Source organism: Salmo salar, chromosome 07, assembly GCF_965601325.2.
Source record: "Salmo salar chromosome 07, fSalSal1, whole genome shotgun sequence".
Classification (NCBI taxonomy): Eukaryota; Metazoa; Chordata; class Actinopteri; order Salmoniformes; family Salmonidae; genus Salmo; species Salmo salar.
This window is the reverse complement of record NC_138297.1, coordinates 30,027,222-30,141,520: the sequence shown is the minus strand read 5'-3', so window position 1 is coordinate 30,141,520 and position 114,299 is coordinate 30,027,222. Positions and strand designations below refer to the sequence as shown.

The 114,299-nt window shown below is 43.1% G+C and overlaps 5 protein-coding genes and 2 long non-coding RNA genes across 12 annotated transcripts; 6 read left to right on the top strand and 1 right to left on the bottom strand.

Moving 5' to 3' along the window:
• Positions 1 to 2,636: 2,636 nt before the first annotated feature.
• On the bottom strand, positions 2,637 to 10,543 carry LOC106608970 (uncharacterized). Its single transcript, XR_001329619.3, has 3 exons — positions 10,127 to 10,543; positions 5,160 to 5,267; positions 2,637 to 4,777 (listed from the first exon to the last, which is right to left on the bottom strand). It is a non-coding gene; the product is annotated as an uncharacterized LOC106608970 (long non-coding RNA).
• A 3,321-nt stretch (positions 10,544 to 13,864) lies between these two features.
• LOC100196067 (ER membrane protein complex subunit 4) lies at positions 13,865 to 21,206 on the top strand. Of its 2 annotated transcripts, none has more exons than NM_001141096.1 (6): positions 13,865 to 14,054; positions 14,933 to 15,045; positions 15,602 to 15,716; positions 15,877 to 16,030; positions 16,698 to 16,858; positions 20,748 to 21,203. In NM_001141096.1, exons 2-6 carry the CDS (start codon positions 14,945 to 14,947, stop codon positions 20,781 to 20,783), a joined length of 567 nt encoding a protein of 188 aa, NP_001134568.1. In that variant the 5' UTR covers positions 13,865 to 14,054; positions 14,933 to 14,944; the 3' UTR covers positions 20,784 to 21,203. The 2 variants fall into 2 exon arrangements, with proteins under 2 accessions (NP_001134568.1, XP_045577303.1); XM_045721347.2 differs by lacking the exon at positions 13,865 to 14,054 and adding an exon at positions 14,734 to 14,757 and having other exon boundaries at positions 20,748 to 21,206.
• A 2,848-nt stretch (positions 21,207 to 24,054) lies between these two features.
• LOC145880023 (uncharacterized) lies at positions 24,055 to 39,696 on the top strand. Of its 2 annotated transcripts, none has more exons than XR_014392904.1 (3): positions 24,055 to 24,791; positions 37,760 to 37,902; positions 38,177 to 39,696. It is a non-coding gene; the product is annotated as an uncharacterized LOC145880023 (long non-coding RNA). The 2 variants fall into 2 exon arrangements; XR_014392903.1 differs by having other exon boundaries at positions 24,068 to 24,791; positions 37,760 to 37,849.
• Positions 39,697 to 44,357: 4,661 nt separating this feature from the next.
• Positions 44,358 to 58,218, top strand: plcg (1-acyl-sn-glycerol-3-phosphate acyltransferase eta). Its single transcript, NM_001141753.1, is given in 13 exon segments — positions 44,358 to 44,905; positions 45,198 to 45,561; positions 46,185 to 46,297; positions 46,787 to 46,847; positions 47,150 to 47,208; positions 49,135 to 49,169; positions 49,294 to 49,348; positions 49,533 to 49,615; positions 50,065 to 50,190; positions 53,500 to 53,653; positions 55,837 to 55,929; positions 56,642 to 56,777; positions 57,468 to 58,218. Coding segments are annotated over 13 exon segments (1,587 nt in total). The 5' UTR covers positions 44,358 to 44,815; the 3' UTR covers positions 57,686 to 58,218.
• Positions 58,219 to 58,351: 133 nt separating this feature from the next.
• Positions 58,352 to 72,523, top strand: LOC106608971 (H/ACA ribonucleoprotein complex subunit 3). Of its 2 annotated transcripts, none has more exons than XM_014207248.3 (2): positions 58,352 to 58,705; positions 71,860 to 72,523. In XM_014207248.3, exons 1-2 carry the CDS (start codon positions 58,601 to 58,603, stop codon positions 71,998 to 72,000), a joined length of 246 nt encoding a protein of 81 aa, XP_014062723.2. In that variant the 5' UTR covers positions 58,352 to 58,600; the 3' UTR covers positions 72,001 to 72,523. The 2 variants fall into 2 exon arrangements, with proteins under 2 accessions (XP_014062723.2, XP_014062724.1); XM_014207249.3 differs by lacking the exon at positions 58,352 to 58,705 and adding an exon at positions 70,026 to 70,263.
• Positions 72,524 to 75,216: 2,693 nt separating this feature from the next.
• Positions 75,217 to 87,520, top strand: LOC106608972 (TOX high mobility group box family member 4-B). Of its 2 annotated transcripts, none has more exons than XM_014207252.3 (9): positions 75,217 to 75,345; positions 80,160 to 80,228; positions 80,555 to 80,851; positions 83,431 to 83,691; positions 83,890 to 84,210; positions 84,388 to 84,468; positions 84,633 to 85,277; positions 85,496 to 85,650; positions 86,280 to 87,520. In XM_014207252.3, the coding sequence occupies exons 1-9, from the start codon at positions 75,340 to 75,342 to the stop codon at positions 86,332 to 86,334; spliced, it is 1,890 nt and encodes a 629-aa protein (XP_014062727.1). In that variant the 5' UTR covers positions 75,217 to 75,339; the 3' UTR covers positions 86,335 to 87,520. The 2 variants fall into 2 exon arrangements, with proteins under 2 accessions (XP_014062727.1, XP_014062725.1); XM_014207250.3 differs by lacking the exon at positions 75,217 to 75,345 and adding an exon at positions 75,366 to 76,791.
• A 4,753-nt stretch (positions 87,521 to 92,273) lies between these two features.
• LOC106608973 (FACT complex subunit SPT16) lies at positions 92,274 to 112,550 on the top strand. 2 transcript variants are annotated; one of them, XM_014207254.3, is made up of 24 exons: positions 92,274 to 92,733; positions 96,777 to 96,869; positions 99,833 to 100,003; positions 100,304 to 100,456; positions 100,627 to 100,773; positions 101,109 to 101,260; positions 101,549 to 101,721; positions 101,909 to 101,999; positions 102,162 to 102,235; positions 102,435 to 102,547; positions 103,162 to 103,227; positions 103,432 to 103,530; positions 103,635 to 103,750; positions 105,750 to 105,903; positions 106,076 to 106,203; positions 106,373 to 106,635; positions 106,855 to 106,973; positions 107,168 to 107,406; positions 108,635 to 108,710; positions 108,964 to 109,133; positions 109,495 to 109,624; positions 110,951 to 111,074; positions 111,219 to 111,293; positions 111,606 to 112,550. In XM_014207254.3, exons 1-24 carry the CDS (start codon positions 92,668 to 92,670, stop codon positions 111,716 to 111,718), a joined length of 3,105 nt encoding a protein of 1,034 aa, XP_014062729.1. In that variant the 5' UTR covers positions 92,274 to 92,667; the 3' UTR covers positions 111,719 to 112,550. The 2 variants fall into 2 exon arrangements, with proteins under 2 accessions (XP_014062729.1, XP_014062728.1); XM_014207253.3 differs by having other exon boundaries at positions 92,275 to 92,733; positions 110,951 to 111,080.
• The last annotated feature ends 1,749 nt before the right edge of the window (positions 112,551 to 114,299 follow it).

Below are 114,299 nucleotides of genomic sequence, written 5' to 3'. Positions count from 1 at the left end.
AGGGCCCGACGTCCACAGGTGGGGGTTGTGCTTACAGCCCAACACCGTGCAGGACGTTTGGCATTTGCCAGAGAACACCAAGATTGGCAAATTCGCCACTGGCGCCCTGTGCTCTTCACAGATGAAAGCAGGTTCACACTGAGCACGTGAAAGACGTGACAGAGTATGGTGACGCCGTGGAGAACGTTCTGCTGCCTGCAACATCCTCCAGCATGACCGGTTTGGCGGTGGGTCAGTCATGGTGTGGGGTGGCATTTCTTTGGGGGCCGCACAGCCCTCCATGTGCTCGCCAGAGATAGCCTGACTGCGATTAGGTACCAAGATGAGATCCTCAGACCCCTTGTGAGACCATATGCTGGTGCGGTTGGCCCTGGGTTCCTCCTAATGCAAGACAATGCTAGACCTCATGTGGCTGGAGTGTGTCAGCAGTTCCTGCAAGAGGAAGGCATTGATGCTATGGACTGGCCCGCCCGTTCCCCAGACCTGAATCCAAATGAGCACATCTGGGACATCATGTCTCGCTCCATCCACCAACGCCACGTTGCACCACAGACTGTCCAGGAGTTGGCAGATGCGTTAGTCCAGGTCTGGGAAGAGATCCCTCAGAAGACCATCCGCCACCTCATCAGGAGCATGCCCAGGCGTTGTAGGGAGGTCATACAGGCACGTGGAGGCCACACACACTACTGAGCCTCATTTTGACTTATTTTAAGGACATTACATCAAAGTTGGATCAGCCTGTAGTGTGGTTTTCCACTTTCATTTTGAGTGTGACTCCAAATCCAGACCTCCATGGGTTGATAAATTGGATTTCCATTGATTATTTTTGTGTGATTTTGTTGTCAGTACATTCAACTATGTAAAGAAAAAAGTATTTACTAAGATTATTTCTTTCATTCAGATCTAGGATGTGTTGTTTAAGTGTTCCCTTTATTTTTTTGAGCAGTATATTTTCAGCTGTTTATTAGTTTATTAATAGAATTAGTCAAGCAGAATAAATGGTAAATGCAATCTTCGTATATACGGGTTCACTGTAACACCTCGCAGGGCAAACAGAGAACTGAAAATGACATCATAAGTTCTTCATTAAATACTCTGACAGAGATAGTTCCAGCTCACTGCTGGCCTGTCAGAGGGAGGATGAGCGTGGTTTAAACTTACTCATCCTATCGTTGGCGTGTAGGCTGGTCCCAGCCTCTAGATGCATCTTTGTTGCCAAGCATAGTTGTCTTCTAGCTTATCTTCATGTGTGTACCCGAGAGTCAGACACCCAAGGACAGTGCCTGTTTTTATGCTACAGTTAGGATAGTTTCTGCTTCCATTCTACCAGCCCCTCCCGTACACCTGTCCTTGAGCGGCCCCACAACCAGGCATTGTGTGTGTGTGTCAAGAGTCTACTCAGCCTACACTCCTACTAGCCAGCAACCCTCCAGTTAGTAATGTCTATTATATGTTGCTCAATCTATGTTAATACAATATAAACCTCTTAGTGCATTACAGTCCATTCATACTTAGGCCTACATCTACTGTAAATGGTAATGCATCACATCTAATAAGTGAAATAAAACCCAACACACTGTAGCCAAATGTTATAGCTAACTAGCCAAGCTAGCCTCAGTGCATCTCATTAGGACTAGGAGCAAAACTGGAGAGATGTTTTAATGATGATGACAGAGTAAAGGAATGACTTTGGCTTTATTATTCATTTTTGTGTAACTATACCTGTGTGTTGTAGCTAGCTAACATGTGTGTCTGTGAGATGTGTTGTAGTAGGAATACAGACAGTACACAACGATTACCCATGAAATTCTAATAGTGTTTTTGTAATTCTCTTACAACCAATACCGCTTAGTGGCCTACAGATTGTTTTGATAACTTGTACTACATGAGAAGCTAAGCACGGGACACCGAATCCCATTGCCTACGTGTGTTGTTGGGGCCATTAAGCAATTCAAGAGGAGATGTGAAAGGGCCATAACAACAATCTCCCCTTGTATCAAAGTGACTCTGAACACCTCACTGTACCTTGGGTCAGCAGCATATCACCCTGCATCCCACTGCTGGCTTTCCTCTGAAGCTAAGCAGGGTTGGTCCTGGTCGGTCCCTGGATGGGAGATCAGATGCTGCTGGAACTGGTATTGAAGGGCCAGAAGAAGTCTCTCTGGGGGAAAAAATCTATCCCAATACCCCTGGCCAGTGATTGGGGACATTGCCCTGTGTAGGGTGCTGTCTTTTGGATGGGACTTTAAACAGGTGTCCTACACTCTCTGTGGTCACTAAAGATCCCATGGCACTTATCGTAAGAGTAGGGGTGTCCTGGCTAAATTTCCAATCTGGCCCTCATACCATCATGGCCATCTAATCCTCCCCAGCTTCCAATTGGCTCATTTATTCCCCAGGTCATTGTTCTCAGTCAACTTACCTGGTAAAATAAAGATAACAAAAAAAAAACACACCATATTCAAGTATACCCTTTGTAGTATTTATTATAGGTGTTAGTAGTATATTTTCCTTCCACTGTATGCACTGAGTGTACAAAACATTATGAACACCTGCTCTGTTCGTGACAGACTGACTGACCAGGTGAAAGCTATGATCCCTCAGTGATGTCACTGGTTAAATCCACTCCCGTAGATGAAAGGCAGGAGACAGATTAAAGAAGGATTTTTAAACCTGGAGACAATTGAGACATGGATTGTGTATTAGTGCCATATGGGTTATTGTGTGTAGATTGACAAGGGGGGAAAAACAATTGAATCCTTTTTAGAATATGCTGTAATGTAACAAATTGTGGAAAAAGTCAAGGTGTCTGAATACTTTCCGAATTCACTGTATATGCTGTACATTGCCAGAACTGTTCCTGCATACTGCTGTGTAAACTCACCTCGGTCTCCAGAGCAAATAAAAACTTAGTCTTGAATACAAGCCATGTCTACTTATTTGCTACAATGACAGACTAATCTACTGTTATATTGAAGCATGTTTGCTTGCCAACAAATTAAAGTTGAAATGATACACCTTCTCCCTGCATAATTTATTTTATGTACAAGAGCTAGCAATATCTATACGAAAGGGGGATACCTAGTCAGTTGTCCAACTGAAATGTGTCTTCCGCACAATGCAGTTGTGAGCATACTAGGCATTCTATATTATGCTACACATCAGTCTAAGTGAATATAGATGTTGTGTTGGCTGAATGTTAAAGGTCGGTGTAGAAAAAGCCCATGGAGTTGGTGGAATAATCCTTTAATTCATTGCCACTTACTCAGCTGGGCCAGGGGCGATTTAATTAGGTCAGGGGGAAATGTCTGACAGATCTCCACTCCATAAAAGGAGGAAATCACCATCGCCTGATCACGCTGCTTTCTCTTCCTTCACTCTGTCAAATCCAGAAGTTCTGTGCGTCCATGTAAGTCCACCGACTCTGTTACCTTTCACCTGAACTATCTGTTGCGATCGGGAGAGTGGGCCATCAGTTGTTATTTGAAGTTATTATCGCGTGGCTTGGAGCGCACGCTTCAAACATTTTGTCTAATGTGAATGGTCAATGATTCCGGCCCTACGGATCATAATAGGACAATTATGCAATTGGTATAGTTAATATGTAATGAAATTCCGTGTACACATGAAGACACTTGAAAGGGTGAAATAAGAAAGTAATTGTTTGTTGAACTGATCGGCTCTGATATCCAACTAATGGCGATTTATAGATTGAATAACCGATCACTGTTTGTATTATTCTTTCATGATTTATGATAAATAGTTACGAGCCTAAATTACTCACCGACGATTCCTATTGACTTATTAATTAACTGGATTGTTGAATTCCCTAAATGATGTTAACAATGAATGATTGTTATGATTAGATCTTTGTGATGATGGATTTGATTGGATACACGTTATTCTGTTTCCTTTGTTATGCAGCACAGACTACTCAGTAAATATACCACTTTATGGTTAAAGGAATTCCTGCCTCAGTCTCATCCATTCCTCTGTCACCTGACCCGTGACCACCTGTTCACCCTCACTGTCAGTCATCCTACCTGTCCAGCTACCCACACAGATTCCACTAATCTTTCAGTCGGGCTCCTGAGTGTTCTTCAGCTGGTGAACGTCATCTTGTGTTGGGCAACGGCAGCTGGTCATGATCTTGGACATAGACTATACACTTTGGCTTTGCCAGCCCTATGCAGTCTTTTCCTCTTCTGAGTCAGATGATATTGAGCTTGAGCTTGTTCCCAGCTGAAAGCTTTCATCCAATGGGTCCACAGCAGGTATTCCCAAACGTGCAATGCAGTACACCAAACCATTTGTTCTTTTTTTTTTTTTCACATTTTCAAACAGTACATTTATATTTTCCGACGGGGCTATACATTTGGGTGATGTTTTTCTCTCTCCTGAGTAGCCTCGTTTCACTTCCAAAAATAAAATGGTTATCAAATCAAGGGAGTTTAGTTGTAAAAGTCTCAATCTCTGTTTGTCGTCCGTTGATTCCGTGCATCCTTTCTCAACAGTGTTGAAGGAGAAAGTCCAAGGTCCCTCCTGTCTGACCTTCTTCTCCAATACATTTTGAGAAGCAGGCAAGGAGAGAGGATGCACGTAATCGAGGAAAGATTAATGGAGTCCATATCTTTGTCCCTCTGGCCATACAGACAGACTCACCGATGCGTAGCTTAAAGCTGTTGAAGGAGTGTTGGTTGATGGACTCCAGGTTGTTCTTCAGAGCGATGGCAAACTCTACCATGCTGCGTACATGGCTGTAGGACACATCACAGTCCTGTTGGTGGAGACCGAGAACACTCAGTTAGAATCAATTGTGAGTGCAGCCTTCAGTCTTGGTGTAACCAGGCTATGAGAACACACTGAATCAGAACACTCAGTTAGAATCCATACAGGCAGGCAGTCTAGAGACCGTGTTCGAATAAATACTTCAGACATGGATTTCCTCCTTCCTAACTTCCAAGACTCACTTCATTGATGTGACGATATTTGATTGGGGAAAGCAATAGGATGATAAGTAACCTTTCTTTTGCTTATCCAATCATGTACAGATCCCTGACTACCTTAGAGAAGGGAGTAAGTAAGGTTGTGTTTTTACAAGTATTTGAACAGGACCCAGTAAGGCAGAACAGAGCTGTATAGAATAGGCTACTACCAACCTTTCGCTCGTCCCCTATAGCAGGATTGGTCAGACCAGCAGCTGCCATGTAGGTGCTGCCAATAGTCTTAGTCTTCTCCGCAGAACAGAACTTTGGCTTAGAGAGAAGCTGTTAGAGAGAGAGAATAGAGAGGGGGGCATAGAAAGAGAAAAAGGGTCAAGTTTGGTGACAAGACTGATGGTCAGTTCATGGTCAGATTACCAGTTGAGGAAAAACTCTTGTCCCCTCTTCCCTTCTGACTAGTTCCAGACCAAGCTCTGAAATGGCCCCCAATTCAAAAGTAGTGCATTATATAGGGCGTCTATCCCCAGGGGTACACACAATGCTGTCGGGGGTACATTTTCATTCAGTTCATTTAGATTTTCCAACTAGGCAATATATTTGGGTGATCTTTTTTCCTCATCTGAGTAGCCTCGTTTCACTGCCAAAAATAAAATGAAACAATCTAGTGTTCAGCGAAATAAGAGCACAATGTCAAATACAGGCATCCTAGTCAAATAATTAACATCCAATCACGTTAATCGTTACTCTCTCGCGGGAATTCCACAAACGGTCTGTATGTAGCCAAACATAGTTCCTGCTCATTCCATTTGCTCGAAAATGAATAAATGGTTAAAAAAAGTAAGGCCCTCGTCCATAGAGATGCAAAACCAGCTCTACTGGTAGTATTGCTACTACCAGCAGTATTACACCTGCACCTGTCGACAACACAAGTTGTTCTGCTTCCACGAGCACATCCAATGCTAGCATCAGTAATTATACATGTGTTGCTAGCCCAGCTAGCATGGACACTGACAGTTGTGAATCTGATGTAGCCGAAGAGCTACTGCCACTTTACCCGGGAAAGCGCCGAAGAATAGACAGGGACGTTTGACCATCGAAGAGGCCCAAATATGATGAGATCTACATTGATTTGGGGTTCACTTATACTGGGAGTAGTGCCTTTTCCTCAGCCACAGTGTGTTATATGTGCCAAAGTACTATCTCACAACTTGATAAAACCTTCACTCTTGCGCAGACATTTAGAAACTAAACATGCCAATTTGAAAAATAAGCCATGGGAGTTTTTTGAGTGAGAATTAAGACGACTTTCGAGTAGTAAGACATATAAACGCCCCATACTATCGTGGAGGACTTCATTCTTCCTGCTGCCACGGATATGGCTGGGACAATGCTGGGGGAAAAGGCCCAAAAAACTATACAGACAATGCCTTCATCAAACAACACTGTTTCAAAACGCATCAGTGACATGGCAGGAGATGTTTTGAAACAATTACTGCTTCGCATACAAGCCAGTGAATTCTATGCGTTACAGCTGGATGATTCAACAGACGTGGCGGGCCTGGCACAGCTCCTGATATATGTCCGTTACGTTTATGGGGGGTCAATTGAGGAAGACATCCTCTTCTGCAAACCACTGGAAACCAGGACAACAGGAGAGGATATTTTTAAAGTACTGGATAGCTTTGTGACATCAAATGGACTTTGACGGTCAAGATGTGTTGGTATCTGTACTGATTGCGCAAAAGTCATGACAGGGAGACATAGTGGAGTGGTAACGCGCGTGCAAGCAGTTGCTCCCGACGCCACTTAGGTACACTGCAAAATCCACCGAGGCTCTTGCTGCCAAGGGAATGCCTGACAGCTTGAAATACGTTTTGGACAGTACAGTGAAAATGGTTAACTTTGTTAAAGCAAGGCCCCTGAACTCTTGTGTATTTTCTGCATTATGCAATGATATGGGCAGCGATCATGTAACGCTTTTACAACATATAGAAATGCGCTGGTTATCAAGGGGCAATGTATTGACACGTTTAAAAAAAAATTGAGAAACAAGCTTAAAGTTTTCTTTACTGACCATAATTTTCACTTGTCTGACCGCTTGCATGATAATGAGTTTCTCACACGACTGGCCTATCTGTGTGATGTTTCTTCTTGCCTGAATGATCTGAATCTAGGATTACAGGGACTCTATGCAACTATATTTAATGTGTGGGACAAAATTGAGGCTATGATTAAGAAGTTAGAGCTCTTATGTCTGCATTAACAAGGACAACACACAGGTCTTTCCATCATTGTATGATTTTTTTGCGTGCAAATGAACTCAAGCTTTCGGACAATGTCAAATGTGATTTAGCGAAGCACTTGAGTGAGCTGTGTGCGCAATTACACAGGTACTTTCCCGAAATGGACGACACAAACAACTGGATCCGTTATCCCTTTCATGCCCTGCCTCCAGTCCACTTACTGATATCTGAACAAGAGAGCCTCATCGAAATTGCAACAAGTGGTTCTGTGAAAATTGAATCAGAAGGCACTGCCAGATTTCTGGATAGGGCTGCTCTCAAGACTTTCTTGCCTTGGCAAATCGCGCTGTTAAGACAGTGATGCCCTTTGCAACCATGTACCTATGTGAGAGTGGATTCTTGACCCTCACTAGCATGACAACTAAATACAGGCACAGACACTGTGTGGAAAATCATTTAAGACTGAGACTCTCTCCAATACTACCCAACATTGCAGAGTTGTGTGCATCCTTTCAAGCACACCCTTCTCATTAACTTGTGGTGAGTTATTCACAATTTTTGATGAACAAATAAGGTTTTATATGGAAGATGGATCAATAAAGGGCAAAATTATTGATTATTATTATATTATTATTTGTGCCCTGGTCCTATAAGAGCTTTTTGTAACCTCCCACAAGCCAGGTTGTGACAAACTCACACTCATTGTTATGTTTAATAAATGTATCATATAGTGTATGTGTGTGGCAGGCTTACAATGATGGCAAAAAACAACATTTGAGAGTGCGCTGACCCTGGTGCTAGAGGGTGTACACAGCTGGAGGTTGAATGTTTGAAGGGGTACGGGACTATACAATGTTTGGGAACCACTGGTCCACAGGATCTGCACTACTAAAGCTGTTGTCAAGGTAATCATACAGTGGCTTGCGAAAGTATTCACCCCCTTGGCATTTTTCATATTTTGTTGCCTTACAACCTGGAATTAAAATATATTTTTGGGGGGGTTTGTATCATTTGATTTACACAACATGCCTACCACTTTGAACATGCAAAATATTTTTGTGAAATAAACAAGAAATAAGACAAACAGAACTTGAGCGTGCATAACTTTTTACCCCCCCACCCCACCCCCCACCCCCACCTTCTGCATTAATTACAGATGCAAGTCTCTTGGGGTATGTCTCTATAAGCTTGGCACATCTAGCCACTGGGATTTATGCCCATTCTTCAAGGCAAAACTGCTCCAGCTCCTTCAAGTTGGATGGGTTCCGCTGGTGTACAGCAATCTTTAAGTCATACCACAGATTCTCATTTGGATTGAGGTATGAGCTTTGACTAGGCCATTCCAAGACATTTAAATGTTTCCCCTTAAACCACTCGAGTGTTGCTTTAGCAGTATGCTTAGGGTCATTGTCCTGCTGGAAGGTGAACCTCCGTCCCAGTCTCAAATCTCTGTAAGACTGAAACAGGTATCCCTCAAGAATTTCCCTATATTAAATGCCATCATTCCTTTTATTCTGACCAGTTTCCCAGTCCCTGATGATTAAAAACATCCCCACAGCATGATGCTGCCACCACCATGCTTCACTGTGGGGATGGTGTTCTCAGGGTGATGAGAGGTGTTGGGTTTGTACCAGACATAGCGTTTTCCTTGATGGTCAAAAAGCTCAATTTTAGTCTTATCTGACCAGAGTACCTTATTCCATATGTTTGGGGAGTCTCCCACATGCCTTTTGACAAACACCAAATGTGTTTGCTTTTTTCTGGTCACTCTTCTGTAAAGCCCAGCTCTGTGGAGTGTATGGAGTATCTGTCCATAGGATCACTTTAAGCCAATCTCCACTGTGGAGCTTTGCAGCTCCTTCAGGGTTATCTTTCATCTCTTTGTTGCCTCTCTGATTAATGCCCTCCTTGCCTGGTCCATGAGTTTTGGAGGGCAGCCCTCTCTTGGCAGGTTTGTTTTGGTGCAATATTCTTTCCTTTTTTAATAATGGATTTAATGGTGCTCTGTGGGATGGTCAAAGTTTCAGATATTTTTTTATAACCCAACCCTGATCTGTACTTCTCCACAACTTTGTCCCTGACCTGTTTGGAGAGCTCCTTGGTCTTCATGGTGCCGCTTGCTTGGTGGTGCCCCTTGCTTAGTGGTGTTGCAGACTCTGGGGCCTTTCAGAACAGGTGTATATATACTGAGATCATGTGACAGATCATGTGACACTTAGATTGCACACAGGTGGACTTTATTTAACTAATTATGTGACTTTTGAAGGAAATTGGTTGCACCAGACCTTATTTAGGGGCTTCATAACAAAGGCGGTGAATACATATGCACGCACCACTTTACCGTTTTTGTATTTTTTTCATTTCACTTCACCAATTTGGACTATTTTCTGTATGTCCATTACATGAAATCCAAATAAAAATCTATTTAAATTACAGGTTGTAATGCAACAAAATAGGGAAAACGCCAAGGGGGATAAATACTTTTGCAGGGCACTGTAAACAGATGCTGCAGGATTAGTCTGTAGGACATACAGTACACAAATAAGTGATTAGCCTACATTTTACTACTTTGAACCCATCAATACACACTCAAACAAGGTACTATATACACCCATCCCCCTCGTGTTGATAGATCATGCTGACTAACCTTCACACACACACACACCACACACACACACATACTCACCCCCAACAGACACCAGTCAGTCACCCACACCATCCTCTCCTTACTAATAACTCTGCTTTTCTCCAATTTAGGCTTCAAGCTTTGCATAAACAATCAACTAAGCCTCCATAATACCGAGAACTACAGTAGCAGTTGTAGCCTACTTATAAACACACCAACTATGACAACAAAACACGGATCATGTTTATGTCTCGCTCCAGTATATTTATTTTCTCATCATAGAGTCATGGAAAGATTTAGCAAAGGTGACTTACATTAGTTCCTGGTACTGAGCTTGATGTTGATGCCGCTGCAGATGTTGATGGGATCGGACTCTGTAAATACAACACATAGGCCAGTCACGTTACCCACTACGATAGCTAGTTAGTTAGCTGGCTAGCTAGTTAGCTGGCTAGTTAGCTGGCTAATGGTTAGATACGGTATACTAGGCTGTAGCTAATGTAATGTAACGTAGCTAAAGATAGCTTACAAAGTTACAAATCACATTGCCAGATAGCAGCTGGCTAATTACATTGATTTGCTTTGAAATATCTTGCCAATGTATTATGAAGATAAACAAATGTAGTTCGCTAGCTAGTTAGCTACGTTACTTCTGCCCGACATCTTATTAAGGTAACTGATTAAATGTTACCCCAGCAGCCTGTGCTTGCTTGTAGTTTGTACATCCAGATACTGAGCACCACACTATGACAACACTTTTTATTTTTTTACTATTTTATTTTATATTTTATAAACAATACAAAACATACAAATGGCAACATCATACAAACATCAACTACATCACACCTGCCCAGACCCACTAGCACACCCCCCATCTCCAGCGCCCGCATCACTTTCTGCCACATGTCCTGAAACTGCACCATTTTGTTTCTCTCTGTAGCCCACACACTTTCAGTATTTAAATAATAAATCATCAGATTTTCGTTGTGTTATTGATTTCCAAGTTTTTAGTATACATTTTTTCAAGATGAGAAGAGAATCGTTCAGCCCTTTGGGTATCTCACTACACCCCCATATGCCATGTCTTGCAATGTGCAGACAGATGGACTTGGAATTCTGAGTTGGATGACCGTTCAAAACTTATTTTCCCAGTCGGAGCACATTTTTTTCTGAGTACCCAGTTGTCTTGAACTCAATGCAGTCTGAGTTTCCAGTTGTTTTGAACGAGGCAGAAGTCATGCTGGATTGACAGCATGGCCTATGTATTCAATCTTTTCTGGCCCATGGTGTTGCATGTGAGTATTTATCCTTTAAAGCTTAGAGAAGAGACCCTTAAACCCAGACTTGGACCACACGCCCTCTCCACTGAATAGAAGGCTAGTGATTGCTTTGCAATGCTTGCAGTTAGACACTAATTCCTTCCAAACCACTCATTGTTGAATTTGCGATTTCCAACTTGTTGACTAATGTTTATGTTCAATAGCCGATGAGCACCGAAATGTTTTATCTACAGTATAATTTCTCTTCATATGACAAGGATTTGTCAGTAGATTGTTGACATGATTCATGATGATGACTGCCTGTCTGGCTTGCTAGCTAAGATTTTTAAAGTATGATATTGACATGATCAGTCCAATTAAAGCTACGGTACATATAACGTGATTTGACGTCATTTTATCTGTGGCCAATGACCTTGAGCCTTCATGGATGGGCACTTTAATGTAAATCTATGGCAGCACCCAAATTGGCTTGAATTTTCAAGCTCGTTCTGTAGATTTTGTGGTGACGTAGTGTCCGCATGAGTGACAGAACACTAAGTCAATCACGGGGCAACTATGGGGCTAAATGGCACCAAATAAATCGCTAAGGATCATGGTGAAAGTGGCCATAACTAGCTGAGGATCACGGTCGATGTAGTTGTTTTCATCCTGCCTGAGAGAGTCAACCGGGAGCCTCCTTGTAGCCTGTCGGCCAGTGATTGGTCTGTGTCAGCACGTGGTCCGGCTTGCCAACAAATGTAGTAGTCAGAATGGACCACTATTTAATTAAATATCTCAATTTGTAGCGAACTGTAAAATAATTCACCATCAGGGTCAAACTTGACCATAATAAACACATTTTAGAGGCCAAAGCCACCATTCTGGTGATTGTAATTTACATAGGCTTTCTAAGGCAGACCAGGGCTTTTGGCACCGCTAGGTTGCTATGCAGTAGTCGACCAGCAGAGCTAGTGGTTTTACGCTCCAGACCGGATACTTGGGGCCTGGATATCGTGGTCCATGAAAACATGTGTCAAGGACCCTCAGATCTTCAAAAAGTTCTACAACTGCACCACTGAGAGCATCTTGACTGGCTGCATCACCGCTTGGTATGGGAACTCCTTGGCATGCAACCGCAAGGCGCAACAAAGGGTGGTGCGTACGGCCCAGTACATCACTGGGGCCGAGCTCCCTGTCATCCAGGACCTCAATACCAGGCGGTGTCAGACAAAGGCCCTAAAAATTGGCAAAGACTCCAGCCACCCAAGTCATAGACTGTTCTCTCTACTACCGCATGGCAAGCAGGAACTGGAGCTCCAAGTCAGGGACCAAAAGACTACTGTACAGCTTCTTCCCCCAAGCCATTAGAATGCTGAACAATCAAATGGCTACAAGGACTATTTGCATTGACTATTTTTTTGCAATGACTCTCTTGCACTGTCTCTATGCACACTCACTGGACTCTACCCACACACTCACACATACTACACTGACACTCCAACACACACACTCAAAACACACACTCATGTATATTGATGCCATACACACTTTCACACTATTGAAATGCACTGCTGCTACTCTGTTTATTGTCTATCCTAATTGACTAGTCACTTTTACCCCTGCTTACAGTACATTTACATATTACCTCAACTGCCTCGTACCCCTGCACATTGACTCGGTACCGGTACTCCTTGTATATAGTCTCGTTATTGTTATTTAGTGTTACTATTTTCTTTTTTGCTAATTTTCCTTCTCTGCATTGTTGAGAAAGGACTTGTAAGTAAGCATTTCACAGTAAAGTCTACATCTGTTGTATTCGGCATGTGACAAATAGATTTGATGAGCAAAGTATGTACCACGACTATTTTTACCACGATGCTGAAGCTCCTCTTCTCCGTTTAATAATCAAAACATTAACAAATACGCCTGGGGCGATGTTTCCCCTAATACAGATCACAGCTTTAATGATATCAACCAATTCATTCTTGAAGAATATAACTTCTAAATGCCTCATGAGCTTAGTTCAACTTTTGTTCCCCGTCAGAACCTAAAATATATATGTTTGTTTTTTATCCAATGTTTGTAAACAACGTAAATGTAAACAGACACTGTATCGAATAACACATTGGTTTCCTTACACTGTAAACAGTCTATGACAGCAATCCTTGATTTGGTTTAGTTTCCCTGGCACCGTTTCCACACGCTAATGTTTTAGCATTTGTGGCACAAATCCCATTTGGTTCACCTTCCAACAGGGCAATTACCCTAAACTCACAGCAAAGACAACGTAGGAGTGGCTTCGGGACAAGTCTCTGAATGTCCTTGAGTGGCCCAACCAGAGCCTGGACTTGAACCCGATTGAACATCTTTGGAGAAACCTGAAAATAGCTGTGCAGCAACCATGTGGAAAAAGTGAAGGCGTCTGAATAGTTTCCAAATACACTGTACGCGAAAAATTGGATCAAGTGGTTGGTGCACAATGACTGACCGCATGGTAGATGGAGTGCGGAAGCACACTCTATCCATTCTATTGTTTTTTGATGAGTCTCCCTTCTCATTACTTTGGTTATCAACTGCAAAGCTCAAACAGAAAATCAGAGAAAATAGACATTGTATGTGCAGCTGACTTTTTCTGCGAGGCATTACAAGGAATCCTGTCGATTTATGCACCTGAGCCTGTGTAGGGATGTGATTTGAATGTGACTGAAGGAGTTGGATTGTTTGATTTATTTTGGTTTCAATACCCCGTACAGTAGGTGGCGGAAATACACCAATAGGTATAGTCTGACATACAATTTTAAGAAGACGTGAAGCGCGACGCCAATACTGGAACGTCACCATTGTGTGCCCGGCCATCGTATGTCGTCGATTTAAACTGAATGAACGGCTTGTGAATAATTTGACGAATATTCACTTACGGTTGGCTAATTCTGCTCGAGAGTAACATAAAAGTAAAGTAAACACTAATTGGAACGTCTCTAAGGTGAGGAGTGTTGTCATTTCTTATCTTAAGCCTCTTTCTCTGGCTAGATGTGTGAGCTAACAAGCTAGCTAGCTGCTTCGGTTAACCTAGCAGTAGCTAACTATGCATGTCTATACGTTGTTAGCAGTAGTACCAGTTTTCATGAATGCCATATCTGGACAGCGTCATAATTCTGTGTCATTTAGCGTAGCGTTAGTCCATAAACCTATAGTCTAACCCTAGTTCATATGTAATACAAGTATTTGTATGACCAGCAATGATGGCCTAGCTGCTAATTTAGATAGGTAACGTTAACGTTTAACTAAGAAACCTGAACATTTAACCCCCATCTTGCTTTATGGCAAGCCAATGCCTCACTTCGTAGCTAGTCAGGGGTTGTTGTCTTGGAATAGCCTAGTTTAAGAAATATTCTCCATAACTGTCAATTCCGACGCTGTGTTTTAACTATTAGAAACGTCAAACATCGCTTGCGAAACGTTTTTCGGAGCACGCTACATAGCTAATTAACACAGTGGGCCTCCCCTGTCTTTCCGTAAACAACACTACCAACCATAGAAAGTGTGTTAATTTAACATGTTTTATTATTATTCCTCGCAGATATGAAAGATACGCTCCTTGTGTTTCCAAAACCTTACCGTAAGCGGTGCATTTAAACGTTCAGAACGAGTGTCGGGGCTCTTAACAGAACACCCCCAGCCAGAAGGTACTGCCGTCAATAGGCGCTGAATCGGTTAGGAATAACCTAGTCGCTGACACTAGCAAGATCTTCTATGAAGCGCAGCAAAAATCAAATATCAGTGTTTTGGTCATTGTCAAATGTCACTCAGTCATGTTCCTTTCATGTTATAATACTGTGTTCTTCTTGTGGTTCAACATAGTTATACATTGCCATGGCGTCTCCAGGGGGACAGGGAGGAGGGGCAGTGTCTACAAGAGGAGCAGGAGCTAGGAGGATGAAATGGGCTCTGGAGTTGAGCTTGGGCAATGCTAGGTAAGACAAATGACCCGTAGCCTGGCTGTTCTAGCAGTAATGCTGCATTTTACGGCACACGTCTTCAGTGCTCCCGAGTGGCGCAGCGGTGTAACGCACTGCATCTTGGTGCAAGAGGCATCACTACAGTCCCTGGTTCGAATCCAGGCTGTATCACATCCGGCCGTGATTGGGAGTCCCATAGGGCGGCGCACCATTGGCCCAGCGTCGCCTGGGTTTGGCTGGGATAGGCAGTCATTGTAAATAAGAATTTGTTCTTAACTGACTTGCAAAGTGAAATAAAGGTTACATTTTAAATAAATAATAAATTAAAGTGTCTGCATTTGTTTGAATCCGGCCTGCCCTTTGACACAACCTCTTTCCCCACTGTCATCCTCTCTCACTATCTGATACACTTGATATTGTGCTGACATTTCAAATGAGTCCAGATCAACATTTACACAGATAAACAGGCATGAGATGCTTCAAGATCCACCTTAACTAATCTATAACCTAAAGCTTCTGTTCCAACCTCTTCCCCATGGATCGCCCTCTAACTGTCCTCTTTGTCTTCCAGGGGTCGCGGAGACAGACAGAGTAACCAGGGAGATGTGATGTACCCCATTGGATACTCAGACAAACCAGTCCCAGACACCAGCATCCAGGAAACAGACAAAAACCTGGTGGAAAAGGTAGGTCACCAGAAGAGGGTGATTTCATAACATCATGATGTGTTGTTCAAAGTTTGCATTTTCAACTTTTTCCATCTTACTTCATTAATATATTGTTATTAACTTGCTCTCTCTTCCTTACCCCGTCACCCTTTATCTCTAACTCCTCCCTCTATAACAGCGTTGTTGGGACGTGGCCCTGGGCCCTCTGAAGCAGATTCCCATGAACCTGTTCATCATGTACATGTCTGGTAACACCATCTCAATCTTCCCTATCATGATGGTCTGTATGATGGCCTGGAGGCCCATCCAGGCTCTCATGTCCATGTCTGCCAGTGAGTATTTATTGTATATTTTTTTTATTTTACCTTTCTTTTAGCAGGGAGTCCCATTGAAACCAATGTTTCTTTTGCAAGGGTGCCCTGCAAAAGAGTGTTTTGTGTTTCAACAGGTACAGACAGTGCACATCAATCAACAATTTCTGTTTCCATGTCAATCAATGTATGAGTCAGTAATCAAAAGTGCACATTTTCATCCATAGTCTCTGGGCAGGTTGAAACAGATATAGGAGATCCATAATACAATACAATCATCACTACAGCTGTACAAATACGCAAAAGAGTAGTTCTGCCAGTGCCTAGCTCTCTGAGACTACAGCAGTGTTCACCAACCTTTGTCATTGAGCTTTCCAGAACTTCCTTTTGATTTATTTTTGGACTGTTTTTCCATGTATGGGGTGAGTGCCTGGACACAGCCCTTAGCCGTGCTATGTTCGCATATATCACGAACCCCTGAGGTGCCTTAATGCTATTATCAACTGGTTAACAACATAAGTAGAACAGTAAATAAGTATTTGTGTCATATTTGTGGTATATTGTCTGATCTACACAAAGCTGAAATAAAGTTTCAGCCAATCAGCATCTGGGACACAAACTACCTGGTTTGTATAATGTCGTTTATAAGTGTGTTACCACTGTTCACTCTTGCCCTTTCTCTCTTCAGCATTCAAGCTGTTGGAGAACTCTAACCAGCAGTGGCTCCAGGGGCTGGTCTATTCTGTAGGGAACCTGTTGGGCTCGGCATTGGCTATCTACAAGTGTCAGTCAATGGGTCTTCTCCCAACTCACTCTTCTGATTGGCTCGCTTTCATAGAACCACCTCAGGTGATATTTTTTTCTAGGCTGTTATCCATCCAATTTCCTGTTCTATCTTATGTGTTATAGGATAGTTAACTTGTTTTTAAGGTTGTCATGTGTAATGAATACATTGGAAATCTTACCTGTGCTTACCAGCAAAAAACATAGTTGCTAGCAGCAATGAACAGGGTTCACTGGATGACAGAAAAGACATGATCAGTCGGATAACAAAGCATGCATTATCATGTAGGAACTGTCTATGTGCAGTTTTTGAAAGCATTACCACTTAGAATTGAAATCTGTTGGAACATTCCACATTAGCGTTCCAAAATACTTCGATACACTCTCACCGCTGTAATACGCTGGCTGTAAGTGGCAGGACATCCCGTTTCTAATTTTACCTAATAAAATATCCACTTCACTGCGTTCAGACCACATAAGGGGCGGCAGGTAGCCTAGTGGTTAGAGCGTTGGGCCAGTAACCGAAAGGTTGCTAGATTGAATCCCCGAGCTGACAAGGTAAAAATCTGTCGTTCTGCCCCTGAACAAGGCAGTTAACCCACTGTTTCTAGGCCGTCATTGTAAATAAGAATTTTTTTTCTTAGCTGACTTGCCGAGTTAAATAAAGGTTAAATAAATATAATAAGAGGGCAACTATGTGATTTATACGAATCACGAAAATCCACAATGTCCGTCTGCAAAGTTTTAAATTTGCATCAGACAAAGTCCACTTGATCAATAGTTATTGCTCTAGTATCCTCTGGTGCCAATGATTATTTAAATATATAGTGCCACCAACTGGTCTGGTGCAGCCATCTAAGACTGCAGTGACTTTATATTCAAAGATTCTAAGGATGTAAACTCAGCAAAAAAAGAAACGTCCTCTCACTGTCAGCTGCATTTATTTTCAGCCAACTTAACATGTGTAAATATTTGTATGAACATAACAAGATTCAACAACTGAGACATAAACTGAACAAGTTCCACAGACGTGACTAACAGAAATTGAATAATGTGTCCCTGAACATAGGGGGGTCAAAAGTAACAGTCAGTATCTGGTGTGGCCACCAGCTGCATTAAGTATTGCAGTGCATCTCCTCCTCATGGACTGCACCAGATTTGCCAGTTCTTGCTGTGAGATGTTACCCCACTCTTCCACCAAGGCACCTGCAAGTTCCCGGACAGTTCTGGGGGGAATGGCCCTAGCCCTCATCCTCCGATCCAACAGGTCCCGGATGTGCTCAATGGGATTGCGATCCGGGCTCTTCGCTGGCCATGGCAGAACACTGACATTCCTGTCTTGCAGGAAATCATTCACAGAACGAGTAGTATGGCTGGTGGCATTGTCATGCTGGAGGGTCATGTCAGGATGAGCCTGCAGGAAGGGTACCACATGAGGGAGGAGGATGTCTTCCCTGTAACGCACAGCGTTGAGATTGCCTGCAATGACAACAAGCTCAGTCCGATGATGCTGTGACACACCGCCCCAGACCATGATGGACCCTCCACCTCCAAATTGATCCCGCTCCAGAGTACAGGCCTCGGTGTAACGCTCATTCCTTCGGCGATAAACGCGAATCCGACCATCACCCCTGGTGAGACAAAACCGCAGCTCGTCAGTGAAGAGCACTTTTTACCAGTCCTGTGTGGTCCATGACGGTGGGTTTGTGCCCATAGGCGACGTAGTTGCCGGTGATGTCTGGTGAGGCCTACAAGCCCTCAGTCCAGCCTCTCTCAGCCAATTGCAGTCTGAGCACTGATGGAGGGATTGTGTGTTCCTGGTGTAACTCGCCATCCTGTACCTGTCCCGCAGGTGTGATGTTCGGATGTACCGATCCTGTGTAGGTGTTGTTACACGTGGTCTGCCACTGCGAGGACAATCAGCTGTCCATCCTGTCTCCTTGTAGCGCTGTCTTAGGCATCTCACAGTACGGACATTGCAATTTATTGCCCTGGCCACATCTGTAGTCCTCATGCCTCCTTGCAGCATGCCTAAGGCACGTTCACACAGATGAGCAGGGACCTTGGGTATCTTTCTTTTGGTGTTTTTCAGAGTCAGTAGAACGGCCTCTTTAGTGTCCTAAGTTTTCTTAACTGTGACCTTAATTGCCTACCGTCTGTAAGCTGTTAGTGTTATAACGACCGTTCAACAGGTGCATGTTCATTGTTTGCAGTTCATTGAACAAGCATGGGAAACAGTGTTTAAACCCTTTTTAATGAAGATCTGTGAAGTTATTTGGATTTTTACGAATTATCTTTGAAAGACAGGGTCCTGAAAAAGGGACGTTTAATTCTTTGCTGAGTTTAAAGTTCACATACCAAACTTCATTGCCCAATGTACATCAGTTCAGTTCTAGTAGCCAGTTGTTGCCCATGGTGAAATCTAACCTGCTGGCTCCTGAAGCTCCCATGAGCTCCCAAGTCTAGAAGCAGTCTAGCTAACACATTATTGAGCTAACGTTAGCATTGTGTATTAGCATTTCGCTAGCTAGCTGAGCTGTTTTACAAGAAAATGTCTGAGATGACTCATGCTAGCTAACAAGCTCTTGTTAATTTTGGCATTGATATCTTAAAGAAATATGGTTCATCATGGTAATGTCTTTGATGACCCTAAAAAGTCTAAAGTTGATAGGCCATTGTGGAGTGGATTTACAAAGGATTGAAATGGACACATCAAATCTGATTTCCTGATTTATCAATAACTCAGCCATCTCTTAACCAATCCCTTAGCTTTTCTCAAACAATGTTAAGAGATGTACCATGGACCTACCTGCCACATTGTGTTCTTTGGACTTAGGGTTCATGATTATAATATTTTTAAAGGTTTTCCAAAATGTCAAGATGGAGGAAAATCTTAGCCTGACAACACATTAAATTCTTCCACTGCTTTGTCGTTCGCTACATGCGTTAGTCTGAGACTGCCATCATTTAAGTTGTTTCTGGTGACAAGGGGCAGGAGGGGTATTCTAAAAAAACAAAGTCAGTGATTGGATAAAAAAATATTAAATTACCATGTCAGCTTTGTTGTGAACCCCTAAATATACTCACACATACACTGAAAAAAATATATAAAGCAACTTGTAAAGTGTTCGTCTCATTTTTCATGAGCTGAAATAAAAGATCCCAGAAATAAAAGATCCCAGAAATTTTGCACGAAAAGCTTATTTTTCTCTAATTTTGTACACATTTGTTTACATCCCTGTTAGTGAGCATTTCTCCTTTGCCATGATAATCCATCCTCGTGGCAGGTGTGGCATGTCAAAGAGCTGATTAATCAGCATGATCATTACACAGGTGCACCTGGTGCTGGGGACAATAAAAGGTCACTCTAAAATGTGCAGTTTTGTCGCACAACACAATGCCACAGATGTCTCAAGTTTTGAGGGAGTGTGCACTTGGCATGCTAACTGCAGGAATGTCCACCAGAGCTGTTGCCAGAATTTAATGTTCATTTCTCTACTATAAGCCGCCTCCAGCGTCATTTTAGAGAATTTGGCAGTACGTCCAACCGGCCTCATAACCGCAGACCACGTGCCCCATGGTGGGGTTATGGGCAGGCATAAACTGCGAATACCGAACACAATTGCATTTTATCAATGGCATTTTGAATGCACAAAAATACAGTGATTAGATCCTGAGGCCCTTCTTATTTATTTTTTTATCTGTGACCAACAGATGCATATCTGTATTCCCAGTGATGTGAAATTCATAGATTAGGGCCTAATGAATTCATTTCAATTGACTGATATCCTCATATGAACTGTAACTCAGTAAAATCAATTAAATTGTTGCATGTTGCGTTTTTGTTCAGTATACATATAACAACCCATAAGCCTAATATGCATAAAATTCTACAATGTCTTACTTTTGTAAGGGGTAGTACAAATATATAAACTGATATTTCTGTTCTGTGCAGAGGATGGAGATCATGGGTGGAGGGATGGTATTGTGAAGAGGACAGAAGACCCACACATACTGAAATATGCTGAACTGTTCTATTAATACATTAAATCTCTTCCAAGTCTTTTCAATTCTTCGGCTTTTAGGTTTTTGTAGAATCCTTAAGCTTTTTATTTATCTACATTTTGTTTGTCATTTGAGATTTAATTTGTCACAGGTTATAAAATGTTACAGAACACATTCAACAACTGATAATAGGACAATGTCATGTTTGTAAAACCGTTCTACTAAATCCACACGGTCAACTTAAGGTGTCACCATAACACATTTTTCATTTATCTTTTTGTCAAATAAAAGGGTTAACTAGTTAATTTTGTTTGTTAAATAGAATGGTGACAGTCGTTAGAAATGTGTGGAACTAAGTTTACTGGCAAATGTGAAAATGTCGTTCTGGAATAAACAAATTTTTTAGGAATTTTGATTTTGCATTCAACCTTGAACACCCTTTACAAACATTTTCCCTGTACTGAAAACAGGCGGGCAGGCCATAGGGTCAGACCGGCAGTGAAGGAAAGGGAAAGTTGGGCACATTGGTGAAGGCTATGGAGACACATTTGGAGAGGTACATGTAGGTTACTTTTGCATTGAATCACAAAGGCAATTAATTAGTGTCCTGGCAAAATCCGGAATGTTAGTTAACTTATGCCATCATTGTTGGAAATATTGTTTCTTCTCATACATTTTGTACATTGCAAAGTCTTAAGTCATTTGAAAAACAACTCCCATTCTCATGTATGTACACTTGCAAGTTGGAAGCTTCAAATCGACAGCTTTGTAAATAAAATGGATTAAGAAAACAAATGAGACGACTGACTGAAAATACACAATTGTTGAGCAGCACTCGCTCTTGTTAAACCAATGACTGCCGTTCATTTTTATTTGGCCCCCTTCGAACGCCTTGCTGCACCCCCACATGACTTGCTTCTTCACTAGAAAATACAAAACCACTTCAAAATGTGGTCAAAATAGGTGGTAGTAGCCCATCCTGCACTGAATAACACAGGTAAATAAATTGCATTAGACTGTAGGTTAGACTTGCATCACCCTTTGCTGTCATCAATATGTAACTGTTTAACGAGTGACAGGATGCAGTGGCGACCCGTCATTCAGGGCTCTGCCCCACCTGTTAAGATAAAAAACAACTTTTGTGTAGTTATTTTGGCATTAATGTGTCACATAGCAGTTTGCAAACAAACATGGTCTCTTTTTTGCTTTCTTGAGTAAGACCGTTCCAAAATGCAGGTGTTTCAGCCTAGCTCGGTGCTTTCTGTGGTGGAGAGGCAGCCAACGGTTGATTGACTCAATGTTCTGTGACTCATGGTGTACTGTCCTTAATTAAGGTGTATGCAACCATAATTTGACAGCCAGCCAAACTCAATCAAGAACTGAACCAGAGTCAAGGATTTCCATAAACCTCCAGTTTTATAGTTGAAACGGTGTAAAAAGGCAATGCTTTACGAAGGCTTAACAAGAAAGATGGGAAAAGATAAAATGCAGTATATATACACTGCTCAAAAAAATAAAGGGAACACTTAAACAACACATCCTAGATCTGAATGAAAGAAATAATCTTATTAAATACTTTTTTCTTTACATAGTTGAATGTGCTGACAACAAAAGCACACAAAAATAATCAATGGAAATCCAATTTATCAACCCATGGAGGTCTGGATTTGGAGTCACACTCAAAATTAAAGTGGAAAACCACACTACAGGCTGATCCAACTTTGATGTAATGTCCTTAAAACAAGTCAAAATGAGGCTCAGTAGTGTGTGTGGCCTCCACGTGCCTGTATGACCTCACTACAATGCCTGGGCATGCTCCTGATGAGGTGGCGGATGGTCTCCTGAGGGATCTCCTCCCAGACCTGGACTAAAGCATCCGCCAACTCCTGGACAGTCTGTGGTGCAATGTGGCGTTGGTGGATGGAGCGAGGCATGATGTCCCAGATGTGCTCAATTGGATTCAGGTCTGGGGAACGGGCGGGCCAGTCCATAGCATCAATGCCTTCCTCTTGCAGGAACTGCTGACACACTCCAGCCACATGAGGTCTAGCATTGTCTTGCATTAGGAGGAACCCAGGGCCAACCACACCAGCATATGGTCTCACAAGGGGTCTGAGGATCTCATCTCGGTACCTAATGGCAGTCAGGCTACCTCTGGCGAGCACATGGAGGGCTGTGCGGCCCCCCAAAGAAATGCCACCGCACACCATGACTGACCCACCGCCAAACCGGTCATGCTGGAGGATGTTGCAGGCAGCAGAACGTTCTCCACGGCATCTCCAGACTCTGGCACGTCTGATCACGCGCTCAGTGTGATCCTGCTTTCATCTGTGAAGAGCACAGGGTGCCAGTGGCGAATTTGCCAATCTTGGTGTTCTCTGGCAAATGCCAAACGTCCTGCACGGTGTTGGGCTGTAAGCACAACCCCCACCTGTGGACGTCGGGCCCTCATACCACCCTCATGGAGTCTGTTTCTGACCGTTTGAGCAGACACATGCACATTTGTGGCCTGCTGGAGGTCATTTTGCAGGGCTCTGGCAGTGATCCTCCTGCTCCTCCTTGCACAAAGGCGGAGGTAGCGGTCCTGCTGCTGGGTTGTTGCCCTCCTACGGCCTCCTCCATGTTTCCTGATGTACTGGCCTGTCTCCTGGTAGCGCCTCCATGCTCTGGACACTACGCTGACAGACACAGCAAACCTTCTTGCCACAGCTTGCATTGATGTGCCATCCTGGATGAGCTGCACTACCTGAGCCACTTGTGTGGGTTGTAGACTCCGTCTCATTCTACCACTAGAGTGAAAGCACCGCCAGCATTCAAAAGGGACTAAAACATCACCCAGGAAGCATAGGAACTGAGAAGTGGTCTGTGGTCTCCACCTGCAGAACCACTCCTTTATTGGGGGTGTCTTGCTTATTGCCTATAATTTCCACCTGTTGTCTATTCCATTTGCACAACAGCATGTGAAATTAATTGTCAATCAGTGTTGCTTCCTAAGTGGACAGTTTGATTTCACAGAAGTGTGATTGACTTGGAGTTACACTGTGTTGTTTAAGTGTTCCCTTTATTTTTTTGAGCAGTATATATATATTTTTCAACAATGAGGCTGAACTGCATAATTTACTGTTTTACCACCAACAAAGAAGTAACACAGCATTGTACGTTAGCTGCGGCTACACAAAACAGCCACTGGATGGCGCCAAATCAAAAAGCGCTTGGCCCAAAAAATAGAAGGCTGAATACATGTGGACACTACATCACAGCAGAATCTACAGGGAGAGCGAGGCAGTTCAAGCCCGTTGGGCGCTACCAAAGATTTACATTAGAAGTGCCCATCCAAGAAGGCTCAAGGTCATTGGCCACAGATAAAATGACGTCAAAGCACGTTATATCTACGGTAGCTTTGATTGTCAACATCTGAATCATGTCGACAATCTACTGGCAAATACCTTTCAATCGTTGATATACGAAGAGAAATTATAGATAAAATCTATCGGTGCTCATTGGACATAAACATTACACAACAAGTTGGAAATCGCAAATTCAGCAATGGTCCAAGTCTGGGTTCAAGGTTCTCTTTTCCGAGCTTAAAAGGATAAACATTCACAAACAACACCATGGGCCAGAAAAGGTTGAATACAATGGCCATGCTGTCAATCCAGCATGATTTCTGCCGTGTTCAAAACAACTGTAAACTCGGAACTGGGAAATCTCAGACTTCAGTGAGTTCAAGACAACTGGGACCTCGGGGGAAAAAATTTGCTCAGACTGGGAAAATACGTTTTGAATGGTTATCCAACTCAGAATTCCAAGTTGGAAACTCGGGCCTCTTTCTCCGACCTGAAGGTCACTGACATCATGATTCAACCTTGTTTTTTTTTCAAAGTTCGCAATCCAGAGAATGCCAGACGTTGATGACAAAGTTTCAGGACAAAATTTGCCCACAAGAAGGACCGCCGCACCACCTTCCTGTTCAAGTGAGCACAGCACAACAATGGTGAGTCCAAAAATGTCTAGTATGCTGCTGCATAAATTATGTAATATGCCAGAAAGATATGTATACTGTAGCTAAGAAAGTAATACTAAGTGTATGTTTTGTAGTAAGCTCTTAGTAGCCCATGTGCCTCACTCTCTAATAATTTAGAACCTCGTGATTGTATTTTCCTTCCTTTTTAGACCACATAGGCCTAATAAAATACAACAAATGGTAAGCAAACCGAGTCTCTCTCTCTCTCTGTCTGTGGTGACTTAAAGAACAGTAAAGTTAAGGCCTCAACATCTTGCTGAATTTATCTGAACTAACATCTATCTGAATTTTTGACGGTGTCCATTTTGAATGTGCAAATATGCCTACCTTGTCGCAGCTCATTTACTTGGACTTTCTTATACTTAGAGCTAAGTGTTAATGATAAGAATAAACATTATGAATTTACTGAACATAAATGTAATTATGTTTGTGTGTGGTTCAAAAGCCAAAACTCATTTTGGTGTTTGCTATTATTGAAGGAGAATAGGATTCTTATCAATTTACAACAAATCCACAAGGAGTTGTAGCTTTGCTGGCATACATCTAAAAACAAATGTTGAATTTGCCCCACCAAGATTTACATGCTAAAATCGCCAATGCTCACGTGACTGATCGATGTTTTTCAATAGCATTGGCTACTAGCTGGCTATCGTTAGCTGTAGTTTAGCATTGGTCAACTAGCTAGTAAAGTGAAGAAAAGAAAATCCACTGCAGAGTACGTGAACAGTATTCTATCTGGTGGTACAAGGTGTGTTGCACCTGGTGCACATTTAACTTGGCACGTTTCCAATTATCAATCTGTAAAAATTGGTTCACTTCTACATTGTTAAGCCTATAGGGAGGAGGTCAGAGACCTGGCCGTGGTGCCAGAATAACAACCTATCCCTCAACGTAACCAAGACTAAGGAGATGATTGTGGACTACAGGAAAAGGAGGACAGAGCATGCCCCCATTCTCATCGACGGGGCTGTAGTGGAGCAGGTTGAGAGCTTCAAGTTCCTCTGTGTCCACATCAACAACTAGAAATGGTCCAAACACACCAATAAAGTCGTGAAGAGGGCACGACAACACCCTTTCCCCCTCAGGAGACTGAAAATATTTGGCATGGGTCCCCAGATCCTCAAAAAGTTCTACAGCTGCACCATCAAGAGCATCCTGACCAGTTGCATCACCACCTGGTATGGCAACTGCTCGACATCCGGCCGTAAGGCGCTACAGAGGGTAGTGCCTACGGCCCAGTACATCACTGGGGCCAAGCTTCCTGCCATCTAGGACCTATATACTAGGCGGTGTCAGAGGAAGGCCCAAAAAATTGTCAGACTCCAGTCACCCAAGTTCTAGACTGTTCTCTGCTACTGCACGGCAAGCGGTACCGGAGCTCCAAGTGTAGGTCCAAAAGGCTCCTTAACAGCTTCTACCCTCGAGCCATAAGACTTTTGAACAATTCATAAAATGGCCAACCGGACTATTTGCATTGAACTCCACCCCCTTTGTTTTTACACTGCTGCTACTCGCTGTTTATTATCTATGCATAGTCATTTTACCCCTACCTACATGTACAAATTACCTCGACTAAGCTGTACCCCTCACATTGACTCCGTACCGGTACCCCCTGTATATAGCCTCATTTTTATTGTTACTTTTTTTTGTATTACTTAATTTAGTAAATATATCTAAATTTTCTTAAAATTGCTTTGTTGGTTAAGGGCTTGTAAGTAAGCATTCCACGGTAAGGTCTACACCTGTGGTATTCAGTGCATGTGACAAATAAAATTGAATTTGATTGATTGTGTGAAAGACTTTTTAGGACACACCTGATGATGTTAACATGACCATCGAGAGAACACATCGGACAGCGACGACACTGCCCCAACCTGGTGAAAATCTTACAATACACCGACAGGGAGAAGGTCTGGCTCAGAGCAAAAGCTCTTAGAAATGTTCACTGGAAAGGGACAAACTTTGACTTTTCCAAGGATGTTCAGGACAAGAGAAATGTGTTCACGGAGGTGACACACACACTGAATTTATACCAGACATTAGGAACACCTTCCAAATATTGAGTTACACCCCCCATTTTGCCCTCAGAATAGCCTCCATTTGTCAGGGCATTGACTTTGCAAGGTGTCAAAAGCGCTCCACAGAGATGCTGGTCCATGTTGACTCCAATGCTTCCCACAGTTGTGTCAAATTGCCTGGATGTCCTTTGGGTGGTGGACCATTCTTGATACATACATGAAACTGTTGAGCATTAAAAAAAAACAGCAACGTTGCAGTTCTTGACACAAACCAGTGCACCTGGCACATACTACCATACTCCGTTCAAAGGCACATAAATCTTTTGTCTTGCCCATTCACCCTCTGAATAGCACACACACAATCCATGTCTCAAGGCTTAAAAATCCTTCCTTAACCTGCCTCCTCCCCTTCATCTATACTGATTGAAGTGGATTTAACAAGTGACATTAATTATTTAGCAAAATAATACTGGATTTAGATGATTTTCCTCTGGTACTAGGGGGGGGGATTATAATCAGGTCCCTGATGCATTTTAGATGAATCTAAAACTGGTCGATCCTGGCTGTATCACATCCAGCCGTGATTGGGAGTCCCATAGGGCGGTGCACAGTTGGCCCAGAGTTGGCCGGGGTAGGCCGTCATTGTAAATAAGTATTTGTTCTTAACTGTCTTGCCTAGTTAAATTCAAAATAAATAAAAACAGGACCTCAAACTCAAGAAGCAATTCCAACACTGTGTAAAGATGCTGGTCTTTATGCTATATGGAGACTGATCAATCAAACTGCTCATGATTACACATTCTTTTCAAATAAGCTTACTGTTTATTCACGCATAGACTACTGTCTGATCTCACTCTCTCTCATAGATAAAGTGGGTGCTTGCAGTGTGGGCACAATAGCTATGACAGATCATGCACCCATTGATCAGACCTTTGGAATAGGAGAAGAAAGAGAAACATTGAAATGTTGGCGAATGAACACCAGCCTCTTACAGGACGAGGTGTTTTGTGAATTCCTTAAAGCACACATTACAATATTCTTTGAAACAAACAATGACAGTGCAAAACAGATACTTGTTTGGGAAGCTTTTAAAGATTACATACGCGAAGTAATGACACAACGATCAGATACTATTAAAACATTTGATTAATAGAACTTTTTTAAATTTGAAACAGAGCTCAAAATGCTGGAGAGGGATATTGGTCCAATCTCAACAACAATCCTCTGGCAAATCTGACGAAAACCAAATACGAGCTAAATATTTTATTCAGTAAAAAAGCTGAATATTCCCTGTACAGGTTGAAGCAGAGATGGTACGAATCGGGTGAAAAGGCAGGAAAACTGTTGGCCAGTCAATTGAAACAATTCAGCAAATAGGTGGAATCAGAAATAAGACAGGCATGCTTGATTACCAATCATAAAGAAAACAATATATTTAGAGACTTCAATCAGAAACGTTATACTTCAGATGGTCCTTTAGATATGCAGAAAGCAGAGACATTCTTTCAGAATTTGAACCTGCATAAACGAACAGCGGAAGACAGGAATTGACTAGATTGCCCCATTATTTTTGGAGGAATTGACCCAAAACTATAAGACAAGCACCATTGGTAAAACTCCAGGCTTGGATGGGCTACCCAGTCGTTTCTATAAAAGTTTTGCAGAGCAGCTTAGCCCAGAGGTATTGAAAACATTTAACACATTGATTAACACAGGTGAGACAGTAATCGCCCTACTCCTCAAAAAAAAGGAAAGAATCCCCATGTGTGGAAGCTACTGTCCAATTTCTTTGATAAATTGGGATGGAAAATCATTTACAAAACTTCTGTCTATGAGGGTGAATCATATATTAAGAAAATCATAAATCCAGACCATGTGGAATTGGTGAAAGGCAGAACTGATCTGATAATCTTAGATGCCTTTTGCATGTCATCTGGAAGGCAAAATATTTGGTTACTTCAGTGGCAGCCTTATCCCTAGATGCAGAGAAAGCCTTTGATGGTGTGGGTTGGGATTACCTGCATTATACTCTAAATACATTTGAATTTGGACAGGGCTTTCAGAATATTATTACACTTATGTACAACGACCCCAAATCCATAGTAGACACGAACAGATTACGGTCATCTCCATTTAAAGTAGGATGAGGCACGAAACAAGGTGACTGTCTCTCACCTCTGCTATTTATTATAGCAGTAGAACCATTAGCCAAAGCCATTAGGCTGCATCAGTCAGTCAAAGGGGTTACTGTGGGAGGTAGGTAGAATAAACTACTGCTTTACGCAGACTACATATTGCTATTAATATCAGACCCCCAACTCTCCATATCTCCTTTACTCAACCGAGTAAATTCATTTTCAGAGATATTGGGGTATAAAGTAAATTTGACCAAGTCTGAGGTAATGCCCCTATCAAAACATTGATTTCCTTAAGTGGAGGTATCAATGGGTCCCTAAAAACTTGAAGTGCCTGGGGATTGCTTTAAATCCTAGTCAAGAGAACGTGATTTCTGAAAACCTTAACCCACTATTCAACAAAATTCAACTCCAGTTTAAGAACTGGGATAAACTACCAATCGCATTATGGGGTAGGATACAGCTTATCATTTTGTATTATTCTTTATTTAACCTTTATTTAACTAGGCATATAAAGATTGGTCATAGCTCCCAAAACTGAATTACATCATCAGCATGTTACCACTATCCATACCTGTCGGTACCTTTTTAAATCTAGGGACAAAATGAATACTCCCTTTATTTGGGCCGGTAAAAGGGCCAGGATGAAACAGGCGAGATTACAGGCAAAGACTGATAAGGGAGGATTAAAGCTACCTGACATGCAATTATGTCAAGAAGCCTTTATAACTGCCCAAAAAGGCTCTCTCTTCATTGAGAACTCCAATAGGCCAATTTTGGTGGACATCAAAGAAGAACTTAATGCCCCATTTGGAGTATCAGATTGAGTCAACAAAAGGTGGGACGGCGGTATCCAATAATGTCCCATACAAAAAATATGTGGAGTCAGATTCATAAGAGAGACAAATCTTCACCTTTTTTGACAAGCTCTGCTTTGTTATGGAACAACTGTAAATTGAAAATAGGAGGACACAGTGGTATAGAAAGGGGATAAAGAACGTTGGGTGTCTAAATCAAGAAAACACATTTACCTCTTTTGAAGAACTAAGGTCCAAGTATAATTTACAGGAACAAGACTTGAGGAGACACAATCTCTAAACTGGAGATAATGTATGTTTACGGTGGGTCTGAAAAACAACAAGTTCTCTGTATATTCTGATGTAAATGTTAAGATAGAAATCCTCTGCAAATGACCACATACCGCAGGGCTTATATATACACACTGCTCCAAAAAATAAAGGGAACACTAAAATAACACATCCTAGATCTGAATGAATGAAATAATCGTATTAAATACTTTTTTCTTTACATAGTTGAATGTGCTGACAACAAAAGCACACAAAAATAATCAATGGAAATCCAATTTATCAACCCATGGAGGTCTGGATTTGGAGTCACACTCAAAATTAAAGTGGAAAACCACACTACAGGCTGATCCAACTTTGATGTAATGTCCTTAAAACAAGTCAAAATGAGGCTCAGTAGTGTGTGTCCTCCACGTGCCTGTATGACCTCCCTACAACGCCTGGGCATGCTCCTGATGAGGTGGCGGATGGTCTCCTGAGGGATCTCCTCCCAGACCTGGACTAAAGCATCCGCCAACTCCTGGACAGTCTGTGGTGCAACGTGGCGTTGGTGGATGGAGCGAGACATGATGTCCCAGATGTGCTCAATTGGATTCAGGTCTGGGGAACGGGCGGGCCAGTCCATAGCATCAATGCCTTCCTCTTGCAGGAACTGCTGACACACTCCAGCCACATGAGGTCTAGCATTGTCTTGCATTAGGAGGAACCCAGGGCCAACCGCACCAGCATATGGTCTCACAAGGGGTCTGAGGATCTCATCTCGGTACCTAATGGCAGTCAGGCTACCTCTGGCGAGCACATGGAGGGCTGTGCGGCCCCCCAAAGAAATGCCACCCCACACCATGACAGACCCACCGCCAAACTGGTCATGTTGCAGGCAGCAGAACGTTCTCCACGGCGCCTCCAGACTCTGTCACATGTGCTCAGTGTGAACCTGCTTTCATCTGTGAAGAGCACAGGGCCCCAGTGGCAAATTTGCCAATCTTGGTGTTCTCTGGCAAATGCCAAACGTCCTGCACGGTGTTGGGCTGTAAGCACAACCCCCACCTGTGGACGTCGGGCCCTCATACCACCCTCATGGAGTCTGTTTCTGACCCTTTGAGCAGACACATGCACATCTGCTGGAGGTCATTTTGCAGGGCTCTGGCAGTGCTCCTCCTGCTCCTCCTTGCACAAAGGCGGAGGTAGCGGTCCTGCTGCTGGGTTGTTGCCCTACTATGGCCTCCTCCACGTCTCCTGATGTACTGGCCTGTCTCCTGGTAGCGCCTCCATGCTCTGGACACTACGCTGACAGACACAGCAAACCTTGCCACAGCTCGCATTGATGTACCTTCCTGGATGAGCTGCACTACCTGAGCCACTTGTGTGGGTTGTAGACTCTGTCTCATGCTACCACTAGAGTGAAAGCACCGCCAGCATTCAAAAGTGACCAAAACATCAGCCAGGAAGCATAGGAACTGAGAAGTGGTCTGTGGTCACCACCTGCAGAACCACTCCTTTATTGGGGGTGTCTTGCTAATTGCCTATAATTTCCACCTGTTGTCTATAACATTTGCACAACAACATGTGAAATTTATTGTCTATCAGTGTTGCTTCCTAAGTGGACAGTTTGATTTCACAGAAGTGTGATTGACTTGGAGTTACATTGACTTGGAGTTACATTGTGTTGTTTAAGTGTTCCCTTTATTTTTTTGAGCAGTGTATATAGCCACCTTATAGCTGGATTTAATGAAACTTGTAAGGGCCTAAAGGCTGTATGGTGAAAAAGACCTAGAGGTAACATTTGTAGAGGAGGAATGGAACAAAATAGTACAACCGATGCAGATCCCTATGAGGGATGCTGATTCAATTTAAAGTGTTCAATGGGATTTATTGGACTCCTCTGAGGCTGAACAGAATAGGTTTGATAGAATCCAACCTATGCTGGAGATGTCAATCAAGTACAGCTGACATGGGCCTCCCGAGTGGCGCAGCGGTCTTGGGCACTGCATCGCAGTGCTAGCTGCGTTACTACAGATCCTGGTTCGATACTGGACTGTGTTGCAGCCGGCATTAGGCGACGTTAAATTGGCCAAGCATCATCCGGGTAGGGGAGGTTTTGTCCGGCCAAGATGTCCTTGTCCCATTGCGCTCTAGCGACTCCTGTGGCAGGGCGGGCGCAAGCACGCTGTACGGTGTTTCTTCCCGACACATTGGTGCGGCCGGCTTCCGGCTTAAGCGTGCATTGTGTTAAGAAGCAGTGCGGCTTGATGGGGTTGTGTTTCGGAGTGCGCATGGCTCTCGACCTTCACCTCTTCCGAGTCCGTACAGGAGTTGCAGCAATGGGACAAGACTAACTACCAATTGGGGAGAAAAAGGGGGTAAAAAAAGTCAATTTATATTTAAAAAATCATAAAATAAAAAATCTGATATAAAGAATTACAAGTGAAATTATCCATATGTTCTGTAAATGTCCAAGTTTGGGAACCTTTTGTCATAGGGTAATGGAATAGACTGGGGAATAAATGGGTACCACAATACTTGCAAATCCTGCTATGCTATTGCTGAATATCACTAATTATATTGATAGACTGAGAAGCTCATGTTTAAACGGGCTAAAAGATTTGGTTTCCTTTAATATATTCTCTATTGTGTATATATATATTCATGTCTGTCAAGTTATTGTTTAGTGTTAAATGTGATTCAATTGCATTGTTATTGTGAAAGGAAACAAACTGTAATTGCAAAGAGTTAGGGTTAGGGGTTAAGGTTGGGGAAAAGAGGATTTTGAATAGGAATAAATGGTTTGGTCCCCACAAGGATAGTAAAACAAACGTCCATCCTCAGTGAATTTAATAAATATATTGAAACAACATCAGTTATCCTTTTTATATAAAACTATACTAAATATATTCACGTCGCCAAATAACTGATTAAAACACACTGTATTGCAATGAAGGTCTACAGTAGCCTCAAAAGTATTCTGTAGGGTAGCACCATGGTGTAGCCAGAGTCAGCTAGTTTCTGTCCTGTGTACATTGACTTCAGTACAAAACCTAGGAGGCTCATGGTTTTCACCCCATTCCATAGACTTGCACAGTAATTATGACAACTTCCAGAGGACGTCCTCTAACCTATCAGAGCTCTTGCAGCATGAACTGACATGTTGTTGACCCAATCAAAGGATCAGAGAATAACTCTAGTACTGAAAGCAAGAGAGTGCGAGAGAGAGCTAGCTAAATTTCAGATTTTTTTCACTTACTTAGCTAGCAAATGCAGCTAGCTAGTTTAGCCTATTCAAACACCCGGCTTAAACATAGATGGATGCTATGTTAGCTAGCTGGCTATGACTATCCAACACTGGTACTCTTCCAAGTCAAGGTAAACTTTTATCAATTTATTGCCACCGGTGTCCACCGGTGTAACTGCTAAACTGCTTGGAGACTGTATACTGTATGTGTCACGTCTACTCCCTCTCCTCCCCTCCGGCGTTCAACGTCGCCTGTATACTAACCACCGTTCCTGGGATCCATCATTACACACACCTGGTATCAATCATTACACGCACCTGTACGTCATCATGAGGCACACCTGGACTCCATTACCTTACTCATTACCTCACATATATCTGGCACTCCCTTAGGTTCCTTCCCCAGTCAGTATTGATCCTGTGTTTATGAAAAGATGCTACTGTTATGTTGTCTCGTTCCATGTTTGTTGTTTTATTAAATGTTTCACCTGCTTCTCGACTCACAGCGTCTTCGTTATGGAATACTGACTCAAACAATGGAAGCAGCAGGAGAACAAAATATCTCCCAGACGGTCGACAAGCAGGGATACCATCTATGTCAACACCAGGACCAGCTGGCACAACTGGGGACGGCTATGGGAGAGGTTCTTTGCAGTGTGCAACATCTCGAACATACCCAGGTGTTGCCGTCAACTAACGGTGGATACTCTATAACCAGTCGACCCAGCACAACAGCCTATTCAGCAACCCGCTCAGGTCAGCGATGCCCGTTTGTCCCTACCGGATAAATATGTTACCCCATCTAAATGCCGTGGCTTCCTACTTCAGTGCTCCCTCTACTTTACACACCAGAGGGAAGCCCCCACCACCGAGAGGTCCAAGATTGCCACAGTTATTTCTCTGCTGACTGGGTGGGCTTTGGAATGGGCCACGGCCGTCTGGGAGAGCGGAAGAGCTAGATTCATATGAGGGGTTCATGTCTCTGTTCAAATGCATCTTTGATCATCCCCAGAGGGCAGAGAGGGAGGTGAGCGCTTACTCTAATTACGGCAGAATACGTGCTCTTCCACCTCATAGGGCAGGAGTGAGTATTCAATCTTCATCACTTTCTGCTAAACTCTTTTTGGTGTCCATCACACTAGTTGACTGTCCCTCATGTACTGTGTCTACAGCGTTAGTGGATTCCGGTGCCACGGGGAACTTAAAAGACCAGACCCTTATCTCCTCTCTTAACCTGTTATGGCTAGGGGGCAGTATTTTCACGGCCAGATAAAAAACGTACCTGATTTAATCTGATTATTACTCCTGCCCAGAAACTAGAATATGCATATAATTATTAGCTTTGGATAGAAAACACTCCAAAGTTTCTAAAACTGTTTGAATGGTGTCTGTGAGTATAACAGAACTCATTTGGCAGGCCAAAACCTGAAGATTCCATGCAGGAAGTGCCCTGTCTGACAATTTCTTGGCCTTCTTGATTATCTCTATCCATTACAGGGGATCTCTGCTGTTACGTGACACTTCCTACGGCTCCCATGGGCTCTCAGAAGGCGGCAAAAAGCTGAATCGTGGCTTTGCAGGCTCTGGCTGAAAAAAAGTAGCACGTTTGGATAGTGGCTGGTCACAGTACTGTGAGACTCAGGCTCGTGCACGAGTGGACTCCATGTTTTATCTTTGAACGAAAACCACCACTCCCGGTCGGAATATTATCGCTTTTTTACGAGAAAAATGGCATAAAAATTGATTTGAAACAGCGGTTGACATGCTTCGAAGTACGGTAATGGAATATTTAGAAAAAAAAATTGTCACGAAATGCGTCATGCGCGTTACCCTTATTTACACTTCGGATAGTGTCTTGAACGCACGAACAAAACGCCGCTATTTGGATATAACAATGGATTATTTTGAACCAAACCAACATTTGTTATTGAAGTAGCAGTCCTGGGAGTGCATTCTAACGAAGAACACCAAAGGTAATCAAACTTTTCTAATAGTAAATCGGAGTTTGGTCAGGGCTAAACTTGGTGGGTGTCTAAATAGCTAGCCGTGATGGCTGGGCTATCTACTCAGAATATTGCAAAATGTGCTTTCACCGAAAAGCTATTTTAAAATCGGACACCTCGATTGCAAAGGAGTTCTGTATCTATAATTCTTAAAATAATTTGTTTTTTGTGAACGTTTATCGTGAGTAATTTAGTAAATTCACCGGAAGTGTTCGGTGGGAATGCTAGTTCTGAACGTCACATGCTAATGTAAAAATCTGGTTTTTGATATAAATATGAACTTGATTGAACAAAACATGCATGTATTGTATAACATAATGTCCTAGGTGTGTCATCTGATGAAGATCAAAGGTTAGTGCTGCATTTAGCTGTGGTTTTGTTTTTTGTGACATTATATGCTAGCTTGAAAAATGGATGTCTGATTATTTCTGGCTGGGTACTCTGCTGACAATCTAATGTTTTGCTTTCGTTGTAAAGCCTTTTTGAAATCGGACAGTGTGGTTAGATAAAGGAGAGTCTTGTCTTTAAAATGCTGTGAAATAGTCATATGTTTGAAAAATGGAAGTTTTTGTATTTTTGAGGAATTTGTAATTCGCGCCACGCCTATCATTGGATATTGGAGCAGGTGTTCCGCTAGCGGAACGTCTAGATGTAAGAGGTTAACATCTCATACCCGCTCTCCTTTCCCGGTTCAAGCCCTTGATAATCGGCCACTAAGATCCGGAACCATCACACTCATTCTCACCACGGAGTCCATTCATCAGGAGAACATCTTCTTCATCACCAGTGCACCAGGTCACAAGATCACCCTCGGCTTCAACGCCATAACCCCACCATCTCATAGTCGGATGAGAATCAGACTGGTCACCCAAATGCCAGAGGACCTGCTTCCCCATCCCCTGTGGTGCCACGTCGGTTGAGAGTCCTGTGGTTAGCCTTCAGCCCAACATCCCAGAGGTATACCAGGACTTGAAGGAGGTATTCTCCAAGACCCACGTCACCTGTCTTCCCCCTAATCGCCCCTGGGAATGTGCCATCGACCTGCTGGCAGGGTCTGTGCCTCCGAGCAGACGCATCTACCCCCTGTCGGTGGTTGAGACCCAGGCAATGGAGGATTACATCCAAGAGGCGCTCCAAGGTTTCATTCGCACGTCCACTTCTCCTGCGTCGGCTGGTTTCGTCATCATGGCCAAGAAGGATGGAGGGTTATGTCCATGTATTGATCACAAAGGACTCAATGAAATTACCACAAAGTACCGTTACCCTCTCCTGTTGGTGCCAGCAGCCATCCAACAGCTCTGCGGGGCCAGGTTCTTTACCAAACTGGACCTGCGGAGTGTAAACTATCTCATCCGGGGATGAGTGGAAGACTGCGTTTAGCATGATGTCTGGTCACTGCGAGTACTTGGTGATGCCATTTGGTTAAGCCAATGCTTCGTCAGTGTTCCAGACATTCATTAACGAGGTGTTCAGGGACATGCTCAGACGACGGGGTTGTGTATATCGACGACATCCTGGTCTACTTGGCTACCCTGGAGGATCACATCATTCACGTTCGAGCAGTCCTGGAATGCCTCCTGGCTAACTACCCGTTCGTCAAGGCTTAAAAGTGCCAATTTCATCAGAAGACTGTCTCCTACTTAGGCTACCAAATCAGCCACAAATTGTATCCTTGTGCATATTACTCTAAGAAACTGTCCCCTGCAGAGAGGAATTACGACGTTGGCGATCGAGAGCACCTGGCTGTGAAGTTGGCATTAGAGGAGTGAAGACACTGGCTGGAGGGCGCCAAGGAACCATTCGTCACCCTCACTGACCATCAGAACCTGGAGTACATACGGACAGCGGGGAGGCTGAAGCCGCTCCAAGCAAGGTGGGCCCTTTTATTCACAAGGTTTGACTTCATGCTGACCTATCGCCCAGGTTCAAAGAACAAAGGCCCGATGTCCCGTCTCTACGATTCGGGAGAGGGTCCTGTCCAGAGTGCACCTACAATCCCTTCCCGAGTCATAGCGCCAGTGGTCTGGGAAGTAGATGTGGACATTCGCCAGGCTTTGGAGAGGTAGCCCAGACCCCCTAACTGTCCTGCCGCGCGCATCTATGTTCCCATGGTGATAAGGGATCGGCTGCTGACCTGGGCACAAACAGCTGTCTCTGCTGGACATCCAGGTATTTCTCACACTAATCAATCCATTTCTGAGAAGTACTAGTGGCCCACCTTGGCGCAGGACATCACTCGCTACGTCAACTCCATTTTCGTATGTGCCTAAACCAAATCCCCCTGGAACACTCCAGCAGGGAAACTCCTTCCCCTTCCTGTGCCTCAGCTTCCCTGGTCCCACCTATCCATTGACTTTGTTACTGATCTCCCCTCCTCTGACAGTTTCACCACCATTTTGGTGGTTGTGGATAGATTTTCAAAATCCTGTCCTTTAATCCATCTTTCTTGTCTCCCTACTGCTCTCCAGGTTGCTGAAGCACTATTCCAGCAGGTCTTCCGGCATTATGGTCTTCTGGAGGACATCGTCTCTGACCGTGGCCCCCAGTTCACATCATGGGTATGGAGAGCCTTTATGGAGAAGCTCGGGGTCACAGTCAGCCTCACTTCCAGGTATAGGCCTCAGTCCAATGGGCAGGTGGAGAGGATAATCCAGGAGCTGGGAAGGTTCCTGAGGAGTCAGGCCTCGATTCCTTCCATGGACGATCCCTGGGGATCGTGTCTGGCTCTCTACCAGGAACCTCCCACTCCACCTGCCCTGTAAAAAGCTGAGTCCCCGGTTTGTGGGACCGTTCAAGGTTCTCAGAAGGATCAATGAGGTGACGTATAGGTTACAGCCTCCCAGTGACTACCATATCTCACCTTCTTTTCATGTCTCCCTTCTCAGGCCGGTGGTTCCTGGTCCCCTAGCTGATGCTGTCCCCCACGACACCCCTCCGCCCCCCTGGTCTGGCCTATGCCGTCAGATCTCTACTGGACTCCCAACGTCATGGGGGTCAGCTTCAGTACCTGGTGGACTCGAGGGGTATGGCCCAGAGGAGCGGTGTTGGGTTCCAGTGGAAGACATTCTGGACCCCAACATCATCCGTGATTTCCACCTTCACCGCTCGGACTGGCCCGCTCCTCATCCTCAGTGTCCGTCCCTCTGCGCGTGGGGGGGGGGGGGGGGTTACTGTCATGTCTACTCCTGCTCCTCCCCTCCAGCGTTCGACGTTGACTGTATACTAACCACTGGTCCTGGGATCTATCATTACGCACACCTGGCATCAATCATTACACGCACCTGTACGTCATAATGAGGAACACCTGGACTCCATTACCTCACACATTACCACCCCTATATCTGCCACTTATTTCTATTACAGCATATTAGATGACTGTCATTCATATTCCATTCACTCATCTCAATGTAACATCGATAGATTTAGGCTACTACTTCCTTATACCCATGAGGTTGCTACAACCTAGCCTGTGAATAAAAGTTTACAACGGGTGCACAGGTAGACAAATTTCAGTAATCAAGGTGACAGAAAGTGACACATTCAATACCGCCTTGCACACTCTTGCCTGCATCTAGCTGATCTAGGGTGTAATCATTAGTCCAACAGTTGCAAACAAGAGTTTTTATTGGACAAATTCAGATATGTTTATCCCTGTTTCGTTCTGTTTAAGAAACGTTTTAACAGAATCGGCGGAATTAATACACAACTAATCACACGCAAACACAGTTCACCTTCATAGCAGCCACATGCAAATAGCATGTAAACTTTGATCTTTGTATAATTCCTTCGCATCTACGTGCTCTCCTCCTCTCACCTTTTCCCTTCGCTTGTGAACTTCAGTGCACAACACATCAACTGTCTGTGACCAGGTGAAAAAACCTTTCCAAGCCAAACCATCTCATAACCACTAACTGCTGCACACAGCCTGTATGTGCCATTAGGTACCCCTCCATGTGTAGGCTATTGTACTGGCCTGTGGAGTACATTCTTTTATATGTGTAGTAGTTTGTTGCATGGTATTGCTTAGTTTATCATTTGTGTCAACACTTTGGAACTCTCTCTTATCTCTGTAAACCCACCCTACCTTCACCCATTTTCCCTATGCTGCTTCCTTCACCTTTCCTTCTCCTGATTTGATAACATGTTTAAACGTGTTGTGATGTACTGTTTTTACTACCTTTTTGTCACCTGTGTAATGCTGCCCTGCTTATTCTGGGGTTCAGACTGAATGCAGTGGTAAATGTACTGCTTACAATTAACAGCAGCAACATGGACCTGTTAAATTTACAAGAAGGGTGTTGATATACAGTGGCTGCGTTTAGGCATGGCTTCCTTGTTTTGAGTCTAAGTGTTTCTCATTCTGCTGGAGTTGACCTAGTATTTTATATAAAACCTACCTTAAGCATCCAGTTTCCATTTTTAACTCACCCACAAAAGCATAATATTCTGTTTTACATCGTGTTATTTTTACTGGTCTAATTCCTAAAAGGGAAAAGCAGAAGAATCTGTGCACTCTTGGATAGTAACAACTGTTCATATGGTGCTCTTCGATGTCTAAGGTTTGTGGCATTGATGAATAAACAATTTAATGTTTACTTAAATTCAGATGTTTACATGTTATGTTGCATATAAAAGGCATATGTATGCATTGTTTACTATTTTGATTTCTTTAAAACAATGTGATTGATGGGTGATTAGGTGTATTGTCATAAATATGCCTATTCATTCATCCTTATGGATACATTCTGCAATGAGTTAATCAGGCTTTTGAGTATGCAACATAACAAGTTAGTTCTGAATTGCTTTAATAAAGCAGTGCATTCGGACACCATCAATTGAAATAGATTTCACCTTGTTCATATAATTGTCAGAAATAAGAAAAAAATCTCCACTGGCTGAAGCAGAAGAGGAGCTGGTAAAATAAAGGTATGTTGCTAATATCTAGGTAGGTAGATAGCTGCAGTGCATTCGGAAAGTATTCAGATCCTTGACTTTTTTCACATTTTGTTAGGTTACAGCCTTAGTCTAAAATGTATTCAATTGTTTATTTTCCTCATCAATCTACACAGAATACCCCATAATGACAGAGCAAAAACAGGTTTTTAAAAATAAAATAACACATTTAGATAAGTATTCTGACCCCTTACTTTGTTGAAGCACCTTTGGCAGTGATTACAGCCTCGAGTCTTCTTGGGTATGATGCTATAAGCTTGGCACACCTGTATTTGGGGAGTTTCTCCCATTCTTCTCTGCAGATCCTCTCAAGCTCTGTCAGGTTGGATGGGAGAAACTCGCTGCACAGCTCTTTTCCTGTCTCTCCAGAGATGTTCGATAGGGTTCAAGGACATTCAGAGACTTGTCCTGAAGCTACTTCCACGTTGTCTTGGCTGTGTGCTTAGGGTCGTTGTCTTGTTGGAAGATGAGCCTTCACCCCAGTCTGGGGTCCTGAGCACTCCGGAGCAGGTTTTCATTAAGGATCTCTCTGTACTTTGCTCCGTTCATCTTTCCCTCGACCCTGACTAGTCTCCCAGTCCCTGCCGCTGAAGAACATCCCCACAGCATGATGTTGCCACCACCATGCTTCACCGTAGGAATGGTGCCAGGTTTCCTCCAGACGTGACGCTTGGGATTCAGGCCAACGAGTTCAATCTTGGTTTCATCAGACCAGATAATCTTGTTTCTCATGGTCTGATTCCTTTAGGTGCCTTTTGGCAAACTCCAAGTGGGCTGTTATGTGCCTTTTACTGAGAAGTGGTTTTCGTCTGGCCACTCTACCATAAAGGCCTGATTGGTGGTGTGCTTCAGAGATTGTTGTCCTTCTGGAAGGTTCTCCCATTTCCACAGAGGAGCTCTGTCAAAGTGACCATCAGGTTCTTGGTCACCTCCCTGTCCAAGGCCCTTCTCCGCCGATTGCTTAGTTTGGCCGGGCGGCCAGCTCAAGGAAGTCTTGGTGGTTCCAAACTTCTTCCATTTATGAATGGTGGAAGCAACTGTGTTCTTGGGGACCTTCAATGCTGCAGAATTGTTTTTTGGTACACTTCCGCAGATCTGTGCCTCGACACAATCCTGTCTCGGAGCTCTAGGACAATTCCTTTGACCTCATGGCTTGGTTTTTACTCTGACATGCACTGTCAACTGTGGGACCTTATATTGACAGGTGTGCGCCTTTCCAAATCATGTCCAATCAATTGAATTTACCACAGGTGGACTCCAATGAAGTTGGAGAAACTCAAGGATGGCCAATGGAAACAGGATGCACCTGAGCTCAATTTCAAGTCTCATAGCAAAGGGTCTGAATACTTGTGTAAATAAGGTATTTCTGTTAATTTTTATTACATTTAAAAAAAAAAAAAAAAAACTTGTTTTCACTTTGTCATTATGGGGTATTGTTTTTTTTCTTGTTTTTTTAGCTAGGCAAGTCAGATAAGAATAAATTCATATTTACAATGATGGCCTACGAACAGTCTGACTGAAACCTAAAGGTTGCTAGATCGAATCCCTGATTGGGGCAGTTAACCTTGTTCAGGGGCAGAACGACAGATTTTTACCTTGTCAGCTCAGGGATTCGATCTAGCAACCTTTAGGTTTCAGTCAGACTGTTCGTAGGCCATCATTGTAAATATGAATTTATTCTTATCTTTAGGTTACTGGCCTAACGCTCTAACCACTAGGCTACCTGCCGCTTCATTTATGAAGATAATGTTGAATTTAATAAATGTTATATGGCTGTAACGTAACAAAATCTGGAGAAGGGGTCTGAATACTTTCCGAATGCACTGTAGCTTCTTTGTAAAAACTAGTCTAGTCTTCATGGCACATTATAAATATCTGACTGCTACTGGTATAGAATCATGTGCAAGACACAAGACCAAATGTATAAATAAGAAAACAAATATTAGTTAAATAAAATATGGAACAGTAAATTAAAATATATTTTAGTTTTGGATCAAGGTAGCTAGTAGCTAGACAGCAAAGGTGTCAGCTAGAGATAATGTGCAGAAGCTTGCAACGATGTGTAGTCTTGCATGATGTTTGCTTTGATGCTAATTAGTATTTTTGAATCTGAGCGCCAAATATTGTAACACAAGTCACCTTGTCCGAGAGAGATTTACACTGTTATCAAAACGTCACGCCAGGGTAAGCCTACACGAAACACTTATTTGAAGTGTTTCTAAAATCCACAATGAATAAACTAAATGCTGAAAAAGGTTTGGAATCATTTCCGTGTTTACTGCTAGTTTTTATGGGTATTATGAGGACATCCGCTGTGGGGTTCATTTCGGCAACGAATGGAGAAACATACTGTATAACGCCCCACACAGCAGACTGTCGACCAATCGCGTTCACCTTGTCATTCTGCATCATGTTGTTGCAAATGCCAAGTTCAAAACAACTGGGAAATCTCAGAATTCCGACTTCAGTACGTTAAAGATAACTGGGAACTCGGGAAAAAACGAGCTCAGACTGTGAAAAATCTTTTGAACGCTCATCCACCTCAGAACTCCAAGAATAGCCCAGAATGCATCATGCGGCCCATTGACGTAGCATGTGCAACCTACACAATAGGCGTTAATACGTTTCCCATCTCTTCTAAAGTATCTCTGTCAGCAATGCATCTTAACTCCTCCTCCACATTTGCTTGATTGTTCCAGCCTGGTCTCATAGACTATACGTAATATAGTACAGTCAATCTGGGACACTCAAATTAGTATATTTGCCCAGCTAGCACAGTGGATCTGGGCCGATTCCGGCTGAGAGTCGGGACACTCGGCTGAGAGTCGGACTCGGCCGACGTCATGTGGCCCGAGTCTGGGCCGCCTTCGCAGTATTATTTATGGCTAGGATGTGGGGATTGACATTGGGCCGATTCTGGTGAGAGTTATCTGGCCCAAATGTATTACTTGGGGCTCGGGATGATTGGGGCTACTCTCTGTCAGATGATTACACAAGCTGCTTTATATAATTAACATTTCATTATTTGTTTTTCCATATTTTCTCATTCTTTCTGTGATTAAAAAATACAATTAACATTTAAATTAACAACTTAGCATGTTAGCTAACCCTTCCCCTTACCTTAGCCCTAGCCTAACTAACATTAGCCAGCTAGCTAGCGTTAGCTACCTGGTTAGAATTTGCAATATATCATACATTTTCAAATTGGTAACATAATGTATATTTTACAGATTCACAACATATAATATGAATTGTAATGTGTAACATATCTTACGAAATGGGTGATGGACATCCACAAGTTAATAGATACCATACAAAACGTAACATGTCATACTAAATTTATTGTTTAGGATTTACTACAGAATAATACGAAATGCTCAGAGATCAGGTTATAGCCAAAACTCCTGTACCATGGTACTATCTCTGCCAATCAATGTATCCGTATCTAAAGGTAGTAGACAGCTGGTGACATCTTGAGACTAACATAACATAGCAGGCGCTTGACGATCATATTAGGGTTTTTTTTAACTGTCGTGGGAGGTTTTCTGCACTGTTCAACAAATCTGAACAGTGCAGATGAATTACTCCCCCAATATAAAAAAAAAATGTATATATTATCAAGCGCCTGCTACGTTAGTTCGCTCTCAAGATGTCACCAATTGTCTACTACCTTAGATACGTATAACGTGATTGGCAGACGTGACCAGCAGAGATAGTACCATGGTACACCAGTTTTGATTGGTGTACAGTTTAGTACTCGGTGGCGTTTGCCTGTCTATCTAGCGAATATGAAAGTACGTATTTTGAAAACCTTTCGGAGAATTGACATTGCCAACAAATGGAAATGTTTTCAGAATAAATAGCTCCTCCCTCGACAGATCGTTCATCTCGAAAACTAAAGCAGATAGCTTGCTACCGCCCACCACCTAACATGATTAGATTGTGATTGAAGGAGTGGGACGGGTTTCGAGTTATTTATATATTATTTTCTCCTACCCTCCTTTCCCACAATGGAATATTTTATTTTCAAGAGGAAGGAGAAGAAAAAGTGGGCGGGAATATAACTTTTCAGGATGTAGTCCGCCCTAAAACCCCACCGAAGAAGATCACCAATGCGAGTTGTTGTTCTTAGTTTTTACGCCATATGCATTGACACGAGCGCACATTTCGTATAAAGTCCCTTGTATTCGAGTACAATAAATCAACGTATTGGCATTTTTTTATTCAGATTCACATCTTCGATTTCACTTGGATCGGTTTCACTTTTGAACTTGTTTCTTTGTTTCTTTTTATCCAACCAACTGTCGCACTCCTCTTATCCCTCGGACTGGTTTTGGCTCTCTGCATCTTGATAACGTTATATTTTGAGAGGTACTTTAATAACTTTTATATCACAACTTTTTACGCAACGCCAAATAGTTGCAGCGGAATTAAACTGTCGACGCACCGGGATATTCATCGCCATTCAGTGAATACCTCGCGCATCAAACCTCAAAGGGTTAGTTTGAAATCTGGTTGGGTCTGACCTACTTTTCACAGATATTGAGTCTGTCAAGGCTTGCCTAGTCGCCATGGAGAGGCGGGACAGTCGCCAAGCAACATCCGATTACCCTCACCCATTTATACATAAACTGAATCTGACCAGGGCACAGAGAATACGGGTGAGTTGTCTTATTATGCTTGAGGAAATGTGGTAAGAGTTTAAGTTGGTAAGAGGACACATTTGAATGGTTTGTGTGTCTGCATACATGTGCCTATTGTTGATTATCAACTGTGCACGCATCTATATTCTGGATTCATTGTAGCATGTAGCAGCTTGTCTAGGAACTACGTGATACAATATGATACATTGTAGCCTGTGACAGAATGTGTGCGTAATGAATATTATACATTGCAGGCTACTCTATTTAACTTACTATTCTCCATATATTAACATGTCCCTTCAATCCACAGGGCATGGTGTTGGGCACCATCCTCTTCCCCATACGTGTCTTACTGGTCACCCTCTGCTTCCTGATGATGTGGCCTATTGCCCGGCTGCGTTTGGCCGGCTTGTCAGAGGAGGAACGCTCCAGGCCAATAGTGGCGGGGTGGCGTTGGTGGCTGCTACATTCCATCATCCGGTTCCTGAGCCGGGCAGCGTTTTTCTTCCTGGGGTTCTGGGTCCGGGTTAAAGGTCGTAGAGCGGGGTGTAAGGAGGCTCCCGTGCTGGCGGTGGCGCCTCACAGTAGCTTCCTGGACATGTTGGTGCTGCCGGAAACCCAGCTAGCTACAGTGGTGTCCCGTTCGGAAAACCAAAAAATCCCTGTTATAGGGGGTGAGTGTGGGGGTAACTGGGAGTGGGACACATGCGCACACACACACACACACACACACACACACACACACACACACACACACACACACACAGTTGGCTAAGGTGGTGTCCAGATTGGAGAACCAGAGCCTGCCTGTAATAGGGGGTGAGTGTTATGCGGGATACTTGGAGTGACTGGGTCAAAGTTGCCCATAAAAGACACAGATCTAGTATCTGATTACTGTCCTCAAATGGTAACCTTAATCACTGGGGATAAAATACCACACTGGGGGCAACATCATTCTACTCTGTTGGGGTGAGATGGAGAATGAGGGGGGGGTGGAGGTTGGGAAAGGAGGGAGAGATGGGGGAGGGATTGGAGAATAGGGACTATTGAGAAATGTTGACAAACTCCTAAAACAAACTAATGCCTCATCACTTCTCTTGTTTGTGTTCTCCCGCTATCTTTTCCTGTCCTTTCTGTTTTCTTTCTCTCTTACCTTTTCCATTCGTATTCCCTTTCCTATCTCTTCAGTAGCACAGGCCTTCAGTGGCTTTTGTGTCCTAATTAATATAATAATCATGTTATTATGTTTGTCACATTATAACAGCCTTGTGTATGGTTTCTATTTTTCTCCCTTTAGCCCTCCTGGGGTTTAATCAGTCAGTGATGGTAAATAGGAAGAATCCAGAGTCCAGGAAACAAGCTATTGCGCAAATCATAGAGAGGCTCACCTCCAACGGCTACTGGCCACAGGTAAGCAGTGTTCAAAGGTCATATTAGGCCAATGGAGGTAACAGGTGCAACGGAGTAGTCTTGTCCGAGACATGTAAACCCAATTGTTCAAGGATTTCCTATGGTTGAGACATTGGGTTACCACATAGGCGACGTGGGCTCACATCCAACCAGTTACACACATGTAACCTCACTGCATGAGTCTTGTGTCATGTAGCGCGACGACTCTGAGTTAACAGGCACGTTAGAATGATGTAACTATAGGACAATTAACATTACTGATGAATGGACGACTGTTATAGAACTGGTTTAACGCCTTCTTTCTCTCTATATACATCAATCACTGTCTCAATCTTTATCCCTCCCTCCCATCTTTTTCTCTCCCTCTTTCTCCTCCTAATGAACCTTACTGATGGACTGGTTTTTCTAACTCCCTTGCTTTCTCACTTCACATCTCTGTCATTGTCTCTATTCATCAATCACGGTCGTTCTATCCCCTCCCTCTCTCAGATGCTGATGTTCCCAGAAGGCACCACTACGAACGGCACCATTCTCATCAAGTTTAAACGTGGTGAGAACCAGACCTTGGTTCAAATACTATTTGAAATCTTTCAAATGCTTTTAGCCTTTGCTTTAGCCTGCCTAGTGTGCCAGATTGGCGGTGTTTGCAATTTTGCTTCTATTCTAATAGTTAAAATAATTTCTAATAGTATATGAACCTAGTATTGGTGAGCACACAAAGAATATCTTGGCTTAAATCAACAAACTGTCACTTATGCTGAACCTAAAGAAATGGATGGCATGTTGTGTTACGTAGGGAGGGGAGAAAGAAAGGTATGAGCTGACTGGTTTACTGTTCTCTCTCCCTTCGAGGTGCCTTCCTGGCTGGAGTCCCAGTCCAACCAGTTCTGCTGCACTACCCCAACAAACTGGTGAGTAGAGAGGGGGATTAAATAGAAAGTGAGTGGTGGAAGGAACCGCTGCCTCCGGGAGCATATATGGTCTGGGATGACAGCACTACCACTAGACCAGCTCCAAGACAGCGTAGGTGACTTGCTGACGAATTGGAATTGGGCCTGAGAACACCCTTCCTATTAAGGACTACAGTGTGTTCTGGTTGTGGGAAAATACCATGTTGTTTGCTTTCTAATCATAGATACAGTGCCCTCCACTAATATTGGCACCCTTGGTAAATATGAGGAAAACTGGCTGTGGGGAAGAAGAAAAACATCTTTTATGTTCACAAAAATCAAACCTTTAATTAAAGTAAAAATCTATTATCATAAAACACATATGTTTTTTCTTAAATATATGTGTGCCACAATTATTGGCACCCCTTCATTCAATACTTTGTGCAACCTCCCTTTGCCAAGATAACAGCTCTGAGTCTTCTCCTATAATGCGTAATGATTTTGGGGAACACATGGCAAAGGATCTGAGACAATTCCTCCATATAGAATCTCTCCAGATCCTTCAGATTCTCCAAGGTCCACGCTTGTGGACTCTCCTCTTCAGCTCATCCCACAGGTTTTCCATGGGGTTTAGGTCAGGGGACTGGGATTGCCATGGCAAAACCTTGATTCTGTGGTCATTGAACCATGTTTGTGTTGATTTTGAGGTGTGCTTTGGATCACTGTCCTGCTGGAAGATCCAACCACGGCCCAGTTTAAGCTTCCTAGCAGAGGAAGTCATGTTTTGATTTAATATCTGCTGGTACTTGATGGAGTCTATGATACCATGTATCCTAACAAGTTGTCCAGGGCCTTTGGAAGAAAAACAGCCCCACAACAGCAAAGATCCACCACCATACTTCACAGTGGGGGATGATGTACTTTTCTGCATGGCCATCTTTCTGTCTACACCAAACACACCTCTGGTGTTTGTTTCCAAAAAGCTCTATTTTGGTCTCATCTGACCATAGAACCCAGTCCCAGTGAACGTTCCAGTAACGTTTGGCAAAATGTAGGTGTTTGTTGGCAAAGGCTTTTTTTATGGCAACCCTCCCAAACAACTTGTGGTGATCGTAGTTTTGGAGACTTTCTGACCCAAATCCCAACTAACGTCTGCAATTCTCCAACTGTGATCCTTGGAGATTTTTGGGCCACTCGAACCATCCTCCTCACTGTGCGTGGGGTCCATATAGACACACGTCCTCTTTCAGGCCGATTGTTAACATCTCCAGTTGCTTTAAATTATTGCCCTGATAGTAGAAATGGGCATTTTCAACCGTTGAGCTTTTTTCTTATAGCCATTTCCTGGTGTGTGCAGCTCAACAACTCTTTGTCACACATCATTACTGTATTCTCGGGTCTTTCCCATAGTAATGGATGACTATGGGAACTTGGCCTGTGTGTCACCTCATATTTATACCCCAGTGAAACAGGATGGCTTACCAGTTAATGGCTTACCAGTTAAGTGTTCCTAATCACTCAGGTGAACTTAAAAACGTAAAATATGAATGGGTATATACTTCTGTTACATTTTACTCATAAGAATGTCTAGGGGTGCCAATAATTGTCACACATTTTGGAGAAAAATATTTGTAATTTATTTCACATTTAATTTTTTTCAATAATTTTACTTCAATTAAAGTTTTGGTTGTTGTGAATATTTTGAATGAAAGACCAAGAGGATAAATAGCAAAGACATTTTGCTCAAATTTACCAAGGGTGCCAATATTAGTGGAGGGCACTGTTGTTAATCTTTGTGCATGTTGGAACTCCAATGGCGCAACAGCATGTCTGTACAGGGTGTGTTTTGAACTGAGTGACCTGTAGGCTATGCAGTGTTCCGAACAGAATCAGATGACGTACTGTCTGCACATGTGAGTTTAAAAGAAAACGTGCTAATTTTTCTAGGATACTGTGCGCTGGACCCACAAGGGCACAACCTGGTAAGGCATCATCTAAATGACATTTTATCAAAAAAATATAATAATCATTGAACTTCATTATCTATAATATTGGAAATAAGCTTTTTCTAAATGTTATTTCACTGATGGGTGTTGTTCCCTCCAGGATTGAGACACTGTGGCACACCTGCTCTCAGCTCTACACTAACGTTACTGTTGAGGTATGATAGTGTTCTGTTTTCAGATTGGCTGTCAGTGTAAATGTCCTCTTCTCTTATTGGCGATATTACCTGTCAGTATTAATATCCTCTTCTGATTGCCTGTATTACCTGTCACTATAAATGTAATGTTCTCTTATTGGCTACAGTACCTGTGTTAATATCCTCTACTCTGATTTGGTTACAGTTTCTGCCAGTATACACCCCCTCTCAGGAAGAGAAGGATGACCCTAACCTGTATGCAGACAACGTCCAGAAACTCATGGCCAAGTAAGTTTACACAGAATTTCTGCCTGTAATGTATGTGTATCTCATCTTTGGGCTGAGTCTTCTTGAGGTGTGTGTTTGTTGTTGCTGTATGTGTGTTATTCTAACAGTACTGAGTTTACGTCTTTGAGCTTGTCAGGGCTCTGGTAATCCCAGCTATGAACGAATACCTGTACTTGCGTTTTAAATTGTAGGCTTTTTGAGAAGAGAAGAATGAGTATGGTTTAAATGCCAGGATCATTTACGCTTTTCATCTAGTAGAATTGCGCATTAGATGATGCATTCTCAGTAGGATCAGCCTAGTATGCTGATATTTGTTGCTTACTGCGTTCATTTTGACAAAATATGTAGTACGATTAGTAAACAATATGCAGTTTAAGTAGTAGGCACTGCTTATGTGAACGAGAGGTGTGTGTGTGTGGCCTAACAGTATCATCTCCTATGTGTTTCAGGACTCTGGGTATCCCAGCTACAGACCATGTGATGGAGGGGCGTGTTCCTACCAGAATGCTAGGGGGGCTCTCCCTCCCCCTAGAACCCCCAGCCAGAGAAACCCTCTCACTGCTGCACAAAGACGGGTAAGAGAGGTGTGTGTGTGTGTGTCACAGGAGGGTGGTGATGGGAGGACGGCTCATAATAATGGCTGGAATGGAGTAAATTAATTGGTATCAATCTATGTTTGATTTTGTTTTTATACCGTTAAGTACACTCGGTTCCAGCCATTACTATGAGCCAGTCCTCCCCAATTAAAGTGCCACCAGTCACCTATGGTTTGTGTGCCTGTGTGGAGTCATACATATGTGTTCTATCAATTGTTTGTGTGTGTGCTGAGTCGTATAACAATAACCAACTAAAGGCGCATACCTGTCTATAAAAGGTCCCACAGATGACAGTGCATGTCAGAGCAAAAACCAAGCCATGAGGTCAATGCAATTGTCCATAGAGCTCCGAGACAGGATTGTGTCGAAGCACAGATCTGGGGAAGTGTACCAAAACATTTCTGCAGCATTGAAGGTCCCCAAGAACACAGTGGCCTGGAAGAAGTTTGGAGCCACCAAGACTCTTCCTGAGCTGGCTGCCCGGCCAAACTGAGCAATCGGGGGAGAAGGGCTTTGGTCAGGGAGGTGACCAAGAACCTGATGGTCACTTTGACAGAGCTCCAGAGTTCCTCTGTGGAGATGGGAGAACCTTCCAGAAGTACAACCATCTCTGCAGCACTCCACCAATCAGGCCAGACAGCCAGAGTGGCCAGGGAGAAGCCACTCCTCTGTAAAAGGCACATGACAGTCTGCTTGGAGTTTGCCAAAAGGCACCTAAGACCATGAGAAACAAGATTCTCTGGTCTGATGAAACCAAGATTGAACTCTTTGGCCTAAATGCCAAGTATTACGTCTAGAGGAAACCTGGCACCATTTCTACGGTGAAGCGTGGTGGCAGCATCATGCTGTGGGGATTTTTCTCAGTGGCAGGGACTGGGAGACTAGTCAGGATCGAGGGAAAGATGAACAGAGCAAAGTACAGAGATGGTTCACCTTCTACCAGGACAACAACTCTAAGCACACAGCCAAAACAACGCAGGAGTGGCTTCGGGACAAGTCTCTAAACATCCTTTGGTCGGCCGGACTTGAACCAGATCGAACATATCTGGAGAGACCTGAAAAATAGCTGTGCAGCAACGCACCCCATCCAACCTGACAGAGCTTGAGAAGATCTGCAGAGAAGAATGGGAGAATCTCCCCCAATACAGGTGTGCCAAGCTTGAAGCGTCATACCCAAGAAGACTTGAGGCTGTGATCGCTGACAAAGGTGCTTCAACAAAGTACTGAGTGAAGAGTCTGAATACTTATGTAAATGTGATATTTCAGATTTTTTCTAAAAACCTGTTTTTGCTTTCATTACGGGGTGCTGTGTGTAGATTGATGAGAACAACAATTTAATCAATTTTACAGTAAGACTGTAACATAACAAAAGGTGGGAAAAGTCCAGTTGTCTGAATACTTTTTCAGAAAGCACGGTATACAGTTGAAGTCGGAAGTTTACATACACTTAGGTTGGAGTCATTAAAACTCGTTCTTCAACCACTCCACAAATTTCTTGTTAACAAACTATAATTTTGGCTAGTCGGTTAGGAAATCTACTTTGTGCATGACACGTCATTTTTCCAACAATTGTTTACAGACAGATTATTTCACTTATAATTCACTGTATCACAATTTCAGTGGGTCAGAAGTTTTCATACACTAATTTGACTGTGCCTTTAAACAGCTTGGAAAATTCCAGGAAAATGATGTCATGGCTTTAGAAGCTTCTGATAGGCTAATGGACATCATTGAGTCAATTGAAGGTGTACCTGTGGATGTTTTTCAAGGCCTACCTTCAAACTCAGTGCTTCTTTGCTTCACATCATGGGAAAATCAAAAGGAATCAGCCAAGATCTCAGGAAAAAAAATGGTAGACCTCCACAAGTCTGGTTCATCCTTGAAAGCAGTTTCCAAACGCCTGAAGGTACCACGTTCATCTGTATAAACAATAGGACGCAAGTATAAACACCATGGGACCACGCAGCCGTCATACCACTCAGGAAGGAGACGCGTTCTGTCTCCTAGAGATGAACGTACTTTGGTGCGAAAAGTGCAAGTCAATCCCAGAACAACAGCAAAGGACGTTGTGGAAACGGGTACTAAAGTATCTATATCCACAGTAAAACGAGTTATATATTGACAACCTGAAAGGCCGCTCAGCAAGGAAGAAGCCACTGCTCCAAAACCACCATAAAAAAGCCAGACTACGGTTTGCAACTGCACATGGGGACAAAGATCGCACTTTTTGGAGAAATGTCCTCTGGTCTGATGAAACAAAAATAGAACTGTTTGGCCATAATGACCATCATTCTATTTGGAGGAAAAAGGGGGAGGCTTGCAAGCCGAAGAATACCATCCCAACCGTGAAGCACAGGGTTGGCAGCATCATGTTGTGGGTGTGCTTTGCTGCACTTCACAAAATAGATGGCATCATGAGGAATGAAAATTGTGTGGATATATTGGAGCTACATCTCAAGACGGGAAGTTAAAGCTTGGTCGCAAATGGGTCTTCCAAATGGACAATGACACCAAACATACTTCCAAAGTTGTGGCAAAATGGCTTTGGGACAACAAAGTCAAGCTATTGGAGTGGCCATCATAAAACCCTGACCTCAATCCTGCAGAAAATGTGTGGACAGTATTGAAAAGGCGTGTGGGAGCGAGGAGGCCTACAAACCTGACTCAGTTACACCAGCTCTGTCAGGAGGAATGGGCCAAAATTCACCCAACTTATTGTGGGAAGCTTGTGGAAGGCTACCCGAAATGTTTGACCCAAGTTAAACAATTGAAAGGCAATGCTACCAAATACTACTTGAGTGTATGTAAACTTCAGACCCACTGGGAATGTGATGAAATAAATAAAAACTGAAATAAATCATTCTCTCTACTATTATTCTGACATTTCACATTCTTCAAATAAAGTGGTGATCCTAACTGACCTAAAACAGGGAATTTTTACTAGGATTAAATGTCAGGAATTGTGAAAAACTGAGTTTCAATGTATTTGGCTAAGGTGAATGTAAACTTCCGACTTCAACTGTAGGTTGATGAGAACAACAATTTTATCAATTTTACATTAAGACTGTAACGTAACAAAATGTGGAAAAAGTCCAGTTGTCTGAATACTTTTTCAGAATGCACTATGTGTAGGCTATTTATCTATGGCTTTGTGTTTGATCGTAACTGTGCAGGTGCTCTCATTCTTGTGTGCAGTGCTTCTTAAATTGTCATCTAGAAACCTCCCTTTCTCATTTCTCTCCCCTTCAATCTGTTTCTCTCCTTCCATCTCTCCCTCTCCATCCTCAGTCTCAGAGAGCCAGAGGTTGAGGTGGCACTAACTCAGATGATTGACAGGTGTCAGTCAGAACAGGGTTGGAGGGCTGTTGCGGATGAGCTGGTCCCTCTTATGGGACTGACTGACAGACAGACTGCTGCTAAGATTTGTGGTCTCTACTCAAAGGTAAAGTACTCTGAGGTAAAATTGTCCACCAGCGTCAAGCGTGTGTGTGTGCAGTACACTTTGATTATTTCTTGGTGTTGTGTGTACTTTGTTTCTGTGTTGTTTGTGTAACAGTGACAACGTTTGCATGCGCACAATTTTCCGGCTAGTAACTCATATTCCGCTTAAGGTCTTATTCAGGATAAGCTGTTTACATGTACCTTTTTGATATCCCGTTCACGAGTATCCATGGAATCTGTGAATATACAGAATATTCCTAATTGACTTTCATATTGGTTAAATGTAATAGTACAGTGCATTGGGAAAGTATCAAACTTTATTTGTCACAATACACAATAACAAGGCTATTGTACAGGGGGCACCGATAACGAGTCAGTGTGTGGGGGTACAGGTTAGTTGAGGTAGTCTGTACATGCAGGTGGGGGTGAAGTGACTATGCATAGATAATAAACAGTGAGTAGCAGCAGTGTTAAAAATGAAGTGGGGGTGTCAACGTAAATTGTCCGGTGGCGATTTATTAATTGTTCAACAGTCTTATGGCTTGGGGGTAGAAGCTGTTGAGGAGCCTTTTGGTCCCGCTTGCCGTGCAGTAGCAGAGAAAACAGTCTATAACTTGGGTGACTGGAGTCTCTGACAATTTTATGGGCTTTCCTCTGACACCGCCTATTATATAGGTCCTGGATTGCAGGAAGCTTGGCCCCGTGTGCGGGCCGCGCACTACCCTCTAGCGCCTTACGGTCAGATGCCGAGCAGTTGCCGTACCAGGCGGTGATGCAACCGGTCAGGATGCTCTCAATGGTGCAGCTGTAGAACCTTTTGAGGATCACGGGACCCATGCCAAACCTTTTCAGTCTCCTGAGGGGGAAGAGGTTTTGTCGTGCCCTCTTCACGACTGTATTGGTGTGTTTGGACTATGATAGTTCGTTGGTGATGTGGACTCCAAGGAACTTGAAACTCTCAACCCGCTCCACTACAGCCCCGTCGATGTTAATGGGGGCCTGTTCGGCCCGCCTTTTCCTGTAGTCCACGATCAGATCCTTAGTCTTGCTCACATTGAGGGAGAGGTTGTTGTCCTGCTCCTGGCATCAACACGGGTGCATGCTCAGTCCCCTCCTGTACTCCCTGTTCACTCATGACTGCACGGCCAGAACACCATCATCAAGTTTGCCGATGACACAACAGTGGTAGGCCTGATCACCGACAACGATGAGATGGCCTATAGGGAGGAGGTCAGAGAACATGCAGTGGCATGTTCTCTGACCTCCTCCCTATAGGCCATCTGATCAGGCCTACCACTGTTGTGTCATCGGCAAACTTGATGATGGTGTTCTGGCCGTGCAGTCATGAGTGAACAGGGAGTACAGGAGGGGACTGAGCATGCACCCGTGTTGAGGATCAGCGTGGCGGATGTATTTTTACCTACCCTTACCACATGTGGACGGCCCGTCAGGAAGTCCACGATCCAGTTGCAGAGGAAGGTGTTTAGTCCCAGGGTTCTTAGCTTAGTGATGAGCTTTTAGGGCACTGTGGTTTTGAACGCTGAGCTGTGGTCAATGAATAGCATTCTCACATAGGTGTTCCTTTTGTCCAGGTTTGAAAGGGCAGTGTGGAGTGCAATAGAGATTGCATCATCTGTGGATCTGTTGGAGCAGTATGCAAATTGGAGTGGGTCTAGCGTTTCTGGAATAATGGTGTTGATGTGAGCCTTTCAAAGCACTTCATAGCTACAGATGTGAGTGCTACGGGTTGGTAGCATTTAGGCAGGTTACCTTCGTGTTCTTGAGTACATGGACTATGCTGGTCAGTTTGAAACATGTTGGTGTTACAGACTGTCAGGGACAGGTTGAAAATGTCATTGAAGACAGTTGCCAGTTGGTCAGCGCATGCTCGGAGTACACGTCCTGGTAATCCGTCTGGCCCTGCTGCCTTGTGAATGTTGACCTGTTTAAAGGTCTTACTCACATCGACTATGGAGAGCGTGCCACACTATTCCGTCTAAGATCAGCATATTCCAGGCATCTTATCCTGGTTTCACATAACCGGGATATAAGCTTTTTCGGGTTATTGTAAACGGGATTTGATATTTTATATGCGTCAACTCAAAAACAAAGTTCTTGAATATCCCAAGTAATAACGGGATATTGGTGTGCATGTAAACGTGGTCAGTGTGCGTTGCGTTGCAGGATGACAAGGTGGATCTCAGACAGATCTATCTAAGTGTGGCTGCTGTCTCCAGCTTTATGGACTTCAAGTCTCTCCTTCACATCGCCTTCACTGTAAGTACATCTCCCAGTGTTTGTGTGTGTACGTGTAGAATAGATTCATAACCCCTGTGTTAATGTTTAGAGTACATGTTAAATATGGTCTGAAGTTATGCATTTCAACCTATAAAGTGTGTGTACGTAGCCTGGGTCCCGGATCTGTTTGTGCGCGTGTCAACTCCAACATGTTTGGCAAGTGAGCAGGAACAGACTGGCACCCAGGTTAAGAACAGAGAAACAAACCCAGGCGGTATAAAGAGGGCGCTTTAACCTATAAACTGGTCATATACAGTATATTTTACATGTGTTTATGTACTGTATTTGTACAGTGCATTCGGAAAGTATTCAGACCCCTTCACTTTTTCCGCATTTTGTTACGTTACAGCCTTATTCTAAAATGGATTAGATTTACATTTACATTTTAGTCATTTAGCAGACGCTCTTATCCAGAGCGACTTACAGTAGTGAATGCATACATTTCATACATTTTTTTTCTCCGTACTGGTCCCCCGTGGGAATCGAACCCACAACCCTGGCGTTGCAAACGCCATGCTCTACCAACTGAGCCACACGGGACTGAATACTTTTCGAATGCACTGTGTATGCATGTACTGTATTTTCTAAATGGAATATTTTACAAACTGTATATTAACTTCATATACTTACATAAACAGTATATTTTTTTAACCCAATATAAACTATCTGCTGTGTGTGTGTGTGTCTGCAGCTGTATGACAGAGAGGGTCGTGGCAGTCTGACTGCAGTGGATGTGTCTGACCTGATGGGGGCGATAGTGGGGAGTCCTCAATACCACACAGAGGAGCTGTACTCAGAACTGTCCTGGAGAGGCGCGCCCACTGAACGCAAGACACCAATCTATATTAACATAATTTACATTTAAATGAATGAACAACTTCATTAATCAAATAAACATCTTTATTTTTTGGGGGACCCATCCACCACGACCCTTCTTTCGGAGGACCAAAAAAACTTTTTGTTACATGTATATTCTACACATTATTTACGTGGTACTTTTTTTTTTACACCGTAATTACATAACTATATTTTTGCTATTTGATTACATCTGGATAGATGGTACTTAAACACATCCGGTATACATTATATGAAGTGTTTTCAGTCAGAACTATTATAGATCATGGGTTTTTTAATCCTCCCCTCAGCTACTTTCAGCCCATTCCAACTTACCTTGATTATTCGTGGTGTATTATTAAACTTTTTTTTGCCTTTTGTGGCTGTTGAGCAGAAACCAAGTCTGTGATCATGTGACACAAGCTGTTTCAAAGAAGAGCGATCGTCCGACTGCCCCTAACTACTGGCTCTTTCTCAATTAATCTTTCCTCGATTCCCCCGCATCCTCTCTCCTTGCCTCCTTCTCAAAACCCATTAGAGAAGTTCTGACGGAAGGGACCGTGGACCTTCTCCAATACAGTTGAGGCGCCAAGGAGATGGGTAGCGGGGACTGAAGGAAAGACAAGTTGAGAGAGCCACATCCTTGTCAACAACCCTAACGCTACATTGTTGTATCTCTACAGAGGAGCTGTTCAGAGTGCTGACCACCCATCCCACCTATCAGAAGCTGATCAGCGAGTACCTCACATCTGAGGGGGCAGAGTCTACAACGCCATCGACTCCTCTGATCAATGGGAAGGTTGGAAACAATAATGAAGGATTGCCTAACGACAACAGATCGGCTTTGCTTTATAAAACCGCTGATAACAGCTCGGCTCTACCCCACAAGAAGGATGACTAAGTGAAGGAACTCTGAAGCATAGTAATTGAATTCCTGACTGGGCAATCTAATTGCTGTGGTCTGAAGGGCTATGTCCCTTCTAGAAATTATATTTATGTACTCTGAAGGTTAGTCTGTTGCTGGCTACGTCTCCAATGACACCCAATTGACTTTGATGGTGAATTCCCTTCTAGGAATTATATTTCTATGGGGCTTACACCGTTTTGAGAAATGGAGAAAACCTGTACAAAGCAGCTCTACAGTATCTACAGTAAGCCCCATAGATGTCAAAGGGAATATATGTCATGACTAGTTTGTGTGAGTCTCAGATTAGTTATATATTGTTTACAATGTACATAGCTTGCTATGATTATGTCACGCAGTTCTCTGAGTCTGTTCATAAAGATGCTGTGAAAATAGTTTCACAATAGTTATTTATAAATGTAATGTTTTAATAAAATTAAGAGTTCTTGTATTTTGTACTGCTTGAAAGAGATGTGGTATGTGAATCATTTGTATTGTTTAAAGAACAAAATATATAAACCAAACGTAAATGACTATTCTCAAGATTTTTTATTGTATTATACATACACCTACAACTGTAGAAATCCACTTTTTCGAGCTGAAAGACAATGGCCAGAGTTTACTGGACAGTTTACATATGGTGTTGCACAACAATTTAAGTCTATAAAAGTCGTTGTTTTAGTCAAAAGTATGATATTTCGGCTAGAAGTGACAAATCCGAACTACCCACTTTGTGAAAATGTGTGTGAATGCGGTGTCTTTCTATGATATGACGTAATAATTATTTTAAGCCTACATTTCGTTTCAGGGCTGGATTTTATTTGAATGTCACCACCCACTAGCATGGCATTGTTTATTAATAAGAAACAGATGCAGTCTTCGTGACCAGATACTCAAGTGGCCGCTCTAACAATGGAAGGCTGTCAGCACGTGGCAGGATCAGGTGGGACCATTCCAGCCAAAGAGAGGGCAGATACGCATGTGAACAACAAGCACAACGGTTACCACAGCCACAAAGTCAGTTCTCTCTAATCCGTTACTCTTCTTTCTCTGACTTTTCATAGAACTAGCCTTTTATGTCCTCTGCTTCATCCCCTTTCTCGGCAATTTTTGCTGTTTTCGTCAATTCCTTTCCCCTATTCTCTGCAGCTTTGCTTTTCCTCCTTTCTCTCATCATGGGACTTGGCTTTTCTGTCTTCTTTGCCTCGACTCGTTGTTTCGCCGTCTCTGTTTTCTTTGTCCTTGTTGAGGCTCTTTCAGTATCACCTTCAGTTTATCAGTGTTAATATTAGGAGCAGTAGTCGCCTTGGACTCACACTTTCTCTTCCTCACTGTATGTCTGTTTCTATTCAGCTTGTTTGTTTTCTTATTTTCGTTGCTTGTCTCGCCTCCTTTTGACTTTGTTTCTTTTCTGTTCCGTCTTGTATTTGGTTGCTATCACTTTCTCCACCTCAACTCCTATAACTAGGTACTTCACTTTTTTTCCTTTTATCTTTTTCCTTTACTCGCTATTTTGATTTTTCTATCCCTGCTCTTACGTCACCTCAAACTTCAAGAATCTAGGGTTGAACACACACGGCACATCTCAAATGACGCCCTGTTCCGGCCACATAGTATGCTTGTGACTAAAAACGCAACCATAAACTGAACATCAATAAAGGTAGACCTACGAATTAGTTGTGTTTTTACTGATATCAAGTTTGTTTATGAATTATTAAGTGATTAAAATTCGTAATTCTGTTACCAAATCGAACTACTGCAATTGAATTACCAGTTCGTCCCATTCTCACTTTTCACACAGGATATTCCACATATAGTGCACTATTTTTGACCTGAGCCCTGTGGGCCTTAAATCAAATGTAGTGCAGAATATGGGGATTCGGGAATAGGGTGCCATTTGTGATGTATACATTTCTTTTTTAACCACTAATAACATCACTGTTTTGACAAGCTATGTGTAAAGTGTGTAATCTCATTTTATTCAGAGTTACTGAAGTAATGTAAATGGGCATTTCCATGTAAAAGGACCCATGAGCACAAACGTGATGTTCATAGGAGCGTGTCAAATTGGATTACACTGAAAGCTAAGAGTCTATAATTTGGAGAAATTAAGGCATATGCAAATTTTATTTATAGGCTTTGATTTCTTGTCAAACTGATGGAAATATGGGTCTTTGACAACATTTACCAGGAAAAGTCTTAAAAGGTATTAGAAATACAGCAAAACACAATATTGTTTAAGTAATGACCCCTGCCAACTAATATCTACATTTATATTTAGTTTTGGAGAAATTATTTGCCTTGTAATTCCGTTACCAAAACCCCACATACGTATCTCCTTCATGAGGAGGGAGGATAATGAAAGTTCACAGAAGTAACAAGTAAAGGTAGACCTACCAATTTAGTTGTAAACTCAGCAACAAAAAAAAGAAATGTCCTCTCACTGTCAACTGCGTTTATTTTCAGCAAACTTAGCATGTGTAAATATTTGTATGAACATAAGATTCAACAACTGAGACATAAACTGAACAAGTTCCACAGACATGTGACTAACAGAAATGGAATAATGTGTCCCTGAACAAAGGGTGGTCAAAATCAAAAGGAACAGTCAGTATCTGGTGTGGCCACCAGCTGCATTAAGTAATGCAGTGCATCTCCTCCTCATGGGCTGCACAAGATTTGCCAGTTCTTACTGTGAGATGTTACCCCGCTCTTCCACCAAGGCAATTTCCAAGACATTTCTGGGGGGAATGGCCCTAGCCCTCACCCTCCGATCCAACAGGTCCTGAACGTGTTCAATGGGATTGAGATCTGGGCTCTTCGCTGGCCATGGCAGAACACTGACATTCCTGTCTTGCAGGAAATCATGCACAGAACGAGCAGTATGGCTGGTGTCATTGTCATGCTGGAGGGTCATATCAGGATGAGCCTACAGGAAGGGTACCACATGAGAGAGGATGATGTCTTCCACGAAACGCACAGCGTTAAGATTACTTGCAATGACAACAAGCTCAGTCCGATGATGCTGTGACACACCGCCCCAGACCATGACGGACCCTCCACCTCCAAATCGATCCCGCTCCAGAGTACAGGCCTCGGTGTAACGCTCATTCCTTTGACGGTAAACGCGAATCCGACCATCACCACTGGTGAGACAAAACCGCGACTCGTCAGTGAAGAGCACTTTTTGCCAGCCCTGTCTGGTCCAGCGACGGTGGGTTTGTGCCCATAGGCGACGTTGTTGCCGGTGATGTCTGGTGAGGACCTGCCTTACAACAGGCCTACAAGCCTTCAGTCCAGCCTCTCACAGCCTATTGCGGACAGTCTGAGCACTGATGGAGGGATTGTGCGTTCCTGGTGTAACTTGGGCAGTTGTTGCCATCCTGTACCTGTCCCGCAGGTGTCAGCTGTCCTTCCTCTCTCCCTGTAGCGCTGTCTTAGGTGCTTCACAGTACGGATATTGCAATTTATTGCCCTGGCCACATCTGTAGTCCTCATGCCTCCTTGCAGCATGCTTAAGGCACGTTCACGCAGATGAGCAGGGACCCTGGGCATCTTTCTTTTTGTGTTTTTCAGAGTCAGTAGAAAGGCCTCTTTAATGTCCTAAGTTTTCATAACTCTGACCTTAATTGCCTACCGTCTGTAAGCTGTTAGTGTCGTAACGACCGTTCCACAGGTGCATGTTCATTAATTGTTTATGGTTCATTGAACAAGCATGGGAAACAGTGTTTAAACCCTTTACAATGAAGATCTGTGAAGTTATTTGGATTTTTATGAATTATCTTTGAAAGACTGGGTCCTGAAAAAGGGACGTTTCTTTTTTTGCTGAGTTTATTTTACTGAGTTTATTAATTATTAAGTGATACAAATTTGTAATTCTGTTACCAAATCAAATTACTGCAATTGAAATGGCTACAATGGGAAATCATAATAGTCACAAACCAGAGTTGAGTCAGACACCTGCTACTGTCTGTCCTCCCTTCTACTAGCATACTGTTATGTTCAGCTCAGAACTGTTTTCTTTCTCTTTCTGTCGTCTGGTGGTCAAAGCAATAGTGTAAAAACAGTCTGGACAACCCTCCCTCTCACTCTCTCTCCAGTTAATGGCACCTCTCACGGCTCTGACAGGCAACTACCATGACACCTAACACTGACCCTCTTTCCATTTACTGTAACAAGCATCCTCACCCACTGAGCACCGACCAACCGACACGGGATGTCCTTAGACATTGAAAAGTAGTTGAAATTTGGTCAGTTCGCCCTGGCCGGACCAAATCTGAACCAATCACAGACGTCTGTGTTTCAGAAGTTTGGACAGCACAGTAAAGTAGAGAACAGTAAAGAAAAGTTGAGCATAGTTCAGTACTGTACAATCGAGTTAAGTACAGTAGCGCACACTACACTAGAGTACAGTATAATGTACTGTATCTACTTTACTGTACTCTACTGAACTACTGTACTGAGCTTTACTGTGCTGTACTGTCCAGACTTGTGAAACATAGATGTCTCTGATTGGTTCAGATTTGGTCTGGTCCAGACCAACCAAATGTTGTCTTGTTTAGGTGCGTAGCTCATTAGAATAATATCCAAATATGTAAAGGAGCATATTTTATTTCTTATTATTGAATATTAAAACATACAATCTACTTGCAGTGAAGCCACTCAACATTTACATTACATTCAGTAATCTAACAGACTCCCATACAGAGTGACCCACAGGAGCAACCAGGGTCAACACCCTGCTCAACGGCAGGTCGACAGATCTCCCACAAGGTCAAAAACAGGTCGCTGGTTAGGGTCCCCATCAGCCACCGGCCCAAGCTCCCCCCCACCTTCCCCAACAACCAACAAAATGAACAAAATACAAAAAAAGACAAAGGAAAACAGAAAACAACAATACAAAAAACAAAAGACATCAAGGACAACAAAAATCATAACAGCAAAGCCAACTGAATATGTTTGTGTATGTGTCCGTGTATGTGCACGGTTGTGCATTTGAATGAGTGTGTGTTTGTGTATATGCATGTGTACAAACACCTGTGCGGCATCAGCCTCAGGCAAACAGGCATTAGCTGTAACAACGTTGCCCATCGGTGTCATTCAAATGTACTTTTTGTTTTATTTTGGCCTTATTTATTTTTACTTATCTTTGACTGTCATTATATCTCCCGCCCGGCAACTCCACCCCCACTTGTCTCCAATTCCACATCGCAACCCTCAGCTGCCCTCAGCCAATCCCACCTATCTCTGCTGGCCACCTTCTGCAGATTTCTACGCACCATATATCTTTAAAGTATGCTGTGATGTTTAAAGGAGAATATTGAATAGTTCTACTTTTGGGTACCCATTTAGGATGCTTGAAGAGAATGACATCCATATCCATAATAATGCATTTTTGTATGGTACAGATCAGGGACCCATAATGTAATTCCGTTACCGTAATTCTGTTACCGGATGTAAATCCACCTCACTTACTGTGGTTCAATAACCAGAAGAGATGTTTTCAAAGCCAAGGTGTCATGACAAAGCTAAAACCCAATTCTTAATGCAGACATATTTGAATTTGAATTCAGAGCAAATATTGAAGTGTTTGGAAAACGTGGTCACACAAAAAACAGAGATTTTACAGAAATTCTGTTACCATACTTTGCATCTGAACATGTCTTCCAGTAAATGTGTTTTTGTAAAATGTTCAATGGGAGTTGTTAAAATGTGTCCTTGTGCATAGAGTTGTAAGGTTTGCTAAAGCTGGAATCCTTAATGAAACAATAACAAAGCGGACATCCCGCCTCGGTTTTGGTAAAAAGCTGAGGGATGGGCCTGGAGAAATGTAACCACTCAAATTCATAGACAGAGCTATGGATGCAAGGACTTACCATCCATGATATCAACATTATAGTTTTAACCATGTTTTGAGGCTGTACATTGTTTGTTTACATTTACATTGTTTACAAACATTGGAGTAAAACAATATTTTTAGGTTCTGATCTGGTACGACAGTTGAACTAAGCTCATGAGGCATTTATAAGTTATATTCTTCAAAAGTCAATGGCTACATATTAATTTGCAAGCCCAAAAATGGACCAAGCAACTTAGGATTCTAGCTTTAAACTTTGAAATCAATATATCTTTGTCCTGGGGGAGAGCTATATCCAGAAGTGGGCAGTTTGGGATAAGGGTTGAGTGACAGATTATCTGTGGAGGGCCATTAGATATGGATGGAGGCTGCTGAGGCTGTATGGGTGAGAGGTATGACAGCGTGAGGGTGAGGTTGAAGGTGTCGCAAGTGGGAGCCTTCACGGACTCTGTCCCTGTCCTTTGAGTCAGACTGCAGAGTCACTGCACCTGCTTCTGGTCCAAAGTAAAACACCAGATATGATATAGCCAGAGAAGAGAGATCAGTCTCAGTCTTGAATGTAAGGTCTGTGGCTGGGACTGGCTGTTCTGGCTGTAACAGGACTGGGTCGGATTCCCCTTGTGAATGAGGTGGTACAGACTCAAATCCATGATAATCTGAGGGAGAGGAGCACTAGCCTGTATCTGGACTTGGTTGGACTCTTCGTTTATCTGAATCAGAGGTGGATCTGATACAGACACGGGATTGATCTGACAGTATCTGTGCTAGGTCGGCGTCTGCCTCCCTTGTATCTGAGATCATTCTAATGCAGCCTTTGGGGTTTCATACAGTATATCCAACATACTGTAACTTTTGAGTTTTTATTTAGTTGGATTTGAGTCAGTGAACATCTCAATCTCACCCTGCAATAGGACTATTAAAACGAGCCTAGCTGCATAAAAAAACAACTATGTAAGCTATGTAATATAATATATTATATATATTAATATATATATATGGATAAGAGCGTCTGCTAAATGACTAAAATGTAAATGTAATAAAGCCAACTTTGGGGTATTTTTAGCCAGCATAATATGGAAAAGACATTGTTAGCACTGAACATTTGGACAACTTGAGTAGGCTAATATTAGACTACCATGGGTCTTCCGTCACTGACGATGACCCAACGTTCTGAGGATAAGAGAACATTACATGTGATTTAATGATTGACTGAAATAATATTATCCTATGAAAACTTTCAAGTACGAGAACTGCAAATAAAACTCAATTTAGGAGATTGTGACAGCCAGTTAAACGGCGTCCCTTGACAAGGCAAGAACAAGATGTATGTCAGGAGAAGTGCAGTATTGTTAGTATTTGGTATTTTGGTATTTTATTAGGATCCCCATTAGCTGTTGCAAAATCAGCAGCTACTCTTCCTGGGCTCCACACAAAACATGAAACAATACAGAATGACGTAATACAGAACATCATTAGACAAGAACAGCTCAAGGACAGACCTACATACATTTTTTAAAAGGCACACGTAGCCCACATATCAATGCATACATACAAACTATCTAGGTCAAATAGTGGAGAGGCGTTGTGCCGCGAGGTATTACTTTATCTGTATTTTTGAAACCAGGTTTGCTGTTTATTTGAGCAATATGAGATGGAAGGAAGTTCCATGCAGTAAGAGCTCTATATAATACTGTACGTTTTCTTGAATTTGTTCTGGATTTGGGGACTATGAAAAGACCCCTGGTGGGATAAGTGTGTGTGTCAGAGCTGCGTGTAAGCTGACTATGCAAACAATTTGGGATTTTCAACACATTAATGTTTCTTATGAAAGGAAGCGATGCAGTCAGTCTACCCCTCTGTAAGGAAACGTATACTTGGAATACAGAGGAGGAATGGAGGGAAAAAGAGAGGCAGAGGAGGTCTAAGAGAGAGAGGGAGGAAGAGGGTGAGCTTGAGTTGGTTAAAAATTGTGGGAAAAGGGGAGATGGTTTGTTAAAGAAGAATGGTAGAAAGTGTAAGTAGAGTCAATTGAAGACAGGAAGGGAATTGGAAGTGAATGAGGGCGAAGTATTGGAGATCAAATCAAATTGTATTTGTCACATGCGCCAAACACAACCTTACAGTGAAATGCTTACTTACAAGCCCTTAACCAACAATGCAGTTAAAAAAGTGTTAAGGAAAAAAGTGTTAAAAATAGATGAGGAAAAATAAAAGTAACAAATAATTAAAGAGCAGCAGTAAAATAACAGAATCGAGGCTATATACAGGGGGTACCGGTACAGAGTCAATGTGCGGGGGCACCGGTTAGTCGAGGTAATTGAGGTAATATGTAAATGCAGGTACAGTTAAAGTGACTATGCATAGATAATAAACAGAGAGTAGCAGCAGCGTAAAAGAAGGAGGGGGGCAATGCAAATAGTCGGGGAAGCCATTTGATTAGCTGTTCAGGAGTCTTATGGTTTTGGGGTAGAAGCTGTTAAGAAGCCTTTTGGACCTAGACTTGGCGCTCCGGTACCGCTTGCCATGCGGTAGCAGAGAGAACGGTCTATGACTAGGGTGGCTGGAGTTTTTGACATTTTTTAGGGCCTTTCTCTGACACCGCCTGGTATAGAGGTCCTGGATGGCAGGAAGCTTCGCCCCAGTGATGTACTGGGCCGTACGCACTACAGAAGGTAGTGCCTTGCGGTCAGAGGCCGAGCAGTTGCCATATCAGGTAGTGATGCAACCAGTCAGGACGCTCTCGATGGTGCAGCTGTAGAACTTTTTGAGGATCTGAGGACCCATGCCAAATCTTTTCAGTCTCCTGAGGCTTTCTAGGCTTTGTCGTGCCCTCTTCACGACTGTCTTGGTGTGTTTGGACCATTATAGTTTGTTGGTGATGTGGACACCACGGAACTTAAAGCTTTCAACCTGCTCCACTACAGCCCTGTTGATGAGAATGGGGGTGTGCTCTGTCCTCCTTTTCCTGTAGTCCGCAATCGTCTACTTTGTCTTGATCAAGTTGAGGGAGAGGTTGTTGTCCTGGCACCTCACAGCCAGGTCTCTGACCTCCTCCTGATAGGCTGTCTCATCGTTGTCGGGGAACAGGCCTACCACGGTGGGGTTGGAGTAATGCCTGGCCATGCAGTCATGAGTGAACAGGGAGTACAGGAGGGGACTGAGCACCCATCCCTGAGGGGCCCCCATGTTGAGGATGTTTTGTTACCTACCCTTACCACCTGGGGGCGGCCCGTCAGGAAGTCCAGGATCCAGTTGCAGAAGGAGGTGTTTAGTCCCAGGGTCCTTAGCTTAATGATGAGCTTTGAGGGCACTATGGTGTTGAACGCTGAACTGTAGTCAATGAATAGCATTCTCACGTAGATGTTCCTTTTGTCCAGGTGGGATAGGTCAGTGTGGAGTGCAATAGAGATTGCATCATCTGTGGATCTGTTGGGGCGGTGTGCAAATTGGAGTGGGTCTAGGGTTTCCGGGATAATGGTGTTGATGTGAGCCAAGACCGGCCTTTCAAAGCACTTGACTATACATGGCTACAGACATGAGTCCTACGGGTCGGTAGTCATTTAGGCAGGTTACCTTAGTGTTCTTGGGCATAGGGACTATGGTGGTCTGCTTGAAACATGTTGGTATTACAGACTCAGTCAGGGACAGGTTGAAAATGTCAGTGAAGACACTTGCCAGTTGGTCAGCGCATGCTTGGAGTACACGTCCTGGAAATCCATCTGGCCCTGCGGCCTTGTGAATGTTGACCTGTTTAAAGGTCTTTCTCACATTGGCTACGGAGAGCGTGATCACACAATCATCCAGAACAGCTGATGCTCTCATGCATGTTTCAGTGTTACTTGCCTCGAAGCGAGCATAGAAGTAATTTAGCTCGTCTGGTAGGCTCGTGTCACTTGCGGCTGTGCTTCCCTTTGTAGTCTGTAATAGTTTGCAAGCCCTGCCACATCCGATGAGCGTTATAGCCGGTGTAGTATGATTCAGTATTAGTCCTGTATTGACGCTTTGCCTGTTTGATGGTTCGTTGGAGGGCATAGTGGGATTTCTTATAAGCTTCCTGCTCCTTGAAAGCAGCAGCTCTACCTTTTAGCTCAGTGCGAATGTTGCCTGTAATCCATGGCTTCTGGTAGCGGCATGTAAGTACAGTCACTGTGGGGATGACGTCATCGATGCACTTATTGATGAAGCCAGTGACTGACGTGGTGTACTCCTCAGTGCCCTCGGAAGAATCCCGGGAACATATTCCAATCTTTGCTAGCAAAACAGTCCTGTAGCTTAGCATCTGCTTCACCTGACCACTCTTTCATTGACCGAGTCAGTGGTGTTTCCTGCTTTAGTTTTTGCTTATAAGCAGGAATCAGGAGGATAGAATTATGGTCAGATTTGCCAAATGGAGGACGAGGGAGAGCTCTGTACGCTTCTCTGTGTGTGGAGTAAAGGTGATCTAGAGGTTTTTTACCCCCTCTGGTTGCACATTTAACGTGCTGATAGATATGAGGTAAAAGGGATTTAAGTTTCCCTGCATTAAAGTCCCCGGGCACTAGGAACGCCGCATCTGGATGAGCATTTTCCTGTTTAGATGAGAATTCTCTTGGTAAATAGTGTGGTCTACAGACCGCCACCCCTTGTCTTACTGGAGGAGGCTGTTCTATCCTCCCGAAAAAGCGTAAAACCCGCCAGCTGTATGTTATTAATTTCGTTGTTCAGCCATGACTCGGTGAAACATAAGATATTACAGTTTTGAATGTCCCGTTGGTAGGATATATGTGCTCGTAGTTCGTCTATTTCATTATACAATTATTGTACGTTGGCTAATAGGACCGATGGTAAAGGCATATTACCCACTTGCTGTCGGATCCTTATAAGGGACCCAGACCTATGTCCCCGATATGTCTCCGTCTCTTTCTCCTGTGAATGATGGGGATGAGGGCCTTGTCGGGCGTCTGAAGTAAATCCTTTGCGTCCGACTCATTAAAGAAAACATTTTATTCCATTACGGGGTGAGTAATCGGTGTCCTGATATCTAGAAGATCTTTTCAGTCATACGAGACGGTGGCAGAAACATTATGTACAAAATAAGTTACAAATAACATGAAAAAACAGACACAATAGCACAATTGATTATGGGACCGTAAACGGCAGCCTTCTCCTCCGGCGCCATTATTTCAGGAGTGTGGTGTTGTTCTCGGATCCTGGGGCTTGCACGGAGGGTCAGGATAAAGATGAGTCTGTGACAGTAGGAGTGAAGTTTTAGGAAAAAGTGGACCCTTGCCTTTTTGCTGATACATTTGTGGTTTCAGGGTGGGTGAAAACAAGAGTTGGGTGCTGTGTAATCGGTGAGGGTAACCAGAAGTGGTCTTGTGATAATTGTTTGTGTTTCTGCTGGTCAGAGGGAGCAGGTGCTCTGTGTTAAATGAATGTGGGCAAGATATGTGAATTGTTTTGCTCTCAAGAAAAGGGTGCCATTGAAAGGAGTGATTACTGGGGTAGTGGTAAATGTGAAAGCTGACCAACTGAACGGGAAGATTCCCGTTGTTTGTGATGCTCGTCGTTTGTTGCGACGATGACAGGGTGGCGTGAGTGGTGAAACAGAGTCATTGTCTGCTCTTTTGAGTTTTGATGTTGAGTCTTTGCCCGACAAAGTGATGTTAGGATATATAAGTTATCCTGTACGAGCTTTTTGTGCCAAATACATTACGTTGTTACAGGTGTCAAACTTAAGGGCATGTGGCAGCAGTGTGTAGGAGGGAGGTTCCTATGTGTGAGAAGTGTGCATAAGGGCATGAAACAAAGTAGTGGTATGTGTTAATTGTAGGGGTGCCCATGGGGCTGGGGATCAGAACTGTCTTGTGCGAGAGAGGCAGGTTGAGGTTTCCCTGGTTAGAGTAGTGCAGAAGTCATATGCTGAGGCAGTGAAGAAAATAGGGGAAGATGGGTCAAGTTGGAGGGATCCTGAGAGGAGTGGTGCGAGTAGTAGATCTGTACTAGTACAGAGGGATAAACCAACAAGTAATATATGTTTCAGTAAGATTTGATTTTTGGCATTTATAGCAATGGTTATCAACTGTACTGCAAGGATCCATAAGTTGCAGAAAATAGAGCTTTTGGTGGTAGCTGCAGAGAGGTATTTGGGTGTGCGAGACTTGACATCAGAAGAGTTACATTATTTGTTATTTTTTACCTATCTATTTTTTACTTGACACCTATTTTCCTTAAAACTGCGTTGTTGGTTAAGGGCTTGTAAGTAAGCGTTTCACTGTAGGGTCTAAACCTGTTGTATTCGGCACATGTGACAAAGTATGGTATTGTTTTTATTATTATAAATAAAGTGGTGTTAAATGGTAGGGTATTTGTTGTATTTTTTTTAATTTCATTTTCACGCAAATGAGTTATACTCCAGTCTAGTAGGTGGCGGTAATGCAATATTAATTGGATGCCAACTAAACCTCATCGAATAAGAAAAAAACTAAATTGCCCTATTAGGTTTTCGCAGAAGGCACTTTTTTTCCTCACGGATATCCGCTTTCAACACTCCGAGAAAAAAAGCACGTGTAGCGCTGAACGCAACAAATACAGCAACATTTTCTGTAAAATATAAGTTAACAAGTCCACTTTGGTGGTGCGGTATTATTGTTTATAACTTACAAAGCACAAGTTATTCGTCACGATGTTTCTGCAGTTCTACTTGAACGAGAATGGGGAGAGAGTTTACACTCTGAAGGTAGGTTTAGCTAGCTAACAACGAATTAACTAGCAAGCAAACCCGTTAGTAATATTTAATTATGTTGTATAAAATCGTGTCCACTCTGCACATAAATATTAAGTGTCTTTTGCATTGTAAGAAAAGTTTCGCGGAATGCGTTAATGCGTTGTGTTTTTTAGGGAGGCAGGTAGCCAAGTTGTGCATCGAAAATAACGCTACAACAATACACAATACATCACAATACATCTTCACCCCAAGAAAAAACGTTCCATTCAACAAAGCCATGTATTTGCTATCTAGAAACTCTGTTTAACATATGTGAAATGTGTCCCTCGCTATCAAATAAACGTCTGAATCTAAAATTTGTCCGAAAAGCACCATATTCATGTCGAGTTAAACAACGGGCTGCCATTAGACCACGCACTTCACGTGAGAAATCCTACCATGAAATCTACCACAGTCTACTGAGCACAGCAGGTATATGGTGCGGTTCGGACAGAAGTTGGATTCAGATGTTTATTTGATAGCGAAGCACACATTTCACTGTAAGTCTGGTAGAGAGTTGCTAGAGATTATACATATGCCCATTTTTGACTGGAAACTTTTTGGGGGTGAAGCTGGCAATATTGTGGTATGGGTTATTTGCAGAGGGAGTCCAACCAATACAAAGACTCCCGATGTTGTGTCCCAAAGCTAAGCCGCAGTCAGTCAAGCAGGGCGATATGGGTTAGAGACCTCTAACACTCAGATTCAACCTCCTATTCACCAGCTCTGCAAGCGTTGTCAAAATACGTTCGTTGATCATATGGAGTTTTGCTGAGAAACTGCTCATTTACTCGCGTTAAGGCCAATATGTACTGCCCAAAATATATACAAGTGACCCAAAAAAAATGCCTATTCAGCATCTCCTTACAGCCACGCACAGGTCGGACGTCGAAAACAGCTCCGGTACATACTGGCCGTAACAGGAGTAAATTTAAGATAGTATTTGGTGACAAGCAAACATATTTTGAAATTAACGTTATAACGCTTTGCAGAGCTGGTGAATGGCAGTTTCAATCTGAGTTTTCTGGGTATTGGAGGTCTCTAATGCACAGATAGCCTAGCGGTAAGACCATTGGGCCCATAGAAATATAATTCATTCTATTTCTCTGGTTGGGCCAGAAACTAAAAGGTTGCTAGTTCAAATCCCAGAGGCGGCAAGGTGAAAAATCTGTTTCTGTGCCCTTGAGCAAGGCACTTAACCCCTAAGTGCTCCAGAGTCGCCATTGATAATGTCAGACGCTGGCTGTGAACTGAACCAGTACCTGGGCTTGAGGAGACTCTGACGCCCAGTATCCTTAAATTGAAAGTCCCATTAACTAGCTCTGCAAATGTTATAATGTCCACATTCGTTCGGCATTCACCAAAATATGGAGTTCCGCAGAGCCGCTATCGTCATTATAACCTTCTCAGAGGTGGTCCACGTATCCAAACTTTACATATAATTTTTTCTGACCCTACAGCTTCTGTAGAAAATGGGCCAGTCCAACCCTGTAACGTTATGTGACAAGTTATACTCAGCTACTTGTTCATGCTATCTCTTTTCTTGTCATACCTCTTGTGACCAAACAGAAGGTGGATCTATTGGGCCAGCCCACCAGCTCTGCCCATCCTGCCCGCTTCTCGCCCGACGACAAGTTCTCCCGGCACCGGGTAACTCTGAAGAAACGCTTCGGCCTCCTCCTCACCCAGCAGCCCAGACCAGTTCTGTGATTGAAGCATGAATGACAACTATTGTGCCTGATTCACCCTCCAGGGCCGACCCGAACCGTAGACCTACTGCGTTGGCTTGGATATTTTCTTTGTACATTGTCCTTTCCAGCACGTTTACAGCTAAACAGTACAGCTCAGCATGGCCCTAAAGTGTGAATCAGGCTTTGATTTATCATCAATTGATTTAAGAGGCTCGTTCCACAATTGTTTGAGATGTATGGGCCCAGAGGATGTATGTCTTGGGGCTAGCCTGAGAAATCTGCTCATGAAAATCTCAGGCCGGCTCCTACATAGGCTATTTGCCCTGCCATAATATAATTTTTAAATTGAGTTTTTATTCTGTGTGTATAGAGAACACATTATCATTTTGGATATGAAGTGCTGTATGTGATTCTCCTAATCCATATAAATGTGGTTTTCAGAGCTGTCAAAATCAACTGTTCAATTAATGTGTGTACTAGTGTCAATATTTTTCTAAAGATATTTGTTTTGGAGATGGAGAATAAATTAAATGTGAGAACTACTCTTGTACGTGTACTGAAATGTAGTTGGATAAATGTATAGGACAGAGAGGTGCCATGGGGCTGTGAGGTTGCTTAGGCAGAGAGCTTTGTAGATATTGAATATATTTGCAGCATATTTTTCAATCAACTTTTTGTTAGCTAATAAAATTGATTGTGTGTATATATTATAATCTCCAGCCGATCCGCTTGCTTACAGCTGCACTAGGGTCGGACAGGCTTCCTGTGTAGATTAAGACACCTCGTAGCTGGTGCGAGACTCAATTGTACCTCAATCCTAGGGTGAGACACATTGTACTCCCAACTGTTACACAGAGAAGATGGACCGACTGCTATTAAACTAGCAGTTCAATCTTCTCGTTGAAAATTTGGGATAATTAGGATTACAATGCATTTCTCAGCCCTGGATTGAGGCATGTTTTCCAAGACATAGCTCACGCCGGCTCCATGGTGTCTTAAAGCTCTGCGTTGTCAATCCGACTGTCAGCATTTGCCGTGTAGCATTTACGGTGATACAGCCTCTGTGGCAGTCGGGGCATTCATACTTCTTGCGTTTCGGAGAGCTGTTGTAAAAGAAGTGAGTTTGTGTTTATACAGCACCTCCCGCCCCCACCTGTAGCCAACCAATCATGTTAATGCGGAGCTCTACAGAGACCTCCACATTGTTACCAAATTTGGGATTACACCCTTCATATAGAGCCACGGACCACTTTTCCAGATCAAGCATGAATTGGCTTTTAATATACACAGGAAGCCTATCTGACCCTAGTGCAGCTATAAGCAAGCAGGTCGGATCTGCTAGCTAGTATATACAGTGCATTCGGAAAGTATCAGACCCCTTGACTTTATCCACATCTTGTTACGTCACATTCTTATTCTAAAATTGATTAAATTGTTTCCCCCCCTAATTACACACAATACTGATGACAAACAGGTTTTTTAGAAATGTATTAAAAATAAAAACAAATCCCTTATTACATAAGTATTCAGACCCTTTGCTATGGAGGCTCGAAATTGAGCTCAGGTGCATCCTGTTTCCATTGATCATCCTTGAGATGTTTCTACAACTTGATTGGAGTCCACCTGTGATAAATTCAATTGATTTAACATGATTTGGATGTGCAAGGCACACATCTGTCTACATAAGGTCCCACAGTTGACAGTGCACGTCAGAGCAAAAACCAAGCCATGAGGTCAAAAGAATTGTCCAAGAAGACAGTGGCTTCAGTCTTAATTGGATGAAGTTGGGAACCACTAAGACTCTTCCTAGAGCTGGCTGCCTATCGGGGGAGAAGGGCCTTGGTCAGGGAGGTGACCGAGAACCCAATGGTCACTGACAGAATTCTTCTGTGGAGATGGGAGAACCTTCCAGTAGGACAACTATCTCTTCAGCATTCCACCAATCAGGCCTTTAGGGTTGAGTGGTCAGATGGAAGCCTTTCCTCAGTAAAAGGCACATTATAGCCTGCTTGGAGTTTGCCAAAAGGAACCTAAGGACACTCGGACCATGAGAAACAAGATTCTCTGGTCTGATGAAACCAAGATTAAACTCTTTGGCGTGAATGCCAAGTGTCACGTCTGGAAGAAACCTGGCACCATCACTACGGTGAGGCATGGTGGTGCAGCATCATGCCGTGGGGATGTTTTTCAGTGGCAGGGACTGGAAAACTAGTCAGGATCGAGGGAAAGATGACCGACCAAGTACAGAGATCCTTGATGATAACCTGCTCCAGAGCACTCCGGACCTCAAACTGGGGTGACGGTTCACCTTCCAACAGGACAACGACCCTAAGCACATAGCCAAGACAACGCAGGAGTGACTTCGGGACAAGTGTCAATGTCCTTGAGTGGCCCAGCCAGCCTGATCAAACATATCTGGAGAGACTTGAAAATAGCTGTGCAGTGACACTTCCCATCCAACCTGAAAAAGTTTGAGAGGATCTGCAGAGAAGAATGGGAGAAACTCCCTAAATACAGGTAGCTGAACTTATAGTGCCATACCCAAGAACACTTGAGGCTGTAATCGCTGCCAAAGGTGCTTCAACAAAGTACTGCTTAAAGTCTGAATAATTATGTAAATGTTATATTTTTGACCTCTGGTCAAAAAGGGTGCACGAAGTAGGTAATCGGGTGCAATTTCTATCACATTGTCTCCTGCTTGTGTCTCTGTCTTGGGCATGTGTGCATGTCACCTGTCTCTTGTAATGCTTGTGAACTCATGAAAATAGGATAGAGGTGAAAGTGGGACCTGGTCAAAAGTAGTACACTAATGAAGGGAATAGGGTGCCATTTGGGACACACCCCTGGAGGTATTTTATTCTGCTAAATGATTGTCTTTGATCTTCTCAATGTTTTATTGTGCAGGGATGGATTCTAGTGTGATAGTTTTTCCTCCAATTTCGCTTGTACATAAAAACAAAGACATCCCAAGTTGTATCATTTTATTTTATTACATATAAAAAAAGATGGGGGAGAAAATGTGAGTTTTAAGTCATCACAATTTAAAACATTTGTTTATCGTTTTCTGTGTATTCTGACATAATGGTATAGGAAAGGATATAGTAGCAATTGAGTTATATGTATTCAAGAACATTGAAATGATTGTTAAATTGTAGTTCACCAAAAAAATGCTTTTCCACTTAGCTAACTCATTTGTAACTCGAGCTCGCGGAACTTCAACTTGTTTGTTGCTCTGTGGAAATGATGTCACTTCCTCTTCTCGAGACAATCACGGAAGCCGGTGCAATGTAATTTTTTTAGGAAAAATTATCACGGGCGAAATTCAGAAAAGTGGGACAGAGCAGATTTCGGGGTAATAATGGAGGTAAGAAGTGTAGAACGTTTCGCAGTGGGGGAATCACGTGTGGTCGGCATATTCAAACGTGTACAGATTGGCTCGCCCAAGTCTCCACAATCTTTGGTTTTCCAACACACAATGAACACTCACGCTCAGCCCGACATCAATTCAGATTTAACGTTAGCTAGCTAGCTAGCATAGCTAACAGTTTCCTAGTTTGTCACGAGCTGCAGTTCGCTTCTGATTCTTTAAAAGTCCTTGAAGCCTTAGATGAAATAGTTAGTGAGTTTCACGTGGCCTTGTTTCAAAAGCTGAGAACGCTTGCTAGTAGAACCAAGATCTAAACACAGGAAAAGGGCGGTCGTGATCCCTTTCGTACCATATTCCGACTGTTCAAATAAAACTGCGACAATGGCTATTTACCAAAATTAATGTTAACAATTGGCTTTACCAAATATTTGAAAGTGGGTTGTAGTGGTGTGGGGTATTCTGTCTCCAGAGAATAAACGGTTAAAATGATTTAATTTGGTTTACTAGGCCATTGGGATGAACCATTTGAGAAAAATGGGGGCCTGGGGGGAGAGAAGTCTGTGCGATTTGTTGTTTACTTATTTCAACTAGAGATTGGTTGTATACTGACTTGAGCCAGCCATATGAGTGTCTACACAAGAACGTTGATTGTTACATGATGACAAATATTTGAACTAAAACAACTGTGAAAGCAAAAGTCCGAAATCCCAGACACCCTCTATTCCCAACCATTCCCCACACTGGAACCCGACCCATGGTGATTGATTCCAATCCAAATCCACAGTTCAGGATCCATTGAGCAGCCTTGTTCGAGCGCAGAGTAGAGCAGCTGTGAGAAAGAACCAGACTAGCTCAATTCTGAAATGCCTCAAGACACATCAAAATACGGCTATTTGCGGGACTCCATATAACTTGTAATATTACCCATCTGTTAACACGAGTTTGTCATTTTTTTCGGGTGTAGTAGCTGTAGAATTTTAACCAGAGATACCATTAGCACATGATTCGGTACTACACAGCCTTGCGTCAGCTAGGATAGCCACGCTAATTAGTAAAGAGAGGTTATTTTTGGTGTGAGTGAGAGCGCTGGCGTGCACTACAATAATTATTTGGCCATATGAGCATAGCTAACAACTGCTTCGTTTCATACCATCACGTCGCTAAATCCTGCATATTTCATGACAGAAATCTGAATTCGGTGTGTAGCCTCGAGTCATGATTTATTTTTTTGGTTATACATTTTGTGGTACTAAAACAGTCAGTGGTACAGACGTTTTAGATTAGATTTATTCCGTATATCAACCAATTGCATTGATTTAATGTCATACGAGGCGCCATTAGATAATGGACCTGAATTTTTATTCCGATCTAACGGATGGGACTGGGCCACACGGAGATCCAGAATTCCTGGACCCTGGGTCTTTCAATGGATATGACAATAAGGTGACTGACAGCGAGATTGATTTGACAAGCGACCTGTGTGTCTGTCTGTGTGTTGTGCTCTATGGAAAACTCACTGACTCTCACATGCACTCAGAATCCTGTACAATAACTATTTTACAACAGCATATAAGGGCTTGGTTGAATATGTAGTATATCCAGTACGTGTGTGGGGAAGTGATGTGAGCTCAGCTGTTATTTTCCTTTTCAATGTTTTGATGAATGGTAAAGTTTGCGTGAACATTATATCTAGTTGTTGGTTATTATGGTCTGATGAGGTGCTGCCATCCCTATTTTTATATATATTTTTGATTTAACTAGGCAAGTCAGTATTTGTATTTATTATGGATCTCCATCAGCTGCTGCCAAGGCAGCAGCTACTCTTCCTGGGGTCCAGCAAAATTAAGGCAGCTTATACAATTTAAAAAACATTACAATACATTCAGACTGTGTGCCCTCGGGCCCCTACTCTACCACTACCACATAAATATACAGTACAAAATCCGTGTGTGTGTGTGTGTGTGTGTGTGTGTGTGTGTATGCACCTATGTTTGTGTTGCTTCACAGTCCCGGCTGTTCCATAAGGTGTTTAAAAAAAAAAATCTGTTTATTAAATCAAAATGTTCTGCTTGCATGAGTTACTTGATGTGGAATAGAGTTCCATGTAGTCATGGCTCTATTTAGTACTGTGCGCCTTCCATAGTCTGTTCTGGACATGGGGACTGTGAAGAGACCTCTTGTGGGGTATGCATGGCTGTCCGAGCTGTGCGCCAGTAATTCAAATAGACAGCTCGGTGCATTCGACATGTCAATACATCTTAAATACAAGCAGTGATGAAGTCAATTTCTCCTCCACTTTGAGCCAGGAGAGATTGACATGCATATTATTAATATTAGCCCTCTGTGTACATCCAATGGCCAGCCGTGCTGCCCAGTTCTGAACCAATTGCAATTTTCCTAAGTCCTTTTTTGTGGCACCTGACCCCACGACTGAACAGTAGTCCAGGTACGACAAAACTAGGGCCTGTAGGACCTGCCTTGTTGACAGTGCTGTCAAGAAGGTAGAGCAGTGCCTTATCATAGACATACTTCTTCCCATCTTAGCTACTGTATCAATATGTTTTGACCATGACAGTTTACAATCCAGGGTAACTCCAAGCAGTTTAGTCACCTCAACTTGCTCAATTTCCACATTATTTATTACAATATTTAGTTGAGGTTTAGTGAATGATTTGTCCCAAATACAATGCCTTTAGTTCTATAAATATTTAGGACTAACTTATTCCTTGCCACCCACTCTGAAACTAACTGCAACTCTTTGTTAAGTGTTGCAGTCATTTCAGTCACTGTAGTAGCTAATATGTATATTGTTGAGTCATCCGCATTCATAGACACTCTGGCTTTCCTCAAGGCCAGTGGCAATTCATTAGTAAAGAATGAAAAAAGTAATGGGCCAAGACAGCTGCCTTGTCAGACCCCGGTGGCTTGTCATTGTTGATAAACAACAATCATTTTTTCACCTCTTCCTCATTAACTTTACGGAATTTGTCTTTCATAATTTGGTCAGTTATACTTACTTGGATGTGTAGTGTCAGCGTTTGTTGCTGGCATGTTATGCCTAAATTTGCTAATCTTGCCAATTAAAAAATCATTAAAGTAGTTGGCAATATCAGTTGGTTTTGTGATGAATGAGCCATCTGTTTCAATGAATGATGGAGCTGAGTTTACCTTTTTTCCCAGAATTTCATTTAAGGTGCTCCAAAGCTTTTTACTATCAATCTTTATTTCATTTATCTTGGTTTCATAGTGTAGTTTCTTCTTCTTTTTATTCAGCTTAGTCACATGATTTCTTAATTCGCAATAAGTTTGCCAATTGGTTGTGCAGCCAGACTTATTTACCATTCCTTTTGCCTCATCCCTCTCAACCATACAATTTTTCAATTCCTCATCAATCCACGGGGATTTAGCACTTTTTAGCCTTTTTCTTAATGGGTGCATGCTTATTAGCAACTGGAGTAAGCAATTTCATAAATGTTTCAAGTGCAGTGTCTGTTTGCTCCTCATTACACACCACGGACCAACAGATATTCTTTACATCAATAACATAGGAATCACTACAAAACTTCTTGTATGACCTTTTATACACTATGTTAGGCCCAGCCGTTGGAACTTTGGTTTTCCTAGATATGGCTACTATATTGTGATCACTACATCTGATGGATCTGGATACTGCTTTCAAGCTAATTTCTGCTGCATTAGTAAAGATGTGATCAATACATGTTGATGATTTCATTCCTGTGCCGTTTGTAACTACCCTGGTAGGTTGACTGATAACCTGAACCAGGTTGCAGGCACTGGTTACAGTTTGAAGCTTTTTCTTGAGTGGGCAGCTTGATGAAAGCCAGTCAATATTTAAATCACCTAGAAAATATACCTCTCAGTTGATATCACATGCATTTCACACATATTATCCAGATACTGACTTAGCACTTGGTGGTCTATAGCAGCTTCCCACCAGAATGGGTTTTAGGTGAGGCAGATTAACCTGTAGCCATATTATTTCAACAGTATTTGACATGAGATCCTCTAATCTTTACAGGAATGTGGTTCTGAGTGTATGTAACAGTGTAGGTTCCGTCCCTCTCTTCGCCCCAACCTGGGCTCGAACCAGGGACCCTTGCACACATCAACAACTGACACCCACCGAAGCATCGTTACCCATCGCGCCACAAAAGCCGTGGTCCTTGCAACGCAAGGGGAAACCCTACTTCAAGTCTCAGAGCGAGTGACGTCACTGATTGAAACGCTATTAGCGCGCACCACCGCTAACTAACTAGCCATTTCACATCGGTTACATGAGTATAAACAGCAAAACCTCCACCATTGGCAATTCTATCTTTTCTATAAATGTTATAACCTTGTTTTGCTACCACTGTATCAAAGGTATTATCTAAGTGAGTTTCAGAGAGAGTCAGAATATGGATGTCATCTGTTACTAGCAAATTATTGATTTCATGAACCTTGTTTCTTAAGCTGCATATATTAACATGGGCTATTTTGAGCACTTTTCTTCTGGAATGCTTAATTACTTTCGTTTGCTTTACTGGGAAGCTTAGCAGCAGTAGATGTGCTCAGTTAAGAACAAATTCTTATTTACAATGATGGCCTACCCCGGCCAAACCCGGACAACGCTGGGCCAATTGTGCGCCGCCCTATGGGACTCCCAATCACGGCCGGATGTGATACAGCAGCCTTGTTCGAGCCTTGTATGATGCCACAGATGTTTTAAAGGGATGCTGACTGTTAGGATGATGATAATGAGACTTATTCTCCTATGTGATGATGATTTGACCCGTGTGTGTGTGTTTCAGTTCCCTGAAGGCAGTGACAACTACCTGACCATCAGCGGGGCGGGCAATCCATTCCTCTCATCCTCTGAGGTAGCTACTCATTCCTTCCTTCCACTTCTCTTGCTTCTAAACTCTCATTCACTCTCTTTTTCTCTCCACTATATTGTCTCTCTCTCTCTCTCTCTCTCTCTCTCTCTTTACAACACACACAATCAGCAGTTACTCACACAACACTCACACCCAATATAGCAGGTGAGGAAGTCTCAATCTATAATAATTATAACCTTTGCTCTTGCCACCCTCTTTCCCCTCTTCTCTCTCTTCTCTTCCTCTTTACTCCATACCCCCTTTCCTTCTTACCGTCTCCGCTCCCCCATCCCCTACCATCTCTTCTCCCTCTCGCTCTTCCCCAATAGACGTTCCACACCCCCAGTCTGGGAGATGAGGAGTTCGAGATCCCCCCCATCTCCCTGGATCCAGACCAGGCGCTCACCGTGTCCGATGTGGTGGCCCACTTCGGAGAGCTATCGGATGGAGAGCGCGGTGGCTTGTCCACCCCCGGGAACGTTGTGGTCGGGGGAGACGACCCGTCCTTCGCCTCCACCTTTGTGAATCCCCACCCGGGGTCTCAGGGACTGGACCACCACCTGAGTCTGGGGGTCATCAGTCAGTCCGGTGGAGGAGGAGCTATTCTGGGGTCTGCTCTGGGCATGGTGAGGACTGCAAGGGTTGAGGATGCTTTTGAAATGGCACCCTATTCTTTATGTAGTGAACTGCTGTTGAAAAGGGCCTGCATATGAATCTGGTCAAATGTAGTACACTATATACAGTACCTGTCAAATGTTTGGACACACCTACTCATTCCAGGGTTTTTCTTTATTTTTTACTATTTTCTACATTGTAGAATAATAGTGAAGACATCTTCACCTGGAATGCTTTTCCAACAGTCTTGAAGGAGTTCCCACATATGCTAAGCACTTGTTGGCTGCTTTTCCTTCACTCAATTGGGTTGAGGTCAGGTGATATTAGAGGCCAGGTCATCTGATGCAGCCCTCCATCACTCCTTCTTGGTCAAATAGCCCTTACACAACTCTAATGAACTTAACCTCTGCAGCAGAGGTAACTCTGGGTCTTCCTTTCCTGTGGCAGTCCTCATGAGAGCCAGTTTCATCATAGCGCTTGATGGTTTTTGCGACTGCGCTTAAACTTTCAAAGTTCTTGAAATGTTCCGCATTGACTGACCTTCATGTCTTAAAGTAATGATGGACTGTCACTTCTCTTTGCTTATTTTAGCTGTTCTTGCCATAATATGGACTTGGTCCTTTACCAAATAGGGCTATCTTCTGTATACCACCCCTGCTTTGTCACAACACAGCTGATTGGCTCAAAGAAAATAAATTCCACAAATTAACTTTTAACAAGGCACACCTGTTAATTGAAATGCATTCTAGGTGACTACCTCATGAAGCTGGTTGAGAGAATGCCAAGAGTGTGCAAAGCTGTCATCAAGACAAAGGGTGGCTACTTTGAAGAACATCAAATATAAAATATATATATATATTTGTTTAAAACGTTTTTGGTTAATACATGATTCCATATGTGTTATTTCATAGTTTTGATGTCTTCACTATTATTCTACAATGTAGAACATAGTAAAAATAAACAAAAACCCTGGAATGATTTGGTGTGTCAATGTTTGACTGGTACTGTAGGTAATACAGTACCAGCCTATTAGGGTGCCATTTCCGACACAATTAGTTATTGACAGAAATGTGAAATTATATGAATTGGGCCCTTTTCACAGGTCAATTCTTTGATAACAAGATGGTTGCTGCCTGTAATCAGGCCCGGTCCTGGCCCTTCTGCCGCCCTAGGCGAGACAATTTTTTTGGGGTTCATTTTCGGTTCTGAATGAAAGTTGAAAAGATGTCTTGAGTAGGACCGGACCGGACCAAATCTGAACCAAACATAGATGTCTATGATTGGTTCAGATTAGATCCGGTCCATGGATGTTGAAATCAAGTCCGGAACGTACCAAATCAATACAAAAAAAGACGTTCAGGCAGGACCCCCAGAAATATGTCCAAAAGACGTCCGCATTGGTCCGTGCTTACTGGGGTGCAGTGGAGGCTGGTGGGACGAGCTATAAGAGGACGGGCTCATTGTAATGGCTGGACTGGAATAAATGGAACAGTATCAAACACATCAAACATATGGAAACCTTTTATTCCATTCCAGCTATTACAATGGGCCTGATCCTCCTATACCTCCTCCCACCAGTCTCCAATGCTGGGGTGTAGCCTACAGTGTCAGCCCACAATGACATTTTATGAATGCTCATCCATGTGGTAGACTTACCATTTCTAAAATAGGCAGTTGCATTGGCTTTATTAGTCCTGCTTCCTGTTACTAATCATTTTGTCTGTTTAAGCTCTGAATATCAGCTACCTAACTTTATCAGGAGTTATCCTGAGCCTATTTGCAATGAGAATCAATGTGTTTACATAGCGGGAAATGCAGAAGCATTTTATTTTTCACTATGATCATCTTGTAAAAACAATTATGGATACAAACTTGAAAACCACTGATTATCATGACAATTTAGCTCCAAGTATGAAACTCCTGGACAGCGGTTGTGAGTAGCCTGATTTTTCCATTCCATATTATCCATTTTACTTTGAGCTGTCCTGTTTTAAGGATATGATGTTTGTTAACATGCCATATTCACATCGAAGCACATTTTTTTATTTGATTGGGTGCCATTTAGGTTAGACTATTTGATCGGAGAAGCGTGCATGATGTTAAGTGTCTGTCTCATGACATTGACATACATTTTACCTGTAGGCTACAGCAACGGCCATATACTCTTTCTACCATAGGCTAAATGATTTATGTTAGATGATTTTTTTTGAAGTAATGTTGGTGGAGGGCCGCAGCGGTGTGTCTCGCCAACAGCACACTGGAGAGGCGCATTCGGCATGGACGAGCAAAATATTTTGCGCCACAGCTTTTGACAAAGTGGGCTCTGCTTATCACAGGAGGGCATCAGCGCTCACTTAAATAATCCATATGCCACTAGGTGAGAGGAATTGTAGTTATTTTTGGGAACAATTATGTGAGGCTTTATGTGTTGTTGACAGTGTGTCTTGGTCAGTTTAGCTCGGAAAATCCCGCCCTTCGTCAATCTGGTGGTGACAGCGGCCGCCTAATCCTGCCTAATGGGCCGGCCGGTCCTGCCTGTAATACATTGTCTTTGGCTTTTTCTGAGTATGAACCCTGCCTCATTTTCCAGGATCTGGGCCACTCCGTTGGCTCCCAGTTCAGCAGCTCCTCCCCCATGACCATAGATGTCCCACTGAGTGACATGGGCCACGGCCTGTTGGGCCACAACCAGCTGACCACCATCGACCAATCGGAGCTCAGCGCCCAGCTGGGGCTCAGCCTAGGGGGCGGGGCCATCCTGGCGAGGTCGCAGTCACCTGACCAACCGCCGTCGGCCGCTGCTTCGCCGGCCGGCTCGCTACAGGACGACGACATGGACGACTTCAGACAGGTCAGTCCTATTGGTCGGTCTGTCTACTAGTCAGTCTGTCTGTTGATTGGTTCGTCTGTCTGCCTCAGTCTCTTCATTGATTACAGTCACACACAAATTTGTATACAAACGTCACTTTATATGAAACTGATGTCCTTGTTTTTGCTATTCCTCCCTTTCTCCCATTCCACCCCTCTTTCTTCCATTCTAACTCAGCAGAGTGTGTTGGTGGAGTCCCCTATCTCTCTCGGCGTCATCTCCCTCGAGCCCCCTCTCTCCGACTCCCCCATTCCTTCCTTCGCTCCGTCCTCCAGCACCCCTCCTACCCTTGTCCGGAGAGGGGGAGCGGCCGGAGGAGGAGGGAAGAAAGGGAAGAAAAAGAAAGACCCTGACGAGCCCCAGAAGCCTGTGTCGGCCTACGCTCTGTTCTTCAGGGACACACAGGCAGCCATTAAGGGCCAGAACCCCAGCGCCACCTTCGGAGAGGTGTCCAAGATAGTGGCCTCCATGTGGGATAGCCTGGGGGAGGAGCAGAAGCAGGTACACACACACACACACACACACACACACACACGTTCACATGTGCAAATGCGCATGTTCACAATCACATTCACTACACAAGGACGTGTAAAGCACACTCACTACACAAGCACACGCAGATATGAATAATGTAATGGTATCGGGTTCATGATATCCCTGAATGTGTATTCCTCTCAGGTGTACAAGAGGAAGACGGAAGCAGCTAAGAAGGAGTATTTCGAGGCTCTGGCAGCCTACAGAGATAATCAGCTTTCTCAGGTGAGGCAAGATAAGTATTCCTAGAGAACACTTCAGTTATGTGTGTGAGTAGGTTTATTATGATGGCCACCCTTTGTCAGTGTGTAAACTAAATCTCCTCTTTTCCCTCTCAACTCCTCTCTCTTGCAACCCCTCTACCTTTCTCCTCCTCTTCTCTCTTCCAGCCGACCATTGAGGTTTTGGACACTTCCCCATCGCCTCCCTCTCCTCCTCCCGTTGCCCCACTCCCCGCCCCTACTCCCCGTTCCACCCGTTCCTCCGTCCCCCACCTCGCCCTTGAAGAGAACACCATCACCAACATCTGCACCTCCAACATCATCCTAGCAGGTGGAGACCTCCCTCAGGTCACCACCCGCTCCCGTACAGGGGCGCACAAACCCCCCACTCCTACGCCCGCCCTGGCTCCAAGCCCCCCCACCGTTACTAAAATCATCATCAAGCAACAGACGTCGCCATCAGGGGTAATGGTGGTGTCAAGTAGTACGGTATTGTCTACTCGGCAGCCGCCACCACTCCAACAGATGCAGAACACCCCTCCTCCGCCCCGTCTCCAGCAGATGGTACATGCCCAGGCCCCACCGCCACTGCAGGCCAAACCAAGAGGCGGGGGTGCCATGGCACCACCCCCTCTGCAGATCAAGATCGTCCCTCCCGCCTCAGATTTGGACTCTCCCATTATCGACACGGCGGCAGGGGGGTTAGCCGCGTTGGGGGGGGGCACTCCGACCTCGGGGGAGTTGGTACAGTCCGCTGCCTTAGTAACGGCCTGTTCGACGGAAGCCGAGGACGGGGCTGAAGGAGAGGAAGGGGTAAGAGAAGTATAGAATAGAAAAACTTTAGCATATGTTTTCATCATTTTCTCTGAAAACTCAGGGCCCTGGTCATCTAATGGTTGGTATCCTTCACACTACTGTATATCAACCACTGTCTTTCTCTCTCCCCTACCTCTCTCTCCCCCCGGTCTTTCACCTCTCCCCCTCTCCCTCCCTCCCTCCCTCCCTCCCTCCCTCCCTCCCTCCCTTCCCAGATGCAGGTGGAGTTGAATGTGTCTCCAGGGCCAGATGTGACCCAGACCTGCAGCCCTAACCTGTGTGTCCGAGCCGGCTGCACCAACCCAGCTGTAGAGAACAAGGACTGGGACAGGGAATACTGCAGCAACGAGTGTGTGGCCACACACTGCAGGTACAGACAGATAGATGGTTGGACACACAGGCTGCGTTTAGACAGGCAGCCCAATTCTGAGCTTTTCTTTTCACTTTTTTTCATTTTGATCAATCATATCAGTGCTGAAAAAAATCTGATGTGAAAAGATCTGATGATTGGTCAAAATACCAATTAGTGGAAAAAAATATCAGAATTGGGCTGCCTGTCTAAATGCAACCATACAGACACATATACAGTACACACTGACATTACCACCTGAAACACTTAGGAGTCAAGATAGATCATGTTCTTCCCAAAGAATGGCCTCGAGGCGAAAGAACCGCACACCTGTTTAGGCGAGGTGCTGGCTAGCGGAGTAGAACACTTGGAAAAGAAAAAGAGAGCCGCACACTCTAGGAGCTCCAATGCAATAATTTTATAACCTAATAACCAAACGTTTCGACAGCTCAGATCCAGACTCATTGTGGAGAGGAAACGATTGTCTGTGGGCGTGGCGTAGCATAGCGTTTGGGTAGCCAGGAAAGGAAAATGCCGATAAAGCAACATTTCTGCTCTAATTGTGATTCATTTTTTTTTATTATTGATTAGTTGATTGATTTTATTTTATTTTTTATATTTTTTTCTTCTCCAATTTATTGTCTTTATAGGGATGTGTTCATGGCCTGGTGTGCGATTCGAGGGCAGAACTCCACTGTCACGTAAGGAATGGACAGAAGAGAGGAGTGATAGATGGACAGACTTCAAAGAGGAGTGAGAGGAGAGAAGAGTGATATATGGACATGATAGGGATTAGCCAAGACTAAAGAGAAAGGAGAGGGGAGTGAAGAATGGAGAAGAGAAGAGAGGGACTTGGCTTTTTTCCACAACCAGACTTTGTCCTCATAGAATAATCAAGCAGAAGACCAATACTCCTGTGATGATACATTATGAAGTTTAAATAATAATTAAATCATTTTATATTAAATGTTTTTAAGGTAATATGTAATATAACGCTAGATGCACCACTGGTATGTCGCTTGCATTTCATAGCTCGTGCCATAGAGTTGGACAAAGGGCATATATTTTCAAATGGTGCTGTCCATGTAAAAATACTGTTTTAATCTATCCAACTCTACGGCTAATGAAGGTTTTTCTCCTGACCATTGTATCAGTGTTGTCGTATCCAAGTGATTTCAAGGTATGTACAGTGCATTCGGAAAGTATTCAGACCCCTTGACTTTTCCCACATTTTGTTACGTTACAGCCTTATTCTAAAATGGATTAAATGAAGAAAATAAATCTTCATCAATTTACACACAATACCCCATAATGACGAAGCAAAAACATTTTTTTTTTTAATACATTTTTGCAAATGTATAAAAAATAAACAACAGAAATACCTTATTTACATAAGTATTCAGACCCTTTGCTATGAGACTCGAAATTGTTTCCACTGATCATCCTTAAGATCTTTCTACTGATTAGACATGATTTGAAAAGGCACACACCTGTCTATATAAGGTCCCACAGTTGACAGTGCATGTCAGAGCAAAAACCAAGCCATGAATGAGTAGGGCTGTTGCGGTGACCATATTACTGCCACACCGGCAGTCACGAGTCATGAAAGCAGTCAAATTCCACATGACTGTTTAGTCACGGTAATTAAGCTTCTCCAAGCTCTGATGCTGGTCATTGGTAGTCTACCAAACTTGCTAACTGCCTGGTACTCAGCAATCTATTGTCCCTCTAATCACTCTGACATCAAAGCAAATGTGTTCTAAAATCGAATCAAACACTTCATGAGAGCCCATCAGCTCATGTTGTGCAACATTTCTATAGGCTATGCATTTGTGGGAGAAAACAGTGATGGTCACTAATAAAAAGAGGAGGATCCCATCAGCTTTCTAAAGGCTAGGCCTACTATCTTTATTCATTTCTCAACTTTCCTAATGTTAAGCACATTACTTATATTTACAACAGGAGTATAGCCTACCTGGCTGGCATGAAAATAAACCACTGGGAAAAGCGTCCTCCATTAGCTATATAGGTGCATAGATTACTTATTTTTTCACACTGCCCTGTTTTGATACAGGTGCATGATAATGGTCCATTCGAAATCAAAACTAATGTCACACATATATTATTAAGTATATGTAAAGAAAAAATTAAATCAAGACTAGTCTGATGGGTGACAATATTAGCCTGTCTCTTGTGAATTATATATTATCACTTGTTCGTATCATAGTCACACACCTCATGTAGTCTAGCCCATAGGCTTCTATGTTTTAATAAGATTTGTATCACTAAAGTGGCCAAATAACTTCTTAAAATTAAGCACATTAATCCACTTTACAAGGGGTGTAGAACCTAACTGGCATATATAAGTAGTGTGTGAGTTTCAAGTTTGGGGAAGATCATTTTCACCTTTATAATATAAGCGTTACATGCATAATTGCCTTTGCGGTCACTTTTGATAATGGTGTTTTCCTCTAATTGAACATTTGCGCTTATAGCCTACTATACCATGTGCGCATTGCTGCACTTATAATGTGAAGAAATAGCCTAATAGTTTATCAACATTTTAAGCTAAACGTTCTGATCTGTTGCGTCAGTCATATTGCATAAAAACGTTTTTTTTTATGCTAGTGACTGTATTAATTTGGGATCTATAGCATCCCACAACTGTCCCAGACTGTTTGGAATATTAATTTCTCGCACAGAATAGAATAGGTCAACCTTTGTACTACGGGGGATAGCAGCTTGACATAGACTAGTTCTTTTCCTGTTCGTTAGGCCTACTCACCTTGTCGGCTGATGAAAAGTAAATGTGGACAGTTCATCCAATATCTTCAATATGTACCTCGGAATTGGATAAGGACTCGCGCAGTTGCGTGCCCGATATGTCTGTCTTAACTTGTAGCCTGTGAGGAAAAACCTGATCACGTGACAGATTGCGCAGCACACTCAGGGAGAAGAGCACAACGCAGCACTCAGGGCCGCAAAAGGCATGGATTTTTTTTAGGGTGCATTACAGCCACAAAGGGAATGCCACCGTGAAATTCGAGGAATTATCAGGTGCTTGTTAAATTGTGAATGAGACTATTGGAGTGTGTACAGCCTGCACAAAAAATAAAGCGGGGCTCATGCCATTCAAGCAACTTTTTTCAAATCATCATTAGTCTCATCATGCAGCCTTACAACGTTTGTAGAACAACTAAAGTTACATTGATAACTCTAAATTAAGCATATAGGAATACCTATTTCTTTGTTAACCGCTCAACACAGAATAGCCGCATGTGCTCACTCCCTCAAATCGAGAGACTATTTATATTTTATTCTGCTTTGTTAAATACTATAAAATAATGCCACGGAATTATAAGCAAATCTTGTCTGCTAAATGAAGTAGTGTAGCCCACAGCCATTTGACATAGCCACATCAGGACCTAACACAAGGACAACTCAGAGTATGCTATTCTGTTCTTCTGAAATAGACTACATTTTCTTCTTATCATACTTCTTTAGACCTGTCTAAAACAATGGATTTATTGTGAAGGTGTAGGCTATATTACATGGATTTATTCAACATTTTAAAATGGCTTGTGGGCTGTGTGTGGAAACCAGTTGATGCCAAATGTGCTTATGTTAATTAACGGTCAATTACCGTGAGACTGACAGTTATTTGCTTTACAATCACTGGCTGACAAAATTTCATGACCACTACAGCCCTAGCCATGAGGTCGAAGGAATTATTCGTAGAGCTCTGAGATAGGATTGTGTCGAGGCACAGATCTGGGGAATGGTACCAAAAAATGTCTGCAGCATTGAAGGTCCCCAAGAACACAGTGGCCTCCATCATTCTTAAATGGAAGAAGTTTGGAACCACGGAAACTCTTCCTAGAGACGGCCGCCCGGCCAAACTGAGCAATTGGGGGAGAAGGGCCTTGGTCAGGGAGGTGACCAAGAACCCGATGGTCAGTGACAGAGATCCAGAATTCCTCTGTGGAGATGGGAGAACCTTCCAGAAGGACAACCATCTCTGCAGCACTCCATCAATCAGGCCGTTATGGTAGAGTGGCCAGACGGAAGCCACTCCTCAGTAAAAGGCACATGACAGCCTGCTTGGAGTTTGCCTAAAGGCACCTAAGGACTTTCAGACCATGAGAAACAAGATTCTCTGGTCTGATGAAACCAAGACTGAACTCTTTGGCCTGAATGCCAAGTGTCACGTCTGGAGGAAACCTGGCACCATCCCTACGGTGAAGCATGGTGGTGGCAGCATCATGCTGTGGGGATGTTTTTCAGTGGTAGGGACTGGGAGACTAGTCAGGATCGAGGGAAAGATGAACGGAGCAAAGTACAGAGAGATCCGCAATAAAAACCTGCTCGCTCAGAGCCTCAGACTGGGGGGCGAAGGTTCACCGTTGAACAGGACAATGACCCTAAGCACACAGCCAAGACAACGCAGGAGTGGCTTCGGGACAAGTCTCTGAATGTCCTTGAGTGGCCCAGCCAGAGCCCGGACTTGAACCCGATTGAACATCTCTGGACAGAGCTGAAAATAGCTGTGCAGCGACGCTCCCCATCCAACCTGACAGAGCTTGAGAGGCTCTGCAGAGAAGAATGGGAGAAATTCCTCAAATACAGGTGTGCCAAGCTTGTAGCATCACACCCAAGAATAATCAAGGCTGTAATCGCTGCCAAAGGTGCTTCAACAAAGTACTGAGTAAAGGGTCTGAATACTTGTGCAAATGTGATATTTCCGTTTTTAATTTTTTTATAAATTTTCAAAAATGTCGAAACCTAATTTTGCTTTGACGTAATCAGGTATTGTGTGTAGATTGATGGGGGGGGGGGGGGGGCAATTGAATACATTTTAGAAGAAGGCTGTAACGTAAAGGGGTCTGAATACTTTTCGAATGCACTGTAAATCATGCATTGTGATTTGGTAGCCCTGCCTGCAACTTAAAATCAGTGTCACCCTCAGCCCTAGTGGGAATTTCCTCTCGGTCTAATGGTTAAGACAGTTGGTTTCCGGAGCAAGGGACCGGGTTTGACATAAAATAAACCTCTGGGCTGTGTTCAGGAGTGTGCAACATTCCGAACGTTGCAGATAGAAATGCTATGTATAGAACTGACATGATTCCTTTCTCCAGTACCTGACAAAAGCATGTCTGTACTACATATAGAAATATATTATATGAAATATCTGTACAGTTGTTCTATACTGAAAATGATTCCCGTTGAATGGGAAGGCTCCTTTAAAGTATGCATATTAGGAACATTCAGGTTTACAGTTTGTTTTTGAAAAACCATTATGTGGTGTAATAAGAGTTGGAAAAATGTATTTGAAAGAAAATACATAATCATTTAAACACTGCACACAATAACACTAAACCCGTTTGTACTTTTATTTCAGTAGGAGAAAGGAAAAATAACTTGATTTCTTAACCTCATTATTTTTTTCCTGTTTAATCTCAATCTGGGCCCATATTCATAAAGCGTCTCTAAGTAGGGGTGCTGATCTAGGATCATGTCCCCTGCTGTCATATGTAATCTTATTAATTTTGATCTAAAAGACAACTGTTCCTAGGTCAGCACTTCGTCTCTGAGATGCTTTATGAAAACGGCAGTGAAGTGTAAATAAGCAATATCAGTGTTTTACCCATAGAGATAATATAATTATTTTGTTACATCGTAATTCTGTACAATAGTAATTATTTTTCATATGGTTTCACCACGTGCATCAATAGATTTGCTTGGCATTGGATTAGTGAAAGAGAAATTATGGGTTCTGAATTCGAATCTCTTACCAGTTGTCATCGTCAGTATATTATGGGTGCAGAACATAAATTGCACAAACATGTTCATAAATAGTAAAAAAGCAAAAACAAATGAATGAAAAGGTTGTTCTCCTAATGGTGATTAAAATGTTTTATGGAAAAATTAAATGTTTTATGTATCAGAACGTAATATTTTTGGTTTGAATTTTGGTTTATATCCCTAAAAGGTAAAAGAAAATAAAAAAAATAGCAAAAAATCCAATTAACTAATCTATTAAAGATTATGATTTTATCAGCATGATAAATAACTATTTGCAAGAGCCTACCATGCACATCTCAATCCAGCAGTAAGAAGAAGATGTTTTAAATGTTTGTGCAATAAAACGTTTGTTTCCAGCGTGACGTGTTCAGGAATTTCGAATTCTGGAGGTGGCGGGAAAATATACAGTAGTGGGGGTGGAGGGAAAATATACAGTAGTGGGGGGCGCATGGTCGCTTGCACAATCCGACTGGAGGTGGGTATTCAGATGTAGTTCTGGAGGCGCTGTCGAGTAATGTAAAACAATAAAATGATACACTGTAACAATCTAACAATATACATGAAATGCCCCAAATTGAAAACCCCATCAAACGATTTAATACACTGATATTATTTTTTTTATACATCGAATAAAGATAGAAATCCAGGCGGTCCAGAGGAAAACAGAAGCAAACCAAGATTGCGTGTGTGTCATATAAACTAGTGCACCGTTATATAATAAACATGTCGCATTATTTTATCCAAATAATGTGCTTGCCAGATATAGGCTGAGTATTGGAATTGACCTATCTGACACGTAAAGTGCTCGACAGACTGCAAGAAGAGGGAGGGAGAGAGAAGGAGGAGAAAACGGAGAAGGTGGGGGGTATCAATTATAATCGAGTCGTTTATGCGTGGCACCAGTGTGGATAACAAACAGCTAGATGTTATGCAATTATTCATCTCAAGAAAAATTATGAATTTCACATTTTTACTCGAAATATCTTTTTTGTAACAAAACGCGTATTTAATGTAAACATTTGTTGGCGATTTTTTTTAATTGAGCAACATAGCCATAGAGGCACATCTTGGGAAGAATTGAACGTAACAATCGTCCATACATCGAGGAGGAAGGAAGAGTGTCTTTTGATAGAGAGGTTTTGAGGCGTGGAAAGTGCGTGAAACAGCAAACACTCATCCGGCCTGTGCTACTCTGAGAAGCCAGGAGCTGAAGTTTGAAGGTGCAGAAGACTCGCTATGGCGGTAAACTTGGACAAGGAAGCGTACTACCGCCGAATCAAGCGCTTATATGGCAATTGGAAGGTAAACGGCACGTTTGAAACGATCATTTTTTTTGTATAGGTGTGGGTAAAACTCGTAAAATCATGCTCTAGCTTAGATACTGATACTCGCCGATAGCCGCGTTTTTGAAGTGCGTGGTTGACTTTGTTTTCGGCATGAGTGAGTGCCATGGTGGTGTTGCACAGAAGCGCAAAAAGCACCCAACAATGAGCGGAAGGCCTCACTTTGATTATATAGGTAGACTTACATGCATGAAACACTATTGTGGATTTAATACATTCAGGAGATCTTACACATCCTAAAAATTATAACTACAACATTGCCACTTATTCTGCATTGTTATATTATTCACCATGTCAGGCAGTTATCTATTCATTAGCGTAGCTAGCTAAGCCAGCCAGTCAGTTACCAGTATCTGGCACTGTGTGTGGAACAACCACTTTAGCTCGTTGCCAGCGTTAGCTAGCTAGCAAATTATGGATTACTATTCTGCGTTGCACATCTAAAATTGGCACCAAAAGACAATGTCAAAGTACCATGGGATTTTTTGACAATGGTTATCTTCACTAACTAGTTGCTTCTTGTTCACATGGCTAACTAGCATCAGTAAACATGCTAGCTAGCCAGCCAGCAACTATCCAGGGCGGGCCTTAGGGGGCATGGCCCGCCCTACCGTAGCTCCTTGCCCATCCAAATAAAATATTCCAATATTGATAATTTCTTTGACTGAGACACTCCCTGAAAGAAAGACACATCAATCCCAGATAAAGCATCTGAGAAGGCAGGGCAAACCCGTGTTGGAGATGTCTGGTATATAAAAAAATTATACATCTCATTCAGCAGCTGTTACCTGATTTTAATTTATTTTAATTTTATTACAATACCCCATTGGAAATTTATGTTGAAAGCCCCATTTATATTCCTAATACCAAATATGCAGAAACAGTTTGATATATTAAAAACTTGAATAAAAACTTTGTTTGGGGTCACTTAATAATGTCCTTGTTTTTGAAAGAAAAACTTTTTTTTTTGTCCGTCAAAATAACATAAAATTGATCAGAAATACAGTGTAGACATTGTTAATGTGGTAAATGACTATTGAAGCTGGAAATGGCTGATTTTTAATGGAATATCTACATAGGCGTACAGATGCCCATTATCAGCAACCATCACCCCTGTGTTCCAATGGTACGTTGTGTTATCTAATCCAAGTTTATTATTTTAAAAGGCTAATTGATCATTAGAAAGACCTTTTGCAATTGTTAGCACAGCTGAAAACTGTTCTGATTAAAGAAGCAATAAACCTTGCCTTCAAATAGACTAGTTCAGTATCTGGAGCATCAGCATTTGTGGGTTCGATTACAGGCTCAAAATGGCCAGAAACAAATAACTTTTCTTCTGAAATTCATCAGTCTATTCTTGTTCTGAGAAATTAAGGCTATTCCATTCCATGTGAGAAATTGCCAAGAAACTGAAGATCTCGTACAACGCCGTATACTACGCCCTTCACAGAACAGCGCAAACTGGCTCTAACCAGAATAGAAAGAGTGGGAGGCCCCGGTGCACCACTGAGCAAGAGGACGAGTACAGTAGAGTGTCTAGTTTGAGAAACAGACGCCTCACAAGTCCTCGACTGGCAGCTTCATTAAATAGTACCCGCAAAACACCAGTCTCAACGTCAACAGTGAAGAGGCGACTCTGGGATGCTGGCCTTCTAGGCAAAGTTGCAAAGAAAAAGCCATATCTCAGATTGGCCAATTAAAAATAAAATATTAAAATGGGCAAAAGAACAGACACTGGACAGAGGAACTCTCGATATCACGCTGAAATAGAACAAGGTGTTGGCTTATATCTATATTTTGTAATGGCGGATGTTGATTTTAGGAGGCTGGCATCACAGAAAAGGGAACAAACCACTTTTTCTGTTAACTTCAACAAATCACGACCCGCCATAGGATATCAACAGTGACAACAGTTGGCTTCTATTTAAGTGATAGTTTGACTGGTGTGTGGCCAGCAGTGGAGGCTGCTGAGAGGAGAATGGCTCATAATAATGGCATCAGAGCCATGTGTTTTGATGTATTTGATACCATTCCACCTATTCCGCTTGAGCCAATACCATGAGCCCGTCCTCCCCAATTAAGGTGCCGCCAACCTCCTGTGGTGGCCAGCGACTTTTTAGAGAGACCGCCCCGACTGATCAGTGCCATTTGAGAAATAAAATTATAGTTAAGTTCTGTGTCCTGCGACCCCCCCCCCCCCCCCCCCAGCGAGTATGACAAAACCAACAATATTTATTTGTTTTAAGCAATTGATCTTGTATAATTGTGTTGACTTAACATTTTATACTAACATCACCAATCTGAGGTAATCAATAATGTGTAATTACCCCCCCAAACGTCATATTGTGTAATGTAGTAACACGTGCTGTCGACATGGAAAGTAGCATAATATTGTAATGAAACTGCAGGCAGGGAGCAGGTCTCGAACCCTCGACCTTCTAGCCCGAAGTCCAGCGCGCTATCGACTGTGCCGCAAAAGCATGCTCGAGCGGCAGAGTCGATTTCCGCGCTTATAAACCCAGGGTCGTTACAATATACATGCATTACACATGGCAAAAAACTATTATTTTCTTTTTATTTATTAATAATAAATGTACCCCTTTTTCTCCCCAATTTCGTGATAGCCAATTGGTAGTTAGTCTTGTCGCCGGTACGGACTCAGGAGAGGCGAAGGTCAAGAGCCGTGCGTCCTCCGAAATGACCCCGCCAAGCTGCACTGCTTCTTGACACAATGCTCGCTTAACCCGGAAGCCAGCCGCACCAATGTGTCGGAAGAAACACCGTACACCTGGCGACTGTGTCAGCGTGCATTGTGCCTGGCCCGCCACAGGATTCGCTAGAGCGCGATGGGACAAGGACAACCCGGACGACGCTGGGCCAATTGTGCGCCACCTCATGGTTCTCCCGGTCGGCTGCAACACGGTCTGTAGTGATGCAGTTCCTTAGACCACTGCGCTACTAGGGAGGCCCACGGCAAAATGATTATCTTAATTTTGGATGATAGTAAATAAAGCAAACTCTCAGATTTATTTCAATAATCACATTTCTCACTAGGTTAACCATTTTAGAGATGCTCTTATGCACAATTTTAACCAGGGGCTCTAGAAAGAGCTCCCATAGTGACTGTGCAGCAGCCCATTCATTCGATTTCCCTAATCTGAGCGAGCGAAACAGCGGCCCTCTGTTTCAATGTGTAGCCTGATGCTGTGTGGACAAAAAGAGTGGCATGTCGTACTCTTTTTGACCAGACAGCATCAGATACATGGGCTATTTATAGTAAAACAGAGGGGCGTGTTTCGCTCCCTTGGATGCTTTCTCTGGTGAGATAGTTTCAGCCACTCTTCGGAAGCTGTAATTATTTTTTACGAACGTGCAAAGGTAACCTGCTTTTTAAAGTGTTAGTTTGACAACCAGGTGAAAACATCACGACTAGTTGTGTTCATGCCACATTAAAACGTAATACATTTTTACAGTTAAATTATGTCTTTACTATAAAACCCATTTAAAAAAAGGTCAATGCCCATCCAACTGATTCGTTCTGGTGCCGGTCCTGCAACTATCGAACATCAGAAAGCTGGACATGTTCAAGCTAGCGCGATAGCTAGCTTTTTTTTAAAATCGCGCCAAGGCATTGATTTGTTACGTGCACAGTGCACTTTTATTATTTTTGGTTATTTATGATTAAGCTCATCCCCCTGCATTTGAATGCCAACCAAGCTAGCTAACTAGCAACCTTCTCTCTAGCTACATTGAGATACTACTGTCTATAGCAATAGATGGCTATCAACTTCAGTTTGTTCTTAACTGGTTAGCTAGCTAGGTTGTAGCTTACTAGCAATTTTTCCATACTAAACTGCACTCAAAAAGAACAACCAGCAACTTGTCAACTAAAACTCACAACTGTGGCTAGCTGTACCTTTTTGCTCATTGGTTGAGTAGTTAGAACTATGTAAAACATTCCTGTATTATTAATCAAGTATCTATTTTATTTTTCTCTATCAGAAAGGAGAAGATGAGTTTGGCAAAGTGGATGCCATGGTGGTCTCTGTTGGTGTGGACGAGGAGATTGTATATGCCAAATCCACTGCCCTGCAGGTAAAACTCATGAACCTTACCCCTATCTTGGAGTTATTCCTAACTGTGAGCTGATCAGGGAAAACTCTGGACCCCAATTGTAGGCTGTAGCTGGGGCCTAAGGTCATTTGGGTCCGGTCAGGAAAATATGGCTCCTTGACAACTTGTTGCACAGTCTGACTTCAAATCGTGTGTGTGTGTGTGAGCTCACGCACATTTACATGTGTGTTATGACTTGTCTAATGAAGAAACATAGCTAGTTTACACTCAAGCATAAGGCTGGGTGATTGATTGTGATTGAGATATATATATATATATATATATCTCAATCATTTGATTAATTCTACTTGAACTTTTTCTGCAATATTGTTGTTTTAATGAGCGTTTGACCTCGTCATCTTTTTGGTCTCGTCTCCTTCGCTCCTTGTGTGCTCTTTGCACATTCCCATTTACACCAGATATCTGTATATAACGATGAGATGCTCATGTCTCTGCCCTAACAATTGGAGTCGTCCCGACGGTGGCAAGGCAGGCAACAAGCTTAGATCCAGAATAAACCCATTAATGCATAGGGCTTATTTTTGACAGATTTTGGCAAGCGTGAAACCTCTCGCTTCGGCTCTTCCTTTCTGTTTACACACACACACACACACACACACACACACACACACACCAAGCCCCTCCGCCTGCCACTTACAACAACAAAGATGGCGAGATCACTTCTTCCTCTCTGACAAGCGGTTTCAACTCACTATTTACATTTGAGATTTAGTCCAACAGAAGGGGTCATATGGACACCGAAAGACATTGAGACATTATTTCACTGTAATAGAGAAGTTAACCTTTCTAATGATACCCTTTGTCTCAACTCCTCAAATTGAGCGCAGAGCCCGACACCACTAAAATGGGAGTATCAATGAACATTGATTCTGGAAAATGTATGCTCAGTTTGTGGCATTGCGGTACCACATACGGCTAGCAGCATTTTAGCCAAAGACTGTTATACTAGCTGTCGAGTCAGTGTTTTTATATATGTGCAATAAGTATTAAAAACAACTTATATAAGGAAAAAATAAGGCAGGCCATTTGATATCAACATCTGAATGAGGCTTGGGCGGAATCCAGATTCTCATACCGACTTTGTGCCATACAGGGATGTACTGTAATAACGGCACTGAACACAATGGGCATTTTTTTTACATTTTTTTTTTCTCTCTCCAACCCCTGCTGAGCCTTTATAATCCAAAGGGTAGCAATGCTTACATGTAAAATCCCATAGAGAATGCTAACTAAATGCTAACAATTTGAACATGCGCCGAATACAACAAGTGTAGACTACCGTGAAATGCTTACTTACAAGTAATTAACCAACAGTGCAGTTCAAGAAGAAGAACATATTTACCAAGTAGACTAAAATAAAAAGCAATAATAAAAGTAACACAATAACATTAACAAGGCTATATACAGGGGTCACCAGTACCGAGTCAGTGTACAGGCTAGTTGAGGTAATCTGTACATGTAGGTGGGGGCGAAGTGACAATGCATAGGTAACAAACAAACGCGAGTGTACAAAAGGGGGTGGTGGTCAATGTAAATTGTCCGGTGGCGATTTTATGAATTATTGAGCAGTCTTATGGCTTGGGGGTAGAAGCTGTTGAGGAGCCTTTTTGTCCCAGACTTGGCACTCCAGTACCACTTGCTGTGCGGTAGCAGAGAAAACAGTCTATAACTTGGGTGACTGGAGTCTCTGACAATTTTATGGGCTTTCCTCTGACACCACCTATTATATAGGTCCTGGATGGCAGGAAGCTTGGCCCAAGTGATGTATTGGGCCGTTCGCACTACCCTCTGTAGCGCCTTACGGTCAGATGCCGAGCAGTTCCCATACCAGGCGATGATGCAACCAATCAGGATGCTCTCAATGGTGCAGCTGTAGAACCTTTTGAGGATCTGGGGACCCATGCCAAATCTTTTCAGTCTCCTGAGGAGAAATAGGTTTTGTCGTGCCCTCTTCATGACTGTCTTGGTGTGTTTGGACCATGATAGTTCGTTGATGTGGACACCAAGGAACTTGAAACTCTCGACCCGCTCCACTACAGCCCCGTCGATGTTAATGGGGGCCTGTTCGGCCCGCCTTTTCCTGTAGTCCACGATCAGCTCCTTTGTCTTGCTCACGTTGAGGGAGAGGTTGTTGCATTTCACCTGTCTCTGACCTAAAGTATTTGCAGGACAGACATCCCAGCTCAAAGTTATACAAGTAAATAAAAAAGCACAGTTTGCTGCACACACAAAACAAATATTAGACAGCAAGACTCTTGATCCAGTAGGGGATTCTCTGCTGTTACCAAACAAAGCTTGATTTTGGAAGAAGCTAAGCACTTAGTTAGATAATTCAAGTTGGCCATCAATCCAAATGCACAAATGCGGAGCATTTCGCACATTTTAGACATTTAACTTAATAGTTCTAGGGTATCTAGCTGGCAAACATTTATTTGTGAATTTCATACTGTAACTAGATCATCTGGCGTGTGCTACACAATATCGGGGATTCGAACCAGCAACCTTTCGGTTACTGGCCCAACGGTCTTAACCACTAGGCTACCTGTTTGAGAGCTGTGTTCATTGTCTAAAATGCCTGCTACAAGAACTTAAGTCATTATTAGTGAATGTCCATTATGCATGGTTCTGGTAAATGTTTACAAAAAGTGGGTCTTATGGTTGTGGAAGGCTTATATTTAGCCTAGGTAGAATTTTCGCAAGCCCTGAATTCATTAGGTTGTTCCTGACTGTTTGAAATGCAGTGTATTTGACCTTTAATTGTACGACAAAGCTTATTTCGAGAGAACATTAAACGACAAGTTTGAAAAAAGAAATCTATATGATTTTTAGGCCGTATCGCCCAGCCCTACTCTAGCATCAGCAACCGTTTCAGAGAATAACATGTATGCTCTCCTCCTCCTCTCTTCCCTTCCTCTTTTCTGAAGACATGGCTGTTTGGCTATGAGCTAACCGACACCATCATGGTGTTCTGTGAGTCTAAGATCATCTTCCTGGCCAGCAAGAAGAAGGTGGAGTTCCTTAAACAGGTTGCTGTCACCAAGGGCAACGAGAACGCCAATGGGGTTCCACCAATCACGCTGCTCGTCAGGGAAAAGGTAAGCACTGCTTGGTAGACTCGGGATGGTCTATCACTGATTGTCAGTGTTGACGCGTCTTTTCCCCGACATGCCTGTCCTTTGTAATGTGTGACACATCGGGTCCGCGCGGTTGTTCAAGTCTCATAGCCATTTGTAGTTGCAAAGTTGTGTGAGAGCGAGGCCTTGCCAGCTCATGTTTGTGAGCGCTTGTGTTTTTGTGTGAGGGGAAAGCCTGTGTGAGTATGCTCACTCGCTCACATGAATGTGTTCAAGCTTGTCGGTATAACACTCAAAACCTCTCTCTCTCCCGCCCCTCAGAACGAAAGCAACAAGGCTAACTTTGAGAAGATGATGGAGGCGATCAGGGCCAGTAAGGAGGGCAAGACTGTAGGTGTGTTCAGCAAGGACAAGTTCCCCGGAGAGTACATGAAGAGCTGGAATGACATGATCACTGCTGAGGGCCTGGAGAAGGTGAGAGAAAGGAGGGATGGCGGGATGATGGGGTGTGTGTTAGCAGGCCGAAAATCCGACCCAGGGATATGTCTGTGACGTGCTTGTACGCATGTAATGTACAAGTAGCTACTCATTGGTTTGTGGATCCTCATATAGTTTAACCCCTTCCGCCCCGTCTTTTTTCCCAGGTGGACATCAGTGCGGTAGTGGCCTACACCATGGCTGTGAAGGAGGATGGGGAGCTGGCTTTGATGAAGAAAGCTGCAGCCGTCACCAGCGAGGTCTACTCTAAGTTCTTCAAGGAGAGGGTCATGGAGATCGTAGACGCAGATGAGGTAAGGAAGGACACGAGAGAAGATCTAGGTCCTGTTTGAGTACTTTTAAAATCCTTCCTTTCTTTTTTCCTTTCTCCCTACCTTCCTTTCTCCCATGGAGTAATCACTGAGCCAACACCAGCTTTCACCAATCGAGTCATGTCAGATCAGTGCTATCTTTCAAATTAGGAAGAAAGGATGCATTTTCAAAGTATTGGAACCGGGCTAGACTGGCCTGAAAGAACATCATACAGCAAACATAGATGTAAGCTTCACAGTTTACGTCCAAATTGTTTTGAATCCATTCCATTCCTTTCCTTTCTTAACAGTCTGTCCCCATCTGTCTGCCCTAACAGAAGGTGCGCCACAGTAAGCTGGCTGAGTCTGTGGAGAAGGCCATCGAGGAGAAGAAGTACCTCGGGGGAGTGGACCCCTCGACAGTGGAGATGTGTTACCCCCCTATTATACAGAGCGGGGGCAACTACAGCCTCAAGTTCAGCGTCGTCAGGTAATGGCCGTTTCCATGGCGATGTCTAGAGTGAATGACCGTTTCCATGGGGTTGCCTTTTTTTACTACGATCAATCGTCAGTTTACCGCTTAACTGACCTGTGACTGCAAAGTCGTCAATCTTTCATTTCATCCCCTTTTTCTTGACCAGAAAGACCCAAGAAACTGTATCAAATTGTACATAACCTGTCATAGCAGACTCCTTTTTCTAAAACATTATAACCTCTATTAACCCATTATACCCCAATTATAATTATTGTATACATCTGTTATAACTCCCTATGACAGTGACAAGAATCACATGCACTTCGGGGCCATCACGTGTGCCATGGGCATCCGCTACAAGTCCTACTGCTCCAACCTGGTCCGGACCCTAATGGTGGACCCCCCACAGGAGATGCAGGACAACTACAGCTTCCTGCTACAGGTGGAGGAGGAGCTGCTCAAAGAGCTCAAACATGGTGGGTGAAGGATGGAGGGAGTGTGTGTGTGTGTGTGTGTGTGTGTGATGGGGGAGATGCAGGACATAAGCTTGGCGCTGCTCAAACACCTCGAGGGGAGAGAGGGCTGTAGATGAGAGGGAGTGTGTTTGCGGGATAGGGTACACGTGGTTGCCGTAAACCTAACCTTTTCTTTATTCTTTTATAGGTGTGAAAATCTGCGACGCGTACAATGCCGTGCTGAACTACGTTAAGAAGGAGAAACCAGACCTGGCGGCCAAACTCACCAAGAACCTAGGGTAGGCCGCGACACGTACCCGTTTGCTCTCGCGCGCGCACACACACTCTCTCACTCTTTTTCTCTTTCTCTCTCACACACGTGCACACAACCACACATTCTTAACTTCTGACACAGGCTCCCCATTTGTTTATTGTGCGGCCCCTCTCTCTCCCTGTTGTAGGTTTGCCATGGGGATAGAGTTCAGAGAGGGCTCCCTGGTCCTGAACAGCAAGAACCAGTACAAACTGAAGAAAGGTGAGAAAAGTCAAGTCACTGTACTGTCTTACTGAGTAGGAGTAGGTTACTTTGTAGGCATGGTATTGTGTCAGTGTGTCTCAGACGGGGGCAATTTTACATGGTGTGTGTGTGTGTGTGTGTGTGTGTGTGTGTGTGTGTGTGTGTGTGGGGAGCGGACGCTTTCATAACTGTGTGCTTTACGTATGTATGTTTTTAGGTATGGTACTGAGCATCAGCCTGGGTTTCGCTGACCTGGTGAATAAGGAGGGGAAGAAGGAGGAGCAGAAGAAATACGCCCTGTTCATAGGAGACTCTGTACAGATCAATGAGGTAGGAGAGAGAGAGGGAGGGATGGATGGGGGGGTAGAAGAAATACGCCCTGTTCATAGGAGACTCTGTACAGATCAATGAGGTAGGAGAGAGAGAGGGAGGGATGGATGGGGGGGGTAGAAGAAATACGCCCTGTTCATAGGAGACTGTGAAGATCAACAAGGTAGGAGAGAGGGATAAGGGAGATGAAAGGAGCAGAAATATGCCCTGTTCATAGGACTCTGTACAACTCAACAAAGTAGCGGTCACACGCGTTTGTAAGACTATTTGTGGACCAACAATTGATTCCCATTCAAAATCCTATTTTCCTTAACTCCTAACCCCAATTCTAACCCGAACCTCTAATCTTAAAATGGCCGTTGTTTTTGTGAGGACCCTCAACATATCCTCACTTGTTATAATTTTCCTTGCTTTACTGTTCTTGTGAGGACCTCTGGTACTCAGAAGTATAGTAAAACCGGTACACACACACACACTTTTGTTTAATTTTTACAGAGTCAAACATATAGTTCTGTTAATATAATTTTTTATATCTGATATAAGCACATTGACAGTAGTAAAAAAACACCTAACATTCAGTGTGTGTGCATTTTAAATGTCTGCGTATCTTGTAGGATGATCCCGCCACAGTTCTCACACCGGTCAAGAAGAAGTTAAAGAACGTTGGAATTTTCCTAAAGGTATGAAAGATGACCACCGTCTCTCTTGGATTCTTGTTTCACTCTGTCCCTCTCCAATCCTGAAAGATACACATCTATTTCATATATTAAAATGTTTATTTTAGGGCTCTATGCCCTCTTAAACTTTTGCGATGTTATGTTACTCATTGTTTGATAAAGGAAAATAAAAATGTATCTAAAAAAAAAACTGTTTGTTCTCTTCAGAATGATGAGGAAGAGGATGAGGAGGAAGATGCAGATGATGCAGAGGAGCTACTGGGGAAGGGAGCACGTGGACAAGCTTTACTTCAGGACAGGACTAGGGTATGTGTTTGTCTGTGTTGAGAGAAATTCACTGTACTCTGTGTGTATGAGAAAGGCTGCTGTTGATTGGGCAGACTGAGGAACACTGTTATTTGATTGGTCAGAACGAAATGACGGCAGAGGAGAAGAGGCGGGCTCACCAGAAGGAGCTGGCAAATCAGGTGAACGAGGAGGCCAAGCGACGTCTGACGGAACAGAAAGGAGAGCAACAGGTCCAGAAGTGAGTGAACAAGGGAAAAGAGGAGTGGCGGTGATGGAATGATGTTTGGAAGGAGGGAGATGGGAGGATACTGGTTAGAGTTAATAAAGGAGTGGAATGGAGGGGTGAGGAGAGATGGTATATTGTGTATAATTGGGGAGAGATGGAAAAATGAGGATGGGAATTACAGTGGGGGGGAAAAAGTATTTGATCCCCTGCTGATTTTGTACGTTTGCCCACTTACAAAGAAATGATCAGTCTATAATTTTAATAGTAGGTTTATTTGAACAGTGAGAGACAGAATAACAACAAAAAAATCCAGAAAAACGCATGTCAAAAATGTTATAAAATGATTTGCATTTTAATGAGGGAAATAAGTATTTGACCCCTCTGCAAAACATGACTTAGTACTTGGTGGCAAAACCCGTGATGGCAATCACAGAGGTCAGACGTTTCTTGTAGTTGGCCACTAGGTTTGCACACATCTCAGGAGGGATTTTGTCCCACTCCTCTTTGCAGATCTTCTCCAAGTCATTAAGGTTTCGAGGCTGACATTTGGCAACTCGAACCTTCAGCTCCCTCCACAGATTTTCTATGGGATTAAGGTCTGGAGACTGGCTAGGCCACTCCAGGACCTTAATGTGCTTCTTCTTGAGCCACTCCTTTGTTGCCTTGGCCGTGTGTTTTGGGTCATTGTCATGCTGGAATACCCATCCACGACCCATTTTCAATGCCCTGGCTGAGGGAAGGAGGTTCTCACCCAAGATTTGACGGTACAATGCCCCGTCCTTTGATGCGGTGAAGTTGTCCTGTCCCCTTAGCAGAAAAACACCCCCAAAGCATAATGTTTCCACCTCCATGTTTGACGGTGGAGATGGTGTTCTTGGGGTCATAGGCAGCATTCCTCGTCCTCCAAACACGGCAAGTTGAGTTGATGTCAAAGAGCTCCATTTTGGTCTCATCTGACCACAACACTTTCACCAGTTGTCCTCTGAATCATTCAGATGTTCATTGGCAAACTTCAGACGGGCATGTATATGTATTCTTGAGCAGGGGGACCTTGCGGGCGCTGCAGGATTTCAGTCCTTCACGGCGTAAAGTGTTACCAATTGTTTTCTTGGTGACTATGGTCCCAGCTGCCTTGAGATCATTGACAAGATCCTCCCGTGTAGTACTGGGCTGATTCCTCACCGTTCTCATGATCATTGCAACTCCACGAGGTGAGATCTTGCATGGAGCCCCAGGCCGAGGGAGATTGACAGTTCTTTTGTGTTTCTTCCATTTGCGAATAATCGCACCAACTGTTGTCACCTTCTCACCAAGCTGCTTGGCGATGGTCTTGTAGCTCATTCCAGCCTTGTGTAGGTCTACAATCTTGTCCCTGACATCCTTGGAGAGCTCTTTGGTTTTGGCCATGGTGGAGAGTTTGGAATCTGATTGATTGCTTCTGTGGACAGGTGTCTTTTTTACAGGTAACAAGCTGTGGTTAGGAGCACTCCCTTTAAGAGTGTGCTCCTAATCTCAGCTCATTACCTGTATAAAAGACACCTGGGAGCCAGAAATCTTTCTGATTGAGAGGGGTCAAATACTTATTTCCCTCATTAAAATGCAAATCAATTTATAACATTTTTGACATGCGTTTTTCTGGATTTTTTTGTTATTCTGTCTCACTGTTCAAATAAACCTAACATTAAAATTATAGACTGATCATTTCTTTGTCAGTGGGCAAACGTACAAAATCAGCAGGGGATCAAATACTTTTTTCCCCCACTGTATGTTATGGGGATTTATATGGTGTTATGTTTGTCTAAATGGCCTATGGTAGAACATTTTGTATTTGAGTTTTCTGAACATAGTCTGAAGCACACACTGTCTAAAAGCATTTTTAATGAATGGTTTATATTATTAATGATTTCACTTTCTCCCTGTTTTTATGTAAATGCACTTTCCAAAAATGTGTGGTGGTACCAAATGAATTGAATGATTAAATTAAGCATTTCCCTGTGTCTTTATCCTCTAGGTCCAGAAAGTCCAATGTCTCCTACAAGAACGGCTCTCAGATGCCTCGAGAGAAAGACATTCGAGATATGAAGATCTTCATCGATAAGAAATACGAGACTGTCGTCATGCCGGTCTTCGGCATCGCCACCCCTTTCCATATCGCTACCATCAAGGTACCTGACACACACTCTAATATCGTGCACTCACTCACAAAATGCATATTTGGATTTCTGTGACCTCTTTTCACACACAATACACCTATCTGAGGAAAAACTTGCCATTTGTGTCCATCTCTCCACGTTTGTGTCTCTGTCTGTCCGTGTGTGTGTGTGTGTGTGTGTGTAGAACATCAGTTCGTCGGTGGAAGGAGACTGGACCTACCTGAGGATAAACTTCTACGTTCCTGGCAGCTCTCTGGGACGCAACGAGGGCAACATTTTCCCCAACCCTGACGCCACCTTCGTCAAAGAAATGTAAGAAGACATTAAACATATGTGCGCACCCATTTACTGCAGTAGGTTTCACTGCTATCAAATATAATGCAGGTGGTTTGGTAGACCCTGTGTGTACGCACGTGTGTTTGATGTATTCATCTTTGTGTCCAACTGCTGCTATGTCTAACCATTGTCCCCCCCCCCGCAGTACGTACCGGGCGTCGAACCTCAAGGCGCCAGGCGACCCAACGGTCCCGTCCACCAACCTCCAGAACGCCTTCCGCATCATCAAGGAGGTGCAGAAGCGCTACAAGACCCGGGAGGCTGAGGAGAAGGAGAAAGAGGGCATCGTCAAGCAGGACTCGCTGGTCATCAACCTGAACCGCTCCAACCCCAAACTCAAAGACCTCTACATCAGGCCCAACATCGCCCAGAAGAGGATGCAGGGGTCGCTGGAGGCCCATACCAATGGTGAGGAAAGGGGCGGATGGAGCAGAGTTCAAATTACAATGTAATTGTGAGTCCCTTCAAGAGTTCATGTATAATTGGAACTCTAGGCTCGAGGGAGTGGACGAGACTAGTAGGGGAAAGTTTTTTTCTTTGTCTCCAGATCAGATTGTTGCTGTAAAGATTACAAGAATGTATTATCAATCAACGAACCTGGTTAATAACGTGTGTATGTCTGGCCAGGTTTCCGCTTCACGTCCGTCCGCGGGGACAAAGTGGACATCCTCTACAACAACATCAAACACTCCCTCTTCCAGCCCTGTGACGGAGAGATGATCATCGTGTTGCACTTCCACCTCAAGGTACTTACCTGTGTTTGTGTGTTGCGATAAACTTAGGCTTAGTTCATGTCTGATCTCGTATGCGTTTGTAGTCAAGCTGTGGGTATTTGGGTCTATGCTTTTGCCGGTGGCACTTGGAGGGGTCTTGATTTTGGTGTGTGTGTGTGTGTATATTTGTGTGTCCGTTTTGACTTATCCTCCTCGTCCACCTTCAGAACGCCATCATGTTTGGTAAGAAGCGTCACACGGATGTACAGTTCTACACAGAGGTGGGTGAGATCACCACAGACCTGGGCAAGCACCAGCACATGCACGACCGCGACGACCTGTACGCCGAGCAGATGGAGAGGGAGATGAGACACAAGCTCAAGTCTGCCTTCAAGAACTTCATCGAGAAGGTGGAGACCCTCACCAAGGAGGAGCTGGAGTTCGAAGTGCCCTTCCGAGACCTCGGGTAAGAGCATAGAGAGAGATGACATCGCTACTTGGAAATAACTTTTTGCATGGACTAATTGCCATTTGAGGACTTCCACCATTTTTAAAGTCGTGAACTGGGTGCGACTTCCTATTGGGGTCAGCCACTTAATTATATTTGTGAGCAAACATTCCATAAACTGCAGGAGGCAGTAAATCACCAACCTTGGCTTTATACCTTTAAAAAACACTCCAGGTGGCAGTATGCACCCTTTCAGTTTGTTTACCAGCGCATATAGGAGTAGAAGAAGAAAATGACTACTTCAAAATGGATATAGCCTCGATGGCACTGCCCATGTCCTCAGACGCCATAATGGGACAGATACAAAGATCTGCCGTCTAAGTGTATGGGTAAGAGAGGGATGGAGTAAAATGTACTTCAAATGTATGCAAGCATGACTATAAGTCACTTTGGATAAAAGTGACTGCTACATGGCATTTATTATTATCATTATGGAGGGGGGATGGGAGGGAGAGTTGAGGGATATTGGCAGGGTGGGGCACTTTGAATAGGGGTGTGTGTGTGTGTGCTACATCCATATAACTTGTATATGTCCCATCAGAACCTAAAATATAAGCTTGTTTTACTCCAGTGTTTGTAAACGTGCTGTATAGCCTCAAAACATGTTTAAAACTATCATTTTGATATCTTGGATGGTCAGTCCTTGCATCTTTAGCTCTGTTTATGAATTTGAGAGTGGTTACTCTACATGTCTGCTTGCCTGGGCAAGAACCAATGAAAACAGGCAGCTGTAGGCGCAATGGATTCTGGTCATTGTCGTTAATTACCACGTTTTCTGCACTTAACTATGTTTAGTAGTAGTATTCACATGTGCTGTAGTAGTAATAATATTCATATGTGCTGTAGTAGTAGTATTCATATGTCCTGTAGAGAAATGGCGCGTTGAGCTCAGAAAACAACCAAACTAAATGGAAGTAAGTACTTGTACTTGAAGTACTTGAACTAGTTATTTCAAATGTTGGTTGGCTCAGCTCTGGTGTTTACATTTCTCCAGGCCCATCCCTCAGCTTTTTACTAAAACAGAGGAGGATGCCCGCTTTGTAATTGTTTAAATTGAGGATTCTAGCTTTAGGGGTGGGAAGCACGGAGTTGGGTGTTCAAGTAATAAACTGTATAAAACAGTGTTAAAGTTTTGAAGAATATCAGACTTGTTGAGGACATTTGCTGAATGGTTTTGTGTGTTCAGGTTCCAGGGTGCCCCCTACAGGAGTACCTGCCTGCTGCAGCCCACATCCAGCTCCCTGTGTAACACCACTGAGTGGGTGAGTGCCTTCTACTACAGCACACATGAATACTACTACTAATACTACAGCACATATGAATACTAATACTTCACCTTCACTGATATTGTTAGCAGTACTGCTTGCATTCTCCACCATGCGTTTTAAACAGAGCTGGGCCTTAAGGCAGATATTTTACTACAGATCGAATCAAATCCTCAGTAGGTTAAAAGGGACATTCAGCAGTATACATATTCTTCTCTTTTCCTCCCGTTTTCTTCCTTTCCATCTCCAGCCTCCGTTCGTGGTGACTCTGGATGAGGTGGAGCTGGTTCATTTTGAGCGTGTTCAGTTCCACCTGAAGAACTTTGACGTGGTCATCGTCTACAAGGACTACAGCAAGAAGGTCACCATGATCAACGCCGTGCCCGTCAACTCACTGGACCCCATCAAGGAGTGGCTCAAGTAAGTCAACTGGTTCTGTGTGGCTGTCGGTAGTGTGCCACTCGCAATGCTCAAGCCGTGGGTTTGATTCCCACTTGGGTTACCAATACGAAAATGTAAGCGCGTCGGTAAAACGCTCTGGATTAAAGTGTCCGCTAAATGTCATATACCAATACGTCTCTTTATGAACATATTTTAATGGTTTAGTCTTGTCCCTTTTAACTGTGAATGAATTTTTCTGAGTTTCTCGGGAAAGGAATTCGATTTTCAATTGATGTGTTTTACCAAGTGTTACGCCTAAAAAGAATAACTACTTTAAAAACCTGTCTCTCTCTGCCCCCCCCCCCCCCCCCCCCCCCCCTTCGTGCTGTCTTCCCTCCAGTTCCTGTGATATCAAGTACACAGAGGGGGTCCAGTCTCTGAACTGGACTAAGATCATGAAGACTATAGTGGATGATCCAGAGGGCTTCTTTGAACAGGGGGGCTGGTCCTTTTTAGACCCGGAGAGTGAGGTGAGGGGGGAATGTGTGTGAGCGAGCCAGCCAATGTTAATTTTGGCAGCTATTTTAGATTTAGTCTCAAAATAGTCACTTCAGCCCTACCTACATTTACAAATTACCTCAACTAACCTGAACCTCCGCACACTGACTCGGTAACGTTACCCCCTGTATATAGCCTCGTTTTTGTTACTTTTTATACTTTTTACTTTATTTGATTGGGTAAATATTTTCTTAGCTCTTCTTGAACTGCGCTGTTGGTTAAGGGCTTGTAAGTAAGCATTTCACGGTAAGATCTACACTTGTATTCGGCGCATGTGACAGAATTTGATTTGGGGGAAGAAAAAAAAAAAGATATATATATTGGTCTTAATAGTCACATTTTAGTAATTTCTTCCTTCATTAGTTTTAGTGATCAGGTGACACACTGGACAATTGTGGTCTAGTTTTGGTCACATTTTATTCAGTGCATCTTTTCCATTAAATAATTAATATTGACCTCTTACTTGCATCATGTGTACTTTCAAATAGCCTTGTCCAACTAGGACTACCATTGCCTCATATACCTTAGCTGGAAAAATTGTAACCAATGCCAGCCATAATTAACCATATAGGACATAAAGCCTACAGGTTAAACAATTTAGCTCTGATTTTCTCCCCATCATAACTGTCGGAGGGGGGAGAATATGAGCTTTCCAACACTGCCAGAAGTAATACTGTACTTTATTCAGCAAAAAAGCATTTTTTTCCAATCGGGGGAAAAAAGCAACCACAACACACATTAATAACAACAGAGCACATGGTAGAGTGATGTTATCAGAGCAAAAATGGCTTATATGAAAGCAATGATTTTTAAAGACATGTTTTCTAATTGAGCACCAGTTCAAAAGAGTCCGAGAGTGATTTGAAGTGACCGGGAGCTGTAAGTGTGGGAGAGCCAGGTCAACTCTCAATCAGCCCGCTCAGAAAGACGTTATCAGCCAATGAGAGGATTGCATTATATATTCTGCAAAGGGATGCATGCTTATGATTGGACAAAACGGATGAAAAGGAGCTTCATGTCAAATTGAATGTCCATTAGTCTCACATTGAACTCTCGTGACATTTGTCAACTAAAATGAAAAGTAATTTGTTTTTTAAATTTTTGTCTAGGGCATCTCATCTTGTTATCGTCATTAGTTTTCATCAGGAAAAATAGGTTGTTGACAAGTATTTTCGTTAATGTTGAAGAAATGAACACTGGTGTGAGTGGAGCGTGTGTGTGATTTGAGCTATTATTACAAGACAGAAAACATGAAGTGTTGTGTTAAAATGAAGATGTTTGACATCTGTCTCTTTCAGGGGGAGGGAGCGGAGGATGACTCGGAGTCAGGGGAAGATGAGACATTCAACCCCTCGGCAGACGAGAGCGAGGCAGAGGAGGAAGACAGTGATGAAGACTATGACTCAGAGAGCGAGGACTCTGGTAATGGTAACGCATCATGTTGAGTTACGCACACATTTACTGACACATGCGCACACACACATCACTTGCGTTGACTCACTGTCTGACACGCATACAAACACATACAGAGACTTAGTACTGTGTGTGTGTGTGTGTATATTTCAGACTACAGTGCATCGCTGGGCAGTGAAGAGGAGAGCGGTAAAGACTGGGACGAGTTGGAAGAGGAGGCCAGGAAAGGTGAGTCTACTTTACTACATGCCCATTTTAATGTAAGGGGTCCCCCCCAAGGAGAGAATCATAGCTTACCGTTCCTGATGCAAGAGGTACTATTGCTTGCTGGTCCCTGGTATAGAAAAGCCTGAGAAATACTGGAAAATAATACTTTGTTATCCGATGTGAATTGGAAATTCTTCATTCAACGACCCATGACACTTTCGACTTTAAAAAAAAAAATGTTTGTTGACACACTTCACATAATGAAAAGGGGCTATGAAATCGGTTGCAAATTGTTTGGTATTGACACGTCTCCCTCTACCCCCCCTCCCTCAGCGGACAAAGAGTCTCACTATGAGGACGCGGAGGAGACCTCGTCGGCCAATAGGAAGAGAAAGGGCCGCTCGTCAGGCCCGCCCCCCAGCAGCAAGAAGAAACGGCGCCACTGAATGATAACACCACCAGACACGTACACACACACACACTGCCAAAACATTGTCAATTCGATCACCCTCTCCTCCCATTCATCTTCGCTCTGTCACTCCTCTTCATCTTTCTTTCAAACAAAAATACACTCACACACACACTATACAATACAATGTGTATATAGAGGTAGCACCCCCATGCGTTTGTATTAGGCATTGAGTGTCTTGATTAAAATGGGCATATCGTACCTGGCAACCGACAAACTCCATCCATCTTTTTTTTATTTTGTTCTATTCCTTCCTTCCTCCATTCCTTCCTTCCTTTCCTTTGGCAACTCTTAACTCCCCTGTTTTCAGGGGCCAGGTATATATGTGTGTGTGTGTTGAAAGGGGTTTTTATTGCAAACTATTGGTTTTCTGGTAAATTGTTTCTAAACTAATAGATCTAGTAAGCAGTGACGATGATTAACATGGTATACAGTATCTTCTGCCAAGCGTTTTTATAAGACTTTGTGAAAACTAAGAATACTCCCTTTCCTCCTTCCCCATCGCTCTGTCACAATCCATCTATTCCCTTGCTCTTTATCTTCTTGGATGTAGTTGATTTGTTGAAAGATTTATGTTCATTTTTGGAGGGCAGATATCAATATTCAGTTTTCCAATTCCTTTTTTTAATGGGGGTTTGTACAGACAGACACACACAGACACACTCACAAACCCCACACTGTCGCTTTCCCTCCCTCTCTCCTTTCCTACCCCCTATCTCTCTTTTTGTTCATCCTGGATAGGTAGACAGTTGTATTGTTAATTAAAAAATCCAGATTTTCTTTGTTTGGGTAATAAAATTAAAAAGGAACTATTTTTGTCCATTTCGTTAATTAAAATGGCACTATCAATGCTACCTATTAATTACTATGAAATTGATAAACCATTTCTTATGCTACATGGTTCACTTCCAAGTTGGCTGGCTGTATTCTCTGCCACCCAACCAAACAAGTTAGTACTACAACAATTACAACTGACAGGTGACATGAGGAAAACAAATAATGTGACCAAAAAAGTGTAATCTAAAGTGTGTAAAAGAAAGGCAACTTCCTTCATCTTTAGTTAACCTGTCCTTAGTAAACCTGCAGTTAGTTAATTGTCGTCGTACCCTTTGGGACATCAGGCCACAATCAGCTTCTCAGGCAAGGGAGAGGGGTAGATAACCAGTTAGGTGTAACTGGGGTACTTATTTGCGGATTTTCACCTGTCCTTGACCTCACTGGGGATGAGCATTTACAGTTACGTCATTTAGCTGATGCTCTTATCCAGCGCGACTTAGTTAGTGCATTCATCTTAAGATGGTTAGGGGAGACGACCACATTTCTTTGTCCTAGTAAGTACATTTGTCAAAGTAGTTATCGGCAAAGTCTGCTAGTAGAAAAAGTTAAGTGCGAGTGTTGGTGGGATAAATTTTTTTTAGCACTCATTGTAACACACTATATATACAAAAGTATGTGGAAACACCTTCAAATTATGGAATTTGGCTATTTCAGTCACACCGGTTGCTGACAGGTGTATAAAATCGAGCACACAGGCATGCAATCTCCATAGACAAACATTGGCAGTAGAATGGCCTTAGTGAACTGCTCAGTGACTTTCAACGTGGCACCGTCATAGGATGCCTACCTTTCCAACAAGTCAGTAGACCAAATTTCTGCCCTGCTAGAGCTGCCCCGGGAAACTAAGTGCTGTTATTGTGAAGTGGAAACGTCTAGGAGCGACAACTGCTCAGCCACGAAGTGGTAGGCCACACAAGCTCACAGAACGGGACTGCTGAAGCATGTAGCAATGTCCTGTCCTCTGTTGCAACACTCACTACAGAGTTCCAAACCACCTCTGGAAGCAACAAGAACAGTTCGTTGGGAGCTTCATGAAATGGGTTTCTATGGTTGAGCAGCCGCGCACACAAGCCTAAGATCATCATTCGCAATGCCAAGCATCGGTGTAAAGCTCACAGCCATTGGACTTTGGAGCAGTGGAAACGTGTTCTCTGGAGTGATGAATCGTGCTTCACCATCTGGCAGTCCGACGGACAAATCCGAATTTGGCGGATGCCAGGAGAACTCCACCTGCCCCAATGCATAGTGCCAACTGTAAAGTTTGGTGGAGGAGGAATAATGTCCTGGGGCTGTTTTTCTTGGTTCGGGCTAGGCCCCTTAGTTCCAGTGAAGGGAAATCTTAATGCTACAGGATACAATGACATTGTAGACGATTCTGCTTTTTCAACTTTGTGGCAACAATTTGGGGAAGGCCCTTTCCTGTTTCAGCATGACAATTCCCCGTGCACAAAGCGAGGTCCATACAGAAATGGTTTGTCAAGATTGGTGTGGAAGAACCTGCACAGAGCCCTGACCTCAACCCTATCGAACACCTTTGGGATGAATTGGAACGCAGACTGCGAGCCAGGCCTAATCACCCAACATCAGTGCCCGACCTAACTAATGCTCTTGTGGCTGAATGGAGGCAAGTCCCCGCAGCAATGTTCCAACATCTAGTGGAAAGCCTTCCCAGAAGAGTGGAGGCTGTTATAGCAGCAAAGGGAGGACCAACTCCATATTAA

Bases quoted from the DNA above. Each gene is read 5' to 3' on its own strand.
- LOC106608971 (XM_014207248.3), top strand. From the start codon at position 58,601: ATGGAAGGCTGTCAGCACGTGGCAGGATCAGGTGGGACCATTCCAGCC. The intron at 58,706-71,859 runs GTCAGTTCTCTC...GTGACCAAACAG, and splicing joins ACGGTTACCACAGCCACAAA to AAGGTGGATCTATTGGGCCA.
- LOC106608973 (XM_014207253.3), top strand. From the start codon at position 92,668: ATGGCGGTAAACTTGGACAAGGAAGCGTACTACCGCCGAATCAAGCGC. The intron at 96,870-99,832 runs GTAAAACTCATG...TCTTTTCTGAAG, and splicing joins CCAAATCCACTGCCCTGCAG to ACATGGCTGTTTGGCTATGA. The intron at 106,636-106,854 runs GTGAGGAAAGGG...ATGTCTGGCCAG, and splicing joins GCTGGAGGCCCATACCAATG to GTTTCCGCTTCACGTCCGTC.
- LOC100196067 (XM_045721347.2), top strand. From the start codon at position 14,945: ATGGCGTCTCCAGGGGGACAGGGAGGAGGGGCAGTGTCTACAAGAGGA. The intron at 15,046-15,601 runs GTAAGACAAATG...TTTGTCTTCCAG, and splicing joins TTGAGCTTGGGCAATGCTAG to GGGTCGCGGAGACAGACAGA. The intron at 16,031-16,697 runs GTGAGTATTTAT...TTCTCTCTTCAG, and splicing joins TCTCATGTCCATGTCTGCCA to CATTCAAGCTGTTGGAGAAC.
- LOC106608972 (XM_014207250.3), top strand. From the start codon at position 76,693: ATGGACCTGAATTTTTATTCCGATCTAACGGATGGGACTGGGCCACAC. The intron at 84,469-84,632 runs GTGAGGCAAGAT...TCTCTCTTCCAG, and splicing joins GAGATAATCAGCTTTCTCAG to CCGACCATTGAGGTTTTGGA. The intron at 85,651-86,279 runs GTACAGACAGAT...TTGTCTTTATAG, and splicing joins TGTGTGGCCACACACTGCAG to GGATGTGTTCATGGCCTGGT.